Source organism: Hyla sarda, chromosome 11 (genome assembly GCF_029499605.1).
Source record: "Hyla sarda isolate aHylSar1 chromosome 11, aHylSar1.hap1, whole genome shotgun sequence".
Lineage (NCBI taxonomy): Eukaryota > Metazoa > Chordata > Amphibia > Anura > Hylidae > Hyla > Hyla sarda.
The window spans coordinates 6,857,883-6,982,554 of NC_079199.1; the positions used below are offsets into that span (position 1 = coordinate 6,857,883).

The 124,672-nt window shown below is 44.4% G+C and overlaps 6 protein-coding genes across 13 annotated transcripts; 3 read left to right on the plus strand and 3 right to left on the minus strand.

Annotated features, from left to right (window-relative positions):
• Positions 1-12,733: 12,733 nt before the first annotated feature.
• Positions 12,734-29,182, minus strand: LOC130295901 (alpha-1-antiproteinase 2-like). Of its 2 annotated transcripts, none has more exons than XM_056547208.1 (5): positions 29,042-29,182; positions 20,292-20,896; positions 17,657-17,927; positions 16,274-16,421; positions 12,734-12,963 (listed from the first exon to the last, which is right to left on the minus strand). In XM_056547208.1, exons 2-5 carry the CDS (start codon positions 20,890-20,892, stop codon positions 12,775-12,777), a joined length of 1,209 nt encoding a protein of 402 aa, XP_056403183.1. In that variant the 5' UTR covers positions 20,893-20,896; positions 29,042-29,182; the 3' UTR covers positions 12,734-12,774. The 2 variants fall into 2 exon arrangements, with proteins under 2 accessions (XP_056403183.1, XP_056403184.1); XM_056547209.1 differs by having other exon boundaries at positions 29,015-29,150.
• A 5,862-nt stretch (positions 29,183-35,044) lies between these two features.
• On the minus strand, positions 35,045-36,785 carry LOC130295904 (alpha-1-antitrypsin-like). The gene is made up of 2 exons (XM_056547213.1): positions 36,654-36,785; positions 35,045-35,285 (listed from the first exon to the last, which is right to left on the minus strand). The coding sequence occupies exons 1-2, from the start codon at positions 36,783-36,785 to the stop codon at positions 35,082-35,084; spliced, it is 336 nt and encodes a 111-aa protein (XP_056403188.1). The 3' UTR covers positions 35,045-35,081.
• On the plus strand, positions 36,682-71,971 carry LOC130295899 (plasma serine protease inhibitor-like). 4 transcript variants are annotated; one of them, XM_056547205.1, is made up of 7 exons: positions 36,682-36,819; positions 38,378-38,439; positions 40,379-40,565; positions 62,688-63,284; positions 64,904-65,174; positions 67,713-67,860; positions 71,718-71,971. In XM_056547205.1, the coding sequence occupies exons 4-7, from the start codon at positions 62,690-62,692 to the stop codon at positions 71,913-71,915; spliced, it is 1,212 nt and encodes a 403-aa protein (XP_056403180.1). In that variant the 5' UTR covers positions 36,682-36,819; positions 38,378-38,439; positions 40,379-40,565; positions 62,688-62,689; the 3' UTR covers positions 71,916-71,971. The 4 variants fall into 4 exon arrangements, with proteins under 4 accessions (XP_056403180.1, XP_056403179.1, XP_056403181.1 ...); XM_056547204.1 differs by lacking the exon at positions 40,379-40,565; XM_056547206.1 differs by lacking the exons at positions 38,378-38,439; positions 40,379-40,565.
• On the minus strand, positions 37,423-70,465 carry LOC130295902 (serpin A12-like). Of its 4 annotated transcripts, none has more exons than XM_056547210.1 (3): positions 70,229-70,465; positions 55,275-57,294; positions 37,423-38,562 (listed from the first exon to the last, which is right to left on the minus strand). In XM_056547210.1, exons 2-3 carry the CDS (start codon positions 55,822-55,824, stop codon positions 38,288-38,290), a joined length of 825 nt encoding a protein of 274 aa, XP_056403185.1. In that variant the 5' UTR covers positions 55,825-57,294; positions 70,229-70,465; the 3' UTR covers positions 37,423-38,287. The 4 variants fall into 4 exon arrangements, 3 of the variants coding, with proteins under 3 accessions (XP_056403185.1, XP_056403186.1, XP_056403187.1); XM_056547211.1 differs by lacking the exon at positions 70,229-70,465 and having other exon boundaries at positions 55,275-55,828; positions 57,167-57,424; XR_008849041.1 differs by lacking the exon at positions 70,229-70,465 and having other exon boundaries at positions 38,431-38,562; positions 57,167-57,424.
• Positions 71,972-74,268: 2,297 nt separating the features above from the next.
• On the plus strand, positions 74,269-91,852 carry PSMC6 (proteasome 26S subunit, ATPase 6). The gene is made up of 14 exons (XM_056547207.1): positions 74,269-74,441; positions 78,711-78,790; positions 80,469-80,508; positions 81,083-81,135; positions 81,679-81,746; positions 83,471-83,585; positions 83,662-83,749; positions 84,739-84,800; positions 85,859-85,982; positions 86,982-87,043; positions 87,154-87,274; positions 87,395-87,475; positions 88,210-88,281; positions 91,343-91,852. Exons 1-14 carry the CDS (start codon positions 74,315-74,317, stop codon positions 91,459-91,461), a joined length of 1,212 nt encoding a protein of 403 aa, XP_056403182.1. The 5' UTR covers positions 74,269-74,314; the 3' UTR covers positions 91,462-91,852.
• A 3,173-nt stretch (positions 91,853-95,025) lies between these two features.
• On the plus strand, positions 95,026-118,132 carry STYX (serine/threonine/tyrosine interacting protein). The gene is made up of 10 exons (XM_056546429.1): positions 95,026-96,291; positions 102,640-102,672; positions 104,622-104,675; positions 104,806-104,903; positions 107,188-107,248; positions 110,355-110,391; positions 111,063-111,153; positions 113,794-113,866; positions 114,753-114,846; positions 117,290-118,132. Exons 1-10 carry the CDS (start codon positions 96,235-96,237, stop codon positions 117,361-117,363), a joined length of 672 nt encoding a protein of 223 aa, XP_056402404.1. The 5' UTR covers positions 95,026-96,234; the 3' UTR covers positions 117,364-118,132.
• The last annotated feature ends 6,540 nt before the right edge of the window (positions 118,133-124,672 follow it).

Here is a 124,672-nt window from a genome sequence, read left to right on the forward strand (position 1 = left end):
GTGCAATAATTCAGGTCTCCCTCCCCTGAAGTAAACAGAGAAGAAAAATAAAACCGTAATGAGGAATCTACAAACCCTAAATGACGTGAGAAAAAATAAGGTGCAAGAAGAGCTGAAGAAAAGGATTAAGATAATCTCAGAAACCCAACCCGGCCATGAGAGAAGCTGTGTACAGTCACAGGCTCCTCCATGATGGCTCCAAGCACCGTCCATGTGGGCATCCTCGGGGCCCGGGCTCCATAACCTGCGGCTTTCATTGTCCCTACTCTTCTATGATGGCTCCAAGCACCGTCCATGTGGACAACCTCTTGGCCCGGGCTCCATAACATGGGGCTTTCATTGTCCCTGACCCTCCATGATGGCTCCAAGCACCGTCCATGTGGGCATCCTCGGGGCCCGGGCTCCATAACCTGTGGCTTCCATTTGTCTCTGACCCTCCATGATGGCTCTAAGCACCGTTCATGTGGGCAACCTTGGGGGTCCGGGCTCCATAACCTGTGGCTTCCATTTGTCTCTGACCCTCCATGATGACTTTAAGCACTGTCCATGTGGGCAACCTTGGGGGTCCGGGCTCCATAACCTGCGGCTTTCATTGTCCCTACTCTTCTATGATGGCTCCAAGCACCGTCCATGTGGACAACCTCTTGGCCCGGGCTCCATAACATGTGGCTTTCATTGTCCCTGACCCTCCATGATGGCTCCAAGCACTGTCCATGTGGACAACCTCGGGCACCGGGCTCCTTGACCTCTGGCCTTCAAAGCATTGCACTGTATTTGTGCTGTATCCTTGGCTGGACAGATGGCGGAGGACATGTTTTTTGTGTGGTGGTGTGTCCCTTTGCTGGGGGTACTTGGATTTTCCAGACTGCTAGGTTTTTGACCGAGTCTGACCGGGGCGCTGCACACAGAAGAACGCCGCGAGCGCTCCGGGGAGGGACAGGGACCCGGAGCGCTCGGTGTTACATAAGTACTGGAAGGATTAAGATTTTTGAATTGATGTAATTTACAAATCTGTTTAACTTTCTGGCACCAGTTGATTAAAAAAAAAGTTTTCCACTGGTGTACCCCTTTAAGGGCTGATACATTTATTTCATGTGTAATATTTACCTGAGAATCAAATAGATCAACATATAAGCTGTGGATGGGCGGCCATGTTTTTGTTCTCTATGTTGTTGTTTGTTTATTAGCAATATAATTTGTTCACTAATGGTTGTTGTTTTTTCTCTGCGCCCATAGTCCGTACGGCTTATTTTTCCAGGCGCCCAGTTGTCTCTGAATGTTGGTAGTCTCGGCTTCTTTGCCATTTTCCCTCCTTATTTAGTGCGAACCCAGTAGACAAACAATACAAGGAAACAATACTGATCCCTCATCCATTACTCGTGTCTGCCATGACCTCTCCAGAAAACAATACACATGGCAATGGAGGAGCCGGAGTGGCCGAGTGGAGCACAGACACCTTATCAGATCTTACTGTACACATGAAAGGCACAAATAGTGTTGGTATATAAGAATAATGTGCTCCATGTCTGACTACACCTAGTGAGCTTCTCTATAAACCACATGATTTTAGCTTTGGTCACAGAATGGTGCAATATGAGAGAACGTAAGACGACTGTATTACCATTAAAATCCAACACAGAGGAGCAAGAAGGTGGCACTCAGCAGGGTTGAATCAATCCTCCTTTCTTATACAGAAGACAGTTTTTAGATGCAAGAAAAGATGATGGACCATTTTGCATTACTGCACGTCCTCGTTCCTCACGGCTTTCCATCGCTTCGCTTCTGCTGTAAAAGATAGAACTGATTTAACCCTGGTGAGTGCCACCTACCCATTCTTCTATGTCTGTCCAGACACAACCAGCATCTTCTCAGATATGGCCTCCACTCTGTCAATTTGAAATTCCTAAAATACATGTCTGCAAAAAGGAGGGGGAAAAAAAGGTCCTTCTGTATCTTGGTCAATTCCACTTGGTTGGGGTTCTTTTCTTTCTTTCTTTTTTTTGTCTATGCACCAATATAAGCCTCTATACATGAAAGTGACTTTTGGTTATAGCACAGGTGCATTAATCATAATGCAATGGTGGGTGGTCCTGCAACATTGGTGAACTGATGTCTACGGTTTGGTTTATCCATGTATAATGTAGAAAAATTGTTTTAATTGTTATAGAGTCTTTTACGAGACGTGTAAAGTGCTTAGGGTTGGAACGCCACTTTGTCTGCCAACTCCTTCCCATCCCCGTTGACAACTCCTTCCCATCCTCATCCACCAACTCCTTCCATCCCTGTTCGTCAACTCCTTTACATCCTTGTTGCCAACTCCTTCCCATCCTTGTCTGCCAACTCCTTCTCATCCCCGTTCACCAACTCCTTCCCATTCCCATTTGCCAACTCTTTCCCATCCTCGTCGCCAACTCCTTTCCATCCTCAGCCGCTAACTCCTTCTCATCCTCACCCGCCAACTCCTTCCCATCCTCACCCGCCAACTCCTTCCCATCCTCACCCGCCAATCCCTTCCCATCCTCACCCGCCAACTCCTTCCCATCCTCACCCTCCAACTCCTTTCCATCCTCACCCTCCAACTCCTTCCCATCCTCACCCGCCAACTCCTTTCCATCCCAGTCACCAACACCTTCTCATCCCTGTCCACCATATCCCCCCCCCCCCGCATTTGCCAACTCCTTCCCATCCTTGTCCATCAACTCCTTCCCATCCTCAGCCTCCAACTCCTCCCCATCCGCCAACTCCTTCCCATCCTCACCCTCCAACTCCTTTCCATCCTCACCCTCCAACTCCTTCCCATCCTCACCCGCCAACTCCTTTCATCCCCGTCACCAACTCCTTCTCATCCCCGTCCACCATATCCCCCCCGTTCACCAACTTTTTCCCATCCTTGTCCACCAACTCCTTCCCATCCTCAGCCTCCAACTCCTCCCCCTCCCCATCCGCCAACTGCTTCCCATCCTCAATTACCAACTCCTTCCAATCCTTGTCCACCAACTCCTTCCTATCCCTGTCCACCAACTCCTTCCCATCCTCAGCCTCCAACTCCTTCCCATCCCCAGCTACCAACTCCTTCCCATCCTCATCCACCAACTCCTTCCCATCTTCGTCCACCAACTCCTTCCCATCCTCAGCCTCCAACTCCTTCCCATCCCCAGTTACCAACTCCTTCCCATTCCCATCCTCGTCTACCAACTCCTTCCCATCCTCGTCCACCAACTCCTTCGCATCCTCAGCCTCCAACTCCTTCCCATCCCCAGCTACCAACTCCTTCCCATCCCCATCCACCAACTCCTTCTCATTCTCATCCACCAACTCCTTCCCATCCTCTGCCTCCAACTCCTTCCCATCCCAAGCTACCAACTCCTTCCCATCCCCAGCTACCAACTCCTTCCCATCCCCGTCCACCAACTCCTTCTCATTCTCATCCACCAACTCCTTCCCATCCTCTGCCTCCAACTCCTTCCCATCCCCGGCTACCAACTCCTTCCCATGCTCAGCCTCCAACTCCTCCCCCTACCCATCCGCCAACTCCTTCCCCTCCTCATCCATCAACTCCTTCCCATCCTCTGCCTCCAACTCCTTCCCATCCCCAGTTACCAACTCCTTCCCATCCTCGTCCACCAACTCCTTCCCATCCCCGTCCACCAACTCCTTCCCATCCCCGTCCGCCAACTCCTTCCCATCCTCAGCCTCCAACTTCTTCCCATCCCTGTCCACCAACTCCTTCCCATCCCCGTCCGCCAACTTCTTCTCATCCTCAGCCGCCAACTCCTTCCCATCCTCAGCCGCCAACTCCTTCCCATCCTCGGCCCAGCTCAGCTTCCAGCACTTACCTCTGGTTTACATATCTGATTCCTGAGCTTTGCACAAAAATGGCACAAATTGTTGAAACATGGCTCATCTCTAAGCTGACAGACAATCACACAGGGACAGGATGAGGACACCTTCCGGCCCTCAGGGGCCTCACAATACCTTGTCCTCAATCAACATTATACAATACACTCACATTTCTATTGGTGGAAGTTCAGACAGACATAAAAAATGAACTTTGAAAAATGTCAGACCCTCAATAATTTCACATTCTGTTACATTGTGCTTGAATTTAAAAGAAAATTCCATCCTCCAGTCTTCTTGAGGATGAGGCCACCTGGATTTGGGGATTTTCCACTGTTCTTCTTTGTCAGGTTTGATGGGGACGTCGGTGGAAGCCATTGTCAGGTCTCTCCAGAGATGTCCCATTGGGTTCAGGATCTGGCTGGGCCACTCAAGGGCATTCACTGTGTTGTCTTAGAGTGAACCTTCATAGCACATAGTGGGGCCCTAAGGTGGTTGTGGCCCCGGACCCTTCATCACTCTCCACCCTGATGTTTTCCTGAGCATAATGCAGTACGACAGCCAAGTTCCTGATGTCACAGTGAGTTATATCTTGTAATCATGCGTGTGAACACCTTCCTGCCCTCGGGGGTAAAGGAAGGGGAAGAAGTGAAGACACATTGACAGAGTAAACTAAGAGAGAACAGTCATTACCTAAACATACAAGGTTATTATGGCTATAAATCACTGCAGAGGAAGCCATTGCTGCCACCAGGGAGGAGGACATGGCCATGTGACCAGGAATGGTCCCTTAGAGCAGTGTTTCCCAACCAGCGTGCCTCCAGCTGTTGTAAAACTACAACCCCCTACAAGTCTCTTCTATGTTGGCTTACAAGTCTTGGATTTTATTGCGTCGTCTGTGGTTGAATGTCCCTGTGTGGGTTGAGAAGTGCCGTCCTACCTATCCTGTCGCTGAGCAGTGCCGTCCTACCTATCCTGTCGCTGAGCAGTGCCGTCCTACCTATCCTGTCGCTGAGCAGTGCCGTCCTACCTATCCTGTCGCTGAGCAGTGCCGTCCTACCTATCCTGTCGCTGAGCAGTGCCGTTTTGGAGCTGTCTTCTTTTAAATTGGGCCTTATACCATGAGGACGCACTATCTATCCCAGATTTATCTGTACACTACAAATGTTTAAAGTGATTTCCATTGGTGACACGGCAGACCAGTCTAGGCCAGTGTTTTACAAACTGGGTGTTTCCAGCTGGTGCATAATAACAACTCCCAGCATGCCCAGACAGCGGAAGGCTGTCCGGGAATGCTGGGAGTTGTAGTTTTGCAAAGCTTGAGGTATACTGGTTGTGAAATACTGCCCGTAGGGCCTTGGCTTTTAAACTGTGGGCCTACAGCTGTTGCAAAACTACAACTCATAGCATGCCTGGACAGCCATTGGCTGTCTGGGCATGCTGGGAGTTGTAGTTTCTCAACATGTTTGATGCCCAGGCATGCCAGGAGTTGTAGTTTTGCAACAAGGTGACTGTCCAGGCATGCTGGGAGTTGTAGTTATGCAACACGTTGGCTGTCCGGGCATGCTGGGAGTTGTAGTTGTACAACAGCTGAAGGCACGCTGGTTGGGAAACTCCCGCAATCTCCTGCCCGGCACCCGGTAATCTGCATGCAAGGAGATTCTCCACTCTGTGCCGGATTACTGACGACCACATCCCGAAGCTGTGACGGAAACGCCCCCTCCATATATCTCTATGGAAGATTCGGAGATTCACGAGCACTGTGTCTCCTCTCCCATAGACATGAAGGGAGGGGGTGTTGGCCATGGCCGCTCTGAAGCCTAACACAGCCAGTATTCTGAATATAAATGTACAGAATGCTGGGGGGCCTGACCAGAGATTGCGGGGGTCCCATCAGTCAGACCCCCTGCAATCAGACATCTTATCCACTATTCAGGGCTGGTGCAAGGATTTTTGCCTGACTGCCCATTGGCCGGCCTTTTAACATGCCCACCTTACTACTGGGGTGACACACTGTAACAAACCTCCTCCTCATGTAATCACCTTACTACTGGGGTGACACACTGTAACAAACCTCCTCCTCATGTAATCTCCTTACTACTGGGGTGACACACTGTAACAAACCTCCTCCTCATGTAATCTCCTTACTACTGGGGTGACACACTGTAACAAACCTCCTCCTCATGTAATCCCCTTACTACTGAGGTGACACACTGTAACAAACCTTCTCCTCATGTAATCCCCTTACTACTGAGGTGACACACTGTAACAACCCCCCTCCTTATGTAATCTCCTTACTACTGGGGTGACACACTGTAACAAGCCCCCTCCTCATGTAATCTCCTCACTACTGAGGTGACACACTGTAACATACCCCCTCCTCATGTAATCTCCTTACTACTGGGGTGACACACTGTAACAAGCCCCCTCCTCATGTAATCTCCTCACTACTGGGGTGACACACTGTAACATACCCCCTCCTCATGTAATCTCCTTACTACTGGGGTGACACACTGTAACAAGCCCCCTCCTCATGTAATCTCCTTACTACTGGGGTGACACACTGTAACAAACCTCCTCCTCATGTAATCTCCTTACTACTGGGGTGACACACTGTAACAAACCTCCTCCCCATGTAATCTCCTTACTACTGGGGTGACACACTGTAACAAACCTCCTCCTCATGTAATCTCCTTACTACTGTGGTGACACACTGTAACAAACCTCCTCCTCATGTAATCTCCTTACTACTGGGGTGACACACTGTAACAAACCCCCTCCTCATGTAATCTCTTTACTACTGGGATGACACACTGTAACAAACCCCCTCCTCATGTAATCTCCTTACTACTGGGGTGACACACTGTAACAAACCCCCCTCCTCATGTGTGTATATATATATATGAAGTATAGAGCTCCGCTACCCTGGACAGTCCCATAGAGCGTGAGTGGAGCGAATAAAGACATCTAACTGGTCAAATGGCCGGGATCTGAGTTATCTTTGATCCCTGCTGCATAGTGCTGGCTGTAATACGCAGCTGGCACCCACCGCATGTGGAGCGGGCTCAGGCACCTAAAACCTTCCGCTGTAAATACGGCGGGTGGCGCTGAAGGGGTTAAATGTTAATTTACCCCGGAGGTGGTTTATCTCTCTGTCAGTCTTTCCCTAGATATTGGACCTAAATATTATAATTCTGTAGTAATATTTGTATTGGAAGGAACAGATGATGAAACTCTTTGGCAGGGAGCAGGGATTTTAATGAAATGTTCATTGTGTTCTGTTTGCCGACATCTGTGGCAACGTATGTCGTGTGCAGCCATCTGTGCAGGACGCATGGCACCGCGGGGATCGGCAGGTCCTGCCAAGGAATGAAGGAAACCGGGGCAGAGATCCTGGATACTGTCAGCGCATGATGGGAGTTGTAGTTCACCATGGAATCAAAAAGTACAACAGTCTGCGGTGGCATCTGTGGTCTCCAAACTGTGGACCTCCAGCTGTTGCAAAACTACAATTCCCAGCATGCCCGGACAGCCAACGGCTGTCCGGGCATACTGGGAGTTGTAGTTTTGCACCAGGTGCTGGTCCACAGTTTTAAAGGGGTATTCCAGGAAAAAACTTTTTTGTATATATCAACTGGTTAAACAGATTTGTAAATTACTTCTATTAAAAAATCTTAATCCTTTCAGTACTTATGAGCTTCTGAAGTTAAGGTTGTTCTTTTCTGTCTAAGTGCTCTCTGATGACACCTGTCTCGGGAAACGCCCAGTTTAGAAGCAAATTCCCATAGCAAACCTCTTCTAAACTGGGCGACACGAGACAGGTGTCATCAGGGATTACTTAGACAGAAAAGAACAACCTTAACTTCATAAGCTAATAAGTACTGAAAGGATTAAGATTTTTTAATAGAAGTTATTTACAAATCTGTTTAACTTTCTGGAGCCAGTTGATATATATATATATATATATATATATATATATATATATATATATATAAAAAATTAAAAAAAAAATTCCTGGATAACCCCTTTAAAAAAAAAAAAAAAAAAAAAAAAACAATTTCCACCAGAGTAAACCTTTAAAGGGTAACATAAACTAAGGCATCACCTGAAACCAGACACAACAAAAACCCGGCATGGGCCACGTGACTTACATATTCCACAAAGTTTTACATAAGAGGAGCAGGTGATTTTATAGCTATGGAAGACGTAGCACAGTGGTCTTAAAGGGGTTATCCAGGAAAAAACTTTTTATATATATATCAACTGGCTCCAGAAAGTTAAACAGATTTGTAAATTACTTCTATAAAAAATCTTAATCCTTTCAGTACTTATGAGCTTCTGAAGTTAAGGTTGTTCTTTTCTGTCTAAATGCTCTCTGATGACACCTGTCTCGGGAACCGCCCAGTTTAGAAGAGGTTTGCTATGGGAATTTGCTTCTAAACTGGGCGTTTCCCAAGACAGGTGTCATTAGAGATTACTTAGACAGAAAAGAACAACCTTAACTTCAGAAGCTCATAAGTACTGAAAGGATTAAGATTTTTTAATAGAAGCAATTTACAAATCTGTTTAACTTTCTGGAACCAGTTGATACATAAAAAAAAGGTTTTTTCCTGGAATACCCCTTTAAATCAACTTGTGCCAGAAAGTTCAACAGATTTGTAAATTACTTCTATTAAAAAAAACATCTTTACCCTTCCAGTACTTTTAAGCAGCTGTATGCTACGAAAGAAATTCTTTTCTTTTTGAATTTCTTTTTTGTCTTGTCCACAGTGCTCTCTGCTGACACCTCTGTCCGGGTCAGGAACTGTCCAGAGCAGCATAGGTTTGCAATGGGGATTTTCTCCTGCTCTGAGCAGTTCCTGATACGGGCATCAGGTGTCAGCAGAGAGCACTATGGACAAGACAAAAAAAGAAATTAAAGAAGAAAAGAATTTCCTCTGTAGCATACAGCTGCTAAAAAGTACTGGAAGGATTAAGATTCTTATATAGATATATTTAAAAATATATATTTTTTTAATTTTTTTTTGTATTCATAATCTGGGTGTGCAAAGGATAATCTTTTATTTTTTTGCCAGTCAATTGTCAACTGTTTAAATGCCAATTTAAGTGTTTTTATAAAGTGTTATCACACAAATATTTACTTACTGTATTTTGGTTGTTTTGCTACAGTTTTTTTTAAAATTACACGTTTTACTGTAATTTGCACAATTGTGGCAAAATAGCACCATTATTTTGGAAAGTGTATAACTACTACATACTCTGATCTTAAAGTTGTCACGCCCCCTCCCATAGGCTTGCATTGAGGGGGTGGAGCCTGACATCCCACAGGGGCGGAGCCGTGACGTCCCTATGCTCCGTCCCCGTGATCGCCAGTAATCAGACCCGAAGCGAGCACGCTCCGGGGGCTGATTCTAACGGGGTGCTGCGTGGAAGATCACGGGGGTCCCCAGCGGCGGGACCCCTGCGATCAGGCATGTTATCCCCTATCCTTTGGATAGGGATAAGATGTCTTAGCGCCGGAGTACCCCTTTGAAGTTAAAAGCAGTAGTATAGAGATAGAGCTGGAGGGGAGGTGTATAACTACTATATACTCTGATCCCATAGAAATAGCAGCAGCAGTATACAGATAGAGCTGGAGGGGAAGTGTATAACTGCTATATACTCTGATCCCATAAAAATAGCAGCAGCAGTATACAGATAGAGTTGGAGGGGCGATGTATATCTACTATATATCCTGATCCCATAGAGATAGCAGCAGCAGTATACAGATCGAGCTGGAGGGGCGATGTATATCTACTATATATCCTGATCCCATAGAGATAGCAGCAGCAGTATACAGATAGAGCTGGAGGGGCGATGTATATCTACTATATATCCTGATCCCATAGAGATAGCAGCAGCAGTATACAGATAGAGCTGGAGGGGCGATGTATATCTACTATATATCCTGATTCCATAGAGATAGCAGCAGCAGTATACAGATAGAGCTAGAGGGGCGATGTATATCTACTATATATCCTGATTCCATAGAGATAGCACACATTTCATTGCTGTTTATTCCTATCATCTTGCCCTTTGTACCCCATAATTTAAAAACTGAATTTTAGAAATGTATTGAAATTTTCCATGCACATAAGTATTCATACCCTTCACTATGACACGTGATATTTAGCTCTGACTCCTCCCATTTCTCTTGATCATCTCTGAGATGTTTCTCCACCTTGTTTGTAGTCACCTGTGGTAAATTCAGATGACTAGACAAGACACAGCCCTGTCTATATATCAGAGCAAACACCTAGCCATGAGGAGTAAAGAACTGCCTGTAGAGCTCAGACACAGCCCTGTCTATATATCAGAGCAAACACCAAGCCATGAGGGAGAAAGAACTGCCTGTAGAGTTCAGACACAGCCCTGTCTATATAAGATCTCACAGCTGACAATGTATATCAGAGCAAACACCATGAGGGAGAAAGAACTGCCTGTAGAGTTCAAACACAGCCCTGTCTATATAAGATCTCACAGCTGACAATGTATATCAGAGCAAACACCAAGCCATGAGGGGGAAAGAACTGCCTGTAGAGCTCAGACACAGCCCTGTCTATATAAGGTCTCACAGCTGACAATGTATATCAGAGAAAACACCAAGCCATGAGGGGGAAATAACTGCTTGTAGAGCTCAGAGACAGGATTTGGGAAGACACAGCCCTGTCTATATAAGGTCTCACAGCTAACAATGTATATCAAAGCAAACACCAAGCCATAAGGGGGAAAGAACTGCCTGTAGAGCTCAGACACAGTCCTGTCTAAATAAGGTCTCACAGCTAACAATGTATATCAGAGCAAACACCAAGCCATGAGGGGGAAAGAACTGCCTGTAGAGTTCAGACACAGCCCTGTCTATATAAGGTCTCACGACTGACAATGTATATAAGAGAAAACACCAAACTATGAGGGAGAAAGAACTGCCTGTAGAGCTCAGACACAGCCCTGTCTATATAAGCTCTAACAGCTGACAATGTAAATTAGAGCAAACACCAAGCCATGAGGAAGAAAGAACTACCCGTAGAGCTCAGAGACAGGAATGTGTGGAGGCAGAGATCTGCACAAGAGGACAAAAACATTTCTGCTGAACTGAAAGATCCCAAGAGCTCAGTGGTCTCCATAATTCTTAAATGGTTTGGTGGAGTTCTGGGCTCAAAACCAACCTGGGCAACTTATGTATGGAGCTTTGATGTTTTCCTCCTGCTTTGGTGGGCTTCTTGCAACACCCAAAAAACTTACCAGGGTTAGGTTCTGAGCCCCAATGGGGACAGGGACCTATGTGATAATCTCTGTGGAATAGGTTAATGCTATATAAATGAATAAAATGAAAAAACTAAATAACAAAATAAATAAATACATTAAGATAAATAAATTGATTGATAGATAGATACATCAATTAATAAATCAATTAAAATTGATAAACAGATAGATAAATAAATCAATACATAAATAAATAGATAGATAAATCAATAAAATAAACAGATAAATAAATAAAACAAAATAACAAAATAAATCAATTAACCTGAATAAATAAATACATAGATCTATAGATCGATAAAGAAAGAGATAAATTAAATAAAACAAACTTAATTAACTAACTAAATAAATAAATAAATCTAGCTGTCTACTAGATTCCCCACTAGATGGCGATATGACTCTTATACAGTAATCCCCCGACCTGCGATGGCTCCGACATATGATAAAATCGACATACGATGCTTTTATATGTCGGGGCCATCGCATTAACTGCTATCCGACAGCGCAAAATGCTTAAGCTGCTGTCGGATAGCAGTTTAAGCATCCCGGACAGGTTCACTTACCTATCCCCGCTGCTCTGGGTCCACTTCGCGATCCTCCGGTGTCTTGCGCATCTTCTCCAGGGTCCGGGCCTTGCTTTGCGGCGTCGTTATTATGTCACTACGCACGCCGCGCCGGCGCAGCAGCGTAATAACGTCACCGGAAAGCGAGGCCCGGACCCTGCAGAAGATGCGCAAGACACCGGAGGATCGCGAAGAAGACACCGGAGCAGCGGGACAGCATCGGGAGCCCCTGGGACAGCATCGGGAACCCCTGGGACAGCATCGGGAGCCCCTGGAACAGCAGCAGGAGCGGTGAGGACCTGGTGCGGAGCGGCGGGGACAGGCGAGTACAGCTGCCTATACTTTACATTGCACGGATCCCTCAACATACGATGGATTCGACAAACGATGGGTCGTTTGGAACGAATTACCATCGTATGTTGAGGGACCACTGTAATAATAAACAGGACGGGAATCTACAATGTAATAAAGACTGTGATACCAGAAGATACAATGTGGCTGCAGCAGTTTATTCTGGATGTGAGTCCTAGGAAAAGGCATTATTTTTACTCAACAAGAAACAGGTATCCCAGGGTTTATGTCAGTGTTTCCTAACCAGTGTGCCTCCAGTTGATGCAAAACTACAACTCCCAGCATGCCTGGACAGCCGAAGGCTGTCCAGGCATGCTGGGAGTTGTAGTTTTGCAACAGCTGGAGGCACACTGGTTGGGAAACACTGGGAGGGGGTATAAGTATCAGATCATGGGGGCTCAAACCACTCCTACACCAGTCTCCAAAATGGGGCCTGGGTCCATGCACGGCACTGCTACATTCATTGTCTATGGAGCGGCCAAAAAGCCGGGAACAGCGTACAGTTCAGCCCGTGTTCTAGAGGTCAGAACCCCCCAACGATCTAACACATATCGCCTATCAACAGAATAAGTTCATTAAACTCTGAATACCCCTTTAAATTTTAGGCCCTTTTTAGGCCCTTCTGTGTTCTTAGGATACCCCAAAAATATCATAAAGACAAAGAAGACAATGACAGCAGGAGATACGATGTTGCTCTTTATTACCACGTTACACTCAGAGACATTTATTCTTTTGGGTTCTTGATTCTTCCAGTAAAGAGATGGACATTAGTATTTTTATCTACGATGGACATCAGGAAAGGTACATTGGCTTTGACCTGAGGTGGGAGGCTAAGTACGCTGATCCCAATAGCGGTGACCGCGGCGGCCTCGGTGCCCTCCTCATCCACACTCACCACTGCCTTGTGTGTGGCCTGTAGAGAAAAAAAAAGAATAAACTATAGAAGGAGAATTGTAAAGAAGCAACATAAAGTTCCTCCATATCGGTGTTTCCATCCAGATTGCCCCTCCTTTTTAAAGGGGGTTCCTGCATCTAAATCTTTATCTCTGTCATATTGGCATTAGCATTAAAGGGGTACTGCTGTGGAAAACTTTTTTTTTTTATCAACTGGTGCCAGAAAATTTTAACAGATTTGTAAATTACTTCTATTAAAAAAAATGTAATCCTTCCTGTACTTTTTAGGGGCTGTATTCTACAGAGGAAATTCTCTTCTGTCACGACCACAGTGCTCTCTGCTGACATCACTGTCCATTTTAGGAACTGTCCAGAGCAGCATATGTTTGCTATGGGGATTTTCTCCTCCTCTGGACAGTTCCTAAAATGGACAGAGATGTCAGCAGAGAGCACTGTGGTCGTGACCGACGAGAAATCTGAAAAATAAACTCATGTCCTCTGTAGTATACAGCCCCTAAAAAGTACTGGAAGGATTAAGATTTTTTAATAGAAGTAATTTACAAATCTGCTTAACTTTCTGGCACCAAAAAAAAAAGAAAAAAAAAAGTTTTCCGCGGGAGTACCACTTTAATAAGAGTAGTAACAAGAGCCTTGATGCTTTAGGACCTGAAAAACTTTTGGCAAGGTCTGTTCAAGTTAAAAGTGACTATTAAGGATACAAAGGCATCTGCACCCTACAGTTGGGCATTGTAGTACAGGAGAATTACTAGTAACAGGACTAATACATGGAGGAGCCAACCAATAAAGCAGCTTGTGCCCCTTTGAAGTAGAGTTGTAACTGTATATGTTGTCTACCTAAGCACAGACACTTCCTCCTCGGGTATATCCTAGTGCCACCACATAAGAATCCAAACAAAAATTGATCAATAGATAAAACTTGCAGTTTATTAAAAAGTTAAACTCATTTAAAGTCGGTCTGGCTTCTTCCTCAGGTCTGGTTTCGTTCCTCACATGATAAAGCCAATCCAGGTCAATACCTGATCGGATATTGACCCTATCCTTACCGAATAATGGGAATTATGAAAGGCAAGTAACACAAAAAATTATATTAATTACAAAAAGAATTAAATACAAACAGAATTTACTATACAGTTAGTCTCTCAAGCGTCTCATTGAGACCCTTTGGTTTCAATGTATTACATTCATATATCCAAAAGGATTCTCTATTAATTAAACTTTGGAACTGATTAGAGGAAGATACTGGAGTCGCCTCAATGAGACATAAATTTAAAACTTCGAATTGTATCAAACAAACATGGTGAGATACAATGTGTTTCATGAAATTTGTATAAATGATGTGACGGTGCTTATTCATACGTGAACTATGTGTCCACTGTAGTGAAGCCGCACACGCAAGTGAGCAAATAAATAGCAAATTGTGAGTGACAGGTGAAGGACCCCCAGATGGGGAACACCTCACCCTGGGAGAAAGAATGAACAATATTTTTATTCTCCCTCTATAAAGGGATCTATAAACAACAGAGACATCTATTTATTTCATATCTAAATTCCTAAACACTCCTTCCCCAAAGTATTTTATTTCCTCTTTTTATAATGGTCTTAACCTGCTGGGAGCACGTGAGTTTTTCCAACTTCTCGATCTGCGGGATGTAATCCACATTTTTACATACGTAATTTGGACCAATGACAGGTGAGGATAGGTTTAACCTTAGAACTTAGACTATTGAAATCAATGATAAAATGAAACTTAAAACCTGGTCTAGGGTTAATTGTGCGCTCACGAATGAATAAGCACCATCACAACATTTATACTAGTGTCATGAAACACATTGTTTCTGTCATATTTGTTTGATACATGGGGGACATTGGATGTTTTAGGTTTATGTATCATTGAGACAATTCCAGTTTCTTCTCCTAAATGGTTCTAAAGTTTAATTAATAGAGATTCCTTTTGGATTTATAAATGTAAAACATTGAAACCCAAGGGTCTAAATGTGACTATTGAGATAAGTTTATAGTAAATTCAGCTTGTATTTGTTTCTTTTTGTAATAAAAAGGGGTATTCCGGGCAAAAATTTTATACCCTATGCAAAGGATAGGGGATAAGATGTCTGATCGTGGGGGACCTGCTGCTGAGACCCCCCGTGATCTCCCTGCAGCACCCATATTCTATGCGGGGACTACGTCTCTAGTTTCAGAAACCTCCGGGTTTCCGGGACTGGGGATGTGCTGTGACACCACGCCCCCTCCATTTATGTCTATTCACGCCCCCTCCCATAGACATGAATGGAGGGGGCGTGGCGTCACGTCACATCCCCAGTCCCGGAAACCCGGAGGTTTCCGAAACAGGAGATTCAGCACCCGCATAGAATGCGGGTGCTGCAGGGAGATCGCGGGGGGTCCCAGCAGCGGGCCCCCCGCGATCAGATATCTTATCCCCTATAAAATGTTTTTGCCCGGAATACCCCTTTAACATAATTATTGTGTTCCTTGCACTTCATCATTTACACTATTGGGTAAGGATAGGGTTAATATCCAATCAGGCATTCACCCAGATTGGCTTTGTATTGTGATAAACGATAAAGGCATTTTAGTGTCATCTTTGCTTTATTTTATATGTATCTGAGGAAGAAGCCGTAGAGTCTTTGAAACATGTTGTACTTTTTAATAAACTGCACGTTTTATCATTTATTTTTGTGATTTCTTTCGTGGTGGGCCCAGATATCCCCTGGGAGGAAGTGTTGGTGGTTACTGAATTTATTTTGCGCTGGAGCGTGTTTGGGGAGGAGCAGCCGCCTGGCTGAACATTGACAAACATTATACTATATTTTTGTATGAGTTAAGCTGGAATTTGCACGCATTGAAAAGGTGAGTGGTTCCTATACCCAACCTCACCTTTTCACTTGTTTAAAATAATTTACACTAGAGGGCGCTCTCTTCATTTGTTCTTTTAAACACAGAAGGTAGGAAGTAAAAAGACAAAACAGAGGGGACAAACAGAACAGTAACAAGGCTGTGAAACAACAAAGCCCAGCCTGTCCACAGGGGCCTCACTCCATTATATCGGCCACCAATGGTGTCCCACCCGGCTGTCAACCAGACCCTGTCCTAGTCAGAGCTCTGTAATCTAGTGAGTCCGGTCATCTATGGAAATTCATCTTCTATAATGGAACCTCATTTCATTGATAGAAAAGAGGCTAAAATACAGATGAGTAACACATCCCTAATGTCTTCCATGGGCCGAATACTGAATTCTGGTCCACATAAGAAGGCTTTCTAATCCCATATAGTCAGTGACTAGATCTCACCTTTGACACCTTGAAGTTACGACTTCCAGTAATCCCAGAAAGATCGGCGTTGTCGGAGAACGCGTCCTTAATGCCTAATTCAGGTAACACTTCTGTAAGGTCGACTGTGACAGAAGTTGTAAATTTGGGTATTGACAGTGAGATCCTCCTAAATAAAAGAAGAACAAGAGGGATCAGTCATATACCGCGGTCATGTCAAGAGTCAGCATTGTGCAAAAAGATTCTTTAGAAAAATCCTGCCTATTATTGTTTGGTGGCCGCAGTTTTCATACATATCTGTGTTGACAAATATGAAGGTGAATGGATTTAACAATGACCCAATGGTTCCTTATGTTGCACAAAATCTCCCTTAGTGGACACCTCCCAATAGCGGACAGTTTTTTATTCGCTGGCAGAGTCCCATAAGACTTAATGTATTTGCTCCCTGCGAATAGGGGACACTCCCAACAGTAGATCCAGACACACCCAATAGGGGACAAAATACTCCCAATAGGGGACAACCAGGCCTATGTGCCGGCCCTACCTTGTACACAGGGCTGCTGTCGGGGAGGAGCAAATACCCCAGTAAGGGGGTCCAGGCTCCCTGGCACAGAAGCAGAAGACCGCTGTTTAAACAGTGGTCTACTGCTTCTGTATGTCAGCCGGCCACATGATTCACCCCCCCCCCCCCGATCCCCCTGTGCCAAATCTCCTTGATTTCCCCTGTGCTATTTCATTCCCCCTTTCATCACCCACTCTTTACTACCCTGTGCCGTTATTTCCCTTCTTTATGCCACCTGTGCCCTATCATTCCCCCTCACCCCTTGTACCACATCGCTCCTGACGTCACTTGTTAGTGCCCACAGCCACTGCTACTGCTCTCAGTAAGTGCAGCGCTGAGGACATTAGAAGAACGGCAAACCTGCTAAGAGCCCCTGCATCTGAGCCTGCCGACCAGGTTAGAAGAACAACAGGGGGAGGAGGGAAGGGAAAAAGTGATGTGGTACAAGGAGTAAGGTAGGAATGATTTGGCACAGGGAGAATAAGGTGGCACAGGGGGATCAAGGGGAAATGATATGGCAACGTGGGGGGGGGGGAATTATCTGAGACAGGTGAAATAAAGTGGTACAGGGTATTAAGGGGGAATTAAGTGGCACAGAAGGGTTCAAAGGGGGTAGGAATGAAGTGGCATTGGAGGGATCAAGAGGGGGAATGAAATGATATGGGGGAGGGATAAGGGATGATTAAATGGCCCTGGGAGATTCTACTGTAATATTCCTTTTTAGCATGTTTTATAGGTAATTACACTGGAGTGAGTACAGGACAGGATTCCGTCATTTAGCGGACACTTTTTTTTTTTCTCCATTAGTGTCCACTATTGGGAGATTCTATAGTATCACGTACATTGGTTTCAGCTCCTTCATCCATGTCTTCAATGATCCTTCCTGAAAAGCTTTCTCCACATCTTTGAGTTTTCCTTCATCTGGTATAATAAAGATGGCGGAGACATTGCCTTTATAGGGGACCTCCACCACCGTACATCCAATCTTAGGTAAGAAGGCCACAGGGTAGACTCCATCTCTACTCATCATCGGGACCTTCACCACAGTCTTCTCATCCACATGGAAATCTTCTTCGTGTGTATGATTCTTATTGAAGATATCTTTCCAGGTTCCTAAAATGAGATTGATAAAAAAAATCCCAATAATTTTTATGAACTTTAATAATATTTATGACTTTGCATTCTAGACATATCTAGACAGCTCTCTGATGGCACAGTTTGAAGGTAGCTTTCCCTTGAAGGCTGTGTTTGATGCTTTTAAAAAGCATTAGAACATGACGGGAGATTACAAATCATAATGGCAGGAAGGATAAAAGAGCGGCACTCACCAGGTCTAGGCAACATATCTTTAATCTTCTTAAAAGATGCAAATGAGAAGGTTCAGCAGGATATGATATAGATTACAGGGCGTTTGGTTCCAAAGCAAGCAAGGATAGGAGCTATATCAAGGGCCTTGTTTCTTTAGGACCTGAAATACTTATGGCAAGGACTGGTCAACTTAACAAGAGCCTTGTTGCTTTAGGACCTGAAAAACTGTCGGCAAGACCTGGTCAAGATAACAAGAGCCTTGTTGTTTTAGGACCTGAAACACTTTCGGCAAGACCTGGTCAAGATAACAAGAGCCTTGTTGCATAAGGACCTGGCAAACTTTAGGCAAGGCCTGGCCAAGATAACAAGAGCCTTGTTGCTTTAGGACCTGGAAAACTGTTGGCAAGGCCTGGTGAAGATAACAAGAGTCTTGTTGGTTTAGGACCTTAAAAACTGTCTGCAAAGTCCGGCCAAGATAACAAGAGCCTTGTTGCTCTAGACCAGAAACACTTTCCGCAAGGCCTGGTCAAGATAACAAGAGCCTTGATGCTTTAGGACCTGAAAAACTTTCTGCAAGGCCTGGTCAAGATAACAAGAGCCTTGATGCTTTAGGACCTGAAAAACTTTCGGCAAGGCCTGGTCAAGATAACAAGAGCCTTATTGCTTTAGGACCTTAAAAACTGTTGGCAAAGCCTGGTCAAGATAACAAGAGCCTTGTTGCTTTAGGACCTGAAAAACTTTCGGCAAGGCCTGGTCAAGTTAAGAGCGTCTACTGAGTCTACAAAAGAATCTACATTTTGCAGTTGAGGATTGTAGAAGTACAGGGGAACATTTGTGATCAGACTGGGTCTTTGATCATGCTTCTACTGTATACTGCTACTACTATATTGGTGCAATAGTTGTATATATTTATTGATGTTTTAGGTGAAGGGTGGGGTTTCCTACATTGGGCAGGAAGAAGCTACCCTGGGGAACATGCTGTCTATCTTCTCTAACCCTGAGCAAGTTGCTGTCATTGACGTGAAAAGGTATTTTTGGTCATGGTGCTCAATTTAACACATGGTAAACCACATAACACATAACTGTCCCTGGTTTACCGAAATTAGGTCACTACTGGCAGCATCTTTCTGCTCTGGCCTAAAAGTTTGACCATCGAAATTATGCCCATATCCAAGAACAAGTCTGATGTGAAGATGAGTTGTCCAAATGGAGGTTGATCTTCATCTCCTTATTGAGCCTTTTTGGGCCGGTGACAGAGCTGTCTGGCTGGGGCTTACCCCTCCCTATGGACAACGTGGACATATGTGGACATACGGCCTGTTATTCAGGCAAGCCAAGCACCATTACATTTGTACACCATGAGGGAGGGAAATCCATGATTACCTCTCATGCATAGTTTAGGGGTTAAATAAACTCAGGCATCACCAGACACAACAAAAACCCGGCATGGACCACATGACCTACATATTCCACAGAGCTTTAGATTTTGGACAGTTCATGAACAAAAAAAGTAGTTGAAGGTGTAGCACACTGGTCTTCAAACTGTGGACCTCCAGCTGTCGCAAAACTACAACTCCTAGCATGCCTGGACAGCCCTTGGCTGTCCGGGCATGCTAAGAGTTGCAGTTTCGCAAAAACAGCAGGTCTGCCGTTTGGACACCACCGACCTTCACCCTTGTTGCTGGCAGTTTAAAGGGGTACTCCGGTGGAAAACATTTTTTTTTAATCAACTGGTGCCAGAAAGTTATACAGATTTGTAAATTACTTCTATTGAAAAATCTTAACCCTTTCAGTACTTATCAGCTGCTGTATGCTCCACAGGAAGTTTTGTAGTTCTTTCCAGTCTGACCACAGTGCTCTCTGCTGACACCTCTGTCTAGGTCAGGAATTGTCCAGAGCAGGAGCAAATCCCCATAGCAAACATGTTTTGCTCTGGACAGTTCCTGACATGGACAGAGGTGTCAGCAGAGAGCACTGTGGTCAGACTGGAAAGAACTACACAACTTTCTGTTGAGCATACAGCAGCTGATAATTACTGAAAGGATTTAGATTTTTAAATAGAAGTAATTTAGAAATCTGTTTTACTTTCTGGCACCAGTTGATATTTAAAACATTTTTTTCACCGAAGTACCCCTTTAATACCGAAATTGCTGGTGACAGGTTCCTTACCTTTGAAATAAATAATGTTTACGAGAGCCAACTTTGTGTCTGAATCGAGACTGTCCAACAACTCCTTGATCAGTCCATTGGTTTTCTCCTCCACGTACTTGTTGATTTTGTCTTTTGCTTCCTCCGTCTTTTCGAAATCGGTGGAGATGACTTCAGATTCGAACAACTTCAAGTCATCAAGAAACTTCTTGAGGGGTTTGAGTTTCTCGTCAATAAAGCAAGCGTTGGTGGTGTTGAGTTGGATGCTGGTGGAATGTTGGTTGGTGTCCTGCAGGAGATCCTGGAAGCCCTTCTTGATGTCTTCTTCTGCGATCACTGAGGTGTCCAAACTAAGTCCTTCGAAGATTTGCTGATGGGTGTTAGACTTGGCACCAAGGGAGAGTAGATAAAATGCCACCACAATACTATATGAGGAGAAGAACAGGTTCTTATTGGGCTCGGCAGCATCCAGATGTTTGTAGAGCTTCCCTATAAATGTGTCTAGAGAAGACACTATTTTTTGGGAAGAATCCGTAGATTTCTGGGCCGTTTGCGTTGTCTGACTAAAGACCGAGGCACAAAGCAGAGCTTGGCTCAACAGCGCGAATAGAAGGAGCTTCATCTTTCTGAAACACAAAAAAATCGAATGAAATGTTGAGGTTTTTGGTGTTGTAGGATTACAACAGAGAAAACTAACATCTTGATTAATAAAAAAAAAGGTTCCTACCGTATCACAAGACCGTAGGATCAGACTACACAGGGGTTGTTTGTAGTCTGTAACCATGGAGACACAAAGGTTTGTATAGAACTTTATATTTTATTTGGAAAATCCATAATTTTGCCCCTTTCTTATACCTATGTATAAATGAAACCTTGAAGTTGTTGCCAACCATCCGTAAATTTACAGACAGTCTGCAAACACCATCTGATCTCTTTTTCTGTGTGTAGTATACATACCAAAATTGGTGTTGTAACGCTGTTGGTTGGCAACCACCAGCGTACCATGTGTCCTGGTTCATACCAGTATCGGGCGTCATTCTCTGTGCCATGTGTAGTGCTGTATTTTCTGGTCTTCCTGCACTGGTGTGTCTCTTGCTGCAGTTTCTACTCTGTCCACTACTAGCCATCAGTGTGCACTCCCTAAGGGATCCTCCTCCAATCCCAGCCAGACTCAGCCTATATAAAAGTCTGCCACACTGCATGGCCCTACGAGCTATTTTGTTTACCTAACTTTCAGAAGGTACAGAAACAGTGTGGCTGGCGGGGCATAGCCATTTCTTCTTGCAGTTCCTTTTGGAGTCAATAATAGTGACCCAATTTGTGGGGCCTCGCTGTTTGCGCAACTCCTATAAAAGTCAACGGTAGTTACGTAACTTTCGTATCCTACCCGCTTCTGCAGTTTTCCTGTTCCCGACCATCTCCAGGGGCTGCAAACGGGCCCCTCCGGGCCCGTTTGCAGCCCCCGGAGATGGTTGGGAACAGGAAAACTGCAGAAGTGGGGATGCTGAAGAGGTGAGATGGAAATACCCCTTTAAGGTACCCCTTTAAAAGTGTGGTATGGGATGAGGCTTCTAAAAAGGGATCAGGCTGTACGCCCATTAAATGTTGGACTTTCCTTGATTTTTAGTTCAATTGTCCAGAAGAAAAAATAATAAAGAGGTTGGCGACCAGGGTTATAGATAGGTAGTCACCTTCCATTGGAAACCTGGGTTCGATTTTTAAGAAAAATCTCTTTTTTGGACCTCATGATCCAGTGACTATGGCACGTGGAGACCAAGGAACCATATGGAAATGATTTTATACCATGTGACCTTCATTGCCTTTCTACTGCAGCCACATTGGGTTTATCATCTGCTGAACATCTCCCATCGAGGGCAGAACCCAGTATTCTCTGCCAGTGACCAGGATTATTGCCTCAGTCTGGAACACAATGTACCTCTCCCTCCCATCTCTTTGGGTGTCAACGCAATTAGAACAGAACAGATTCATTAGTGTTGAAATCTATAATTTCATAATAGGCGGCTCCTAAATTATAATTTGTTATAGATAAGTATATATGAAGCACACCTATCATTCACATCTACCATAGGCGTCTCCTGAAGATGTTACTTATTATAGATTTGTGTGTAAACTTCCTCAATACCCCAAAGTTCTGTAAAGTGAGGATGGGGAGGAGGGAGGTGAGGGGTATGCAGCTGCAGCTGAAGTATGTCTGGGACTGCATGCTGTGAGAGGGGAGGAGGAGGAGCTGCATTGTATTTTGCTGGTGTTGAATCGATGATGAAAAAGAGTTGGTTAAATTTTTATTTATTTATGCCTAAAGGGAATATTGTCTTCTCCCCCAAATTTAGCATTACTGGGATAAATCTCTGATGTCACTTGACATTTGCCTTGACTTTGAGCTGTGGAGAAGAGAAGATGAAGCATAACCGGTGACCGCTGGGTCATCCATGGTGAGAGTTGCTCTCTGCTTTGGCTTATAGCGAGGGGATCCAAAGGAGAAGACCCCTATATGGGCAGAGGTGTGCTATATCAGGGTATGGGGAGATTTATCATTCCCTGCACCAGCGCAGAGTGGCAAAATTGTGTAAAAAATTTAGGTGCAAACCCAATCTTTGCACAAAAATTATTTCACCAAAACTCCCACTTTGTATACAAAATTTGAAAAATATTGTGCAATTTTGTCTGCTGCAGGAAACTATGAATCCCCCCATACGTTTAAAGTAGTACTCCGGAGGGGAACATTTTTTTTATTGTTTATATAGCTTTAATATATACCATAGTGCTGTCCAGAGATTGTGATTATACACTTTACTTGTTAAAGGAGTACTTCAGGGGGAAAATAATTGGTTCCAGAAAGGGTATATAGATGTGTAAATTACTTCTATTAAAACATCTTAACCCTTCCAGTACTTATCAGCTGCTGTTTGCTCCACAGGAAATTGTGTAGTTCTTTTCAGTATGACCACAGTGCTCTCTCCTGACACCTCTGTCCATGTCAGGAACTGTCCAGAGCAGGAGCAAATCCCCATAACAAACCTCTCCTGCTCTGGACAGTTCCTGACATGGACAGAGGTGTCAGCAGAGAGCACTGTGGCTACACAACTTCCTGTGGAGCATACAGCAGCTAATAAGTACTGGAAGGGTTAAGATTTTTACATAGGAGTAAATTACAAATCTGTCTAACTTTCTGGAACCAGTTGATTTGAAAACATTATTTTTTCTCTGGAGTACCCCTTTAACAAGTAAAGTGTATAATAACAATCTCTGTACAGCACTATGGTATATATTAGCACTATATAAACAAGAGAGGAAAAACATACATGCATTTTACCAGGTGGTATTGTCCTATAGCTTAAAAACATAAAACAATAATAAGGCAATAATACAGAGAACCCTCAGAACATGCAACTAGTTACAGTAACAACATCAAACATTTGTATTATAAAAGGTTGTTGCAGGAAAGTTGCATGAAATGAGGATGTGTCACTCACCTGCCGCTGCTCCGGATACAGTGCCGGGCGCGAGGTTCCCTTCTCTATATATAGGAGGATTTATCTTGATATTATGTCATCATAAACTCATAAATCCACCTTATTACTCATCATCTTTATATGCAAATAATGCTCCAAGGAACAGAATCAATGGAGGATAAAATCTAAGTGTAACATAGTAAAAAAGATGTAAAAATAGAAACGCACCAACGCGTTTCGACTTGTTAACAAGTCTTTAGTCATGGCATTAGTTTGAGATACAACACAACAATATATACCTGCTCATGCCTGTGATGAAATGATTAGTGTTGCTCGCGAATATTCGCAATGGGAATTTTATTCGCGAATATTCACGAATATAGCGCTATATATTACAAATATTCGTTTGTTTTTGTTTTTTTCACATTACACATGTTTGCATATGCAAATTTTTAGCTTATGTCAATTGTTTATGCTAATTTTCGCATATGCGAAAATAAAACGTGAATATTGCGAATTTAGCAAATATATGACGAATATTCGTCCATTTATTCGCCAAATATCGCTAATTCGAATATGGCCTATGCCGCTCAACACTAGAAATGATCAAAGTCCCACCCGAGTATCTATTAATTTTTTTTATTATATTTATCTATTTATTTATTTTTCTATTTATTTAATTTTTTTTATAACTTTTTACACTTCATTATACATGCCTTCATTTATTTATTCATTTTTATTTATTTATTTAAGTATTTATTTTCTTACATTTTTTATTATTATCACTTTTTACACTTCACAATACATGCCTTAATTTATTTATTTGTTTTTTACTTATTCAGTTATTTTTTTATTTTTATTACTTTTTACACTTTATAAATCATGCCTTAAATGTATTTATTTATTACATTTTTCATTTATATATTTTTTTTATTACTTTATACACTTCATAATACATGCCTTCATTTATTTATTTTTATTTATTTATTAATTTCATTATTTAAGTATTTATTTTATTTAACTTTTATTATTATTACTCTTTACACTTCACAATACATGCCTTAATTTATTTATTTATTTGTTTTTTACTTATTCAGTTATTTTTTTATTTTGATAACTTTTTACACTTTATAAATCATGCCTTCATTTCTTTATTTATATTTATTTATTTTTACCTTTTTACACTTCATAAAACATACCTTAATGTATTTATATTTATTTCTTTATTTTTTTTTATTAAACAATAAAGTACAATCCACAAAAGGATTTAAAAACAAGAAAAAACAACAACAATATTATAAAAAATAGAACCACACAACTTCATCGGCTTTGACGGCTTTCCTGCCCCTCCTGATGTCTGCTTTTATTTCTTTATTCCTTAAATATTTGAAAAATCTCCCAAATATAAAAAACAAAAAATTATCCCTGTCCTGTGATCCCCAGTAATCAGCTGTAATCTGGGGCAGCAAGTATTTGATTTCCCTGCAGGAGAAATTAAGAATTACAAGGTCCACACTTTGGAGGCCTAGGTCAATGTTTCCCAAGGTGCCTCCAGCTGTTGCAGAAGTACAACTCCCAGGATGCCTGGAGAGCCTACAGCTGTCCAACCCTGCTGGGAGTCGTAGATTTGCAACATGTATAATTAACATATCCCCTATCCACAGGATGGGGATAAGTCGCTGATCACGGGGAGTCCGACTGTTGGGTCCCTTCGTGATGTTCTGAATGGGCCCATCGCCCAGTGAGGAGCGCATGCTGTAGACAGCTCTATTCATTTATATGGGAGCGCCGAAAAGACCCCAGTACAGCACTTGGGCATCATCGGCGCTCCCATAGAAGTGAATGGAGCGCGTTCGGTCTACCGGTAGATGACATGTGATCCTCACTGAGAGAACCGGGGGTCCCGGTGATCACGGGGGTCCCAGTGGTCGAACCCCCCCCCTGCAATCAGCTACTTATCCCCAAGTTATCTTTTGCAGCTCTCCTTTAACCCCATAAAGACCTGACTATTTTTGGCAAAACTTTTCTATTTTTCTCATTGATGTAGCTTTATGAGTTGTATTTATGAGATGTATTTTACAATGGCCTCATTTTAGGGTAGACTTTATTCATTGGCTTTTATTGAAAGGGAATACATAAATACAAAAATGATCTGTACCTGGAATACAACATAGGGGACTCAACCAGTTTGTCAGGGAGGGTCACATGTAAGTTAGTACAGGTAAATATGAGGGGGTTTACCGGACAGCTGTTAAAATATGCGCTACTGTGATTACCACACCAGCCCTCACATCGAAGTCCCACACAAGGACTAGGATATAGTCCCAGCTATAAGGGGAAAGAATATCCATAGGTAAACAGTCTAACAGTGTCCATCCCTGGTCTAGGTAGAACGTTGTTGTGCGCACAGATCCAGCCATAGTCTTACATAACTTCAGTCACCAAACCCCCTCCGTACAATACCCCCAGCACCGTCCCACCAGCCCCAATGCTTTCATGCTCTCGTTACCATCCATATGTCCAAGTTACAGTCCGTATCCGAAATAAAGGAAGAACACCTCATCGGTCCTAAAGGTTCCTGTCCCCGTGAAATCTCCTCCCGTTGTCTGCGCTGCAGTCACCTCGGTGAGCCAGGTGTGAGTGGAGACTCACTAATCAACATCATACATAGAAAGACAAAAAGGGCGCTCAGAGTGGATGCCTGTGGGTCCGGAGGTGCTGGGAACCAAGAACCCCACTCAATAGCAGACATAGAAAGACAAAAAGGTACTCGCACTCACCGTAAGGAAACAGCAAACCGACTTCTATGGGATCTCGGACAGATCCGACTTCAGGCTGACAACAAAGTTTCGCGCAGTTTCGCTGACAGCAAAGTTTCGCGCAAATCACGCTTCTTCCGGCCTCGTACGAGCCCGGAAGAAGCGCGATCTGCGTTAAACTTTGCCGTCAGTCACCTCCACTCTAAGCGCCCTGCTGTCATCCGGAAGTCGGATCTGTCCGAGATGCCATAGAAGTCGGTTTGCTGTTTCCTTACGGTGAGTGCGGGTACCATTTTGTCTTTCTATGTATGCTATTGAGTGACTTCGGGTTTTTTGGTTCCCAGCACCTCCGAACCAACAGGCAACAGGACTCTGTGTTGCCACAGTGACAGAACGCTGTCCTCCACAGTCCATGCTGACATAATTGGTCTTTCTCCACAGCAGTCCCCTCTAGCTTGCGTTAGTTAGTATCACTAATCAACATAGCTGTATGGTTTTTTTTTTGTTTTTTTTTGCAAGATGAGTTGGTTTTTATCGGTGCTATTTTCGGGCTACATATAGCTTTTTGATAAGCTTTTATTATTTTTTGTGGGTATGGTGAAAACAACAAAAGGAGTAACCCAATGGTTTAGATGTTTTTTTTTGTCTTGTTTTACAGCCTTCATGATACAATTTCAATAACGTGAACTTTAAAGGGGTTATCCAGGAAAAATTTTTATATATATATATATATATATATATATATATATATATATATATATCAACTGGTTCCAGAAAGTTAAACAGATTTGTAAATTACTTCTATTAAAAAATCTTAATCCTTTCAGTACTTATGAGCTTCTGAAGTTAAGGTTGTTCTTTTCTGTCTAAGTGCTCTCTGATGACACATGTCTCGGGAAACGCCCAGTTTAGAAGAGGTTTGCTATGGGGATTTGCTTCCAAACTGGGCGGTTCCCGAGACACGTGTCATCAGAGGGCACTTAGACAGAAAAGAACAACCTTAACTTCAGAAGCTCATAAGTACTGAAAGGATTAAGATTTTTTAATAGAAGTAATTTAAAAATCTGTTTAACTTTCTGGAGCCAGTTGGTGTATAAAAAAAAGTTTTTTCCTGGAATACCCCTTTAATGCTCATGCAATGGTATATTCCCATGTGACCAGAGTGCTGAAGGCTGCAATCTAGCGCTGCAGGTTACAGATAACCTTCTCCTATGTCACTATGGACTAGTGGTCCCCACCCGTGGGGGCGTAAGAACCTGACAGGAATGCTGCAGAAATCTGGTGGGCAAGATGGAAACTGGGGGCTGATGATGTCACTCATTGGGCACATCCAAGAGGAAGAGGTGCTCCTGGCCTCTAGTGGCTGCCTGCATCCTAGAAGAGGTCAAGGCTTAGGACACGCTAGGACACCTTTGGTGTTGCTAAGCCACAGGCGTCCTAGCCGATCCTAAGCTTTGACCTCTTTTAGGCTGCAGGCAGCATCATGCCTACAGCCACTAGAGGCCGGGAGCGTGACATCATTGTGAGCATCCTGGCCACTATTGGCTGCCTGAAAAACCTGCCTGCGGCCTAGAAGCAAAGGCAGAAGACAGAGGTGACTGGGGTGGAGCTGAGTCGGTGAGTAAGTAAAAAAAACCCTGTGTGAACCTCGCCCTATACGTCTGTAATACCTCAATATATGCCGCAATGACAATGCAATATGCAAATTTTAAATGCTTTGGAAAATCCATTGTTCGGGTGTTAACGCAATTAGAATAGAACAGATTAATTAGTTTAAGATCTTTAATTTTATAATAGGCGGCTCCTAAATTAGTGAAGGGAATCATTAGAATTTACAATATCCATTTCCTTGAGATGTTATAAAGATGGAATCGTATGTATTATAATCATTCTGCATAAACAGAAGGAACACTTGATTTTATTTACATTTATGAACAATTTTTTTGTGTTTATATATTTTTTCCATGTATTTATTTAGTTATTTGTATTTATATTTAGTTAGTTATTTTATTCATTCATTTATTTTCTCTCTAAGGCGGTGTTTCTCAATGAACAATTTTTGTTTATATATTTTTTTCCATTTATTTCTTTATATGTATTTACATTTAGTTAGTAACTTAGGTATTTTATTTATTTATTTATTCATTCATTTATTTATTTTCTCTTTAAAGGGGTACTCCGCTGGAAAACACTTTTTCTTTAAATCAACTGTTGCCAGAAAGTTAAACAAATTACTTCTATTAAAAAAATCTTAATCCTTCCAGTATTTATCAGCTGCTATTTGCTCAACAGGAAGTTTTCTTCTTTTTGAATTTCCTTTCAGTCTGACCACAGTGCTCTCTGCTGACACCTCTGTCCATATAAGGAACTGTCCAGAGTACAAGCAAATCCCCATATCAAACCTCTCCTGCTCTGGACAGTTCCTGATATGGACAGAGGTGTCAGCAGAGAGCACTGTGGTCAGACTGAAAAGAACTCCAGAGCACTGTGGTCAGACAGAAAGGTAATGTACCTCTGATGGAGAATGTGACTCAAATACCTGGTACAGTTCTTCAAAGATCTGCTCTACAGTCGCCTTCTCTGAGGGGGGCCAGGTGCAGACTTCCTCTAGCGCTGGTCCCTGGAGTTGTCCTGTGAGTAATTGCCTCTGTTGATTAGGAGGGAAAGAGTAAAAGACAAACAAACTCTGGATGCTTTCTTTGAAATCCCTCAGGGTGAAGGGGTCTCCATTGTAGGTAGGGAGGACAGGGTTTCCCATGAATACCGATGCAGACGCTGGAACACCAGGACTGTTGCTGTGGACTGCAGGCAGGACTGGCAACATGATGATCCCGCTGCTGGAGATGGAGGGGCACTGCCACCCGGTTGATCTGGAGAGCTGGGTTCTGACATCTTGTTGAATTTTGAATGCGCTGTTGCTTTAAGAAGAATAAGGTGCTTTCTCCTTTAAGATAATTGCTGAAGTGCTGCAGTGGATTAGACTTGGCTAGTGGGAGTACTATAATGAATGCTCCCACTCTATTTTGCAGGTACCCGGTAGTAATTTGTCTTGCGACCAGACTTGCGGACACTAGTGGGTTAATGCTGATAATACTGATAATCGTTGGCGTTTGCAGAGTCTGCGCTGCAGCGGGTGCTTGATAGAAGACAGCGAAGCCGGACAAAGCCGCCAGAACCTCCAATAAGGCTGCACCCAGGGGACTTCCGGTTTTGGTCTGGTCAGCAAAGTCTTCCCCTGTGCAACACAAGGCGACTCTTTGGTTCCTTTTCAGTGTGCTGGAGAGGAGTCACTGCTGGGGACTGATGGAGCAGAGCTGCGACCGCTCGCATGTGAGGGAAACACCAGACTCAATTACCCTTTTCAGGTACTGACTCTCTACAATCCATGATGGCAAATAACAGTCTTTTCTTCACCTCCCCCTCTGTTTCACGAGCGCCACGTGTAAAACACTTTTCACTTGCAAAGTCCTGTACACTTTTTGGTGCAGACTTAAATCGTTTTTACAGACAATATTGGACACAGTTCAGACTGGGGGGGGGGGGGGGGGTTTAAGGACTTGTGGCATAAGGCACACACCCGTATCCTGTTCGTGACGCCAAAAGTTGTGGTAACGGGATATGATGAGGGCAGATGTTGTTCCCCTAGGGCGGATGGCATTAACCCCTTGTATTCCTGACATCAGGGCGTGGTTTATCCTCGATAGTGTTGAGCGGCATAGGCCATATTCGAATTCGCGAATATTCGCGAATATATGGACGAATATTCGTCATATATTCGCGAATATTCGCATATTCGTTATATTCTCGTTTTATTTTCGCATATGCGAAAATACGCGTATACGAAAATTAACATATGTGAAAATACGCATATGCGAAAATTAGCATATGCTAATTTTCGTATATGCGAATTTTTGCACGCCAGTCTCACACAGTAGTATTACAGCCTTCTTTACACCACACAAGCTGGAAGCAGAGAGGGATGATCACTGTGATGTGTACTGTGAAGAAAAAAAAAAAAAAAGAATATTCGTAATTACGAATATATAGCGCTATATTCGCGAAATTCGCGAATTCGCGAATATGCGATATTCGCGAATAATATTCGAATTGCGAATATTCGCGAGCAACACTAATCCTCAATACCACCTGAAGGTATACCGCTGGATCCTGGGCTAGGCACGGGGGCAATAAAGATTCCGAAGCCAAATTACGGACAACGGTAGCTTTACGGAGGGTAGACAGATGGTAAAGTCTATACATTTCAGCCAGGGCCCAAGGAGGTGAGCAGTGACGCAGAGACCTTAAGGGCTTGCTGGGACTTGTAGTAGGACTGGACAATTGAATGCAGACCATGCTGACTGACTTGAATAATAAAGCTGGGACTTTATCTTACTTGACTTGATGGCGGCTGCAGGACTGGACTTTGAGGTCTCCAACACTCTGGACACACACACTAGACAAGACTACACTGGACCTCAGCAGAAGAGAGAGAAGCTTCACCCAGGGGTTATATGGGGGAGACCAGCAGGAAGCCCATAGGTCACTCTACGGATCACCTGGTCACTGGTACCTCCTGGGTAACAATCACGTGACATGATATACCTCTTAAAGCAAAATTACATTTTATAACACTTTACATAATAAAACATATTTACAGTGGGGAAACAAGTGCAGGGGCCCCGGGGACACTGAAGGAGGCGCCTGACAGGACAGCAGGAGCACGGGGTAACATCTCCCGTACTGGGCCACCACACCTCCATTATGGTAGTTTTATTCTCCCATAGGAGACTATAACACTGCACACACTGATCTCTTATACTGATCATTGTTATCCCATAGGGACCTATAACATTGCACACACTGATCTATTACATTGATTTTATTATCCCATAGGGACCTATAACACTGTACACACTGATCTTTTACACTGATCATTGTTATCCCATAGGGACCTATAACACTGCACACACTGATCTCTTATACTGATCATTGTTATCCCATAGGGACCTATAACACTGCACACACTGATCTATTACATTGATTTTATTATCCCATAGGGACCTATAACACTGTACACACTGATCTTTTACACTGATCATTGTTATCTCATAGAGACCTATAACACTGCACACCCTGATCTATTACATTGATTTTATTATCCCATAGGGACCTATAACACTGCACACACTGATCTATTACATTGATTTTATTATCCCATAGGGACCTATAACACTGTACACACTGATCTATTACATTGATTTTATTATCCCATAGGGACCTATAACACTGTACACACTGATCTTTTACACTGATCATTGTTATCCCATAGGGACCTATAACACTGCACACACTGATCTCTTATACTGATCATTGTTATCCCATAGGGACCTATAACACTGCACACACTGATCTTTATCATTGATCACTGGTTTTTCATAAGAAACCAGTGATCGATGATTCTGCCGCTTGACTTCTCATGTCTGGATCTCAGGCACTGAGCAGTCATTCGGCGATCGGACAGCGAGGAGGCAGTAGGGATCTTCCAGCTGTCCTGTAAGCTGTTCGGATGCCGCGATTTCACCCCGGCTATCCCGAACAGCTCCCTGAGCTAATCGGCATGCTTTCACTTTCACTTTAGACGCGGCGTTCAACTTTGAACACCGCGTCTAAAGGGTTAATAGCGCGCGGCACCGCGATCAATGCCGTGCGCTATTATTACACGAGTCCCGGCTGTTGTTAGAGGCTGGGCCCGACCCGCTATGACGCGGGGAGACGCCGTGGCCCCGCGTTATAGATTGGGAGCGAACACATGACGTACCGGTACGTCGTGTCTTTAAGGAGTTAAAAATCAAAACCCTTTCAATTTTACACCTAAAAATCCACATGAGGGCTTATTTTTTGCGCCACCAATTCTACTTTGTAATTACATCAGTCATTTTACCCAAAAATCTACTGTGAAACAGAAAAAAAATCATTGTGCGATAAAATTGAAGAAAAAACGCCATTTTAAAACTTTTGGGGGCTTCAGTTTCCACTCAGTAAATTTTTACAGGAAAAATGACACCTTATCATTATTCTGTAGGTCCATATGATTAAAAGGATCCCCTACTTATATAGGTTTGATTTTGTCGCACTCCTGGAAAAAAATCATAACTGCATGCAGGAAAATTAATATGTTTAAAAATGTCATCTTCTGACCCCTATAACTTTTTTATTTTTCCGCTTATTTTACCGCTATTTTTTGTGCCGTGATATGAAGTTTTTATCGTAACATTTTTGTATTGATCGGACTCTTTGATCGCTTTTTATTAATTTTTTTTATGATATAAAAAAAATGACCAAAAATACGCTATTTTGAAATTTGGAATTTTTTTGCGCGTACGCCATTGACCGTGCGGTTTAATTAACAATATATTTTTTATAATTCAGATATTTCTGCACGCGGTGATATCACATATGCTTATTTTTATGTGCACTGGTTTTTTTTTATGGGAAAAAGGGGGTGATTCAAACTTTTATTAGGGAAGGGGTTAAATGATCTTTATTCACTTTTTTTTCCCTTTTTTTCGATGTTATAGCTCCCATAGGGACCTATAACACTGCACACACTGATCTTTTACATTGATCATTGTTATCCCATAGGGACCTATAACACTGCACACACTGATCTTTTACATTGATCAATAGTTTCTCATAGGAAACCATTGATCAATGATTCTGCCGCTTGACTGCTCATGCCAGGATCTCAGGCACTGAGCAGTCATTCGGCGATCAGACAGCAAGGAGTAAGGTGGGGGACTCTCCTGCTGTCCTACAGCTGGTCGGGTTGCCTCGATTTTGCCGCGGCGATCCCGAACAGCCCACTGAGCTAGCCGGGAGCAGTTTACTTTAATTTTAGATGCGGAATTCAACTTTGAACACCACGTCTAAAGGGTTAATAGCGCGTGGCACCGCGATAAGTGCCGCACTATTAGCCATGGGTCCTGGCCCTTGTTAGAGGCCAGGCCCGACCCGCTATGAATCGGGGCCACGGCGTGGCCACGCATTATACAAAGGGAGTGGGCGAAGGGTGTACAGGTACGCCCTCCATCCCCAACAGGTTAAATATATTTAATAAAACTAAGGTATTTAACATTTTTGCTGTTTCTAGTTAACTCTTTTTTATGGTGCATACAATTATCATGTTAGAGTTCTCCACATTAAAGCGTACCTGTCATAGTGCAAAGAAAACAAAAAAATTATATGTTACTCGGTACCTAATCCTGATCATGTACCTTATCCTGATCTTGTACATTTTTATGTGTCTAGAACCTATATATCTCTAACAAATAGCATTTATATGTTGCTCACTTGTTTTGTCTTCTTGCCGTGTGGAGGGGGCGTGTCCATCTCTCTCCCTCACTGGGGATGATTCATCTGCTCTGAGTCTGGGAGCAGCCTGGCAGTCTGCAAATCACTGCACAGTAGTTTTTATGCTTACATTTTCTATCTGTTCCTAGTAAAGCTGGATGATAATCAACATAGCTGTCACTATGTGTGTCATTCAGCTTTCACAGACTCCTGAATGTCTGATTGATTGTTTGTCAGAGAAAGCTTTGGCTGTTCTAGCATGCTGGGAGTTGTAGTTTTGCATTGCAACAGCTGGAGCTGCAATGTTTGTAAAGCACTGTGTTAGGGTGCATGCACACTACGTTTCTTAAGATACGGAGATACGGGACCATATACAGCTGGGGAGAGGGGGGCGGAGAGTCAGGGGCGGGGCAACTGAACGCTGCTGTATGTGGTCCCATATCTAATGTATTTCATTGAGCGACGCTCATTGAGCGTCGCTCATTGAAATACATTAGATACGGGACCGCATATGGCAGCGTGCGGTTGCCCCGCCCCCCTCTCCCCAGCCGTATACGGTCCCGTATCTTAAGAAACGTAGTGTGCATGCACCCTTATTAGAGCAGCGTTGCCTTTAGCTGTTGCAAAACGACAACTCCCAGCATGCCCACACATCCTTTCTCTGTAGTTTTGCAAGAGTTGGAGGCACACAGCTGGAGAATACACAGCTCTAAAACAGAGTTTTACAAAGAACTGTGGCAAAACTACAATTCCCATCATGGGATTTGTAGGTTAGGAATAGCTGAAGGCTGTAGTGGTGCAATGGTGATCTCCTATACTGGATACCAACACACTTTACGGCCGGTATCCAGTATGCTGCAAAATACAGAGCTGTCTGTCTGCATAAAGATAGATGACCCCCAGTGGCAGCTATTTTCATTTTAGATTTTTTGGTAAAATTATTATAATTTTTTTTAAATAAATGCATATTTTAAAAAGTCATCATCTTATCAATGGTACTACAAAATATAAAAAGTTTTTCATAATGACAGTGCCTCTTTTAGTTATATGTGACCATGATAGACACCAGATACATGTGATGATGTGGAATGATAATAGGTGTCAAATTGGATTCAAGTGGGTATTAAGTATAGTGAAATAAAGACAAGACTTCAGACATCAAATGCGTTTATTGGAATGAGTCATGTGATGTCATTGTCATAATCAGTCATGTGATGTCATTGTCATAATCAGTCACGTGATGTCATTCCTTCATTCGGGTTGATAATCCTTCCCAGGAGAGTAGGGATTGGAAGCTTTTTGCTTTGAAAAACAAATATGAAATGTGGGTCAAACCAATAAGGGGGTGGTAAATGATCATCTTCACTCCTAGTGCCTACAGGTGCAGCTTCTGTTCCTTCTTCTGCCATGTTCAGCGCGACTTTATGCACAGCCTACAAACGTTGGGAACAAAGCACATTAATATAACAACAAAATAACAATCACTAAAAAATAAAAAATATTGGTGTTTTGGTATTGACAGCCCCTCTCTTCTCTTCAGAGGACGACCTGAAATCAGCTATTACTTGTATTCAAATGGGCACTGTCAGACTATATGTTGTACATCTTTTTTTCCTTTTTATAGAAATCATGGGTTATAAAAAAAAATACCACTAGAGGTCCCCATTTCATCCAGAACATAATCCTGTCCGGCTGCAGCATCATCTTTGTCCCAGATGAAGCACAGGCTGGGACAGGAAGTGAGGGGCGGGACTAACACTGCTCTGTGCTCACTACTGTCCTATCAGACTGCAGCATGAAAACAGAGAGGAAGGGGGTTACAGAGCAGCCTGCAGTGATTGGATGAAGAGACCCAGTACAGCACAGCAGACTCAGGGAGGAAGTGAATGAATGGTGAGTGAGGACACAACCCCTCTAGAGCACAGGATGACAAACCAATTGTGCAACAGATAGAAGGTATTTGTGAGAGAAATATAGGTGCTAGAGACATAAACATATGTACATGATCGGATAAGGTACTATGGGATATGACAGGTACACTTCAAAGCATCTCTATAGACCAGTGTGCATCAAGCTGTTGCAAAACTATAACTCCCAGCATTAATGGACAGTCTTTGGCTTTCTGTGTATGCTGAGAGTTGAAGTTTTTCAACAGCTGGAGGCACCCTGGTTGACAAGCACTATTATGGACAGACGTGAATATGTAACCTGGACAGTAAGGAGCTTGTAAAGATGGAAGAATCTCCTGAGTGCGCGGCCCATGGAGTGTTAGAAGGGAAGTGGTGACACATAACATGGACACTTACCTCCTTGTGGAAACAGTCAGCACAGAACCATAGTTCACATCTGCTTACTGTAGAGGAGCGGGGACTCCTGTCAAAATGAGAGAAGTCCCCGCTCTTTACAGGGTGTTGAAATAAAAATGTTATGGATCTTAGAAAGTGAGAAGGAAAAAAAAGTAAGTAAAATTCAAAAAAGGGATTGTCCATAGGCTGCGCAGTATTGTGGCTCATCCTTATTCATTCCCATAGAGCTGCGCTGTGCCTCTCCTGGGACTGGAGCACCCCTTTTATTCTTTACAATATTTTACCATTCTTACAATTTGCATAAAAGGTTGAAAAAAATGTACAGATGAATTCTTTGTTTATGATGATTTTGAGTATTTTTTGCATATATAGATTTTATTATTCTAATTTTTGCCCGTTAGAAACAGCAGTTTAGCTCCGCCCCGCTGTCAGTCATGTGACTTATCTTATCTCGGCGTTCATCATTATCTGCTCCAATTTAAAATACCATTTTACCTTTGACACTTTCAGTTCTGTCCTCGATTGGTCAGTGGGATCGGAGAAAACCTCTGTGATCCCCAAGTGCTGGAACTCCTCCACAAGATCAAGCTCAGCCGAAATGGAGAATTTGGGAACTGACAACAACATCTTCCTGTGTAAGGAATAAGGAGAGAATCTAAAGGTATGTAGACCTCACCAGCAGAATAGCGAGTACAGCTCTGGAGTATAATACAGGATATAACTCAGGATCAGTACAGGATAAGTAATGTAATGTATGTACACAGTGACCTCACCAGCAGAATAGTGAGTACAGCTCTGGAGTATAATACAGGATATAACTCAGGATCAGTACAGGATAGGTAATGTAATGTATGTACACAGTGACCTCACCAGCAGAATAGTGATTACAGCTCTGGAGTATAATACAGGATATAACTCCAGGATCAGTACAGGATAAGTAATGTAATGTATGTACACAGTGACCTCACCAGCAGAATAGTGAGTGCAGCTCTGGAGTATAATACAGGATATAACTCAGGATCAGTACAGGATAAGTAATGTAATGTATGTACACAGTGACCTCACCAGCAGAATAGTGAGTGCAGCTCTGCAGTATAATACAGGATATAACTCAGGATCAGTACAGGATAAGTAATGTAATGTATGTACACAGTGACCTCACCAGCAGAATAGTGAGTGCAGCTCTGCAGTATAATACAGGATATAACTCAGGATCAGTACAGGATAAGTAATGTAATGTATGTACACAGTGACCTCACCAGCAGAATAGTGAGTACAGCTCTGGAGTATAATACAGGATATAACTCAGGATCAGTACAGGATAAGTAATGTAATGTATGTACACAGTGACCTCACCAGCAGAATAGTGAGTACAGCTCTGGGGTATAATACAGAATATAACTCAGGATCAGTACAGGATAAGTAATGTATGTACACAGTGATCTCACCAGCAGAATAGTGAGTACAGCTCTGGGGTGTAATACAGGATATAACTCAGGATCAGTACAGGATAAGTAATGTAATGTATGTACACAGTGATCTCACCAGCAGAATAGTGAGTACAGCTCTGGAGTATAATACAGGATATAACTCAGGATCAGTACAGGATAAGTAATGTAATGTATGTACACAGTGACCTCACCAGCAGAATAGTGAGTACAGCTCTGGAGTATAATACAGGATATAACTCAGGATCAGTACAGGATAAGTAATGTAATGTATGTACACAGTGACCTCACCAGCAGAATAGTGAGTAAAGCTCTGGTGTATAATACAGGATATAACTCAGGATCAGTACAGGATAAGTAATGTAATGTATGTACACAGTGACCTCACCAGCAGAATAGTGAGTACAGCTCTGGGGTATAATACAGGATATAACTCAGGATCAGTACAGGATAAGTAATGTAATGTATGTACACAGTGACCTCACCAGCAGAATAGTGAGTACAGCTCTGGAGTATAATACAGGATATAACTCAGGATCAGTACAGGATAAGTAATGTAATGTATGTACATAGTGACCCCTCCAGCAGAATAGTGAGTGCAGCTCTAGAGTATAACACAGGATATAACTCAGGATCAGTACAGGATCAGTAATGTTATTGATATAGTCTCTTACTCCTTCCTTACATTGGTCTCATTCGTTTGGTCCAGGCCTTTAGTTCTCCAATGTTAAAAGCTTTTTCGACATCTTTCATTTTTCCTTCATCTGGTAGAATAAAGATGGCGGAGACATTGCCTTTGTAGGGGACCTCCAGCACCGTACATCCGATCTCAGGTAAGTAGGCCACAGGGTAGACTCCATCTCTACTCATCATCGGGACCTTCACCATCATCTTCTTATCCACATGGAAATCTTCTTCTTGGGTATTGTTTACATTGAGGGGACGTTCCCAGGACCCTACAGGGGGTGTAACTAGTTATTCACTTCTTACACATTAACAATATATGTATATTTATTTATTCCCCTGTTTGTTTATCCAAAGTTTTTAAAGGTTTGTATTATTGTGATTTATAATGTGTTTTTTCTTCCTTTTTAATCGGAGCATGTACTGTATATTAAAGGCTTTTCCAATGTATCTTGATCTTAGAATAAGAGATTAATACCTGATGGGGTTTGACTCCTGACACCCCAGATAATAAGCTGAATAAATATGGCCGGCTGCATCTTCTTCAGCTCCGTCTCATGTACATGTTTTGGACAGAGCGGCTCTTAGCTGCATTACCAGGAACCACCACAACCAAATGACCGGCGCTGTACCTGGTAAACAGTTGTTGTCAAAGTAATAATATTAAAGGGGTACTCCAGTGTAAAACATTGATTTTTTTCATATCAACTGGTTTCAGAAAGTTAGACAGATTTGTAAATTGCTTTTATTAAAAAATCTTAACCCTTCCAGTACTTCTCACCAGGAGGAGAGGTTTGCTATGGGGATTTGCTTCTGCTCCAGACAGTTCCTGACATGGACTGAGGTGTCAGCAGAGAGCACTGTGGTCAGACTGGAAAGAACTACACAACTAATTTACAAATCTGTTTAACTTTCTGTTAAAAAAAAAAAAAAAAAAAGTTTTCCACCGGAGTACCCCTTTAAGGTTTTTCTACAAATGGAAGGGGGACTGAAGTTTTAGTAGTGATCACTCTCCTTCATATACCTTGTGAGGGTGCTACAACCCTTCAGCTAGCTTTACCACCTCCATTCTGTTGCCTGTGGAGGCTTTGAACCTGTGAAGAAGAAGGAAAAGAGACAGAGGAGGCGCCTAGTGCATTACCCTAAAAAAGAGGAAAAGACAAAAAAATTAAAAAACACAGTAAAACGTGAAGAGTCGTAGACTCTATAGAGCGGCCGCTCACCTTAGAGGGGTACTCCGCCCCTGGACATCTTATCCCCCCAAGGATAGGGGATAAGATGTCTGATCGCAGGGGACCCCCGCAATCTCTCCTGCAGCCCCCCCCCCCCCCCAAGTCATCAGCTCTCCAGAGCTACGTTTGCTCCGTGGCTGATGACTCACGATACAGGGACATCATCGTGACATCAAGGCCCCGCCCCCTCATGGTGTCACACCCCCTCCCATAGACTTGCATTAAGGGGTGGGGCATGATGTCACGAGGGGCGGAGCCGTGACATCACAAACCGCCGGCCCATGTCATCAGCACGGGAGAGATCACAGGGGTCCCCAGCAGCAGGAACCCCGCGATCATACATCTTATCCTATATCCTTGTATAGATGGATATAGATGTCCAGGGACGGAGTACCCCTTTAAGCGTATGATAACTATAATGGAGATGAATCCAGTGAAGGCCAAATATATTGGGCAAATATCGGCACATTTTGAGACAAGACAAAGTCGTGGGTTGGATGTTACCAACTAAACCAACAATTATTTACACTCGGGCCCCAAATTTGGGTATAAGAGTTCCCCCTACAGTTAGAAAACCAAATTCTTCAGAGACATCTCAGACACGGCTTAGCACCAGAGGATTCTATACATGTGGTATTTGTTCCAATTGTCGGGACATATATGGAAGAAGATGGAGAGGTTAACCAGTTTGGGAAATTAGGGACTTGATCACAGGTAACACCAAAGGTGTCGTTTATTTGCTCCAATGTGGATGTAATAAACAGTACGTAGGCCGAACTAAGCGCCCACTCAAAGATAGAGCAGCCGAACATATCTACAATATTAGCGCTGTACCTTTAGCTCTTTGTATCTCCAGCGCTTCACAATCTCCAGACGGGGATCGATCAGTCGCCGACTTTGCCGAGACTCACGGTAAACGCTTTGGGCTGATCGTTGTGACCGGACACTGTCCGCACCGAGACAGCATCAGGACCCATCGCAGCTGACGGTCGGCATCTGATGAGCGATACAGTGTCATTGGATCCACATTTACATCGGAAGTGGTGAGCAGTACATAGTACCCACTGTATATATCTTATGTGGTGACCCTGCGTTACGCCATATTGTTGTGGGTCACATCCTATTACGGACTTCTCAACTGCATTTGGACCATCTAGTACGGTCATTTCTCTCATATTTAAAGGGGTAATCCAGCTATAAGACATCTTATCCCCTATCCAAAGGATAGGGAATAAGATGCCTGATCATGGGGGACCCCTGCAATCTTTCATGCAGCACCCCGTTATAATCAGCGTCCGGAGCAATCCTCGCTCCGGGTCTGATGAATCACGATCACGGGGCTGGAGTATTGTGATGTCATGGCTCCCCCCCTGTGTGATGTCCCGCCCCCTCAATGCAACCCTAAGGGAGGGGCGTGACGGCGAAGTTCGCTCCGTTCAGCGGATGTCTGGGGTGCCGCAGCCGAGACCGTTAGGATAGGGGATACGATCCTTTGGATAGGGGATAAGACCCTTTGGATAGGGGATACGATCCTTTGGATAGGGATAAGATCCTTTGGATAGGGGATACGATCCTTTGGATAGTGGATAAGATTCTTTGGATAGGGGATAAGATCCTTTGGATAGGGGATACGATCCTTTGGATAGTGGATAAGATTCTTTGGATAGGGGATACGATCCTTTGGATAGTGGATAAGATCCTTTGGATAGAGGATAAGATCCTTTGGATAGGGGATACGATCCTTTGGATAGGGGATAAGATTCTTTGGATAGGGGATAAGATCCTTTGGATAGGGGATAAGATCCTTTGGATAGGGGATAAGATCCTTTGGATAGGGGATAAGATCCTTTGGATAGAGGATAAGATCCTTTGGATAGGGGATACGATCCTTTGGATAGTGGATAAGATCCTTTGGATAGGGGATAAGACCCTTTGGATAGGGGATAAGATCCTTTGGATAGGGGATAAGACCCTTTGGATAGGGGATAAGATCCTTTGGGTAGGGGATAAGATCCTTTGGATTGGGGATAAGATCCTTTGGATAGGGGATAAGACCCTTTGGATAGGGGGATAAGACCCTTTGGATAGGGGATATGATCCTTTGGATAGGGGATAAGATCCTTTGGATAGGGGATACGATCCTTTGGATAGTGGATAAGATCCTTTGGATAGGGGATAAGATCCTTTGGATAGGGGATAAGATCCTTTGGATAGGGAATAAGATCCTTTGTATAGGGGATAAGATCCTTTGGATAGGGAATAAGATCCTTTCGATAGAGGATAAGATCCTTTGAATAGGGGATAAGATCCTTTGGATAGGGGATAAGATCCTTTGGATAGGGGATAAGCTCTTTTGGATAGGGGGATCAGATCCTTTGGATAGGGGATAAGACCCTTTGGATAGGGGATAAGATCCTTTGGATAGAGGGTTAAGATCCTTTGGATAGGGGATAAGATCCTTTGGATAGGGGATAGGATCCTTTAGATAGGGGATACGATCCTTTGGATAGGGGATAAGATCCTTAGGATAGGGGATAGGATCCTTTAGATAGTGGATAAGACCCTTTGGATAGGGGATAAGATCCTTTGGATAGGGGGATAAGATCCTTTGGATAGAGGATAAGATCCTTTGGATAGGGGATAAGATCCTTTGGATAGGGGATAAGACCCTTTGGATAGGTGATAAGATCCTTTGGATAGAGGATAAGATCCTTTGGATAGGGGATAAGATCCTTTGGATAGGGGATAGGATCCTTTAGATAGGGGATAAGATCCTTTAGATAGGGGATAAGATCCTTTGGATAGGGGGATAAGATCCTTTGGATAGAGGATAAGATCCTTTGGATAGGGGATAAGATCCTTTGGATAGGGGATAAGACCCTTTGGATAGGGGATAAGATCCTTTGGGTAGGGGATAAGATCCTTTGGATTGGGGATAAGATCCTTTGGATAGGGGATAAGACCCTTTGGATAGGGGGATAAGACCCTTTGGATAGGGGATATGATCCTTTGGATAGGGGATAAGATCCTTTGGATAGGGGATACGATCCTTTGGATAGTGGATAAGATCCTTTGGATAGGGGATAAGATCCTTTGAATAGGGGATAAGATCCTTTGGATAGGGAATAAGATCCTTTGTATAGGGGATAAGATCCTTTGGATAGGGAATAAGATCCTTTCGATAGAGGATAAGATCCTTTGAATAGGGGATAAGATCCTTTGGATAGGGGATAAGACCCTTTGGATAGGGGATAAGATCCTTTGGATAGGGGATAAGACCCTTTGGATAGGGGATAAGATCCTTTGGGTAGGGGATAAGATCCTTTGGATTGGGGATAAGATCCTTTGGATAGGGGATAAGACCCTTTGGATAGGGGGATAAGACCCTTTGGATAGGGGATATGATCCTTTGGATAGGGGATAAGATCCTTTGGATAGGGGATACGATCCTTTGGATAGTGGATAAGATCCTTTGGATAGGGGATAAGATCCTTTGGATAGGGGATAAGATCCTTTGGATAGGGAATAAGATCCTTTGTATAGGGGATAAGATCCTTTGGATAGGGAATAAGATCCTTTCGATAGAGGATAAGATCCTTTGAATAGGGGATAAGATCCTTTGGATAGGGGATAAGATCCTTTGGATAGGGGATAAGATCTTTTGGATAGGGGGATCAGATCCTTTGGATAGGGGATAAGACCCTTTGGATAGGGGATAAGATCCTTTGGATAGAGGGATAAGATCCTTTGGATAGGGGATAAGATCCTTTGGATAGGGGATAGGATCCTTTAGATAGGGGATACGATCCTTTGGATAGGGGATAAGATCCTTAGGATAGGGGATAGGATCCTTTAGATAGTGGATAAGACCCTTTGGATAGGGGATAAGATCCTTTGGATAGGGGGATAAGATCCTTTGGATAGAGGATAAGATCCTTTGGATAGGGGATAAGATCCTTTGGATAGGGGATAAGACCCTTTGGATAGGGGATAAGATCCTTTGGATAGAGGATAAGATCCTTTGGATAGGGGATAAGATCCTTTGGATAGGGGATAGGATCCTTTAGATAGGGGATAAGATCCTTTAGATAGGGGATTGTTACGCCGAGCGCTCCGGGTCCCCGCTCCTCCCCGGAGCGCTCGCTTCACTCCCTCCGCTGCAGCGCTCCGGTCACGTCCTCTGACCCGGGGCGCTGCGATCCTGCTGCCAGCCGGGATGCGATTCGCGATGCGGGTAGCGCCCGCTCGCGATGCGCACCCCGGCTCCCCTACCTGACTCGCTCCCCGTCTGTTCTGTCCCGGCGCGCGCGGCCCCGCTCCCTAGGGCGCGCGCGCGCCGGGTCTCTGCGATTTAAAGGGCCACTGCGCCGCTGATTGGCGCAGTGGTTCCAATTAGGGTTTTCACCTGTGCACTTCCCTATATTACCTCACTTCCCTTGCACTCCCTTGCCGGATCTTGTTGCCTTAGTGCCAGTGAAAGCGTTCCTTGTGTGTTCCTTGCCTGTGTTTCCAGACCTTCTGCCGTTGCCCCTGACTACGATCCTTGCTGCCTGCCCCGACCTTCTGCTACGTCCGACCTTGCTTCTGCCTACTCCCTTGTACCGCGCCTATCTTCAGCAGCCAGAGAGGTGAGCCGTTGCTAGTGGATACGACCTGGTCACTACCGCCGCAGCAAGACCATCCCGCTTTGCGGCGGGCTCTGGTGAAAACCAGTAGTGGCTTAGAACCGGTCCACTAGCACGGTCCACGCCAATCCCTCTCTGGCACAGAGGGTCCACTACCTGCCAGCCGGCATCGTGACAGTAGATCCGGCCATGGATCCCGCTGAAGTTCCTCTGCCAGTTGTCGCTGACCTTACCACGGTGGTCGCCCAGCAGTCACAACAGATAGCGCAACAAGGCCAACAGCTGTCTCAACTGACCGTTATGCTACAACAGTTGCTACCACAGCTTCAGCAGTCATCTCCTCCGCCAGCTCCTGCACCTCCTCCGCAGCGAGTGGTCGCTCCTGGGATACGCTTATCCTTGCCGGATAAATTTGATGGGGACTCTAAGTTTTGCCGTGGCTTTCTTTCCCAATGTTCCCTGCATCTGGAGATGATGTCGGACCTGTTTCCCACTGAAAGGTCTAAGGTGGCTTTCGTAGTCAGTCTTCTGTCCGGAAAAGCCCTGTCATGGGCCACACCGCTCTGGGACCGCAATGACCCCGTCACTGCCTCTGTACACTCCTTCTTCTCGGAAATCCGAAGTGTCTTTGAGGAACCTGCCCGAGCCTCTTCTGCTGAGACTGCCCTGTTGAACCTGGTCCAGGGTAATTCTTCCGTTGGCGAGTATGCCGTACAATTCCGTACACTTGCTTCAGAATTGTCCTGGAATAATGAGGCCCTCTGCGCGACCTTCAAAAAAGGCCTATCCAGCAACATTAAAGATGTTCTGGCCGCACGAGAAATTCCTGCTAATCTACATGAACTTATTCACCTAGCCACTCGCATTGACATGCGTTTTTCTGAAAGGCGTCAGGAACTCCGCCAAGATATGGACTCTGTTCGCACGAGGCGTTTCGTCTCCTCGGCTCCTCTCTCCTCTGGTCCCCTGCAACCTGTTCCTGTGCCTCCCGCCGTGGAGGCTATGCAGGTCGACCGGTCTCGCCTGACACCTCAAGAGAGGACACGACGCCGTATGGAGAACCTCTGCCTGTACTGTGCTAGTACCGAACACTTCCTGAGGGATTGTCCTATCCGTCCTCCCCGCCTGGAAAGACGTACGCTGACTCCGCACAAAGGTGAGACAGTCCTTGATGTCTACTCTGCTTCTCCACGTCTTACTGTGCCTGTGCGGATGTCTGCCTCTGCCTTCTCCTTCTCTACAGTGGCCTTCTTGGACTCTGGATCTGCAGGAAATTTTATTTTGGCCTCTCTCGTCAACAGGTTCAACATCCCAGTGACCAGTCTCGCCAGACCCCTCTACATCAATTGTGTAAATAATGAAAGATTGGACTGTACCATACGTTTCCGCACGGAGCCCCTTCTTATGAGCATCGGATCTCATCATGAGAGGATTGAACTTTTGGTCCTCCCCAATTGCACCTCGGAGATTCTCCTTGGACTTCCCTGGCTTCAACTTCATTCCCCAACCCTGGATTGGTCCACTGGGGAGATCAAGAGTTGGGGGTCCTCTTGTTCCAAGAACTGTCTAAAACCGGTTCCCAGTAACCCTTGCCGTAACTCTGTGGTTCCTCCAGTAACCGGTCTCCCTAAGGCCTATATGGACTTCGCGGATGTTTTCTGCAAAAAACAAGCTGAGACTCTACCTCCTCACAGGCCTTATGATTGCCCTATCGACCTCCTCCCGGGTACTACTCCACCCCGGGGCAGAATTTATCCTCTCTCTGCCCCAGAGACTCTTGCCATGTCCGAATACGTCCAGGAGAATCTAAAAAAGGGCTTTATCCGTAAATCCTCCTCTCCTGCCGGAGCCGGATTTTTCTTTGTGTCCAAAAAAGATGGCTCCCTACGTCCTTGCATTGACTACCGCGGTCTTAATAAAATCACGGTTAAGAACCGCTACCCCTTACCCCTCATCTCTGAACTCTTTGATCGCCTCCAAGGTGCCCACATCTTCACTAAATTGGACTTAAGAGGCGCCTATAACCTCATCCGCATCAGAGAGGGGGACGAGTGGAAAACGGCATTTAACACCAGAGATGGACACTTTGAGTATCTGGTCATGCCCTTTGGACTGTGTAATGCCCCTGCCGTCTTCCAAGACTTTGTCAATGAAATTTTTCGTGATCTGTTATACTCCTGTGTTGTGGTATATCTGGACGATATCCTAATTTTTTCTGCCAATCTAGAAGAACACCGCCAGCATGTCCGTATGGTTCTTCAGAGACTTCGTGACAACCAACTCTATGCCAAAATTGAGAAATGTCTGTTTGAATGCCAATCTCTTCCTTTTCTAGGATATTTGGTCTCTGGCCAGGGACTACAGATGGATCCAGACAAACTCTCTGCCGTCTTAAATTGGCCACGCCCCTCCGGACTCCGTGCTATCCAACGCTTTTTGGGGTTCGCCAATTATTACAGGCAATTTATTCCACATTTTTCTACCATTGTGGCTCCTATCGTGGCTTTAACCAAGAAAAATGCTGATCCCAAGTCCTGGCCTCCTCAAGCAGAAGACTCCTTTAAACGACTCAAGTCTGCCTTTTCTTCGGCTCCCGTGCTCTCCAGACCTGACCCTTCCAAACCCTTCCTATTGGAGGTTGATGCCTCCTCAGTAGGAGCTGGAGCTGTTCTTCTACAAAAAAATCCTTCCGGGCATGCTGTCACTTGTGGTTTTTTCTCTAGGACCTTCTCTCCAGCGGAGAGGAACTACTCCATCGGGGATCGAGAGCTTCTAGCCATTAAATTAGCACTTGAGGAATGGAGGCATCTGCTGGAGGGATCAAGATTTCCTGTTATTATCTACACCGACCACAAGAACCTCTCCTACCTCCAGTCGGCCCAACGGCTGAATCCTCGCCAGGCCCGGTGGTCTCTGTTCTTTGCCCGATTTAATTTTGAGATTCACTTTCGTCCTGCCGATAAGAACATTAGGGCCGATGCTCTCTCTCGTTCCTCGGATGCCTCAGAAGTTGATCTCCCTCCGCAACACATCATTCCACCTGACTGCCTGATCTCCACTTCTCCTGCCTCCATCAGGCAGACTCCTCCAGGAAAGACCTTTGTTTCTCCACGCCAACGCCTCGGAATCCTCAAATGGGGTCACTCCTCCCATCTCGCAGGTCATGCGGGCATCAAGAAATCTGTGCAACTCATCTCCCGCTTCTATTGGTGGCCGACTCTGGAGACGGATGTTGGGGACTTTGTGCGAGCCTGCACTATCTGTGCCCGGGATAAGACTCCTCGCCAGAAGCCCGCTGGTTTTCTTCATCCTCTGCCTGTCCCCGAACAGCCTTGGTCTCTGATTGGTATGGATTTTATTACTGATTTACCCCCTTCCCGTGGCAACACCGTTATTTGGGTGGTCGTTGATCGATTCTCCAAAATGGCACATTTCATCCCTCTTCCTGGTCTTCCTTCTGCGCCTCAGTTGGCTAAACAATTTTTTGTACACATTTTTCGTCTTCACGGGTTGCCTACGCAGATTGTCTCGGATAGAGGGGTCCAATTCGTGTCTAAATTCTGGAGGGCTCTCTGTAAACAACTCAAGATTAAATTAAATTTTTCCTCTGCATATCATCCCCAGTCCAATGGACAAGTAGAAAGAATTAACCAGATCCTGGGTGATTATTTGCGACATTTTGTTTCCTCCCGCCAGGATGACTGGGCAGATCTCCTTCCATGGGCCGAATTTTCGTATAACTTCAGGGTCTCTGAATCTTCCTCCAAATCCCCATTTTTCGTGGTGTACGGCCGTCACCCTCTTCCCCCCCTCCCTACCCCCTTGCCCTCTGGTCTGCCCGCTGTGGATGAAATTTCTCGTGACCTTTCCATTATATGGAGAGAGACCCAAAATTCTCTCTTACAGGCTTCTTCACGCATGAAGAGGTTCGCGGATAAGAAAAGAAGAGCTCCCCCCGTTTTTTCCCCTGGAGACAAGGTATGGCTCTCCGCTAAATATGTCCGCTTCCGTGTCCCTAGCTACAAGTTGGGACCACGCTATCTTGGTCCTTTCAAAATTTTGTGTCAAATTAATCCTGTCTCTTATAAACTTCTTCTTCCTCCTTCTCTTCGTATCCCTAATGCCTTTCACGTCTCTCTTCTCAAACCACTCATCCTCAACCGTTTTTCTCCCAAATCTGTTCCTCCCACTCCTGTTTCCGGCTCCTCGGACGTCTTCTCGGTCAAGGAAATTTTGGCTGCCAAAAAGGTCAGAGGGAAAAATTTTTTTTTAGTAGACTGGGAGGGTTGTGGTCCTGAAGAGAGATCCTGGGAACCTGAGGACAACATCCTTGACAAAAGTCTGCTCCTCAGGTTCTCAGGCTCCAAGAAGAGGGGGAGACCCAAGGGGGGGGGTACTGTTACGCCGAGCGCTCCGGGTCCCCGCTCCTCCCCGGAGCGCTCGCTTCACTCCCTCCGCTGCAGCGCTCCGGTCACGTCCTCTGACCCGGGGCGCTGCGATCCTGCTGCCAGCCGGGATGCGATTCGCGATGCGGGTAGCGCCCGCTCGCGATGCGCACCCCGGCTCCCCTACCTGACTCGCTCCCCGTCTGTTCTGTCCCGGCGCGCGCGGCCCCGCTCCCTAGGGCGCGCGCGCGCCGGGTCTCTGCGATTTAAAGGGCCACTGCGCCGCTGATTGGCGCAGTGGTTCCAATTAGGGTTTTCACCTGTGCACTTCCCTATATTACCTCACTTCCCTTGCACTCCCTTGCCGGATCTTGTTGCCTTAGTGCCAGTGAAAGCGTTCCTTGTGTGTTCCTTGCCTGTGTTTCCAGACCTTCTGCCGTTGCCCCTGACTACGATCCTTGCTGCCTGCCCCGACCTTCTGCTACGTCCGACCTTGCTTCTGCCTACTCCCTTGTACCGCGCCTATCTTCAGCAGCCAGAGAGGTGAGCCGTTGCTAGTGGATACGACCTGGTCACTACCGCCGCAGCAAGACCATCCCGCTTTGCGGCGGGCTCTGGTGAAAACCAGTAGTGGCTTAGAACCGGTCCACTAGCACGGTCCACGCCAATCCCTCTCTGGCACAGAGGGTCCACTACCTGCCAGCCGGCATCGTGACAGGGATAAGACCCTTTGAATAGGGGATAAGATCCTTTGGATAGGGGGATAAGATCCTTTGGATAGAGGATAAGATCCTTTGGATAGGGGATAAGATCCTTTGGAGAGGGGATAAGACCCTTTGGATAGGGGATAAGATCCTTTGGGTAGGGGATAAGATCCTTTGGATTGGGGATAAGATCCTTTGGATAGGGGATAAGACCCTTTGGATAGGGGGATAAGACCCTTTGGATAGGGGATATGATCCTTTGGATAGGGGATAAGATCCTTTGGATAGGGGATACGATCCTTTGGATAGTGGATAAGATCCTTTGGATAGGGGATAAGATCCTTTGGATAGGGGATAAGATCCTTTGGATAGGGAATAAGATCCTTTGTATAGGGGATAAGATCCTTTGGATAGGGAATAAGATCCTTTCGATAGAGGATAAGATCCTTTGAATAGGGGATAAGATCCTTTGGATAGGGGATAAGACCCTTTGGATAGGGGATAAGATCCTTTGGATAGAGGATAAGATCCTTTGGATAGGGGATAAGATCCTTTGGATAGGGGATAGGATCCTTTAGATAGGGGATAAGATCCTTTAGATAGGGGATAAGACCCTTTGAATAGGGGATAAGATCCTTTGGATAGGGGGATAAGATCCTTTGGATAGAGGATAAGATCCTTTGGATAGGGGATAAGATCCTTTGGATAGGGGATAAGACCCTTTGGATAGGGGGATAAGACCCTTTGGATAGGGGATATGATCCTTTGGATAGGGGATAAGATCCTTTGGATAGGGGATACGATCCTTTGGATAGTGGATAAGATCCTTTGGATAGGGGATAAGATCCTTTGGATAGGGGATAAGATCCTTTGGATAGAGAATAAGATCCTTTGTATAGGGGATAAGATCCTTTGGATAGGGAATAAGATCCTTTCGATAGAGGATAAGATCCTTTGAATAGGGGATAAGATCCTTTGGATAGGGGATAAGATCCTTTGGATAGGGGATAAGATCTTTTGGATAGGGGGATCAGATCCTTTGGATAGGGGATAAGACCCTTTGGATAGGGGATAAGATCCTTTGGATAGAGGGTTAAGATCCTTTGGATAGGGGATAGGATCCTTTAGATAGGGGATACGATCCTTTGGATAGGGGATAAGATCCTTAGGATAGGGGATAGGATCCTTTAGATAGTGGATAAGACCCTTTGGATAGGGGATAAGATCCTTTGGATAGGGGGATAAGATCCTTTGGATAGAGGATAAGATCCTTTGGATAGGGGATAAGATCCTTTGGATAGGGGATAAGACCCTTTGGATAGGGGATAAGATCCTTTGGATAGAGGATAAGATCCTTTGGATAGGGGATAAGATCCTTTGGATAGGGGATAGGATCCTTTAGATAGGGGATAAGATCCTTTAGATAGGGGATAAGACCCTTTGAATAGGGGATAAGATCCTTTGGATAGGGGGATAAGATCCTTTGGATAGAGGATAAGATCCTTTGGATAGGGGATAAGATCCTTTGGATAGGGGATAAGACCCTTTGGATAGGGGATACGATCCTTTGGATAGAGGATAAGATCCTTTGGATAGGGGATAAGACCCTTTGGATAGGGGATAAGATCCTTTGGATAGAGGATAAGATCCTTTGGATAGGGGATAAGATCCTTTGGATAGGGGATAGGATCCTTTAGATAGGGGATAAGATCCTTTAGATAGGGGATAAGACCCTTTGGATAGGGGATAAGATCCTTTGGATAGGGGGATAAGATCCTTTGGATAGAGGATAAGATCCTTTGGATAGGGGATAAGATCCTTTGGATAGGGGATAAGACCCTTTGGATAGGGGATACGATCCTTTGGATAGAGGATAAGATCCTTTGGATAGGGGATACGATCCTTTGGATAGGGGATAAGATCCTTTGGATAGGGGATACGATCCTTTGGATAGGGGATAAGATCCTTTGGATAGGGGATAGGATCCTTTAGATAGGGGATAAGATCCTTTAGATAGGGGATAAGACCCTTTGAATAGGGGATAAGATCCTTTGGATAGGGGGATAAGATCCTTTGGATAGAGGATAAGATCCTTTGGATAGGGGATAAGATCCTTTGGATAGGGGATAAGACCCTTTGGATAGGGGATACGATCCTTTGGATAGAGGATAAGATCCTTTGGATAGAGGATAAGACCCTTTGGATAGGGGATAAGATCCTTTGGATAGGGGATAAGATCCTTTGGATAGGGGATAGGATCCTTTAGATAGGGGATAAGATCCTTTAGATAGGGGATAAGACCCTTTGGATAGGGGATAAGATCCTTTGGATAGGGGGATAAGATCCTTTGGATAGAGGATAAGATCCTTTGGATAGGGGATAAGATCCTTTGGATAGGGGATAAGACCCTTTGGATAGGGGATACGATCCTTTGGATAGAGGATAAGATCCTTTGGATAGGGGATACGATCCTTTGGATAGGGGATAAGATCCTTTGGATAGGGGATACGATCCTTTGGATAGGGGATAGGACCCTTTGGATAGGGGATAAGATCCTTTGGACAGGGGATAAGATCCTTTGGATAGAGGATAAGATCTTTTGGATAGGGGATAAGATCCTTTGGATAGGGGATAAGATCCTTTGGATAGAGGATTGTCACGATGCCGGCTGGCAGGTAGTGGATCCTCTGTGCCAGAGAGGGATGGCGAGGACCGCGCTAGTGGACCGGTTCTAAGCCACTACAGGTTTTCACCAGAGCCCGCCGCAAAGCGGGATGGTCTTGCTGCGGCGGTAGTGACCAGGTCGTATCCACTAGCAACGGCTCACCTCTCTGGCTGCTGAAGATACTGAAGAAAGGCGAGGTACAAGGGAGTAGGCAGTAGCAAGGTCGGACGTAGCAGAAGGTCGGGGGCAGGCGGCAAGGTTCGTAGTCAGGGGAGATAGCAAAAGTACTGGTACACAGACTATTAAACACACAGGAACGCTTTCACTGGCACTAAGGCAACAAGATCCGGCAAGGAAGTGCAAGGGAGGAGACTAGATATAGCCAGGGAACAGGTGGGAACCAATTAAGCTAATTGGGCCAGGCACCAATCATTGGTGCACTGGCCCTTTAAGTCTCAGGGAGCTGGCGCGCGCGCGCCCTAGAGAGCGGAGCCGCGCGCGCCAGCACATGACAGCAGGGGACGGGAACGGGTAAGTGACCTGGGATGCGATTCGCGAGCGGGCGCGTCCCGCTGTGCGAATCGCATCCCCAACGGCCATGACAGAGCAGCGCTCCCGGTCAGCGGGACTGACCGGGGAGCTGCAGGGAAAGAGACGCCGTGAGCGCTCCGGGGAGGAGCGGGGACCCGGAGCGCTAGGCGTAACAGTACCCCCCCCCTTAGGTCTCCCCTTCTCTTTATCGGGTAACTGCCTCCCCTGGGATGAGGACACCGGGAAAGGATGGAGGGATTCCTCAACGGCAGGCAGAACCGCAGGAGTAGGAATGGGGAGAGAGGGCAGAGGGCGGGACCTGGCACGGGGCAGTGTGACACCAGGACGAGGGCCATGAGGGGACACAGAAGCTTGCCTGATGGAACTGGGAGGGGGGGAGGGGCATTTCCTGTTGCAGGCAGAGTCCTTAATGACCTTAGGGGGACCAGATACAGGAGGAACCACAGAGTTACGGCAAGGGTTACTGGGAACCGGTTTTAGACAGTTCTTGGAACAAGAGGACCCCCAACTCTTGATCTCCCCAGTGGACCAATCCAGGGTTGGGGAATGAAGTTGAAGCCAGGGAAGTCCAAGGAGAATTTCCGAGGTGCAATTGGGGAGGACCAAAAGTTCAATCCTCTCGTGGTGAGATCCGATGCTCATAAGAAGGGGCTCCGTGCGGAAACGTATGGTACAGTCCAACCTGGCTCCGTTGACCGCGGAAATGTGGAGTGGCTTGACAAGACGGGTCACCGGAATACGGAATTTATTCACAAAGGAGTCCCGAATAAAATTCCCAGAAGCTCCAGAGTCCAGGCAGGCCACGGCTGAGAGGGGAGAGCTGGCTGAAGTGGAAATCCGAACAGGTACCGTGAGACGTGGAGAAGCCGACTTGGCATCAAGAGACGCCACACCCACGAGAGCTGAGTGCGAGCGTGCGTTTCCCAGACGTGGAGGACGGATTGGGCAATCCACCAGAAAATGTTCAGTACTGGCACAGTACAGACAAAGATTCTCTTCCTTACGGCGATTCCTCTCTTCCAGGGTCAGGCGAGACCGATCCACTTGCATGGCCTCCTCGGCGGGAGGCCTAGGCGCAGATTGCAGTGGAGACTGTGGGAGAGGTGGCCAGAGATCTAAGTCTTTTTCCTGGCGGAGCTCTTGATGCCTCTCAGAAAAACGCATGTCAATGCGAGTGGCTAGATGAATGAGTTCATGCAGGCTAGCAGGAGTCTCTCGTGCGGCCAGAACATCTTTAATGTTGCTGGATAGGCCTTTTTTAAAGGTCGCGCAGAGAGCCTCATTATTCCAGGATAGTTCAGAAGCAAGAGTACGGAATTGTATGGCGTACTCGCCAACGGAGGAATTACCCTGGACCAGGTTCAGCAGGGCAGTCTCAGCAGAAGAGGCTCGGGCAGGTTCCTCAAAGACACTTCGAATTTCCGAGAAGAAGGAGTGAACAGAGGCAGTGACGGGGTCATTGCGGTCCCAGAGCGGTGTGGCCCATGACAGGGCTTTTCCAGACAGAAGGCTGACTACGAAAGCCACCTTAGACCTTTCAGTAGGAAACAGGTCCGACATCATCTCCAAGTGCAGAGAACATTGCGAAAGGAAGCCACGGCAAAACTTAGAGTCCCCATTAAATTTGTCCGGCAAAGACAGGCGGAGGCTAGGAGTGGCCACTCGCTGCGGAAGGGGTGCAGGAGCTGGCGGAGGAGATGATTGCTGAAGAAGTTGCGACTGAAGTTGGTGCACAATGGTGGACATTTCTGACATCTGGTGGGTTAGATGGGCGATCTGTCGGGCTTGCTGGGCGACCACCGTGGTGATATCAGAGGCAACTGGCAGGGGAACCTCAGCGGGATCCATGGCCGGATCTACTGTCACGATGCCGGCTGGCAGGTAGTGGATCCTCTGTGCCAGAGAGGGATGGCGAGGACCGCGCTAGTGGACCGGTTCTAAGCCACTACAGGTTTTCACCAGAGCCCGCCGCAAAGCGGGATGGTCTTGCTGCGGCGGTAGTGACCAGGTCGTATCCACTAGCAACGGCTCACCTCTCTGGCTGCTGAAGATACTGAAGAAAGGCGAGGTACAAGGGAGTAGGCAGTAGCAAGGTCGGACGTAGCAGAAGGTCGGGGGCAGGCGGCAAGGTTCGTAGTCAGGGGAGATAGCAAAAGTACTGGTACACAGACTATTAAACACACAGGAACGCTTTCACTGGCACTAAGGCAACAAGATCCGGCAAGGAAGTGCAAGGGAGGAGACTAGATATAGCCAGGGAACAGGTGGGAACCAATTAAGCTAATTGGGCCAGGCACCAATCATTGGTGCACTGGCCCTTTAAGTCTCAGGGAGCTGGCGCGCGCGCGCCCTAGAGAGCGGAGCCGCGCGCGCCAGCACATGACAGCAGGGGACGGGAACGGGTAAGTGACCTGGGATGCGATTCGCGAGCGGGCGCGTCCCGCTGTGCGAATCGCATCCCCAACGGCCATGACAGAGCAGCGCTCCCGGTCAGCGGGACTGACCGGGGAGCTGCAGGGAAAGAGACGCCGTGAGCGCTCCGGGGAGGAGCGGGGACCCGGAGCGCTAGGCGTAACAAGGATAAGATCCTTTGGATAGGGGATAAGACCCTTTGGATAGGGGATAAGATCCTTTGGATAGGGGATACGATCCTTTGGATAGGGGATAAGATCCTTTGGATAGGGGGATAAGATCCTTTGGATAGGGGATAAGATCATTTGGATAGGGGATAAGATCCTTTGGATAGGGGATACGATCCTTTGGATAGGGGATAGGATGTCTAGGGGTGGAGTACCCCTTTAAAGACCACTTCACTACTTACATTTGAAGGAAATCGTATTTACAAGAACTGGAACTGTCTGTGGATCAAGATTGTTCAAGGAATCTTCCATTTTCCCGTTGGATTTCTCCAGTTTTGCAGCTTCTTCTATATTTTGGAAATCGAGTGGTTTTACATTGTTATCAATAAAGAGATTGTTGGTGACGTCCACTTTAGGGTCACTATCAGGTTGGTTTACGATGTTTAGAAGCTCCTGGTCGCCCTCGTTGTTAGTTTCTTCTGACGCCGAAGGGTTTTGGAAACTGAGTCCATCACCCACCTGGAGGGTCTTAGATTTGTCATTACGAAAGAGAAAAGAAAGTGCATCTGAAATGGCCAATGGGGAGAACAGTATATTTTTATTGGGGTGAGCAGCAGTCAGGTGGGCGAAGAGCTGGTCGGAGATCCTGACACTATCTTGAGCGATCTGGTCTATAGTCTTTGCCTCAGTATCCTGGTGGTCGCGGTCGTCATCTTGTTGTCCGTCGTGGTCACCATACACAGGTGTACAGAGCAGAGAATGGCTCAGATAGAATAAGATAAAAAGCTTCATTTTTCTGAAAGAAACAAGTTATTTCATCATAAGTATGTGCCCCCTGTAGCCTGTGTCTATTATATTATCACTATGGCAAAATAATAAGCTCTCTGCTGACACCTCTGTCCATGTCAGGAACTGTCCAGAGTAGGAGCCAATCCCCATAAGAAACCACTTCTGCTCTGGACCGTTCTTGAGACAGACAGAGGTGTCAGCAGAGAGCACTGTGGTCAGACATAGAAGAACAACTCAACTTCAGCAGCTGATAACTACTGGAAGGATTAAGATTTTTTTTATAGAAGTAATTTACAAATCTGGTTAACTTTCTGAAGCCAGTTGAAATAAAAATAAAAATTTTTTCCTGGAATACCCCTTTAAACATTATACAAGTATATGGAGCCTATAGCAAAGTCTACAGAACCTGCATGTCTTAAAGGGATATTCCAGGAATTTGTTTTATTTGACTATGCTACAGGGGCTGCAAAATTTGTGTGGTTCATAATATAGTGTCTGTACCTGTGTGTGACAGTTTCCTCACAATTCTTATGGGATTTTTATCCCAATATTTATTTTTACCAGCATACAAAATTACTGTTGTCTCAGATTTTTCCCAGGTTGCAATGCGGCCGAGACCTGACATCACTAGTCAGCTGATGACAGGGAGCCTGTCTGCTTCAATGGGTGGCGGGATCAATCTGCAAATAATGCAACAGCTGTAGGCACCCTGATTGAAAACCACAGGTCTTTTGAATGGATGCAGCTCATTTATGTTTCAATGGTTGGGGTGGCTGATGTGTGGGAGGGAGGAAAATGGAATTATGGGATTTGTAGGAAAAGATGAAAACTCAAACAGGAAATACCAGTTCACAAAAAGCTATCCAGTGTGTTATGGTAATCTCACAGCATAGCCATTTAGCCCCAAGACAAGCGCAGATCCTTCCTAAGCATGTCCAACACTGTCTGCCAGGTACGTACTAAAATCACCTTATGGTGGAGAACCCCTTTAAGAACAAAATCTTATACAGAGAAACCAGAATAATATCACAAGGTTATGGCTGTCAGGATGTAATAAGGCAATAATGGAAAGGTTTATTTTAACCTTAAAGGGGTTGAGATCCTTTTGCATCTTTTATGTAACTTTATATTATTAGTTTTTCTATCTATTGGAGGCAGCTGAATGGTTTCCCAATACAGAGCTCCGTGTCCCCGGTATAAACAGAGTTATATGGGGAAATTCATAGATGAGATTTTAGCATTAAAGACAATAAAATCCCGATCATTGAGTATTAAGAATCTACAACTAGTCACATGACTGATATGTAACTGTCTATAGGAGAAATGGATACAATGTATCACTCACCAGCAGCTGCTAGAAGAGTCCGCAGTCAGATGTGAAGAGTCTCCTCTATACAGGAGTATACAGGAGTATACAGGAGGCTTCATCCGGATCTTATTTCATCCGAAACCTGTTATACCAACATGAGGATTCTTCCCTCAGGGAAAATAAACAATAAATGAATCTTCATTCTGTTCCAATGGGAATGTCATTACTAAAGAAGCAAAAAATGATACAGAATAGAGGCAGGTAAGATCACACAGGTCCCTCAGATGTCCAAAGGTCGCTCTAGGACAGCGTTTCCCAACCAGGGTGCCTCCAGCTGTTGCGAAACTACAACTCCCAGCATGCCCGGACAGCCAGCGGCTGTCCGGGCATGCTGGGAGTTGGAGTTTTGCAACAGCTGGAGGCACCAGGGTTGGAAAACACTGCTCTAAGAGGACCCCATAATCTTCTCCTCTGGATTAAGGTGACTCCCAGGGAGGACCAGTATATAGGAGGCTTAAAGGGGTACTCCGCCCCTGGCATCTTATCCCCTATCCAAAGGATAGGGGATAAGATGTTAGATCGCAGTGGTCCCGCTGCTGGGGACCCCAGGGATCGCCGCTGCGGCACCCCGCCATCATTACTGCACAGAGCGAGTTTGCTCTGTGCGTAATGACGGGCGATAGAGGGGCCGGAGCAGCGTGATGTCATGGCTCCGCCCCTCATGACATCACGGCCCGTCCCCTTAATGCAAGTCTATGGCAGGGGGCATGACGACCGCCACGCCCCCTTCCCATAGACTTGTATTGACGGGGGCGGGCCGTGACGTCACGAGGGGCGGAGCTGTGACATAATGATGCTCCGGCCCCTGTATGGCCCGTCATTACGTGCAGAGCGATCTCGCTCTACGCAGTAATGATAGCGGGGTGCTGCAGCAGCGATCCCCGGGGTCCCCAGCAGCGGGACCCCGGCGATCTGACATCTTATCCCCTATCCTTTGGATAGGGGATAAGATGTCTAGGGGCAGAGTACCCCTTTAATCCTGATGTTATATAATCCTAAACCTGTTAAGTGAACATTAAATGGGCCCTGTCAGATCTAAAAAAAAAAATGTATATGTTGTACATCTTGGCAAAACAATAGTTTTTCTAATATACTTATTTTAAAAAAATTTTACATTTTACTGCCTCTGAAAATCCCACCACTAGGGGTCCCCACACCTCCTGGGACACTGATGAGTTCTACAGCAGCATGAGGGTGTCAAAGGGTCATGGACACGAGACGGCTGATTGACAAGGCTGCAGGAGGAACACAGCCTGCAGCAACACAGAGTTTTACCAAACATGTGCCTCCAGCTGTTGCAAAACTACAACTCCAAGCATGCCTGGACAGTCAAAGGATGTCTGGGTATGCTGGGAGTTTTGGTTTGGCAAAAGCTGGAGGGGCACAGATGAAAGCAACACTGCTGTAAAAAAGAGAGTTATCCAAACACTGTACCTCCAACTATTCCAAAACTACAAGTCCCAGCATTACAGGACTGCACACTAAGGATGATACACATGAATGACATAGGAAGATGTAAGTTATACACTCACTATATACAGGTAATCTCCAATAATCATTGTGTGTGTACAACATAAAACCAGAGAGGAAAGGGTTACAGAGCAGGGCTGCCAGGCTCCCAAGAGCAGTGAGTCAGCAGAATGAGGGATGGGGAGGAGTTACCACAGTGCAGACAAGAGAGGACACGCCCCCTCCCTTTGGGAAGATGGAAAAGACATTGAGCAGCTATAATAAGCTATTTTCTTGTGAATTATCAGTGATAGAGACATAAAAATTATAAGAATGAGGTGCGGAGTAACTTATAACAGTTATTTTTGTGGGATCTGACAGATTCGCTTTATGAATCTCCCCTCAAGTATAAGAAACACAAACAAATCTTTATTAATTCTGTTCCAATGGAAATGTCATTACATAATGAGGTATAACGGAAAAAAATTGTGTTAACTTTTTTTTAAAGCATTCTGATATTTTTGATCCTTGCATTACTGCTGCTATTACTACCCAAGGGGCTGCTACTAGTACCTGAAGGGGGCTATTAATACTTCTACCTAAATGGGGCTGCTGCTATTACTACCTAAATGGGGCTGCTGCTATTACTACCTAAATGGGGCTGCTGCTATTACTACCTAAATGGGGCTGCTGCTATTACTACCTTAAAGGGGGCTGCTGCTATTACTACCTAAATGGGGCTGCTGCTATTACTACCTAAATGGGGCTGCTGCTATTACTACCTAAATGGGGCTGCTGCTATTACTACCTAAATGGGGCTGCTGCTATTACTACCTAAATGGGGCTGCTGCTATTACTACCTTAAAGGGGGCTGCTGCTATTACTACCTAAATGGGGCTGCTGCTATTACTACCTAAATGGGGCTGCTGCTATTACTACCTAAATGGGGCTGCTGCTATTACTACCTAAATGGGGCTGCTGCTATTACTACCTTAAAGGGGCTGCTGCTATTACTACCTAAATGGGGCTGCTGCTATTACTACCTTAAAGGGGGCTGCTGCTATTACTACCTAAATGGGGCTGTTGCTAATAATACATAAAGGGGGCTGCTGATATTATTACCTAAAGGGTGCTACTGCATATAATACATAAAAAGGGGGCTGATTATATTGCTATCTAAAGAGAGTTGCTGCTCATAGTAGCTAAAGGAGGCTGCTGACATTACTACCCAAAGGGGCTACTGCTAATAATACCTACAGAGGACTGCAGCTACTTCTACCTAAGTGGGCTGCTATTGGTTGGGCATCGGAGGCTCTGACACTGACGTTCCATAGTGCGCACTAAGCAGTGAAAACCCATTCATTCTACCAGTACTTGTGTAAGCAGATTTTTTGCTTGAAAATTACATAGTCTGAACCTATCCGTAAGCTATGTTCACACCTATGTTCAATTTCCACCACGGATTTCTGCGGAAAAATTCCACTGTGGAATTCCACAAAATTTAAGGTACATTCACTTCATTGGGATTCCGCCATCCAACGTGGAAATTCCACATTCTGCATAATTTAAAGACCTGTCTTTAAATTTTGCAGAATTCCGCGACAGAATCCCATTGAACTCCATGTGAAATTGCCTTCCGGCACAATTCTGTGTTTTAAGCACTAAAAAATTCTGCCTTAAATCCTCTACAATTCAGCGAAAATTCCACAGGAAGCTTTGCTGAATGGAATCTTAGCCGTATTGCCGAATTTCCGCCGTGTGAACATAGCCTTACAGTGATCGACATAGGACTACAAGTTGCCGCTGTAGTAGTGCCATATTATGTGTATTGCCGTGGAATGTGTTACATGACTCAGCAGCATCCAGTGCTGGATGAAGACAGCTCCATTGGCTGACACGCGCACACCCGCCCCCTACCATTGGTTCCTGGGGGGGCTGGGGGGGGGGGTGAGTGTGCACGCTGTCCAAAACACCGTTCCTTTCAGTGTGAGTTCGGCTACAACAGCAAGAGGATGTCTCCTGCTGAGATAGCCGAAGCGCTGCGGCTGCAATGTTATTCGTGCTGCGGCTGTAATGTAATTGATTCCTCGCTATAGGGACCATGCGCCCATGGGGGATCTGTATGAGATGCCAACCTCTGTGCTCAGCTTATGACACCCATGGGTGCACGGTCCCCAGAGCGGGGAATGAATGTAATGTCAGCTGCATCGCTAAGACCCCCTACCCCCCCCCCCCCCCGGGCGCACGGTCCCCATAGCGAGGAATCAATTACATTACAGCCGCAGCGCGAATAACATTGCAGCCGCAGCGCTTCGGCTATCTCAGCAGGAGACATCCTCTTGCTGTTGTAGCCGAACTCACACTGAAAGGAACGGTGTTTGGGACAGCATATTTGTGGTCATGTGACACGCGCACACCCACCCCCCAGGAACCAATGGTAGGGGGCAGGTTTGTGCATGTCAGCCAATGGAGCTGTCTTAGTCTGGAAAGTGCTGAATCATGTAACACATTCCACGGCAAAACACAAAATACCGCCATCCCGCAGGCATTCTCTCCTTCCCTGCAATCTCTCTGGGCTGCCCCACCCTGCCCTACCTCATCTGCTACCTCTACCGTCTGCTTCCCATAAAGTGCCACGATCCAGGCAGCCATGTCCTTTAATGTGACATCATACCCACCAGGAGCCAATCCATTGGAGACACGACCTTCTACCTTTAACGTTGTATAATGTATTTTTCTGGACAAAGCACTTTGTTCAAGCGTGAAACATGTAGCTGTACAAAATGTCGGTAAAGATATCCGTGTAAGATTTTACAAGAGTTTACAGACTTTACAGCCTTGGATGTATCAGAGCAGCGCCAGGTGTATAAAGATATCGGCAAATACTGGTAAGTAAAACTGGGAGGGTGTCCAGAGAGCCACTCAGATCAGCAATAATCCCAGCGGGGTGTTGTACCTTGCCAGCACCAACCAAGTAGGTCAGTGTATTCCCTAAAGCAGTGGTCTCCAAACTGTGGACCTCCAGATGATGCAAAACTACCACCCCCAGTATGCTGAAAAGATAATTAGACCAGTGTTTTCAAACTAGTGTGCCTCCGCCGTTGGCTGTCCGGGCATGCTGGGAGTTGCAGTTTTACAACAGCTGGAGGCCATCCGTATGGAGACCTAGCCTACAGGTCAGCCCTATGTCAGTATTTTAAGGACTCCCTACTAAATAGTCATGATGAGAAACTTAGTTCTCTTTTACATGGTTGTTTTGATGTATTTGCATAAATCAGTAGTACAAGAAATGTAACGTATCTTATCATAGAAAAATTCCCCTAACAACTAAAGGTTGCATTTCCATTTTCTCTGTTGCTCTGTTACTATGCTCCTGGTCTCTTACATCCTATTACATGGTATAGAACCAACTTGTAAGGAATAAGCTCACCTAAGCACCAGTTACAGCTGCCCATAGAAGTCTATGGAGAAGGAAGGGGGAAGAGAGCAAGAAGGGGAAGTAGATGGGGGGGGGGGCACAGAAGTGAATAGACTGCAGACAACTGCAGGGGCTAACAGTATTATATTTCACCCAAATGCTGGTTAAAGCTTACACTGCTCAGGTCTGCTCTATAATGTCTACTATGCTACTGCTTCTATGGATGTGCTTTATAGCAGGAACAGGATCCTTTCTTCTAAGGGTGTGCCATAGAGATATAGAGGAGAACGATCCTCTCTTCTGAGGATGTTTAAAACACCGGCTATCCTTATGCATGGAATGGTGATGGTTGACAGGCCTCCTCCATGCACTGTCTATGGGAGAGCCAGAGATACATGGGTAGAGCACTCGTCTATCTCCAGCTCTCCCATAGATGAGGCCTGTCGATCATCACCGCTTTGTGCATAAGGGGGCACCGGGAAGGAGATTGCGGGGGTACCAACAGTTGGACCCTCCACAATCAGACACTTATCCCCTCAAGATCTGAAACTGAAGATCTGTTCCATAAACACCATAACACATGTTCTAAAGAGAATCTTCAGACATTACATTTGTGTTTCTGCCCCCCAGAGATGAAGTTCCTCCTACTCGTGTGTTTGAGCCTAGCTCTGGTCTTTGGTCATCCAGAAGTGAACGATGAGGCCCGGAAATCTACGGAGTCTTATCATCAAATAGCGCCATCTCTGGACAAATTCACAGAGAAGTTCTACTCCCACCTGACTACTGCTCATCCCAATGAGAACCTGTTCTTCTCTTCAGTGAGTATTTCTATAGCGTTTTCAATGCTCTCCCTTGGGGCCGGGACTGATACCTGTGTCCAGATCCTTGAAGGACTTGGTTTCGACACCTCGGTGCATCCAGAAGAAGAAATCTACAAGGGCTTCCAGCAGCTCATGAAGAACCTCAACCAACCTAACCCTGACCTGGAGCTGGACGTTGCTAATGCGCTCTTTGTTGACAAGCGGTTCAATCTCCTTCAGACATATAAAGACAATACAAAGAAGTTCTATCAATCTGAAGTCATTTCCATTGATTTCCACCAATTGGTAGAAGCAATAAACCAAATAAATAGCTACGTGAAGAAGAAAACCAATGGAAAAATTCAAGAATTGCTGAGCCCTAATCATAAAGAAGATTTGGTTCTTATCAACACAATTTTCTTCAAAGGTAAGTCATTAGATCTGTGAGGGCCAATGAGGATATGGACCTCCTGTCCTGATTCTGTTTCAGTTCCTCTTGTCCTGGTTTCTCCAAAAATAGTTCTGATGGGTCCTGAAAAGATTCCATCACAGATTCCATTAAATTAACAGAACAAAAAAGTGGTGAGCACCAAAATTAAAGTGGTTCTCCAACATAAGGTGACTTTAGTAATTAAGTGTCATACAGTAATGAACATGTTTACAAAGGATCTTTGCTTGTGTTGGTGGTAAATGGCCGTGTCCTGTGTCCCCCATCATGCTGATCAGGCTTGTTTTTGGGAACTGGCTATTTCCTGTTTCTGTTGCCTCCCTCAGACTACAATCCCCAGGATCCTTTGTTTCCTTTGCTACTTCCCACAAGTCAGTCGCCCCACCCATTGCAGCACAGTCACGCTCCCTTTGATCACATGATTTGCCCGACATCACCTGACACACAAGCTGTGGATCTGCGTGATGATGAATGCACATTTGCGCCAGTAATGTCATTAAGGGGCTGAGTTCACACACAACAGACTAAGCAGCCAAGCCCCCTTTCAGCACCTGACTTGTGATGTATTGTCTCGGGACGCATAGCAAGATGGGAAAGGTCTGAGACAACACTCATTTTGTAGGCTGTAGAAAATTAACTAACAGGGAAAAGAAAGACAAATAAATTCAATACCAGCCGCCAAAAACACAGGTAAGTGAAGTATATTAGTAACTAGACTTACTTTTGCTACCCCGTCTTACATTCAAAGAATGGAAAATCCCAGAATATCCCTTTAAGACAGACAGACTGATAGAGAGAAGTCATGCACCAGGCCACCACTCCCTCCCATGACCCCATAGGTACATGATGGTATTCCATAGATTGGAGGTATATTCCACAGACTGGTACTTCAGGAATGAGGCTGTCAGCTTATTGGGTGCGAAGCAATCATGTGATGTTGGGAGAAATCTGGGATATAAAAACGTATCCCCTATACTTAGGATAGGGGATGAGTATCAGACCGCGGGTGGTCTGATCACTGGGCCCCCCCATGATCTCCAGTACGGGGCCCCCACTCTCCTCCTGAATGGGGTGTGTCGACCACTGCACAAAGCGGTAGCCAATATGCCCCCTAAATGCATCTTTAGGGACAGCCGGAGCACTGCACTCTGCAATCTTCGGTTTTCCCATAGAGATGCACCGCTTTGTGCGATGGTCGACGCGCTCCATTTAGAAGAAGAGCCAGGGCCCCATACAGGATAGGGGAAAGTTTTGCTATCTCGGAGTTCTCAGGGTACTCCGCTGCTCAGCGTTTGGGACCAACTGTTCTGAACGCTGGAGCCAGCAGCAAGAGCTTGTGACGTCATAGCCCACACCCCCCTCATGATGTCACGCCCCGCCCCCTCAATGCAAATCTATGGGAGGGGGCGTGACAGCCGTCACGCCCCCTCCCATAGACTTGCATTGATGGGGTGGGGCGTGACGTAATGAGGGGGTGTGGCTATGATGTCAAGAGCTCTTGGTGCTGGCTCCAGCGTTCAGAGCAGCTTGTTCCAAATGCTGAGCAGCTGAGTACCCCTTTAATTATAATAAATGTTGAGCATTTTATTGATTTTTAGGATCCTGGAAATATGGTTTCAATGCAAAGGACACCAGAGAAGAAGACTTCCACGTAGATGGGAACACCATTGTGAAGGTGCCGATGATGACGGCTGAAGATTGGTATTCTGTAGCCATCTTAGAAGATGTGGGATGTACAGTAGTCAAGATCCTCTATACAGGAAATGTCTCCGCCATCTTTATTATACCAAAAGAAGGAAAAATGGTAGATGTGGAGAAAGCTTTTCAGGAAGGTTCACTGAGGACATGGATAAAGAAACTGGAACCAATGTAAGACCCTCGATAGGGGACCAACCAATGGAACAACTTGTTCCTTCTTATGCGGGTAAAATGACAATAGTTGGATCTTTCTGTGAATGGAGCCCTATGGCCATGGGTTAAAGGAGTACTCCGGCGCGCACTTTTTTCCTTTTATCCCGTCCGGGCTGCAAAATAAAATAAAACAAACTTTCTCTTACCTGCCAACGAGCCCCCGGAGCTCCGGTACACTCCGGTACAGGTGTTCGGTCCCCGGGCTGTATTCTTCTTACTTCCTGTTAACCCGGCACGTCACACGGAGCTTCAGCCTATCACCGGCCGAGGTGGGACATCGCTGCGGCCGGTGATAGGCTGAAGCTCCGTGTGACCTGCCGGGCTAACAGGAAGTAAGAAGAATACAGCCCGGGGACCGGACACCTGTACCGGAGTGTACCGGAGCTCCGGGGGCTCGTTGTCAGGTAAGAGAAAGTGTGTTTTCTTTTATTTTGCAGCCCGGACGGGATAAAAGGAAAAAAGTGCGCGCCGGAGTACTCCTTTAAGCAGATCAGGGGTTAAGTTCTGGAAAATTACCCAAGATTTCCACTCAAGGGCTGGTCCTGCAGGACTCCTGCTAATGGGAACAGTGTTCCTGCTTTGAAAAAAGTGTAGGAACTCCATTCCCATGGACTCCTGCTAGACTTGAGCCTTGAAGCAGATGGATCCTTTGTAAGACTAAAATGTATCTCATCATTAGGGTTTAAAGGTCTGTCTTCCAAGGATAGATGTAACCCTAAGGCTAGGTTCAGACTACGGAATTTCCAACAGAAATTCAGTAGTAAAATTTCCGTCCGAAATTCCGCTTGCTAAAATGTCTAGTGTAGTGAATGGGTTTCCGTTCACAAATTCACACTTCGGAATTTGTGAAGCGGAAAATCCGCTTAGAAATTTCCGCCTGAAGAAAGGCGGTGCTCTTTCTTCAGGCGGAAAACCGCGCGGAACACATTGCAGTCTATTAGAGACTGCAGTGTCCGCGCGGTCCTAGCGGCGACTGATTCAGCCGGCGCTGGCCGCACTCGAAATCTCCGGGTGGAAATTTTCTGCCTGGAGATTCCGTAGTCTGAACCTAGCCTAAGTGTTAAGTCTCGTACTTAAAGGGGTACTCCGCTGAAAAAAAAAATATTTTTAATCAACTGGTGCCAGAAGGTTAAACATATTTGTAAATTACTTCTATTTAAAAATCTTAATCCTTACAGTACTTATCAGCTGCTGTATGCTCCACAGGAAGTTCTTTTCTTTTTTAATTTCCTTTCTGTCTGACCACAGTGCTCTCTGCTGACACCTCTGTCCATGTCAGGAACTGTCAATAGTAGGAGCAAATCCCCATAGAAAACATATCCTGCCCTGAACAGTTCCTAAAATGGACAGAGGTGTCAGCAGAGAGCACTGTGGTCAGACAGAATGGAAATTCATTATGAAAAGAACTTCCTGTGGAGCATACAGCAGCTGATAAGTACTGGAAGGATTAAGATTGTTTAATAGAAGTAATTTAGAAATCTGTTTAACTTTCTGGCACCAGGTGATTTAAAATAAAATGTTTTCCAGTGTTTTCCAGAGTACTCAATTATTGTTGATATTTAATACGATGCGACAGAATTGGTTTATGTCTTTTACTGGTCAAATAAAATGGAGAATGAACAAGAAACCAAAAAGATTTTTACATATGAGGCAAACAAGACAAAAATAACTGACATTGTTATACTACTTCAGAACCTCTCAGCTACAGAGCCATCTAGTGGCACCAGACATACATAACAGACAATACACCACAGACAATACAGAACACTATGGATGGCACCTACACCTATGAACATACTTATTTCAGGGACTGTCTGATAAAGACAATCTCTGTCCATATGACCTAGTAAGTTATATGGAGGATACCCGTTCTATAAGAATGCTATGTGAAACACTGATCTGTGTGCATGCAAATTGAGGCTGATTCCATCCTCCAGACCAGTGTTTCCCAACCAGGGTGCCTTTATCTGTTGCAAAACTACAACTTCCAGCATGCTCAAACAGGCAAAGACACAGTGGCACAGTGGTTAGGAAACAGTGTCCATAAAAGGTAGATCAAGGCTTCTTTCTCATATAAGCAGGTCAGTACTTAGTGTTACCCTTTCCTTGCTGTGCAGCTACTGTTTCTTTCCTTTTTCCTTTCTGTTTACATAGCACCTTACAAAGCCAGTGCATGAGGCATATTCCTCCACATGCCATCTATACTAATGTACTGTGTAAATCATCCCTCAGCACAGTGCCAGCTTTTTCAGTCCAGTTCACCAGCACTATGTCATAGCATAGCAGAGAGAAGTATGTGCTGCACCGTGATTGGTCAGATAAGTAAGCGAAAGGAAGTTCAGGTGTGAGTACCGTGTCCCCCCACCCCCTATATGAGTCAGAAAAGGAGACCTGACTCCAGCCATCTGTGTATAACATGGATGGCCATTCACTAGACAAGTGCAGAAAGAGGATGTGAAAACTGATTTGTTTTTCTTTTTGTTCTTCTTTTCACAGGGAAATAAGCCTCTCAATACCCAAGTTTTCAGTTTCTACAAAGTTGGATCTTGTGAAAGAGTTAACTCCAATAGGATTCGCACAGGTGTTCTCTTGCAGTGCCGATTTTTCTGGGATTTCTATAGACCGAAAATTGAAGGTGTCGGAGGTGAGATCCATTTATGTGTTTTTTTTTTTATAAATATGAGAATAGATAAGGCAAGCATAAAAGTTATAATTGTAAAAAATAATATTAGGATAACACCATGAGTACCTGCTCGTGATAAACGTGACGTGAAACAGTAGGCCTAGATAGGTGGACACGGTGCCCAGATAACGGCACCATTTCCCAGTGTATAATTGTTACGAGTAGAAGAGACAGTGCAGCCCTATGCTGAAGCCAACCCACTGACCCTTCCTACTTGGACGATTCATACTATCTGGTGGCCTCAACTAGGTGACAGTCCCTTCAATAGTTGAATTGTACAGGGAAAAACAAGCAGGCGTAGTCAAATGTCAGACCAGGTCCGAACCAAAGAAGCATGTCAATGTCAGTGTCCAGAGAGGAAACGAGACACAAGCCAGGGGTCAAAACCAGAGGACAGAGTCAGAACCTAGTCAGAAACCAACACAGTACCAGAGAGCAAGAATGGTCAGAACTGAAGGTTTCATCAGGTCAAATACAGAATAGAAGAACAGGGAACAGACAGCAATCCAGCAACAAGACAAAATGCGATGAGCTTTAGATAAGCTGGGACACCAGCACAGTGCCTAATTGGCCTAGCGTCCCCATTGCCTGATGAGGAAATTAGGCGACAGTCCCTTTGATACCGAACAGAAGCCAGAACTGCCGTGGGAGCGAGGAGAGGTAAGTTACTGACAATACTGTGCCAAGATACTGAAAAGTATATAGAATGTCCAGCTGTGGAGTGATATCTCCTAGAGAAAGGTCAGAAAAATATTAGGATAAGGTCACATTACACATCACACTGACAGGCTTCTCCATGTCATGACCGACTGGGGGGACAGGGAGAGTGAGCCCTAAACTGTCCCTAGTAACACTCTCCCTGCCTACTTGCCTATCCACCCTAAAAGGTGGATCAACAACTTGGAGCCGATCCCTCCATGAGCCACACTGCAGTGGCATAAAAACAAATAATAAACATAGTCGGTCACAGGCCAGAAACGGGGACGGAAAACTACCATACAACTAGATATAATATAAACTCACAAACAGGGCAGAATATAGTGTAATAAATAACAGTTCATAAACCGGAATCCAAATAAACGGCTGATATGAAAAAATGAACTAGACAAGGTATGCAACAAGTATACAGCAGAATCCAAAAGATGAAGGGGATGAATAGAAGAACTGAGAGCTAAAACACTAAACTGATCAGGTAACATAGGACACTGTTCACACTGGAACACAGAACAAACAAACTGGACACCCCACTCCACAAAAGGAGTAGACGGCATAATAAAGCCAAATAGAGTACTAGACAGCGGGGCACACACCACCGTCTGATCAGGATACTGACCTAGTAGGAAAAACGAAACACAGGACTAGAACCAGGTGAGTCTAAATAGACTCCAGGATACCAAACAGGAATTATAACATACAGAGCACAGGTAACAGGCAAGACTAAAACAGGACGGGTCTGAACAAACTCCAAGATACCAAACAGGAATAATTACATACAGAGCTCAGGTAACACTACACTAACACAGTGTGAACACAGACTAAGCAGAACGGACATACTAATCCTAAAGCCGACAAATGTAACACAGACTAAAATCTACAATAAACAAGACTATTTAACCATGGCTTAAACTCAGATAATATAACAAGATAAATACAAGGTGCATGCTCAAGTAGACTTGGAAGTGTATTGCGCAAACAGACATCATAGTAGCATTATTGCACAAAATAACCAGCAGAGAATGCAGGAGAACTCTGGTTAAAATATACCCACCCAAGTTCTCATTGGTTCAGAGCATTAACTATTCCCTATCCAGGGAGAATAGCAAACTGCCCAGAACAAACTAATGTGTGAATACACACCTAAACAGAAAAATAAAAAAACAAACAGACATTACACTCTGGCCCAATTTCACCCTAGTGTTTTTAGAATGAAAAAAGTCCACATCAACCTGATTTCCTCTTACAGTGTCCCTCTTGTTTACCCAGTCACTTGACATGTCTCAGACCCTAATCAAACTGTAAAGTCCAATTTTGTGTTTTTGCATTTTCTGTTTTAGGTCCTGTTCAGACCTTGTTTTTATGTATGAACGTTTTCTGTGCTATTCTCCCTGGCTAGGGAATAGTTAATGCTATTAGCCAATGGGAACTCGGGCGGGGCTATGTAAACCTGAGCTCTGCTGAACTCTGTGGTGGTTATTAGTTTTACCTTTCCTATGTCTGTCTGAGTTTTAGCCATTGTTGATCCTGTTTATTATTTATTATTCCTGTTTGATATTGATTGTAGTCTTCTTGGTTTTATGTACATCTGTCGGCTTTTAGTACCTTGTCATACCTTAGTCTGTGTTCACACTGTGAGTCTTGCTTGCACCCATGCTCTGTATTTAGTATTCCTGTTTAGAGTCCTGACCCGTGTTCCTCCATGTGATGGAGTTTGGTATTATATTTGGGAATATTTGCTTTCCAGTCTAATGCAGTAAATAGTATAGGAGCCTTCTTTAGACCACAAGCTGGAAGCCGGGAGGGATGAGATCACTGTGATGTGTTCTGTGGAGAAAAAAAAATTATGAATATTCGTAATTGCAAATATATAGTGCTATATTCGCCATTTTCGCGAATATGCGAAATTTGCAATAAATATTCGAATTGCGAATATTCACGCTCAACACTAATGCCCACCTCCCGTGACGTGCGAGGAGAGGTGTATTTACCTGCCTCCAGGTGACGGAAGAGGCGTAGTCTCCATGCACCACGCTGCGGACCTTGGGGGCCTGCGTTATGGATATTTAAAGGGGTACTCCGGTGGAAAACTTTTTTTTTTTTAATCAACTGGTGCCAGAAAGTTAAACAGATTTGTAAACCACTTCTATTAAAAAATCTTAATCCTTCCAGTACTTATTAGCTGCTGAACACTACAGAGGAAATTCTTTTCTTTTTGAAACACAGTGCTCTCTGCTGACATCTCTGTCCATTTTAAGAACTGTCCAGAGTAGGAGAAAATCCCCATAGAAAAAATATGCTGCTCTGGACAGTTCTTAAAATGGACAGATGTCAGCAGAGAGCAAAGTGGTCATGATGTCAGCAGAGAGCACTGTGTTCCAAAAAGAAAATAATTTCTTCTGTAGTATTCAGCCGCTAATAAGTACAGGAAGGATTAAGATTTTTTAATAGAAGTAATTCACAAATCTGTTTAACTTTCTGGCACCAGTTGATAAAAAAAAAAAAAAAAGAAAAAAAAAAAGAAAAGGTTTCCCCCGGAGTACCCCTTTAACTGCACCTCATTAAAAGACACAGTCTGCACCTTCAAAGAGGCTCCGGCTTGTAAGTGCTCCCCCTTTATTCTTCTTTCTTTCTTTCTATGATTGATATGAATTACTTCTGGACGGGATTGAGCACAGTACATTAGGTGTCTGCTGATAGGGGATAAGCTGGGATTAAAGGGGTACTCTGGTGCTTAAACATCTTATCCTACGTAGGCTTGCATTGAGGGGCGGAGCGTGACGTCACACGGGGGCGGAGGCGTGACGTCACACGCCGCCCGCCCTGCGGTCGACCATAATCAGACCCGGAGCGAACGCGCTACGGGCACTGATTACAAACGGGGTGCCGCGTGCATGATCCCGGGGGTCCCCAGCTGCGGGACTCCTGCGATCAGGCATCTTATCCCCTATCCTTTGGATAGGGGATAAGATGTTTAAGCACCGGAGTACCCCTTTAAGCACAACAGGGTCTTTTTTGTATAAACTGTTTACCCTGACAATCCCAATAGGTTACATTCAATGGTATAGAATCCATGTTTATTTCTCATTATTTCTTCCCCATAGGCCGTACACAAAGCCGTGATAGAGGTGAATGAGGAGGGAACAGTGGCCTCCGCTGCTTCAGCTATTGCGACTGCAGAGACTACAGCCCGCAGACGATATCCTGAAGTTAAGGCCGACCGTCCCTTCATTATGACCATCGTGAAGGATGATGATAATACAGCACTGTTCACCGGGAGAATCCTTAACCCGACTCTATAATTGTCACAGAGCCAATATCCACCGCTCATAAAATAAAATGGTGTCATATAGTCTAACCTTGTCTTATTAAATAAAGGGGTATTCCAGGAAAAAACTTTTTTTTTATAGATCAACTGGCTCCAGAAAGCTGAACAGATTTGTAAATTACTTCTTTTAAAAAAATCTTCATCCTTTCGGTACTTATGAGCTTCTGAAGTTAAGGTTGTACTTTTCTGTCTAAGTGCTCTCTGATGACACGTGTCTTGGGAACCGCCCAGTTTAGAAACAAATCCCCACAGTAAACCTCTTCTAAACTGGGCGGTTCCCGAGACAGGTGTCATCAGAGAGCACTTAGACAGAAAAGAACAACTCAACTTCATGAGCTCATAAGTACTGGTTTTTAATAGAAGTAATTTACAAATCTGCTTAACTTTCTGGAGCCAGTTGAAGGAGAGGACAGAGCTGACTACCGCCCGTACAGTGACTGTATAGTGGTACATATCAGCTGTGCACAGGCTCTGCAGACCATATAAATCAGTGGTCTCAAACTGTGGCCCTCCAGATGTTGCAAAACTTCAACTCCAAGCATGCCCGGACAGCCGTTGGCTGTCCAGGAATGCTGGGAGTTGAAGTTTTGCAACATCTGGAGGGCCACAGTTTGAGACCACTGATATCAGTGATCCCATACAGTTTCATCAGGTGACGTCTTCTCTAATTGGAGTCGGTCACTTTCCTCTTTCTTCTCCATCCGGCCTAGACTGCCATGAAGATTGCCTCCAACCATAACTCGTCTCCACAGAACCTGCAAGACAATTATTTTAGGCTCCAGCCACTATAGTGCCCCCCAAACAGTAAGACCGAACGTTGTTGTTGGCCAAGGTCACTGCCCAGTGTCTTCCAGCAGACTTGCCTATAAACGGCACGTCTGCTCCCAGCAGCCACTGCTCCGTTAGAGTGGTAGAGAGGGGCTGTATTCTGAAAGTGGTGGATGGCAGCCCCAGGTGACTGACACTTAAGAGTACACAGGGTAACAAACTCTGCTTATGGAATTACCTTCCTGATAACACACTGTAACAAACTCTACTCAGGGTACTACCTTCCTGATAACACACTGTAACAAACCCTCCTCACAGAACTACCTTCCTACTAACACAGTGTAACAAACCCTCCTCACAGAACTACCTTCCTACTAACACAGTGTAACAAACTCTCCTCACAGAACTACCTTCCTGATAACACACTGTAACAAACCCTTCTCATGGTACTACCTTCCTACTAACACACTGTAACAAACCCTCCTCACAGAACTACCTTCCTACTAACACACTGTAACAAACCCTCCTCACAGAACTACCTTCCTACTAACACACTGTAACAAACTCTCCTCACAGAACTACCTTCCTGATAACATACTGTAAGAAACCCTCCTCACAGAACTACCTTCCTACTAACACACTGTAACAAACCCTCCTCACGGTACTACCTTCCTGATACCACATTGTAACAAACTCTCCTCAAAGAACTACCTTCCTGATAACACACGGTAACAAACCCTCCTCACTGTTCTACTTTCCTGATAATACACTGTAACAAACCCTTCTCACGGTACTACCTTCCTGATAGCACACGGTAACAAACCCTCCTCATAGAACTACCTTCCTGATAGCACACGGTAACAAACCCTCCTCATAGAACTACCTTCCTGATAGCACACGGTAACAAACCCTCCTCATGGAACTACCTTCCTACTAACACACTGTAACAAACTCTCCTCACAGAACTACCTTCCTACTAACACACTGTAACAAACCCTCCTCACAGTACTACCTTCCTGATAACACACTGAAACAAAACCTCCTTCTCATGTACTTACCTTACTTCTGGGGTGACACACTGATAACACACTGTAACAAAACTTCCTCCTTGTCTTATTTTTGGTCACATGACATGCCAAAAAAGAAACAGATAAGAAGTGGTCAAAAAGTCAAATCTAAGCAAAAGTTATAAACACAGTGCAAACATTATACAACCCCCCCTCCCAACACTCCCACCCCAACATGTTTCACCACACCACAGATAGTGTCCTCAGGGGCAATATGACACATCATTCATTGCCCCAGAGCAGTTTCCCAACCAGGTTGCAAAACTACAACTCCCAGCATGCCCGGACAGCCAAAGGCTGTCCGGGCATGCTGTGAGTTGTAGTTTTGCAACAGCTGGAGGAACACAGGTTGGGATACAATGCCGCTGTGTCATGCAGTACTGTATGTGACCTTAAATGTTCCTAGGTGTAGTACCGCAGCTTACCAGGGAGGGCGCTGTGACGCAGGGCTTCTTGTTCGCCGGGCGGGCCGCTCTGGAGCTCGTTGACAGGGGGCGTGTCCTCTCGTTGTCCCCTCAGCTCTCCTCCCCCGGCGGCCATGGCCCTTCCCGGCATTCCCTATGAGCAGCGGCTTCTCATCATGGCGGACCCGCGGGAGAAGGCGCTGCAGGACTACAGGAAGAAGCTGCTGGAGCACAAGGAGATAGACGGCCGCCTGAAGGAGTGTGAGTGCGGGGCCGGAGCGCGGGGAGAGCCGGACGGCGGGGCTGGAGGTGCGGGGGAGCCGGATCAGCGCTCCGGGAGTCCCGGCCTCACAGACGCTTTGTCATCCCGGCCTACAGCGGCGGATCCGGGGACGGGACCTGCGGGGCGGACAGCGGCTGTCACCGGATATGTGCAGCTACACACGGCGGAGACCGCTCCGGACAACCCGGGGAGGAGAATCATAAACGGGGAACCGGGAGACGGCGGAGACACCCCGGAGCGAGGATGAGGAAATCACCGGCCCCCACATAATATGCACAATGATGTCATCACATATATATATACCTGTATATAATATACACAATGATGTCATCACATATATATATACCTGTATATAATACACAATGATGTCATCACATATATATACCTGTATATAGTATACACAATGATGTCATCACATATATATATATATACCTGTATATAGTATACACAATGATGTCATCACATATATATATACCTGTATATAGTATACACAATGATGTCATCACATATATATACCTGTATATAGTATACACAATGATGTCATCACATATATATATATACACCTGTATATAGTATACACAATGATGTCATCACATATATATATCTGTATATAATATACACAATGATGTCATCACATATATATATACCTGTATATAATACACAATGATGTCATCATATATATATATATATATACCTGTATATAATACACAATGATGCCATCACATATATATATCTGTATATAATATACACAATGATGTCATCACATATATATATACCTGTATATAATACACAATGATGTCATCATATATATATATATACCTGTATATAATACACAATGATGTCATCACATATATATACCTGTATATAGTATACACAATGATGTCATCACATATATATATATCTGTATATAATATACACAATGATGTCATCACATATATATATACCTGTATATAATACACAATGATGTCATCACATATATAACCTGTATATAATATACACAATGATGTCATCACATATATAACCTGTATATAATATACACAATGATGTCATCACATATATATACCTGTATATAATATACACAATGATGTCATCACATATATATATACCTGTATATAGTATACACAATGATGTCATCACATATATATACCTGTATATAGTATACACAATGATGTCATCACATATATATACCTGTATATAATACACAATGATGTCATCACATATATAACCTGTATATAATATACACAATGATGTCATCACATATATATAACCTGTATATAATATACACAATGATGTCATCACATATATATACCTGTATATAATATACACAATGATGTCATCACATATATATATACCTGTATATAGTATACACAATGATGTCATCACATATATATATACCTGTATATAATATACACAATGATGTCATCACATATATAACCTGTATATAATATACACAATGATGTCATCACATATATATAACCTGTATATAATATACACAATGATGTCATCACATATATATACCTGTATATAATATACACAATGATGTCATCACATATATATATACCTGTATATAGTATACACAATGATGTCATCACATATATATATATACCTGTATATAATATACACAATGATGTCATCACACATATATAACCTGTATATAATACACAATGATGTCATCACACATATATAACCTGTATATAATACACAATGATGTCATCACATATATAACCTGTATATAATATACACAATGATGTCATCACATATATAACCTGTATATAATATACACAATGATGTCATCACATATATATATACCTGTATATAATATACACAATGATGTCATCACATATATATATACCTGTATATAATATACACAATGATGTCATCACATATATAACCTGTATATAATATACACAACAATGTCATCACATATTTGACACCTGTATATAGTATTCACGTCACCCCATATATTATATATCTCCTGTATATAGTATACATATATTATGACACCTGTATATAGTACACTCAACAATATCATATACAGTATATGTTACATGACACCTTTTATATAGTATATATTACACCCTATGTATAACACCTGTATATAGTATATACATCACCCCATATATATTAAACACCTATATATAGTATACACAACAATGTCATCATATGTTACATGACACCTGTATATAGTATATACATTACACCCCTTATATATAAAACCTGTATATAGTATATACATTACACCCTATTTATAACACCTGTCTATAGTATATACATTACACCCTATATATAACACCTGTCTATAGTATATACATTACACCCTATATATAACACCTGTCTATAGTATATACATTACACCCTATATATAACACCTGTCTATGGTATATACATTACACCCTATATATAACACCTGAGTATATACATTACACCCTATATATAACACCTGTCTATAGTATATACATTACACCCTATATATAACACCTGTCTATAGTATATACATTACACCCTATATATAACACCTACATATAGTATACACGTCATCCCATATATATAATATATACCACCTTATATATAACACCTGTATATAATATACACAACATCATATATTACATGACACCTGTATATAGTATACACATCACCCCATATATAATATATATGTCCAGTATTTAGTATATACATATATTATAACACCTGTATATAATATACACAAGGTCATATATATTACATGACACCTGTATATAGTATATACATTACACCCCTTATATATAAACACCTGTATATAGTATATACATTACACCCTATTTATAACACCTGAGTATATACATTACACCCTATATATAACACCTGTCTATAGTATATACATTACACCCTATATAACACCTGTCTATAGTATATACATTACACCCTATATATAACACCTGCATATAGTATACACGTCACCCCATATATATAATATATACCACCTTATATATAACACCTGTATATAATATACACAACATCATATATTACATGACACCTGTATATAGTATATACATTACACCCCTTATATACAAACACCTGTATATAGTATACACATCACCCCCTATATATTGTATATAGTGTATACATTACACCATATATATTGTATATAACACCTGTACATAGTATATACATTACAACATATATAATATAACACCTGTATATAGTATACACATCACCCCCTATATATAACTGTATATAGTATACACGTCACCCCTATAAATTATATAGCGCACCTGTATATAGTACACATTTCCACCTATATTATATAACACCTGTATATAGTATACACATTACCCCCTATAAATAGTATATATAAGAACTGTATATAGTATACACGTCACCATATATATATATATATATATATATATATATATATATATATATATAGTATGCACATTACCCGCTATATATTATATAACACGTTTGTGTATGTATATATATATGTATTAATGTGTATACTATTTACAGGTGCGATATGTGTGTACTATATACAGGAGTTATGTAATATATTACAGTACATAACACCTGTATGTAGTAAAAACGTCACTATAAAATTGCAAGATGTAAACAGAGCCTGACTTACCACCCCCGATCTTGTCTATCATCATCCTGTGTAGCTCCGCCTCTAGTGCTGTTATCAATAGAGGCGGGGCTACCCAAGACCAGGCTAGAGACAGTGGGTAAGTGGACTTCTGATCACAGTATACAGAGTTTTCTATGGTTGTCTGTACACTTACTAAGGAGTTAACTAGCGCTGCTCAGCAGTGCAACTCGACTCTTTGGTTTCTGGGCCAGAGCTTAGCCCAGCAAGGGCCTCCAGTGAAGCGGAGATCTAGTCAGATCGCTGACTTAATCGATGTTGTTTCTGAGCAGGTGATGAACAATACGTCTTGCTGAGCCCGAGCTGAACCTGCAGCTGTATAGCTGGGGTCACAGCTCAACCCTGTCATGAGCAGGGACTCCTGTCAGTATAGTTATAGAAGTCTGGCCTCCAGTAGAGGCTAACCCGCTGTATACCATACAGACGGAGGAGGAGGTGAGTAGTGATGCTTTGCTGCACTAATTACCTCCACAAATGCTGCAACTTAGCGTTTTGTAGATGCACCTAATAGATCTGCTCCTTCCCTACGAAGCAGAGAGATCACGTTAACCCTATACTTGGTTATTGTTTGAGCCGTCGCTGTTCTATTGTCCTGACAACTTATGTGATTCTTTCTTTTTTATCCCAGTAAGGGAACAGTTGAAGGAACTGACTAAGCAATATGAGAAGTCCGAGAACGACCTGAAGGCTCTGCAGAGTGTGGGGCAGGTAAGTGCTCGCTGCCATAGAAGATGATGGGATGGTAACCGTTCCTTCCTATCTGACACATGGTCACCAGTTCAATAGGAAGCCACTTACCGCCATGTATTGGCACAAGTACAGACAGGACTGGAAGCTCCATAGGACCCTGTTGCTGCAAGACAAGAACTACTCGCCTCAGAGCCTCCGTATTTCCTTTAAAGGCCGCGTCCATCTTTAACCATTTGGACTTGGACAATGTTTTCTTGATTTATTGTCCCTACTGTTCAGTGTCTGGGCCAGTGTGCCTCCAGCTGTTGCAAAACTACAACTCCCAGCATGCCTGGACAGCCAACGGCTGTCCAGGCATGTTGGGAGTTGTAGTTTTGCAACAGTGCCAACTGCTGGGACCCTTACGATCTACTGAACGGGGCCCCTGCAGTCTGCTGGAAGGGGGCATCCCATAGAGATACATGGAGGGGGCCTGTCAGCCGCAGCTTCCTTCTGGCGTCGGAAAGGCTGCTTTTGGCAAACTGCTGGGGCCCAGTTGAGATTGCTGGGGGTCCCAGCGCTTGGACCCCCTGCGATCTATAACTTATCCTCTGTCACGCCCCCTCCCATAGGCTTGCATTGAGGGGGCGGAGCGTGAAGTCACACGGGGGCAGAGCCGTGACGTCACAATGCTCCAGCCCCGTGATCGACAGTAATCGGACCCGGAGCGAACACGCTCCAGGGTCTGATTATAAGGGGGTGCGGCGTGCAGAATCACGGGGGTCCCCAGCGGCGGGACCCCCGCGATCAGGCATCTTATCCCCTATCCTTTGCATAGGGGATAAGATGTCTAAGTGCCAGAGTACCACTTTAATAGGTAACCATGGCAGCTGAAGGCCTCCCTGCATGTCCTGCACACTCTAATACTGTCGGCCTCAAGCAGACTGTACTAGACGAGCTCAGATTTCACTGATCACTGTAAGCAATCTGATCGTTTATGTAAGAAACATCCCCTATAAGTTAAATTGCCCCAGCCTTTTCCCATTTCTCAAATTAAAAAAGTTAAATATATCTATTTGGTATCCCCACATGTGAAAATGTCCGAACTATTAAAGGAGTACGCCGACAAAAATGTACTTATCCCCTATCTACAGGATAAGTAGCTGATCGCGGGGGGTCTGACTGCTGGGGCGCTCAATGAGAAGTGCGTGTTGTCTACTGGATGATGCCCGGTAGCTGTACCCGGCCTTTTTGGCGTTCCCAGAGGAATGAATGAAGCGTGTGCCGTCTGCAGCACGTGCTCCTCACTGAGCGCCCTTATTTTTGCAGGAGATCGCCTTTAAAATTTAATGACAACTAACCAAAAAGAAATACCATATCGCACAATTTCCTCATCTTATTCCAGAAAAAAAAATGTAATAAAAAGTCTCATATTTTGATGGATGATATCAATAAAAACTACAAATCAAGCTTTTTTGTATTTTTTTATTTTTTTATTTTTTTTTAGATAAATAAAATATATAACCAAAAAATTATATACCGGTAAATCGAGTATCTGTAATTGTAAGGACTTGTAGAATAAACAGAACATGTCGTTTTTACCGCAAAATGAGCGGCGTAAAAAGTCTTTTGCCTGCAACAGTTTCCCGGTTTTCTAATAACATTTTCTGTTTAGTTTTATGAAAAATAACTTTTTCTTTTTTCTGGATATTTGCAGATTGTCGGGGAAGTTCTTAAGCAGCTCACAGAAGAAAAATGTAAGTGTGAAGGGAAGAGCGTCTATTACCCTGCATCCTTATCGTCAGCTTGGTGACTTTTTTTTTAATTATAGAGATATATGTGTATGTGTATATATAATATATATAATATATATATTTATTTATTTATTTATTCTCATCCTGTGTTTCTCAACGGGACAAACTTTCCAGTGTCTAGACCAGTGGTTCTCAACCTTGGTGTACAAGTACCCCCTAGGTTACTTTGCAGTTCTCCGAGGGTTACTTAATGGCAGCCACAGCCATTGTTTACTGGACTGGACCACTTTTAAAACAAAATGGTAGACTGACATCACTGCACTGAGGAGCAGAGCAGGAGGGCAGCTGTCAAGCCCCCTCCCATAGACTTACATTGGAGTGGGGTGTGACTTAATGAGGGGGCGGGGCTATGACATCATAAGCTCCCATCTCCAGCTTTCAGAACAGTTTGTTCCAAACGCTGAGCAGCGGAATACTTCTTTAAGGGACCACTGTGTTTAAGTTTATTTTATTTATTTTTTGCGGGATTCCGTAGTAATTGCAGGCTTTAAACCTGAACTCTATTTTCTGTTTTCAGTCATTGTCAAAGCTACAAACGGGCCAAGATATGTTGTCGGGTGTCGTCGACAAGTAAGTCTCTGCTTAAAATGTTTTAAACCTTCTATATCACTGTTTCCCATCCAGTGTGCCAAAGGGCTGGGTATGCTGGGAGTTGTAGTAATGCAACAGCTGGAGGCACCCTGGTTGGAAAACACTGTTCTATAAAGTGGTTACTCTGTTTAACATTGAACATATGAGCTACTAAAGATGATCATGTAGCAATCTTTCCTTTTTTTTCTGCTCCTTTGTCTTGTCTTTGTTGAGGATTTTTTCCTCTGTCAGCTGCTCTTTATTGACCGGCTTGTTATATTACTTTTCCATTTAGTGATAACAGCAGACGATGGTTTAATCAGTAGGATCAGTAGAGCTCAACAATAAGTCTAGGACTCTAAGGTCTTATAGGGTCTCATACATATATGGCAGTAACACTGTATGACTTGCAGTGGCCCCCTTGTCCTCATGGAGCCCCGGCCCTAATATTATTTTAGTCTTTGTATTGTAAATGTTTCCATTACGAAGTACTTTGTGCCCCCCAATCTCTCAGTATCTAACCGCATTGTTTTTTGTTTCTAGCTGGACAAAAGCAAACTGAAGCCGGGGACGCGAGTAGCTTTAGACATGACAACACTCACTATTATGCGGTAAGCGGTCCATCGTTTTTCTTGAGGGAAGAGTTGTCATTGCCCAATTTTATCTTCCTGTATAGAATATGTGACACAGCCCTGACCTCAGTATCTGAGGAAGGGATTTAGGAGGAATTATTTCAGAAGACTTAAAGGTAGGAAGACAATGTAATAGAGCAGCAGGAAACGCTAGCAGAATGCTTGGATGTATAGGGAGAGGTATAAGCAGTAGAGGGAGGTACTCATGGAGGTATAGGGAGAGGTATTAGTATAGAGAGAAGTGCTCATGCAGCTGTACAGAACACTGGTGAGACCTCACTTGGAGTATTGTGCGCTGTACTGGAGGCCGTATCTCCAGAAGGATATAGATACTCTAGAGAGTTCAGAGAAGATACTAAACTAGTACATGGATTGCAGGATAAAACTGACCAGGAAAGGTTAAAGGACCTTAACATGTATAGAAGAGACAGAGGGGATATGATAGAGACTTTATATACATAATGGGAATCAACACGGTAAAGGAGGAGATTTAAAAGAAGAAACTATCACAAGAGGACATAATGTTATATAGAGGACATAGTTATAAATTAGAGGGGAAAGGTTTCCGCAGTAATATCAGGAAGTATTACTTTACTGGGAGAGTAGTGGATGCATGGAATAGTCTTCCTGCAGAAGTGGTCTCTGCAAATACAGTGAAGGAGTTTAAACATGCATGAGATAAGCATAAAGCTATCCTTCATATAAGATAGGGATAGGTATAAGGTTATCCTTCATATAAGATAGGGATAGGTATAAGGCTATCCTTCATATAAGATAGGGATAGGTATAAGGTTATCCTTCATATAAGATAGGGATAGGCATAAGGCTATCCTTCATATAAGATAGGGATAGGTATAAGGCTATCCTTCATATAAGATAGGGATAGGTATAAAGCTATCCTTCATATAAGATAGGGATAGGTATAAGGTTATCCTTCATATAAGATAGGGATAGGTATAAGGCTATCCTTCATATAAGATAGGGATAGGTATAAGGCTATCCTTCATATAAGATAGGGATAGGTATAAAGCTATCCTTCATATAAGATAGGGATAGGTATAAGGTTATCCTTCATATAAGATAGGGATAGGTATAAGGCTATCCTTCATATAAGATAGGGATGGGCATAAGGCTATCCTTCTTCATATAAGATAGGGATAGGTATAAGGCTATCCTTCATATAAGATAGGACCAGGGACTATTGATAAGATTCAGAATATTGGGCAGACTAGATGGGCCAAATGGTTCTTATTTGCCGACAGTCTGTTTCTGTCTCCATTATCCACAGGGGAAATCTGCTGCAAAGAGCGACATTGTAATGCAGGGGGTTGTGCACTTACTTGCACTGATCTCGCATTATACAGGTCATTGATTTTTATGGGAGTTTTATGATATGACCCCCCCCCCACACACACACACACACACCCCCCTTCACAAGTGTTTCCCAACTAGTGGATCTCTGGCTGTTGCAAACTACAACTCACAGCATGCTGGGAGTTGTAGTTTTGCAGCAGTTGGAGGCTTTCTAGTTAGGAAACACTGATCCACAAATAGAGCTGACGATTGGACCCCTGTTTATCAGTTGTAAACAACCTGCTAGAGAGTGATTGTGTACAGTGACCCTCTTATATTTTGCCTCTTGTATTACAGGATTTGCTTTTTCTCTTTCCGCTCATTCCTCTCATTTTATCCCTTGTCTCTAGTTACCTGCCCCGAGAGGTGGATCCGCTCGTGTATAACATGTCTCACGAGGACCCTGGAGACGTCTCCTATTCTGAAATCGGAGGACTGTCTGAGCAGATCCGAGAGCTCAGGGAGGTGCGTATGAATCCTGACATTACTGCATTGGGGAGAGTATTTATTTATGGAGTAATCATGAACTTTTATTGGCCAGGTCATCGAGCTCCCGCTCACTAATCCAGAGCTGTTCCAGCGTGTCGGAATCATTCCTCCGAAAGGCTGCTTGCTGTACGGCCCCCCAGGTATGTTGAAGCTTTGCTCTGGAATGAGTGTTAGTTTTAGTGCTGTTTCTAGTGTTAAGAAATAGCAATTCCATCATAAGTGCATAGTGATGCATGTTAAAGGGGTACTCTGGTGGGAAACATTTTTATTTTTTTTTTAAATCATCTGGTGCTAGAAATTTTAAGACTTGTAAATTACTTGTATTAAAAAATCTTTACCCTTCCAGTACTTTTTAGCAGCTGTCTGCTACAGAGGAAATTCTTTTCTTTTTAAATTTCTTTTTTGTCTTGTCCACAGTGCTCTCTGCTGACACCTGATGCCCGTATCGGGAACTGTCCAGAGAAGGAGAAAATCCCCATAGCAAACCTATGCTTCTCTGGACAGTTCCTGACACGGACAGAGGTGTCAGCAGAGAGCACTGTGGACAAGACAAAAAAGAAATTTAAAAACGAAAAGAATTTACTCTGTATATTTTTTTAATAGAAGTGATTTACAAATCTGTTTAACTTTCTGGCACCAGTTGATCTAAAAAAATAAAAAATGTTTTCCACCGGAGTACCCCTTTAATTCACCTTTTTAAAGTAGCGCATCCGCAGCATATTTGATGCAGAGGATGTGCTGCCGGCAGTCACAGATGGAGGGCAGAGCGAATGCCTTCTGCCGCCTTAGCTGCGGATTTCCCACATTCATGAGTGGACACAGTTATGGCAGGGAGTTCGCTCTGCCTTCGCTCTTTGACTGCCGGCAGCGCATCCTCAGCATCAAATACGCTATGGATGCACTCCTGTGTGACCCTATCCTTGTAAATGTGGTGGTTTTTTGAGAGAGGACCCATGACGGGTGCATGGTGCTGATCACATACCGGTTTATACTATGATGGGCGCCCATCACTCATTGTCTCTGCATTGGATGGTAACAGTCCTAGTACTAGTTATTGTCTGATACAGTTCATATTCTGGGATATTTCTGGTTGTAATATCATTGCCTCCTGTTTCTTCCTATCCTCCAGGTACTGGAAAGACGCTCCTGGCTCGAGCTGTTGCCAGTCAGCTGGATTGCAATTTCTTGAAGGTAGGTAAAACAGCATTATCCTATTTTTTTTTCTTAGGCTTGTGCCATATCAGGTATATACTTTACCCATATCAACAACTGGATAAATGATACAGTATCGGATCCTTCAAGCTGCAAATAACGTTCATGTTCTTCCTATTCTGTATTGTAACTATCTCTATGGCAGTGGTTTCCGAACTGTGAACCTCCAGCTGTTGCAAAACTACCCGGACAGCCAACTGCTGGAGGCACCAAGGGCTGAGAAACATTGAGCTAGGCCTCCAGATGTTGCAAAACTACAACTCCCAGCATGCCCGGACAGCTGCATCTCCAAAAGATGACCAGACCTTATTAGAGAAAAGTAGTTTTGGCCGCTTATCAAAAGCCAGAGTAAAAAAAAGATGAGAACCCAGCTTTACCAGGATCCTGCATAGCAAATGGGCTTTACTATAGAGCAGTGTTTTCCAACCAGGCTGCTTCCAGCTGCTTCAAAACTACAACTCCCAGCATGCCCGGACTTCCAACGGCTATCTGGACGTGTCGAGAGTTGTAGTTTTGCAACAGTTTGACACCCTGGTTGGGAAACTGACCTAAGTCTCCAAATTTTGGACCTACATATGGTGCAAAACTACAACTCCCAGCATGCCCGGACAGCCGTTGGCTGTCCGGGCATGCTGGGAGTTGTAGTTTTGCACCCTGGTTGGGAAACTTCACTAGGGCAATGAATGATGTGTCCTATTGCCCCTGAGGACACCTTCTTTGGTGTGGGGAAATATGTTTGGGTGGGAGTGGGGGGCTTTGTATAATGTTTTCTGGAAGTTGGAGTTTTGCAACAGCTGGAGGCACACTGGTTGGAAAACACCGCCATAGAGAGAATTACAGTACAGAATAGAAATAATTTTAGTTGCAGCTTGAAGGATTTGATACTAAATCATTTATCCACTTATTAATACCACACTGGTCTAGAGCAGTCAGAGGCTGAAAACACGGTGTGAACAGTGGCTTATACCGCATAGTGATACTTCCGTATAGTTTTATTTTTTAACTGCGTTTTCTTTTTATTTTATCCCTTTCTTTAGGTTGTGTCTAGTTCTATTGTAGATAAATACATTGGTGAAAGTGCCAGGCTTATTAGAGAAATGTTCAACTATGCCAGGGACCACCAGCCATGTATCATCTTCATGGATGAAATTGATGCTATAGGTAAGAATCCTCTCTAACCAAATGGGGGAGTGTGAACAGTCTTTATAACAAGTGTGGCGGTCGTATAGTTGCACAATAAATGGGTTATCCAGGATTAAAAACTGCAGATTTCTTCAAAAACAGCACCACCCCTGTCCTTAGGCTGTGTTTGGTATTGCAGCTCAGTTCCATTAAAGGGTACCGTTCATCAAAAATACTTTTGATATATTATAGATTAATGTATGCAGAATAACTTTACAATTGTATGTTAAAAAATATGCTTCTTTCTATTTAATTTTCCACTTTGAAAAAATGACCACTAGAGGTCTCCCTACCAGTCCTGGCTGCAAGCCTTTTTTTTTTTTTTATAATTTATTTTTTTTTTTTATTATTTTTTTTTTTTTTTATAGATTTCAGACTCATGCTTGAGTCCTAAATCTCAGACTTCAGCCGGGACACAGACAAGCTCAGCTGGCAGCTCTGAATCTTCTCCTCTCTGTTTACAACTGCATGTGCAGAGAGAAGAAAGATAGTAAAATGAATGAGGGCATGCAGTAAGGCAGAGCCAGGAGTATGCCCTGCTGTGCTATGAGCACAGTGCTGTCTGATTGATAGTCGGGGAGCAGTGCTGAGCTTGTCTGTGTCCCGGCTGCAGTCTGAGATTTAGGACTCCTGCATGAATCTGAAATCTATAAAAAAAAAAAAAAAGGGCTAGTGGACAGGACTGGTAGGGAGACACCTAGTGGTCATTTTTTCAAAGTGGAAAATTAAATAGAAAGAAGCATATTTTTTAATAACATGCAATTGGAAAGTTATTCTGCATACATTAATCTATAATAAAGTTTTTTTTTTTTTTTTTAGGAAAGGTACCCTTTAAAGTTAATGGTAAAAAAGTTGTAATACAGCACACAACCTGAGGACAGGTATTGTGCTATTTTTTGAAGAAATTGTCTCTCTTCATATTTCCGGGTAATTCACACAATGGTATAGGATTATCTGATATATTGTTATAATCTCCAGGTGGTCGGCGGTTTTCTGAGGGTACGTCAGCTGATCGTGAGATTCAGAGAACTCTAATGGAGGTACGTCATGCTAAACACTGGTGATCTGGAGCAATAGACTTTGGGGGGGTCCCATGGTTTAATGCACAATTTTTATTCATTTTTTTTTTTTTTTTTTTGTTCTTCGCCAGTTGTTGAATCAGATGGATGGGTTTGACACTCTGCACAGAGTGAAAATGATCATGGCCACCAACAGACCAGATACACTGGACCCGGCCTTGTTGCGTCCCGGGAGACTTGACCGTAAAATTCGTAAGTCTTTTATTTTTATTTTTTATTAGTTTTTTTTTTCCCCTATAGGATTATTTTATTTACTTGTATTTATTTTTACAAAAATTAAATAATTTCTTATATCTGTATTGAATTTTGCAGACATTGAACTGCCCAATGAGCAAGCCAGGCTAGATATTCTGAAGATTCACGCAGGTCCCATTACCAAACATGGAGAAATAGGTAATTGTGACTTCGTGCCAGATGGTAAAGGGGTTATATAGAAAAATAGAGCTGATTTCTTCCAAAAACAGAACCTCACCTGTCAGGTTTTGTGCGTATTAAAACTTATTTCTATTCATTTCAATGGAACTGAGCCGCAATACCACACACAACCTGAGTACATTAGTGGTGCTGTTTTTGGAAGAAATCAGTTCTGTGTTCTTAACCCTGGAGAACCACCATGAATATTGTCATTTCAGTAGGTTTGTCTGATGTTTTAAATATCCAACAACCAAAACCTTGGGCCCTAAGGCCCACCGCAAAATAATCCCCTTAGAGAGAATGTCTCTAAAAGTTAAAGGGGTACTCCGCTGCTCAGCGTTTGGAACAAACTTCCAAACACTGGAGCCGGGAGCTTGTGACATCATAGCCCCGCCCCCTCATGACGTCACACCCCACCCCCTTGACTTGCATTGAGGGGGCGGGGTGTGACATCATGAGGGGCGGGGCTATGATATCACGAGCTCCCGAATGCTGGAGCCGGAACAGTTTGTTCCAAACGCTGGGCAGCGGAGTACCCCTTTAACTTTTAGGGGCATTCTCTCTAAGGGGATTTTTTTTGCCTTAGGGCCCAAGGTTTTGGTTTTTGGTTATTAAATTGAATCCCTGGTGTCCTTGGAAATTTGGTTTGTGATGTTTTAAATGTCCCACATTACGTGTGTGCTTTTTTAAAATGTATTTGTCCCTTATTGTAGATTATGAAGCCATCGTGAAGCTTTCAGATGGGTTTAATGGGGCAGATTTGAGGAATGTCTGCACTGAAGCTGGTAAGGAGTCACAGTAATGGAGGGTGAACAACCGTGGCTGCATTATATGGGGGAGAAACATGTCTAGACAGTATATGACAGTGTCCCTCACCCTGCCTTCAGCTGCTGCAAAACTACAATTCAGGAGTCATGTGACTCTTCCTACTCATATCAGTTTAGATCAGGGGGTCCCAAACTTGTGGCCCTCCAGATGTTGCAGAATTTCAACTCCCAGCATGCCTCACAGCCCGTAGCTGCTGCTAATGACCGGGCATGTCCAGGCATGCTAGGCGTTGAAGTTTTGCAACATCTGGAGGGCCACCAGTTTGAGACCACTGGTTTAGATGCTGATGATAAAACGGATAGTGGCATTTAAACAGTTATTTGTCCCCTCACATGTTTTAGGGGATGGCCGAAGCCAGAGGCCTTGGTGCCTGCTCTTAGAGCTTCATACAGCAATGTTTCCCAACCAGTGTGCCTCCAGTTGTTGCAAAACTACTACTTCTACTCTGCCATAGGGATCCGATCATCCATAATGGCGGATGGAGGTCCCCTCACCGGCCTCCATCCGTCTCCAGGGGTCTTCTGCTCTGGTCTGAGATTGAGCAGATCAGAGCAGAAGATGACCAATAACACTGTTCAGTGGTATGCCCTATGCATAGCACTGAACAGTATTAGCAATCAAATGATTGCAATAAATAGTCCCCTATGGGGACTATTAAAGTGTAAAAATAAGTCAAAAAATAAAAAAAATCCCCTCCCCCAATAAAAAGATTTGGTATCGCCACGTGCGTAAATATCCAAACTATTAACCCCTTAAGGACCCAGCCAATTTTCACTGTAGGACCAGGCCATTTTTGAACATCTGACCACTGTCACTTTAATAACTCTGCTTTTACCTTTCATTCTGATTCCGAGATTTTTTTCGTGACATATTCTACTTTATGTTAGTGGTAAAATGTTGTCGATACTTGCATCGTTTCTTGGTGAAAAATTCCCAAATTTGATGAAAAAATTGAAAATTTCGATTTTTTTTTTTATTTATTTTTTTTTTTTTATTTATTTATTTATTTTTTTACTTTGAAGCTATCGGCTTATAAGGAAAATGAATATTCCAAATAAATTATATATTGATTCACATATGCAACATGTCTACTTTTATGTTTGCATCATAAAGTTGACATGTTTTTACTTTTGGAAGACATCAGAGGGCTTCAAAGTTCAGCAGCAAGTTTCCAATTTTTCACAAAATTTACAAAATCAAAATTTTTCAGGGACCAGTTCTGTTTTGAAGTGGGTTTGAAGGGCCTTTATATTAGAAATGCCCCACAAATGACCCCATTATAAAAACTGCACCCCTCAAAGTATTCAAAATAACATTTAAAAGGTTTGTTAACCCTTTAGGTGTTTCACAGGAATAGCAACAAATTGGAGAAAATTCAAAATCTTCATTTTTTTACACTGGCATGTTCTTGTAGACCCAGTTTTTGAATTTTTACAAGGGGTAAAAGGAGAGAAATCTTCCTAAAATGTGTAACCCAATTTCTCTCGAGTAAGGAAATACCTCGTGTATGTCAAGTGTTCGGATGTGTAAATGATTTATTAGGACATAATGCCCCCCAAAATTTGTAACCCCATCTCTTCTGAGTATGGAAATACCCCAAGTGTGAACGTCAAGTGCTCTGCTGGCGAACTACAATTCTCAGAAGAGGAGTCACATTTTGCTTTTGAAAAGCGAATTTTGCTGAAATGGTTTTTGGGGGGCATGTCTCATTTAGGAAGCCCCTATGGTGCCAGAACAGCAAAAAACCCACATGGCATACCATTTTGGAAACTACACCCCTCAAGGTACACAACAAGGGGTACAGTGAGCCTTAACACCCCACAGGTGTTTGACGACTTTTTGCTAAAGTCGGATGTGTAAATGAAAGAAAAACATTTTTTCACTAAAATGCTGGTTTTCCCCCACATTTTATATTTTTACAAGGGGTAATAGGAGAAAATGACCCCCAAAACTTGTAACCCCATTTCTTCTGAGTATGGAAATACCCCATGTGTGGATGTCAAGTGCTCTGCTGGCGCACTACAATGCTCAGAAGAGAAGGAGCGCCATTGAGCTTTTGAAGACAGAATTTGGTTGGAATAGAAGTCGCGGGCCATGTGCGTTTACAAAGCCCCGTGGTGCCAGAACAGTGGACCCCCCCCCCCCCCCCCCCACGTGATCCCATTTTGGAAACTACACCCCTCACAGAATTTAATAAGGGGTTCAGTGAGTATTTACACCCCACTGGTGTTTGACAGATCTTTGGAACAGTGGACTGTGAAATGAAACCTTTCAAAATTTGCAAAATTGCGGTTTTCTTTTCAATTTCCCCACACAAATAGTATTTTTTTGGTTGTGCCAGACATTTTTATGTTAAAATTTGTGGTTATTACAAAGGAAAACTGGTCACGCAAAAATCAACCCCCATACTAGTCTGTGGATTGAAATATAAGTTATAATTTTTAGAAGGCGAACAGCAGAGAGCACTGTGCTCGTGATGTCAGCAGAGAGCTCTGTGTTCCAAAAAGAAAAGAATTTCCTCTGTAGTATTCAGCAGCTGATAAGTACAGGAAGGATTAAGATTTTTTAATAGAAGTAATTTACAAATCTGTTTAACTTTCTGGCACCAACTGATTTAAAAAAAAAAAATAAAAAATTCCACCGGAGTACCCTTTTTAAATCACTTTTGTGTCACTGCACCATTTATTATATTTTACATAGGGACTCAATAAAAGTTAGGTTTTAGGGACATTCTCTCTAAGGGGATTTTTTTTGTAGTTTGCAACAGCTGGAGGCACTGCTATATGGTCACAACATTAAAGGGGTACTCCGCTGCGTAACTGTTAGGAACGCTGGAGCTGGATGTCACGCCCCCTCCCATAGACTTGCATTGAGAGGGCGGGGCTATGACGTCACAAGCTCCCGGCTCCAGTGGTCGGAACAGTTTGTGCCAATGCTGAGCAGTGGAGTACCCCTTTAAGAGCATTGTATGATTTAACGTATTTACCAGATTTTTATTGGAATTCTTCTTCTTCTCAGGGATGTTCGCCATTCGGGCAGATCACGATTTTGTCGTCCAGGAGGATTTCATGAAGGCGGTCAGGAAAGTTGCCGATTCCAAGAAGCTGGAGTCTAAGCTGGATTATAAGCCTGTCTAACGGGAAGAGACTGCATGGGTGATCTGTGGCTTGTGTTAGAGGTCTCCGTTCCTCTAGGGTTTGGTTGTCTTATATTAAAGTACATTAAAAAAAAACAATCGTCAGAATTTAGTAGTCCGATAATTTCGGGAGACAGTCTGCTCCGCGAGGCTCCTGTAACAATAATACACAGCCTATGCAGTTCATGCATCGCAAAAAAAAAAATCCTTGCTGCCCAACGGTGGCGGTAAAGTTGGGAGATGAAGAAAACAACATGGCAGATTTTAAGAGTTACTGTGTTTCGTAAAATATTTTATATGAATTGATTTTTGTCCTTTTTTTTTTTTTCTGAGGTAAATAATAAACCATGTTTAAAGCGGGTGACGTTCTTCCAGCGTAAGAATCGAATCACTTTAATCTACAGGGAATGTGTGAATAAAGAACGAGAAAGTCTGCGACTTGTCTTGCCAAGATCTCTGCTTGCTGTCAGTGGATAAGAATATTCCTGCCTTTTTAAAGGAGTTATCCAGGAAAAAAAAGTTATTAATCAACTGGCTCCAGAAAGTTACAGATTTGTAAATTACTTCTATAAAAAAAAAAAAAAATCGTAATCCTTCCAGTACTTATCAGCTGCTGAAGTTGAGTTGTTAGTTTTTTTTTTTGTCCGGCAACAGTGCTCTCTGCTGACATCTCTGCTTGTCTCTGGAATTGCACAGAGTAGAAGAGGATTGCTATGGGGATTTGCTTCTACTCTGGACAGTTCCCAAGACACGTGTCATCAGAGAGCACTTAGACAGAAAAGAACAACTCAACTTCGGCAGCTCATAAGTACTGAAAGGGTTAAAGAAAAACTGTCACATATTTTCTCCTGCACTATCCACAGGTACTGGTGGATAGTGCGGGAGACACTGATTAAAACGAGCCCTACCTTGGTCTGATCCGCACTGCCGTTCGCCCGCAATTGTAGTTTTAATCTGTGTATATCCTGCTGTAACTGGCAAAGCCGGGGCTTCTGCAGGTTAAGTGGCACTGACGTCAGCAGCGCTCATGAATATTCATCCCCCCTCCCTCTGGTTAGGAGCGGTGAAGAGAGGGAGAACAGGAGGGATGAATATTCATGAGCGGCGCTGACGTCAGTGCCACTTAACCTGCAGAAGCCCCGCCTTTGCCAGTTATAGCAGTATATACACAGAGATTAAAACTACAATTGCGGGCGAACGGCGGCGCGGATCAGACCAAGGTAGGGCTCGTTTTAATCAGCGTCTCCCGCACTATCCACCAGTACCTGATGATAGTCCGGGAGAAAATATGTGACAGTTTTCCTTTTTAAGATTTTTTTTAATAGAAGTAATTTACAAATCTGTTTTAACTTTCTGGAGCCAGTTGATATATGTAAAAAAAAAAAGGTTTTTCCTGGAATACCCCTTTAAAGGGGTATTCCGGTCTTAGACATCTTATTCCCTATCCAAAGGATTGGGGATAAGATGTCTGATCGTGGGGGTCCCACCGCAATCGCAATGCAGCACTTGGTATTCTGTGCCGGGTGTTGCTATGGAGATGATATCACCCCCTTCTATTCATGTCCATGGGAGGGGATGTGGCGGCTGTCAGGTCTCCGTCTCAAAAGCAGCACCTGGCACAGAATGCTGGGTGCTGCATGGAGATCGCAGGGGGTCCCAACGGTGGGACCCCGCAATCAGACATCTTATCCTTTGCATAGGGGATACAATGTCCAAGGCCAGAATACAGCTTTTTAAGAGTTTACTCTGGGGAAATGAAGGTCTCTCCTCTCCAAAGGTTTGGCCATAAGTGATTGTAAGGGGTTTGACCTCTGAGACTCCCGCCATCTCCTGTACGGGCCGCCTTTAATGCGTTCCAGTCCCCGTCTTCCGAGACGAGCGAAATTGACAGCCTGCCCAATGCTGCAGCAATGTCCCTCCTTAGCCAGTGATTGGCTGACTGGGCCGTCACGCTAGTCCCGAAGGGTGGAGACTGGAGCGCACCGAGGAAGGGTCAGTAGTATGACCCTGCACGATCAGACACCTATTACTCCTGGGGATAGGGGATAAGATGAGTTCCCCAGAGTGCCCCTTTAATCATTTCCTGCTGATGGTACATTTATGGTCTGACATAGATGGACATGATCAGGGGTAGGCTTAAGGCCTGTTGATGCAACAAGCACTCCATTCACTGACAGCCACTGGAGGTCTTATAAACACAAAGGACATTGGAAAGTTGCCAAAGCCTAAACACATGGTTATAGTGCGGGTGAACTGGATTTAAAGGGGTACTCTGGTGAAATTTTTTTTTTTAATCAACTGGTGCTAGAATGTTAAACAGATTTGTAAATTGCTTCTATTTAAAAATCTTAATCCTTCCAGTACTTATCATGGACAGAGGTGTCAGCAGAGAGCACTGTGGTCAGACTGGAAAGAACTACACAACTTCCTGTGGAGCATACAGCAGCTGAGTATTGGAAAGATAAAGATTTTTATATAGAAGTAATTTACAAATCTGTTTCATTTTCTGGCACCAGTTGATTTAAAAAAATAAAAATTATAAAAATGTCACCGGAGTACCCCTTTTAAATGTATAACAGATCAGGGGCGCGGTCCTGGACATAGTGTATTCTCCAATTCTAATATGTAAATGTCGTCTTTTTGCACAATGGGGCCGTACCCAGTATACCCGCCTCCTTTCCCTCTTCTTTAATATGGCTACCCACCTCATGAATAGTCTCGAGGCTCCTACACCCATATGATCCTATTCTGAGGTGATCTGCATCGCCTCGTCTCTGGTCACCTGCCGGTGCCTGAAATTGCTGCTGACCCCTATGACCTCATACACACGGGAGAATCTGCCCCCTCTGATCTTAATAACGGGAACCTGCCAAAGTACAGTCCTTGGGTATTTCTGCTGCTCCTATAGACAATGCAGGGTGTGCTGATCCACCTCTTCACTGGAGCGGAGCTCCCGTACTACATACAATCAGGTTCTGACCCGGCTGAATGGAGCCGAGATGTAAAACCACCTTATCCCGATCTTATCTGAAGGATAGACTTCTGCCGATCCCCTCCATGCTTACACTCATTCGCTGTATTTGCAGCGACCACTTCATCCACTGCTCGCTCCCGATATTACTGCAGAAACCTTTGCATCACTTAGTGTTGTGCTAATTAGTCAGACCACTGCTCAGTGTGTAAATGTACATCCTTTTCCGGGACACACATTTATGTCCAATTTGCTGTAGAGTTAAGGATATTTGGGGGAATTCATAGACAGGACTGTCTGAGCTCTACAGGCAGTTCTTTCCCTCCTCATGGCTTGGTGTTTGCTCTGATATACATTGTCAACTGTGAGACCTTACATAGACAGGACTGTGTCTGAGCTCTACAGGCAGTTCTTTCGTCCTCATGGTGTTTGCTCTGATATACATTGTCAGCTGTGAGACCTTATATAGACAGGACTGTGTCTGAGCTCTGCAGGCAGTTCTTTCCCCCCTCATAGTGTTTGCTCTGATATACATTGTCAGCTGTGAGATCTTATATAGACAGGTCTGTGTCTGAGCTCTACAGGCAGTTCTTTCCCCCTCATGGTGTTTGCTCTGATATACATTGTTAGCTGTGAGATCTTATATAGACAGGGCTGTGTCTGATCTCTACAGGCAGTTCTTTCTCCTCATGGCATGGTGTTTGCTCTGATATACATTGGCAGCTGTGATACCTTATATAGACAAGACTGTCTCTGAGCTCTACAGGCAGTTCTTTCTTCCTCATGGCTTGGTGTTTGCTCTGATATATAGACAGGGCTGTGTCTGAGCTCTACAGGTAGTTCTTTACTCCTCATGGCTTGGTGTTTGCTCTGATATATAGACAGGGCTGTGTCTGAGCTCTACTGGTAGTTCTTTCCACCTCATGTCTTGGTGTTTGCTCTGATATCTAGACAGGGTTGTGTCTGAGCTCTACAGGCAGTTCTTTCCTCCTCATGGCTTGGTGTTTGCTCTGATATATAGACAGGACTGTGTCTGAGCTCTGCAGGCAGTTCTTTACCTCTCATGTCTTGGTGTTTGCTCTGATATCTAGACAGGGTTGTGTTTTGTCCAATCAGATAAATTTACCACAAATTACTAATAAAAATGGAGAAACATCTCAGAGATGATCGGGAGAAATGGGAGGAGTCAGAGCTAAATATCACGTGTCATAGCAAAGGGTCTGAATACTTATTTCTTTGGAAAATTTTAGTTTTACGTTTCTTTTGTAAATTAGTATGAATGTCTAAAATTCAATTTCTAGACATGCTGGGGGTTGTAGTTTTGCACCAGCCGGAGACAACAGGTTTAGAGGCTCTGTATACTTATTAACATTAGGTTGCCATGGAAACAGTCAACTAATCTTTCCCGTCCGCCCAGCGCCTGTTCTGACAGCGGAACTACACTTCCCAGCATGCCTCGCCATACACTAAGCCGGTCGCTCTTCATGGGATTTGTAGTCCGCCGGCACCGCATTCTAACAAGGCCACGTCATAATCATAAGCCCGCCGTCATGTGACGATACTGAACCGGACAGAGATCGATCCATAAATAGTCAGGTTCGTTTAAAAAAAACAACAACAAAAAAAACAAGAGGAAACTTTAGATTGTCTGAAGTGCGGCTGCGTGTGACGTCATAACGCCGCGCCGCCCTGAGAGGGTGACGGGGACGCGCGGGGCGGTGTGTGGAGAGCAGCATGGCTCGGGCGGTGGCGGGGCTGATGGTGTCCGCTCCTGTGGTGTGACCGCGGACCGCACCGGACAACATGGAGGACGTGAAGCTGGAGTTCCCCTCACTGCCGCAGAGCAAGGAGGACGCCGAGGTGAGAGGGGGGCTGGTCATGTGACCGGCGGAGGGAAAGGGGGGGGGGGGGCACGTCAGTATGGCGGAGGAGGATTATTATTAGAGCGGAGTCACTTATGTACAGACACGGGGGAAAGTGTATACGGTGTATGTGTGTCTGTATACGGTTTATGTGGGTCTGTATACAGTGTATAGGGTATGTGGGTCTGTATACAGTGTATAGGGTATGTGGGTCTGTATACAGTGTATAGGGTATGTGGGTCTGTATACAGTGTATAGGGTATGTGTGTCTGTATACAGTGTATAGGGTATGTGGGTCTGTATACAGTGTATAGGGTATGTGGGTCTGTATACAGTGTATAGGGTATGTGGGTCTGTATACAGTGTATAGGGTATGTGGATCTGTATACAGTGTATAGGGTATGTGGGTCTGTATTAGGGATGTAAGAAAAAATCGATTCTCGCGATAATCGCGATTTTTCATTTGCCGATACAGAATCGATTCAAAATATTTTTGAATCGATTCTTTTAGGGATGTGGAATTTTTAATAAAACGCACTTTCTCTTACCTGCCAACGAGCCCGCGGAGCTCCGGTACAGTCCGGTACAGGTGTTCGGTCCCCGGGCTGTATTCTTCTTACTTCCTGTTAGTCCGGCACGTCACATGGAGCTTCAGCCTATCACCAGCGGAGGCGGGACATCGCTGCGGCCAGTGATAGGCTGAAGCTCCGTGTGACGTGCCGGACTAACAGGAAGTAAGAAGAATACAGCCCGGGGACCGAACGCCTGTACCGGACTGTACCGGAGCTCCGCGGGCTCGTTGGCAGGTAAGAGAAAGTGCGTTTTATTTTATTTTGCAGTCCGGACGGGATAACATGAGAAAAGTGCGCGCCGGAGTACTAGATCGCCGCTGTCAAAGCTGACAGCGGCGTCTATTGGGATCTATGAATGCTCCCAGGTGGGCGATATATCGCGATGTATCGTCACCTAGACGGTATCGCGATATATCGCGATATATCGAATCGCCACACTGGTATCGCGATTCGAATCGAATCGCCAAATTCTTGGCGATTCACACCCCTAGTCTGTATACAGTGTATAGGGTATGTGGGTCTGTATACAGTGTATAGGGTATGTGGGTCTGTATACAGTGTATAGGGTATGTGGGTCTGTATACAGTGTATAGGGTATGTGGGTCTGTATACAGTGTATAGGGTATGTGGGTCTGTATACAGTGTATAGGGTATGTGGGTCTGTATACAGTGTATAGGGTATGTGGGTCTGTATACAGTGTATAGGGTATGTGGGTCTGTATACAGTGTATAGGGTATGTGGGTCTGTATACAGTGTATAGGGTATGTGGGTCTGTATACAGTGTATAGGGTATGTGGGTCTGTATACAGTGTATAGGGTATGTGGGTCTGTATACAGTGTATAGGGTATGTGGGTCTGTATACAGTGTATAGGGTATGTGGGTCTGTATACAGTGTATAGGGTATGTGGGTCTGTATACAGTGTATAGGGTATGTGGGTCTGTATACAGTGTATAGGGTATGTGGGTCTGTATACAGTGTATAGGGTATGTGGGTCTGTATACAGTGTATAGGGTATGTGGGTCTGTATACAGTGTATAGGGTATGTGGGTCTGTATACAGTGTATAGGGTATGTGGGTCTGTATACAGTGTATAGGGTATGTGGGTCTGTATACAGTGTATAGGGTATGTGGGTCTGTATACAGTGTATAGGGTATGTGGGTCTGTATACAGTGTATAGGGTATGTGGGTCTGTATACAGTGTATAGGGTATGTGGGTCTGTATACAGTGTATAGGGTATGTGGGTCTGTATACAGTGTATAGGGTATGTGGGTCTGTATACAGTGTATAGGGTATGTGGGTCTGTATACAGTGTATAGGGTATGTGGGTCTGTATACAGTGTATAGGGTATGTGGGTCTGTATACAGTGTATAGGGTATGTGGGTCTGTATACAGTGTATAGGGTATGTGGGTCTGTATACAGTGTATAGGGTATGTGGGTCTGTATACAGTGTATAGGGTATGTGGGTCTGTATACAGTGTATAGGGTATGTGGGTCTGTATACAGTGTATAGGGTATGTGGGTCTGTATACAGTGTATAGGGTATGTGGGTCTGTATACAGTGTATAGGGTATGTGGGTCTGTATACAGTGTATAGGGTATGTGGGTCTGTATACAGTGTATAGGGTATGTGGGTCTGTATACAGTGTATAGGGTATGTGGGTCTGTATACAGTGTATAGGGTATGTGGGTCTGTATACAGTGTATAGGGTATGTGGGTCTGTATACAGTGTATAGGGTATGTGGGTCTGTATACAGTGTATAGGGTATGTGGGTCTGTATACAGTGTATAGGGTATGTGGGTCTGTATACAGTGTATAGGGTATGTGGGTCTGTATACAGTGTATAGGGTATGTGGGTCTGTATACAGTGTATAGGGTATGTGGGTCTGTATACAGTGTATAGGGTATGTGGGTCTGTATACAGTGTATAGGGTATGTGGGTCTGTATACAGTGTATAGGGTATGTGGGTCTGTATACAGTGTATAGGGTATGTGGGTCTGTATACAGTGTATAGGGTATGTGGGTCTGTATACAGTGTATAGGGTATGTGGGTCTGTATACAGTGTATAGGGTATGTGGGTCTGTATACAGTGTATAGGGTATGTGGGTCTGTATACAGTGTATAGGGTATGTGGGTCTGTATACAGTGTATAGGGTATGTGGGTCTGTATACAGTGTATAGGGTATGTGGGTCTGTATACAGTGTATAGGGTATGTGGGTCTGTATACAGTGTATAGGGTATGTGGGTCTGTATACAGTGTATAGGGTATGTGGGTCTGTATACAGTGTATAGGGTATGTGGGTCTGTATACAGTGTATAGGGTATGTGGGTCTGTATACAGTGTATAGGGTATGTGGGTCTGTATACAGTGTATAGGGTATGTGGGTCTGTATACAGTGTATAGGGTATGTGGGTCTGTATACAGTGTATAGGGTATGTGGGTCTGTATACAGTGTATAGGGTATGTGGGTCTGTATACAGTGTATAGGGTATGTGGGTCTGTATACAGTGTATAGGGTATGTGGGTCTGTATACAGTGTATAGGGTATGTGGGTCTGTATACAGTGTATAGGGTATGTGGGTCTGTATACAGTGTATAGGGTATGTGGGTCTGTATACAGTGTATAGGGTATGTGGGTCTGTATACAGTGTATAGGGTATGTGGGTCTGTATACAGTGTATAGGGTATGTGGGTCTGTATACAGTGTATAGGGTATGTGGGTCTGTATACAGTGTATAGGGTATGTGGGTCTGTATACAGTGTATAGGGTATGTGGGTCTGTATACAGTGTATAGGGTATGTGGGTCTGTATACAGTGTATAGGGTATGTGGGTCTGTATACAGTGTATAGGGTATGTGGGTCTGTATACAGTGTATAGGGTATGTGGGTCTGTATACAGTGTATAGGGTATGTGGGTCTGTATACAGTGTATAGGGTATGTGGGTCTGTATACAGTGTATAGGGTATGTGGGTCTGTATACAGTGTATAGGGTATGTGGGTCTGTATACAGTGTATAGGGTATGTGGGTCTGTATACAGTGTATAGGGTATGTGGGTCTGTATACAGTGTATAGGGTATGTGGGTCTGTATACAGTGTATAGGGTATGTGGGTCTGTATACAGTGTATAGGGTATGTGTGTCTGTATACAGTGTATAGGGTATGTGTGTCTGTATACAGTGTATAGGGTATGTGTGTCTGTATACAGTGTATAGGGTATGTGTGTCTGTATACAGTGTATAGGGTATGTGTGTCTGTATACAGTGTATAGGGTATGTGTGTCTGTATACAGTGTATAGGGTATGTGTGTCTGTATACGGTGTATAGGGTATGTGTGTCTGTATATGTTGTGTGTCTGTATACAGTGTATAGGGTATGTGGGTCTGGATACAGTGTATGCGGGATGTGGGTCTGGATACGGTGTATAGGGGATGTGGGTCTGGATACGGTGTATAGGGGATGTGGGTCTGGATACGGTGTATAGGGGATGTGGGTCTGGATACGGTGTATGCGGGATGTGGGTCTGGATACGGTGTATGCGGGATGTGGGTCTGGATACGGGGTATGCGGGATGTGGGTCTGGATACGGGGTATGCGGGATGTGGGTCTGGATACGGTGTATGCGGGATGTGGGTCTGGATACGGGGTATGCGGGATGTGGGTGTGGCCCCCGGTGTATATAGTTACACCACTTACTGACTGTATATTGTTGCTGTAGATCAGTGTTTCCAACCATTGTTCCTCCAGCTGTTGCATCCACTTTCCCCACCACTCTTGCACATAGTCACGACACATCAGCATTGACATCACTTCTGTGTCCCACTTGACATATGTCAAAATCCTTAGAGGGGCGCCCCCCCCCCCCCAAAAAAAAAAAAAAAAAAATACCCCAAAATATACCCCTCCCCTCCTCTCCCCATCTTCCTAATAATAAAGTAAATTCCCCTGATGTTCGGATCCCGGTCACATAAAAGCCGCCTCTGATGACTGCAGATCGTGTGTAATGACAGGTTATAACTGTAGTCGCCCATAGGGGATAATGTCAGCAGACGGTTATTATAGTTTATTGTAGGTTATTGTGCTGTTCATTGTTTTCATGTTTTTTAGATCTCCGCTTGCTGTCAGTAAGATACAGATCCCTTCTGATCATGTCTGGTATAAACCTCTGTATTATAAGCAGTGAGCAAGAATATCCCCTTTACGAACAGCAAGCGGAGGTGTTGGGGGGGAAATGTGTGTGTGTGTGTGTGTGTGTGTGTGTGTGTGTGTGTGTGTGTATGTATATATATATATATATATAATATATATATATATATATATATATATATATATATATATATATATATATATATATATATATATATATATATATATATATAATTTTTTTTTTTTTTTTTTTTTTTTTTTATAAACTATCCAGTCTATTACCCTGTAAATCCAGAGAGAGGCCAATACATATCGCAGTGGTTCTCAACCTTTTTTGGTTGACGGCCCATTCCCTAAAAATTGTCCCCTCATATAAGAGACATTTTGTAATGATTATAGTATAATTCATAAGCTTTCCTTTCCTCTATAACAGGCCCCTGTTCCTCTCCCCAGTCCCCCGATTTACAGGTGACGTCTTCTCTAACTGTAATTGTTTACTTTTCTTCTCTATCTAGCCTAGACCGTCATGAAGATTTCTCCCATACAAGACGTCTCCACAGAACGAGACAAACATTCATTTCACGCTCCTTTCTGCAGTACAATAACCTCCTATTTACAAACTCCCCATGTTTCTTGTCACACACAGTAATAGGACCCGTTTGGCATCCTTATGAAGTTGTTAGGGCCCCCTCTGTGCCCCCTGTATATAGCTGTAGGCCCCCCAAACTGCCCCCTGTATATAGCTGTAGGCCCCCCGTATATAGCTGTAGGCCCCCCAAACTGCCCCCCGTATATAGCTGTAGGCCCCCAAACTGCCCCCCGTATATAGCTGTAGGCCCCCAAACTGCCCCCCCGTATATAGCTGTAGGCCCCCAAACTGCCCCCCGTATATAGCTGTAGGCCCCCAAACTGCCCCCCCGTATATAGCTGTAGGCCCCCAAACTGCCCCCCCGTATATAGCTGTAGGCCCCCAAACTGCCCCCCGTATATAGCTGTAGGCCCCCAAACTGCCCCCCCCGTATATAGCTGTAGGCCCCCAAACTGCCCCCGTATATAGCTGTAGGCCCCCAAACTGCCCCCCGTATATAGCTGTAGGCCCCCAAACTGCCCCCCCCCCGTATATAGCTGTAGGCCCCCATATATAGCTGTAGGCCGCCATACTGTCCCGCTTTGTTGCTCCTCTGGTCTGGGGACCTATTGTTATGGCTAATAGCAGTAGGTCTCCGGTCTGCAGGGGCAGTGGGGCAACAAAGCTGATGGTAGTTCCTGCCCACAGCAGCCCAGAGCCCGCGCTTCCCCTTTCGCTGTCCTCCAGCTCCTCGGCGCAGTGACGTCAGACGACCATTTCTTTCAAAGTGGTCCAGACCTGTAACCAGTGGCTGTGGCCATTACTGATTTTATTTATTTTTATTTTTGTAATTTTTTTTTCAAGTACCCCTGCGGTTACTTGTACCCCTGGCTGAGAACCACTGACCTATAGGGTAGAAGCTAATTTTCTTAAAATAAATTAAAATAAATAACAAACCAACTGGTTCTCTATTTATTGAGTAAACGTAATGGAAAGTCCACCTGAGATCAGGGGAGGTCACAATCTAATCTGTGTTTTCTTTTCCATCAGGACTGGAGTTATCCAATGAGAAGGGAGATGCAGGTAGGAAGTGGTTTTGTTTTTTATTTTTATCCTATAACCAATGTTTCCCAACCAAGGTGCCTCCAGCTGTTGCAAAACCACAACTCCCAGCATGCCCGGACAGCCTTTGGCTGTCCGGGCATGCTGGGAGTTGTGGTTTTGCAACAGCTGGAGGCATGCTGGTTCAGAACCATAGACAGGGCTGTATTTACCATTAGGCACTGGTGGGCCTGTACCTATGGCAACAGTGTTGAGGGTGACAGCACTTGAGTAAGGTAAAAACAAAATAATGATATCCCTGGTCCATCCCGTGAGAGGAGCATCGAGTCAATAGCTGTGCGGTGAGTGCAGGAGTTTTCTATATCCTTTATTTGAGAATTCGTACAATATAGAACAGTCGTCTTTAACCTGCGGACCTCCAGATGTTGCAAAACTACAACTTTGGCTGTCCGGGCATGCTGGAAGTTGTAGTTTTGCAACATCTGGAGGTCCGCAGGTTGGAGACCGCTGATATAGAATGTATTTGAGTATTTTATGTATACTCACTGTTTACAATTTTGTCACTACTTTGTCACGTGCTTGTATGTTTTGTCTTATCATGGGTGGGATGACCTGTTTATTACAGATGATTCACATGTGTTGTAACCAATTAAAGGGGTATTCCAGGAAAAAACTTGAGATAGAGAGAGAGAGATATCTCTATCTATCTATCTAATCTCTCTCTCTAATCTCTCTCTCTCTAATCTCTCTCTCTCTCTAATCTCTCTCTCTCTCTAATCTCTCTCTCTCTCTCTCTCTCTCTCTAATCTCTCTCTCTCTCTCTCTAATCTCTCTCTCTCTCTCTCTAATCTCTCTCTCTCTCTCTAATCTCTCTCTAATCTCTCTCTCTCTCTCTCTCTCTAATCTCTCTCTCTCTCTCTCTCTCTCTCTCTCTCTAATCTCTATCCTGGCTCCAGAAAGTTAAACAGATTTGTAAATTATTTCTATTAACCTTAATCCTTTCTATAATTATCAGCTGCTGAAGTTGAGTTGTTCTTTTCTGTCTGACAACAGTGCTCTCCGCTGACATCTCTGCTTGTCTCGGGAACTGCACAGAGTAGAAGAGGTTTGCTATGGGGATTTGCTTCTAAACTGGGCGGTTCCCGAGACATGTGTCATCAGAGAGCACTTAGACAGAAAAGAACAACTCAACCTCAGAAGCTCATAAGTACTGAAAGGATTAAGATTTTTTAATAGAAGTCATTTACAAATCTGTTTTAAAGGGGTTGTGCGCTGCCCTGCAGTTCGGAGCTCCGCTCACAGCGTCCGGAAGTTCATTACTCTGAACGCTGTGTGCGGGCTTCCGTGTTCGCAGCCGCCGGGCGTGACGTCTCGCCCGCCCCCTCGCGACGTCTCGCCCGCCCGAAAGTCTATGGGAAGGAGTTGCGACCGCTGTCACGCCCCCTTCCCATAGACTTTGGTAGAGGGGGCGGGCAAGACGTCACTAAGGGGCCAGGCGTGACGTCACGCCCGGCGGCCGCGAATACGGAAGCCCGCACACAGCGTTCAGAGTAATGAACTTCCGGACGCTGTGAGAGGAGCTCCGAACTGCAGGGCAGCGCACAACACCTTTAACTTTATGGAACCAGTTGATATAAAAAAAAAAAGTTTTTTCCTGGATAACCCCATTATAAAGGGCACATTCTATGCTTTATGCTTGAGAAAGGCCATTTGGTTGAAACGTCGCATTTATTTGTTGGTGCAATAAAGTTTTAGCCAGTGTTTTTTCACCCACAAGCTGCTGCAGTTTGTGTCTTTACTTGGAATGGATATATATATTTATTGTATCCCTGTTCAGCCCTACATTAACAACCCTGGCCATAGATATCCTACCAAGTCGCAATTACAGCTCTACTACATCTTATGAATATGTTAAGAGGTTTGGTTTTTTTTCTCCACGTGTAATTTTTGTCATCTATCTTCTATTCTAGGAGATTTTACCTGGCCTGTTTTTGGGTCCGTACTCCGCAGCAATGAAGAGCAAGGTGGGTATCCTGAAATTATTGGAGAGAGAGTAATATATGTGGGGTGAACACCCCCCCCCCCCCTCACACCTTCTCCAATCTCCTGCTGCCCCCTTTATAACAAGATACGTGTACCCCTCTATTGTTGCAGCTTTCCATAATTCAGAAATACGGCATCACGCACATAATCTGCATAAGACAAAGCATCGAGGCAAACTTCATCAAACCAAACTTTCAACACCTATTTCGGTAAGTGATGTTAAAGTGCACCTGTCGTCAACGAAAACATTTTATATAATGTAGGTAATACCATTATATGTCTATCTGTAATATACATTGGTTACAAATTGTGTATATTTTTGAGTGAAAAAAATGCTGTCCCTGCAGCTGTTGCCTGTGTGTCTCTATGAGGAGACCAAATACAGGAAGTGAGGGCGGGACAAGGGCTCTGTGCAGACTCCTGGCTTGTCATTCATCCTGATGTGTGAGTCAGGAGCATGTTCTAGAGCCTCAGTGCACACTGTCCTGCTTTTTATTACTACACAGAGCCCTGCCTGTCCTCTGTGTACGGAGCCCTGCTTGTCCACCCTCACTTCCTGTATTTGGACTCCTCATAGAGACACACAGGCAGGGACAAAAATACAGTAACCCCCCCCCCCCCCCCCCAACCTACGATGGCCCCGACATACGATCATTTCAGCATACGATCACTCTCAGAGGCCATCACATGTTGAAGGCAGCATCAACATACGATGCTTTTGTATGTCGGGGCCATCGCATAAACGGCTATCCGGCAGCGCAGACTGCTTCAGCTACCACCGGATAGGCGTTTACGGTGCCCCGTGTGGTCCGCTGACGATCACTTACCTGTCCTCGGGGCTCCGGCGTGTCCTCTTCGGGATCCCCTGCATCGTTGGCGTCATCCAATAGGAGCAGCGTGCGTAGCGAGGTGATGGCGGCGACGGAGAGCGAGGATGCCGGGGAAGCAGAGGCCTTGCCAGAGCGTCGGGGGCACCCCGGGGACGCGGCGACAGTGATGGACGGCGACATCCCGGGCAGCTGTGAAGAGTGGTGACCATCTGGAGCGGCGGGGACATGTGAGTATAACCTCCAATACCAGTGGTCTTCAACCTGCGGACCTCCAGATGTTGCAAAACTACAACTCCCAGCATGCCCGGACAGCCGTTGGCTGTCCGGGCATGCTGGGTGTTGTAGTTTTGAAACATCTGGAGGTCCGCAGGTTGTAGACCACTGTCCTATACTTTACATTGCACGGATCCCTCAACATACGATGGTTTCAACAAACGATGGTCCATTTGGAACGGATTACAATCGTATTTTTTAACTAATGTATATTACAAATATATATTTGTATTATCTACATTGTATAAAAAAAATTTTTGTTGACGACAGGAACTCTTTAATATATTTCATTGTTGGATTTAACTGTAAAGGTCTGATCTTTCGGTCCTATGATGGCTCCATGTTGTGCATAGTATCATTTGCTCCATTGGCGGCCATATTGCCGAAGGACTCTGACATACAACAAAGTATTAGTCACTGTGGCTCTGTGCTATAAAGCTAAAGGGGACCCCCCCCGATGCTGCCTTAGTCTTTCGGTTAAGCATTGTCTTTTTCATGCGTTAAGGTAGGGTCACACATAACGGTTCCACAGCGTATTTTATGCTGTGGATCCACTGGTGACCCGACCCATAGTGTGCCTCCAGCTGTTGCCAGCCCCCTGGCCTGCTCACAGCTGCAATCTGCCACTCCAAGCAGCCACACAGGGGCCTCTGAGTCGCCAAGTACACTGCGCATGTGCACTGCGACTTGCAAGCCCCTGTGTGGCTGCTTGGAGCAGCTGGAGGCACACTATGGGTCGGGTCACTGGTGGATCCTCAGCGTATTTTACATATCTTTACGTGTGACTCTTATGCTCTTGGGAACCGAGATGGGGCTGGTGGTGGGGTCCACACTTCTGTCTATGACAAGTTGGCTTTTCGGTGAACTGGGTACTCTGCTTCTCAGCGGAACAAACTGTTCCGAACGCTGGAGCCGGAAGCTCGTGACATCATAGCCCCGCCCCCTCAGTGCAAGTCTATGGGAGGGGGCGTGACATCTGTAACGCCCCCTCCCATAGACTTGCTTTGAGGGGCGTGACGTAATGGGGGGGGGGGGCCTATGACGTCACGAGCTCCCGTCTCCATCGCTCTTAACAGTTTGTTCCAAATAATGAGCAGCGGAGTGCCCCTTTAACCCTTCAAAATGCCAGCTAGTACTGAAGGTACAGTGAGTGCGAAGCTATAGAGAACAGTATATAACAGATCCTCAGGATTCGTAAAAATGTATGAAGAACTGAATGGAAACGCTTCCGCTATATGGTGTGTGTGTGTGTGTGTGTGTGTGTGTGTGTGTGTGTGTGTGTGTGTGTGCGCCCGCGCGCTTGTGTGTGCGCGCGCCTTTATGGTCCGGTCTTCTGCTTTGGCTCGGGTGGTGCGATCACATTGACCTTATTCCTTGTCTTGGTTTACAGATATTTGGTGCTGGATATTGCAGATAATCCCATTGAGAACATTATCCGTTTTTTCCCTACGGTAAGTGTGTTGCCGGTGGTGTCTGTGGGCACAATGGGGGAGATTTATCAAAACCTGTGCATAGGTAAAGTTGCCCATAGCAACCAATCAGATCGCTTCTTTCATTTTGCAGAGGTCTTGTTAACCCCCTTAAGGACCAAGCCCGTTTTGGCCTTTAAAGGGGTACTCCGCCTCTAGACATCTTATCCCCTATCCGTAGTGTAGTGCAGGTTGTGGGATTTTGATGTCTATGAAGAGGATTCCTGCTTTGTTGTATTGTACTAATTCCCCCATACTGTACCCAGCTAGAATATCCAGGGTGTTACGTTTTTTTAACCATTTGTACAGCGCTTCATCTCTGTGTTATATCGTTAAGTGCATTCCAAGAAAACCAGCACTTTAGAAGCCACTGTTTAAAGGGGTACTCCAAGGAACTAAACCCATAGTCCATCCTTTCCCTCTCACCAACTTATGTATTTGTCTAAATATCATTCATTAGCTATATACAGCAGTCACTTACAGGCAGGGAAAATGTAATTCTCAAATCCACCTTGTCTTGGTGTAAACTCCTCACTGAGACTAGCCCCCACCCTTCAGGACAACACCACCTGATTTCTGTTTGGTCTAGAGCTCTGGCTGTACAGCCACACCTCCCCCTCCCCTCCCTGTGGGAGGAGCTTGTGAGCTGTGAGAAAAGCAGTGAAGATTCTTAGGTGCAACTGAGCACATAGCTGCTGTTTTTCTGCTGAATATTTAATCACTGACTTCTGCTATTCAGAGTACAGCATGATTTATTGCTGGAGGAAGGATAGTCTGAAAGAAAAGACAGTGACAATGTACAGTGTGTGTGAGCTGCAGTGTAAGCATGCAGGCATATAGTAAAAACAGTTGTCTGGCAGCCATTACACAGAGCTGCACTGACTTCTGGGAGTTGTAGTCTGTGCTGAAAAGAAGGAAAAAGTATTTAGGTGACATCAGGGGCCAAAGGAGCTGCAAAAACCACATGGTTAACTACAGAGGACACAGAACAGGTATTGTGGTGACTTTGGGGCATTTTCATTTTTCTTAACTGCCCTTGAGTACCCCTTCAAATGTAATATAACTATATAATAATAAAAAAATATATTTACTTTTATACATCATGTGGCAGCAGTAAGAGCTGACACTGGGCTTCTCTGCTGCCCCCCGTGGTTGTGTTGGGCACTGCAGGGCTGCTCATGTCCCGATCCTGACACAATCATTAGTCTCACACAGGGCTGGTGATATTCTTTCCTATTGTGCTGTATATTTTGGGATACACTGGGCAAGGCTGTCAGTCTGTACCCTCTAACAGAGCAAGCGGTGACTACGAGCGGATAACGCTCGCACTGCTAGCCGCAGCTTTGCTCACAGAGAGCCTCACCCAGTGTATTCTAATGATAAAATGTGTCATAATATATAGGACGGACGGTCTATTACCAGCTCAGTGTGCACAACAGCGGCAGCGATGAGTAACTATGAAGGGACCAGGGCATTAGCAAACCTGCAGTTCCGAACACAGCCATTGGTGGTGTCAGAGAGACTGTGTCAGCTCTTACTGCTGCCGCGCAATGTAAAAAAAAATATGTACCAAAAAAAAAAAAATTTAAGTTCTATTTATAAAATGATTTCACAAATGTTATTAAAAGAAATATTTCTCCGAATACCCCTTTTCAGGGTATGTTCACACTGCAGATATTGCTAGCCATAGGGAAGATCTACAGCAAAATATGAACATGTGAAGGTATTGCTCTGGTGGCAGGATATTTTCTTAAAGGGGTACTCTACTGCCCCAGCATTCGTCACCTTTTGTTCCGAGCGGGCAGCGGAGGTCGTGATGTCATGGCTACGCCCCTTGTGCATCACGTCACACCCCCTCAATGCAAGTCTATGGGACGGGGCCGCCTCCCGCAGACCTGGATTGAGGGGGGCGTGGTGTGACATCACGACCCCCGCATCCCACACCCAGCATTCTAAATGAACGCCGGGTGCTGCACGGAGATCGTGAGCGTCCCAGCTGCGGACCACCGCAATCAGACATTTTTATCCCCAATCCTTTGGCTAGGGGATAAGATGTCTAGTGGCGGAGTACCCCTTTAAATTTGTGCGCTGCAGCCCAAAAAAAAATAATCTGTGCAAGACTACGGCATTCAATCTATGGAGGATTTTGCAGTGGTCTCATACAAGTCTATATGGGGCGGAAAAAAAGAGACCAGAGGGGGCGCCTCGTGTGATACCGTTTGGGTGGTATAGGGAAGGGGAAAAGGAGAGAGGTGCGGGGCTTGCAGGCCCCTTTAGGTAGTAGCTGCTCACCTTGGAGCAAGTATTAAACTTGCATATCAACCCACATTTGGGGTTACAAAATAGCCTGAACCGCTGCTGAGCCTGAGGTTGCAGGTGAGGTATAACCGTCTCCTGGAAGAAGTACATAATCGTGGAAAACCAAAAGAACCTCCAAATGGCGCTGCTGGTTTCGTAGGACAGTGGAATAAACCAAGTCCAGAGTGGAATGAAGGAAGAACTTGTGGATTTTATTGCGTAAGGATAAAACCAATAAAAAGTGATACAAGACAGGATTACGCGTTTCGGGGGGGGGGGGGGGGGAGCCACCCCCTTCTTCAGATCAGTGGGATCTGAAGAAGGGGGTGGCTCCCCCGAAACGCGTAATCCTGTCTTGTATCACTTTTTATTGGTTTTATCCTTACGCAATAAAATCCACAAGTTCTTCCTTCATTCCACTCTGGATTTGGTTTATTCCAACGTCCTACGGAACCAGCAGCGCCATTCGGAGTTTCTTTTGCTTTTCCACGATTCTCATACAAGTCTATGGGACTAATGCCGAATCTGTAGATTAAACGCTGTAGTTGTGCACAATTCTCTGACTCAGACTGGGGCACAAAAAACAAATACACATATATCCTTCTGCCTGAACCATCACTGAAGTTGCACTTTAAGAAATGTGTAGTGCAGGTTGTGGGGTTCCGATGCATATGAAGAGGATTACTGCTTTGTTGTATTGTATTTATACCACCAGAGTGCTACAGTGTTTAACCCATTGTACAGTACCGGTCTTCATCTCTTTTTCATGTTCTTTTTCTCTTTTCTCCAGACGAAGGAATTCATCGATGGATGTTTACAATCTGGAGGTAGGTCTTGTGTATTTGTGACATAGAGATCAATGTCATCCTCTTATAAAGATGTAGGGGGCGCTGCAGGAAAGTGTGCCAAAGATCCGCAAGATAGTGCGCCTGCTAACACCTCATGCAGACTCGCAGGGGAATGGGCAACACATAGTAGGTGTATGGGTATCTGGAATATTTTGAGCAGGATTTTCCATCCAGTGTGCCTCCAGCTGTTGCAAAACTACTACAACTTTTTTTTTAAATGAAATTTAGTGTGGCTAGAGATGAGCGAACTTACAGTAAATTCGATTCGTCACGAACTTCTCGGCTCGGCAGTTGATGACTTATCCTGCATAAATTAGTTCAGCTTTCAGGTGCTCCGGTGGGCTGGAAAAGGTGGATACAGTCCTAGGAGACTCTTTCCTAGGACTGTATCCACCTTTTCCAGCCCACGGGAGCACCTTAAAGCTGAACTAATTTATGCAGGAAAAGTCAACTGCCGAGCCGAGAAGTTCGTGACGAATCGAATTTACTGTAAGTTCGCTCATCCCTATTTATTATTAAATATGATTTATTATTATTATTAAATATGGTTATTAAATATTATCATTAAATATTATTATTACTAACATATATATATAATAATAATAAATAATTAATAAATAAAAATAATAAATAATAATATTTTTTTTCAGGTAAAGTCCTCATTCACGGGAATGCAGGAATCTCCAGAAGCGCTGCCTTGGTGATTGCATACATCATGGAAACCTTTGGCGTAAAGTACAGGTATTGGAGAATTCAATTTACCTTTTTACATCTTGCACATGATCCTTTTTATGGAAGTCCTCAGCACACACATTTTTAGCCTTAAAGGGGTACTCCGCTGGAAAAAAAATTCTTTAAATCAACTGGTGCCAGAAAGTTAAACAGATTTGTAAATCACTCCTATTTAAAAAATCTTAATCCTTCCAGTACTTATCAGCTGCTGTATTCACCACAGGAAGTTATTTTCTTTTTTAAAATGTCTTTTCTGTCTGACCACAGTGCTCTCTGCTGACACCTCTGTCCATGTTTGGAACTGTCCAGAGCAGCAGAGAATCCCCATAGCAAACCTCTCCTGCTCTGGACAGTTCCTAAAATGGACAGAGGTGTCAGCAGAGAGCACTGTGGTCAGAAAGAAAGGAGATCCAAAAAGAAAAGAACTTCCTGTGGAGCAAATAGCAGCTGGCAAGTACTGGAAGGGTTAAGGTTTTTAAATAGAAGTCATTTACAAATCTATTTAACTTTCTGGTACAGGTTGACATAAAAAAAAATATTTTGTTTTCCAGCAGAGTACTACTTTAAAGAGGTGATCTAAGAATAGAAATATCAGCGCCACCCCTGTCCTCAGGCTGTGTGTGGTATTACAACTCGGCTCAGTTCACTTTAATGAAACTGAGCTGCAATTCCACATACAACCTGAGGACAGGGGTGGTGCTGTGTGAGTAAAAATACTGTTTTCCTAATCTTTCAGCTATCTGGGCATGCTGGGAGTTGTTCTTTTGCAACAGCTGGGGGCACACTGTTTGGCAAATGCTGATTTAGAGGCGACAAATGTACAACAAAAATAGAGAAACACGGCCGCACATCCACCATTTTGTATTTTGATCTGATTGCTCCTCAGCATAATTTTAAAAGCCAACAGGTGGTTGTTATACATTTTGATTAAAAAGTACAAAGCCCACTCGCCACGTCAAGGCCGCCTAGTCAGAGTGGGTCCCTAACCTATCACTGGCGTAGCGCCGGGCGGTGACCACTGCCTCCCATAGAAGGAATGACCCAGGGGCCAGTCAGCCCCACTGCTGCCCAACCAAGCCCCAGCCCCGGGCCGCACCACCCCACAGACAAAGCATCACAGCAACAATGGCCGCCACAGAGCACCGCACCAGTGTGAACCCCGACCATGTGCTCCGTGCCAGAGGGCTGGAGAATGCTAGGAGGAAACCCCTATGCAGTCTCCTGCTAACTAAAAACGCCCGGGCCGACTGGGTGGAACAAAAACCTGCTAATTTTTGAAATTATGCTGAGAAGCAAGTACCGTATTTTTCGCCGTATAAGACGCACTTTTTCTTCCCCAAAACTGGGGGGGGAAAGTTGGTGCGTCTTATACCTGCGGCGATCAATGGCCGGGACCCGCCGCTAATACAGGACATCACCGATGGCGGTGATTCCCTGTATTAACCCTTCAGATGCGGCTATCAAAGCTGACCGCTGCGTCTGAAGCGAAAATAACACTAACCCCGCAGCTCAGTCGGGCTATTCGGGACCGCCGCGGTGAAATCGCGGCATCCCAAACAGCTTACAGGACACCGGGAGGGACCTTACCTGCCTCCTCGGTGTCTTCTCCGTGCCGGGATCCCCTGCGCTCTCGTTGCGTACGCCGTCATCCAATAGGAGCGGCGTGATGACGGTGACGGAGAGCGTGGATCCCGGGGAAGAAGACGACGTCCGGAGCATCGGGGACAACTCTGGGACGCGGCGACAGCGATGGAGCGACATCCAGGGCAGCGGTGACTGGTCCGGAGCGGCGGGGACAGGTGAGTATTACCTCCTATACCAGTGGTCTTCAACCTGCGGACCACCAGCTGTTGCAAAACTACAACTCCCAGCATGCCCAGACAGCCAACGGCTGTCCGGGCATGCTGGGAGTTGTAGTTTTGCAACAACTGGTGGTCCGCAGGTTGAAGACCACTGTTGGGTTCAGAATCTTTATCTTTTTTTAGATTTTGCACCTATGAATTGGGTGCGTCTTATACGCCGGTGCGTCCTATAGGACGAAAAATATGGTAGATCAAAATACAAATGGTGGATGTGCGGCTGTGTTTGTTTCTCTATTTTTGTTGCACATTTGTAGTCTCTTTCGTCTTCCATGCTCCACCCAGTCGGCCCGGGCGTTTTTAGTTAGCAGGAGACTGCATATGGGTTTCCTCCTAGCATTCTCCAGCCCTCTGGCACGGAGCACATGGTCGGGGTTCACACTGGTGCGCTGCTCTGTGGCGGCCATTGTTGCTGTGATGCTTTGTCTGTGGGGTGGTGCGGCCCGGGGCTGGGGCTTGGTTGGGCAGCAGTGGGGCTGACTGGCCCCTGGGTCATTCCTTCTATGGGAGGCAGTGGTCACCGCCCGGCGCTACGCCAGTGATAGGTTAGGGACCCACTCTGACTAGGCGGCCTTGACGTGGCGAGTGGGCTTTGTACTTTTTAATCAAAATGTATAACAACCACCTGTTGGCTTTTAAAATTATGCTGAGAAGCAATCAGATGAAAATACAAAATGGTGGATGTGCGGCCGTGTTTCTCTATTTTGGTTGTACATCTGATTTAGAGGCTATAGAGTGCGCAGCGCCACATGACCTCCACACTGATATCTCTTATTTGCTTTACCCAAAGGGATGCCTTCACATACGTTCAAGAAAGAAGGTTCTGCATTAACCCCAATGCTGGATTTGTACATCAACTTCAGGTATACGTTTTTACTTTTATTTATTTATATATATATATATATATTTAATATTTATTCACGATTTTGGCCATTATCGGTATCGGCAATTACCTTGCCGATAATGCCCCCACCGCACCGCGTCGCACCCCCCACCGCACTGCCCCAGCCCCATTGCCTCCCCCATCCCCGGTTTTATAATTACCTGTTCCCGGAGCCCACGCTACTTCTTGTTCCTGCTGCGTCCTGCGTTACGCTGTACGCAATGACGAGTGACGTGCGCGACGTGACGTCACAGTCAGTGCGCACAGTGACAGCTCAGGAGGACGCCACCGGAGCCAGATGTGGAGTGGACTCCGGGAACAGGTATTATAAAACCGGGGATGGGGGAGGCAATGTGTGCGGTGCTGGGGGGGCGGTCGCGGTGCGGCGGTGGGGGGAGCGGTGGCGGTAATTCTCAGGACCCCCGGACAGGCAAGGGGAGAGAAACGGGTGGCGGCGGCCTATGGCCACTGCAGTGAATTGATTTAAAGCGCCCGATTTAAATCAATGATCTGCAGCGGTGTCGCGGGGGGGATAAATGGCTGATAACTTATAACGATATTCCGGTATAAGTTATCGGCCCTAACCTCCACCGATTATCGGTATCGGCCCTAAAAAAAACTATCGGTCATTGCAGATTGCAGTCACAATAATATATTGGGTTGACGTCATTACTTGGGGTTTCCCAACCAGTATGCAAAACTACAATTCCCAGCATGCCCAGACAGCTGTTGGTTGGTCAGACATGCTGGGGGTTGTAGTTTTGCAACAGCTGGAGGCACCCTGGTTGGGCATCCCTTGCTTAACTATTGTCCTGACGTGACTCTGGTAGCTGCTACTCATTTATCCTACCGCTGTCCGTCTGCAGGAATATGAAGCCATCTATCTAGCAAAATTAACCATCAAGATGATGTCCCCTCTACAATTGGGGAGGACCTTCTCCTTACAGTCTGGTGCTACAGGTAAGCTGCCATACAAGATTGTATACAGTGCAGGATATTGTATTGTGCTCTCACAAGTAGCTACTATATTGTTTCCCCACCAGGGTGCCTCCAGCTGTTGCAAAACTACAACTCCCAGCATGCCCGGACAGCCGTTGGCTGTCCGGGCATGCTGGAAGTTGTAGTTTTGCAACAGCTGGAGGCACCCTGAATAGGAAACAATGCTAGGGCTGTCTCATAGATCTGTATTCTCTATATCCGGGACGCTCCGTTTGCTATACAACGTTTTTATGTTTCCGGTTGCCCTAATTTTCAACATGATTTAAAACAATCCTCATTTAGGCCAAGTTTCCACGAAACTTAGTGTTGACTTGAGGAGGAGTCTGAAGAAAAACCCGCCAATCCTAAACCCACATTCTGTTTTTATTGCCATTTTCTTCTCCCAAGAATCTAAGGATTCATTAGCACACTGAGGGATTAGGTTACAGTTGCCCATAGAAGTCCATGGAGGGAGGAGGGGCTAGCTGGAGCTGCTTGGAAGCTCTAATAAAAGTTATGGAAGCAAACCCCCTTTAGCCCCATGTTTAATTCAGAGCTTACACTGCTCAATACTGCTCTTTAATGTCCTCCATGCTGCTGCTTCTTAGGGTGTGCTGTAGAGCTAGTGGAGCAGGATCCTTTCTCATTCTATAGAGAAGCAAGAACGTATTTTTGTGTGTACGGGAGACATCAAAGCAGGTAGTCTTCACACATCAACTAACTAGGGGACAACTGAAGATGGGAGGTGGAGTCTGCAGAGGGGAAAACTGGTGAAAAATTCCATATACAAGTTATATAGTGGCCAGTAATAGCGCTTCTAATGTATGCACATGGGACAAATATAAAGGGGTACTCTGGTGGAAAAATTTTTTTTTTTTTTTTTTTTTTTTTAATCAACTGGTGCCAGGAAGTTCAATTTACTTCTATTTAAAAAAAAAAAAATCTTAATTCTTCGCGTACTTAGCTGCTGTATGCTCAACAGGAAGTTGTATTGTTCTTTTCTGTCTGACCATTGTGCTCTCTGCTGACACCTCTGTCCACGTCCAGAGTAGGAGCAAATCCCCATAGCAAACTTCTCCTACTCCAGACAGTTCCTAAAATGGACAGAGGTGTCAGCAGAGAGCACTGTGGTCAGACAGAAAAGAACCACACAACTTCCTGTGGAGCATACAGCAGCTGATAAGTACTGGAAGGATTAAGATTTTTTTTATATGAAGTCATTCACAAATCTGTTAAATTTTCTGGCACCAGTTGATTTAAAAAAAAAAAAAAAAAAAAAATTTCCACCGGAGGAATAGGTGGATCCAGCTTGACATTGATTTAATAACTTTAAAAACACATCACACTCTGGTTATATCGACCGACGCGTTTCATGTGTGTTGCCCATAGACACTAAACAGCTCATCCTTAGGTTAATTAACTGTAAAAATATAATGAACTGATAAACTAAGAATTTTGGGACTCTATTATTATTTATTTTAATTTTGTTATTTTTATTATTTATTATTAATTATAAAAAAAGGGAAAAAAAAATTACCATATTTTTCGCCGTATAAGACGCACTTTTTCTTCCCCAAAACTGGGGGGGGGAAGTTGGTGCGTCTTATACGGCGAATACACACCTATCGCGGCGGTCCCTGCGGCCATCAACGGCCGGGACCCGCGGCTAATACAGGACATCACCGATCGTGGTGATGCCCTGTATTAACCCTTCAGACCCGGCGATCGAAGCTGACCGCCGCGTCTGAAGGGAAAGTGACACTAACCCGGCTGTTCGGGACCGCTGCGGTGAAATTGCGGCGTCCCGAACAGCTTACAGGACACCGGGAGGGACCTTACCTCCCTCCTCGGTGTCTGCGCCGTGCCGGGATCCCCTGCATAGCCGGCGCTCTCCTTCGTCGTCATCACGCACGCCGTCATCCAATAGGAGCGCCGCGCGTAGCGACGTCATGGCGGCGAAGGAGAGCGAGGATACCGGGCAGCAGGGACGTTCCGGAGCGACAGGGACTCCCCGGGGACGTGGCAACAGCAATGGAGAGCGACATCCATGGCAGCGGTGATGGGTCCGGAGCGGTGGGGACACGTGAGTATTACCTCCTATACCAGTGGTCTTCAACCTGCGGACCTCCAGATGTTGCAAAACTACAACTCCCAGCATGCCCGGACAGCCAACGGCTGTCCGGGCATGCTGGGAGTTGTAGTTTTGCAACATCTGAAGGTCCGCAGGTTGAAGATCACTGTCCTATACTTTACATTGTATTTGATTCAGAATCTTTATTTTCTAGATTTTTATCCTATAAAATTAGGAGCGTCTTATATGGCGACAAATACGGTAATTTCGGAGGTGGCCAAAGTAAATCCTCTGAAATGCCTGAGAATCTTTTGTCGCTTTCTATTATTGTTGCTTTGTCCTTTTTGTTTGTAGGAAGTCTGAAGCGGACGCTGGAGGAGGACGATGAGTTTGGGAATATGCAGGTGTCTGCGGCCCACGAGGGCTGACTTCCCAAACTACCCCCCCCAATATGGACCCGCAGCTCCGCCCCCCGCGGCTCATGTCACCTTCTTGTCCAGGTGCTGCTATTGTACTTTATAGACGATAACAGGACTTTCCATGGACAAGCAGATTTCACTGATTGTTTTACTGCTTTTTTACACGGCTGTTTTACTGAAGAATTCTTTTTTTTTTTTTTTTCTATTTTGACGTGCAAAGAGGTATTACTGCAATAACGCACTTTTTCATACTTGAAGTTTTTTTTTTTTGTATAATAGAAATGAATTTCATGCTGCAATGCAACCGATGGGAGGAAAAAAAAAAAAACCTTTCTACCTAAAAGTTATTTGTTTAATTTATAAGAGAGAGAAAAAAAAAAAAAGCTTTAGTAATGAAATGTTTGCTAAACTTTTTGGGGTATTTTTTTTTTTTTTTTTTTTGTAAATACATTTTATAGGTTTAGAAATTCTGGAAGTTTTTAACAAACCAAATTCTATACTTAGAAAGAGGGAGAAAAAAAAAAAAAAACTTCTGCTCTTTGGGGTGGATTGTATACTGTTCATATAACCTTTAAAAGTTTCAAGATCCTTTTTTTTTTTTTTTCCTTTTTTTTTTTTTTTTTTTTTAATGAAATTTATATTGTGGCATTGAGCTTGTTCCTACATAACACATTGTTCCAATTTTTTTCCAAATAAACAGATGTAAATTTAATACTCAAAATTATGTTTCTTTAGTATAAAAGGAAACTGCAGGATGAGCCACTGTTATATACGTGTAGAGAAATGGCGCTGAAGAACGTTAATCAATAGGACTGGGATGGCTGATAACTGCAGGGAATAGAATGCATCTAATGCAGTGTTTGCACGCCAGGGGGCCTCCAGCTGTGGCAAAACTACAACTCCCAGCATGCCCGGAGTTGTAGTTTTGCAACAGCTGGAGGCCCCCTGGTTGGGGAAAAACTGCACTGAAAGTTTCTCAGTCATGTGACACTGAGCAGGGAGAGAACACTCTTAGTGCACGCTTATCCCTGTTTGTTCCAGTGGTTTGTTTGGGTCTAAACAATTACTATTATTTTTTTTTTTTTTTTTTATTTAAAAAAAATAAAAATTATCCTGGCTGTCAATCAAATCTGACTTTTACTGTATAGGAGTCTATGGAGTTAAAGAGTTGGATTTGGCGGCTGGCCACGGAGTGTAGAGTGCGGCCGCACACCTCACCGGCCCGTAAATTGCGATGGCACTTTATCCAGCCAAGTGTCAAGAAGGCGGAGCCAAGCTAAAGTGTCACGCCTTCTCACTGGCCCACACCTCCCAGCGCTGTACTTCTGTCGGAAGGTGTGCTAAGCTGTAGCACTTTAGCTTGGCTCCGCCTTCTTGACACTTGGCTGAGAAATAGGTGATTTTATAAGTTTGGCACACAGTGTCAAGAAGGCGGAGCCAAACTGAAGTGTCACAACCTGACACTCCTTCTCACTGGCCCACACCTCCCATTTCTTTACTACTTTCATGAAGATGTACTAAGCTGTGGCACTTAAGTAGCTTGGCTACACCTCTTTGACACTTGGCTGAGAAATAAAGATGGCTTGACAACAGCATCATGTCTAGGAAAGGTAAAATAAATATATTTCATGACAGAAGTACAGAGCTATATATGCATTGTTTTCCAAATAAACCATAGCGCCCCGGTCTATTCTGTATTCTCCACCCCCTTTATTGATATGCTAATTAATGTCACATGTGATCGCGCAGAGAGCAGACTGCTGACCCGCAGCATTGATTAGCATATCAATAAAGAGGTGGGCTGGACAGAGAATATGGAGGAGGCAGGGGAGCTGAGTGAATCGGCTCCCTGCCTCCAGAGCTGTGCAAGCTGAAGATTAAGAAGCCATAACTCATCTGATTCATGTAGGTGACCCTTCTATTCAAAGCTCCGCCCCCACTATAATCTGACCTATTGGGTTTAGTGCGGGTGAACAGCAGTCAGTTTGTCTTTGATAAGTCTTTTGTCTGAAACGCGTAGATATTTTTTTTTAAAGAATTGCAAATAAGAAATAATTTGGAGCTGAAAACCTATTCTTCCATGTGTTCTGCATTGCTCGATCCAAGGGGAGTCTTAATGTGCTCCATCTACATAGCCCAGCGTTTCTTAACCAGTGTGCCTCCAGCTGTGGCAAAACTATTTGTCACAAACTTCTCGGCTCAGCATTTGATGACTTTTCCTGCATAAATTAGTTCCGCTTTCAGGTGCTCCGGTGGCTGGAAAAGGTGGATACAGTCCTGGGAAAGAGTCTCCAGCCACGAAGCACCTGAAAGCTGAACTAATTTATGCAGGAAAAGTCATCAACTGCTGAGCCGAGAAGTTCGTGACGAATCGAATTTACTGTAAGTTCGCTCATCTCTAATCCCTACCTGTAACTCCAAATGCACACATAGGAGTGATATATGCCTATACTCTATACCAGTGTGCCTCCAGCTGTGGCAAAACTACAACTCCCAGCATGCCCGGACATGCTGAGTTATAGTTTAGCCACAGCTGGAGGCACACTGGTTAAGAAACACTGGGCTATGTAGATGGAGCACATTAAGACTCCCCTTGGATAGAGCAATGCAGAACACATGGAAGAATAGGTTTTCAGCTCCAAATTATTTCTTATTTGCAATTCTTAAAAAAAATAAAAAATTCAACGCGTTTCGGACAACAGACTTATCAAAGAGAAACTGACAGCTGTTCACCCGCACTAGACCCAATAGGTCAGATTATATGGGGGGGGGGGGAAGCTTTGAATAGAGGGGTTACTTACATGACTCAGATGAGTTATGGCTTCTTAATCTTCAGCTTGCACAGTTCGCTGATCTCTAGTAGGGATGATCGTATATACCTGTAGGACAGGGTTTCCCAACTGGTGTGTTTCCAGCTGTTGCAAAAAACAACTCTCCTGGGAATGCTGGAGGCGCACTGGTGTGCCAATACTGTGGTTGCCCCGTGTCTCATTGTGGATGGCATCAGTCACATGATTTGACCACCTCACCAGCAGACACTGGAAACCTTTGGATTACACACGAATACAAGGAATTCTGCGCATGCGCGGCTGGTGAGAGGGTCACATGGGTATTTATTTTAACTGAAGAAACAAATACAATCTAGAGATGAGCGAACTTACAGTAAATTTGATTCGTCACAACCTTCTCGGCTCGGCAGTTGATGACTTATCCTGCATAAATTAGTTCAGCTTTCCGGTGGGCTGGAAAAGGTGGATACAGTCCTGGGAGACTCTTTCCTAGGACTGTATCCACCTTTTCCAGCCCACCGGAGCACCTGAAGGCTGCACTAATTTACGCAGGAAAAGTCATCAACTGCCGAGCCGTAAGGTTTGTGACGAATCGCATTTACTGTAAGTTTGCTAAAAAATGACACAAGGACTTTGATTAAGGTAAGTTTCTTTAATTTTTTTTATCAAATGGTCTTAAATACACCTCAATAAATTAACATTCCACCAAAGAGAAAATGTTAATATTTATAAACAATTTTTTTTTGGGAAAAAAAAATTCTCAACAACTTTCCCTAAATTCCACATTTCTGGTGTAAACAGGTGGTAATAGACTAGCACCCCCTGTAGTGCAGTTCTCCTGCTGCTGAAAAATGACAACTCCCCCCAGGTTTGGGCATGCTGGGAGTTGTAGTTTAACAGCAGGAGAACCACAGCATGAAGGCAACTGGGCTAGACCAGTGTTTCCCCCAACCGCTGTGCCTCCAGCTGTTGCAAGACCAACTCCCAGCATGTCCAGACAGCCTTTATCTGATCAGGCATGCTGGGAGCTGTAGGTTTGCAACAGCTGGAGGTACAGCAGTTGGGAAACACTGGTATAGTATATACAATTTAATAAATACAGTACTACAATTATAAAAGAGGTATTGATTCTTATATGTTATAGGATTACTCTCCTCCCATTCAGCTAATTAGCATTAGTTTCTAATTTCTTCCATAAAACAGCGCCACCCCGTCTTCAGGCTGTGTGTGGTATGACAACTTGGCTCCAGTCCCTTCAATGGAACTGAGCAGCAATACCCCACACATCCTGAGGACAGGGGTGGCGCTGTTTTTAGAAGGAATCTGCTTTGTTTTTTTTAACAACTCCCAGCATGCAACTGTAGAACCACAATTCGGTCTGTTTGCTGGAAACAGAACACTTTTAATGTCCATAATTGGCTATAGCGCAGTGTTTCCCAACCAGGGTTCCTCCAGCTGTTGCAAAACTACAACTCCCAGCATGCCCGAAAAACCAAAGGCCATTGTTTCCCAAGCAGTATGCCTTTAGCTGTTGCAAAACTACAACTCCCAGCATGCCCGGACAGCTAACGGCTGTCCGGGCATGCTGGCAGTTGTAGTTTCGCAACAGCTGGAGGCACCCTGGTTGGGAAACACTGGACTAGACAGTCCAGTGTACACTAAGTAAATCTGCTACACTGTATCTGTTTTGCCCATAATGTATTGTAGTCTGTACAGTCATGAAAATAAATCCTTTCCAGTTCTAGAACAAGATAATTATCTCCCAAAATTAAAATAACCCAAAATATCTTATGTAAAAAAAAAAAAAAAATCTAAATCGGTAACTAAAATTTCAGTTATTTTAGAACTTTATCCAGGAATAGAAGAATAATTTAAAGGGCTATTCCAGGAAAAAATGGCTACAGAAAGTTAAACAGATTTGTAAATTAGTTTTATTAAAAAATCTTAATCCTTTCAGTACTTATAAGCTGCTGAAGTTAAGGTTGTTCATTTCTGTCTAAGTGCTCTCTGATGACACCTGTCTCGGGAAACGCCCAGTTTAGAAGCAAATCCCGATAGAAAACCCCTTCTAAACTGGCCGTTTCCCGAGACAGGTGTCATTAGAGAGCACTTAGACAGAAAAGAACAACCTTAATCCTTTCAGTACTTATGAGCTTCTGAAGTTAAGATTTTTTTTAATAGAAGTATTTTACAAATCTGTTTAACTTACTGGAGCCAGTTGATATCCAGGAAAAAAAATGTTTTTTTATTTTTTATATAACTCCTTTAATTTAAAAAAACAGCTCCCTGTCTGTCCCCAGGTTGTGCTTTGTATTGCAGCTCAGCACTGTTGAAGTAAATGGAGCCAAGTTGTAATACCAGACCCAACCTGGGGACAGATGTGGAGCTGTTTTTAAAAGTATCTCTATTAGTCTATTCCTGGATAACTCCTTTTCAATGGGTATTGTAACAAAAAAAAACGTAAAAACTTGACATGTGAAAAGTTTTATGATTGGGATCAAAATCCCCGACCGTTTGCTAGAACGAACAGTGAGAAGTTTGCGCTCGGTGTTTTCTCCCTCCTCTGTGTCACGTGACCGATACAAACTTATAATGTAAGTCTATGAGGCTGTGTCCGTCCCATTAAGCGCGCATTTTTCTCAGCTCGTTCTGGCGATCGGTTTGTGTCTGATCACTCTGATCCTGACTGATCCCATTAATAGAGCAAAGAAAATAAAATGCATATAAACTAATAGACTCCACCCTGTGACTCTTCAGCTGTTTGAGAACCACAATTCCCAGCATGCACAGGTTAGAACTCACCGGCCCATAGACAATCCAAAGTGGTAATTTAAAGATTATCCAGAAATAGAAAAACCGGAGCCAATACCTTTTAGGGCACGTTCAGACGAGCGGATTTTCCACGCATATTTCGTTGCGGATGCACAGCTGAAGGACCTCACCTGCTCGGAGCGGCAATATGCCGCTACGAGCAGACACACTGGGAGTCGCCGCGCGCATGTGCAGTATGCGCCGCAATGTGTGTGCATACACCGCGCATGCGCGGCGACTTGCACATCACTTCAGTGTGTCTGCTCGTAGCTGCTTATTGCCTCTCCCACCAGGCACATGTAAAGGCAGCATACAGAGGTCCTTCAGTGGCGGATCCGCAGCGTACAATACGCTGTAAAAACGTTCGTCTAAATGTACCCTCTACAGCATATTGTACGCTGCGGATCTGCCACTGAAGGACCTCTGTGCTGCCTTTACATGTGCCTGCTGAGAGCGGCAATACGCAGCTACGAGCAGACACACTGAAGTGATGTGCGAGTCTCCACGCATGCACAGTGTACTTGCACACATTATGGCGCATACTGCACATGCGCATGGCGACTGTGTGTCTGCTCGTAGCTCGGCTGTTAATTACTTTAGTCTGCATATATTAGTTCAGCTTTCTAAAGGACTCCAAGTGCCTAGAAAAAGGTGGATACAGACCTAGGAAACCTAAGACTGTCATCCCGGACTTTTCCTGGCAGCCAGAGCCCTTGGAAAGCTGAACTAATTTACGCAGACTAAAGTAAACAGCTGAGCTGCGAGGTTCGCTATGAGCCAATTTACTGTAAGTTTGCTCAACTCTAGATTTGACCTGGTCCCTCTAAACAGAAGAGGTTGAGCCGCTGTCATACACTGTATATCCTAAGCAAAGCAGACACGACTAATCAATCCGGCAGGTAAGCAAAGCCTGACTTCTCCTCCATAAGCCACATTAATGGCATTTAGGTTCCACTGGAACCATAGTGCATCCATCTCCCCCCTCCCCCATGTAGGATTGATTGAACAGGCCTGGCTCTGTAATAACAGGACAGAGCTAGTTATCTAGTATGTATTCCAGGCATAACTAATCGAGCCTATAGGAGATACAGGTAAACAAGAGCTCCCTCTAGTGGCAGTTCACACGAATGACATTCAGGGACCAAAGAAGCAAAATTTCCATCCAACATTTTATCCTTTAAATCAGTGACCTTCAGATGTTGCAAAACTACAACTCACAGCATGCCCGGACAGCCAACGGCTGTCCGGGCATGCTGGGAGTTGTAGTCTTGCAACAGCTGGAGGCACCATGGAAGTGTTTAGTTTTGCAACAGCCAAAAGGTCCACAGTTTTGGGGCCATATTGTAAAAACACTTTACCTGTGCACTGTGAAGGAGCAGTAAAAAAAGGGTTGGGGCGCTCTCTCATGGATGATGGGGGTGTGGATATTGTCAAGAACCACTGCACTCTGGGTGGTGTGATGTCCCGCCGAGGTTATCAATAGGGACAGCACCTCACCTGGCGAGTGTGAAGTGGAAAGTAATAGCGGCAGTTGTGCTGCTCGAGGCCCCCTGTCCGTGACCGCAAGGGGGTACGGAAATGTTACAACTAGGAAAAGGAGAGTAGAAAATGGGGGTACTGGACGAGCGCTACTGCTGGAATGAAAGGATGCGGAACGCCAATAAAGCACAGGACAGTTTATTATGGTTTAGAACAAACGGACAACGCGTTTCTGCACC

What these genes read in the sequence shown, in the direction of transcription:
- LOC130295901 (XM_056547208.1), bottom strand. Translation starts at nt 20,892, where the DNA reads ATGAAGCTCCTTCTATTCGCGCTGTTGAGCCAAGCTCTGCTTTGTGCC. An exon ending in ATGAAGGAGCTGAAACCAAT is followed by an intron (nt 16,422 to 17,656) that starts GTACGTGATACT and finishes TCTTTTATTTAG; the next exon opens with GAGGATCTCACTGTCAATAC. An exon ending in GTAACTTCAAGGTGTCAAAG is followed by an intron (nt 12,964 to 16,273) that starts GTGAGATCTAGT and finishes TTTTCTCTACAG; the next exon opens with GCCACACACAAGGCAGTGGT.
- LOC130295904 (XM_056547213.1), bottom strand. Translation starts at nt 36,785, where the DNA reads ATGTTGTTGTCAGTTCCCAAATTCTCCATTTCGGCTGAGCTTGATCTT. An exon ending in CAGAACTGAAAGTGTCAAAG is followed by an intron (nt 35,286 to 36,653) that starts GTAAAATGGTAT and finishes CAACGTTTGTAG; the next exon opens with GCTGTGCATAAAGTCGCGCT.
- LOC130295902 (XM_056547210.1), bottom strand. Translation starts at nt 55,824, where the DNA reads ATGAAGCTTTTTATCTTATTCTATCTGAGCCATTCTCTGCTCTGTACA. An exon ending in AAATACGATTTCCTTCAAAT is followed by an intron (nt 38,563 to 55,274) that starts GTAAGTAGTGAA and finishes CACCCCCTGTAG; the next exon opens with GGTCCTGGGAACGTCCCCTC.
- LOC130295899 (XM_056547201.1), top strand. Translation starts at nt 61,482, where the DNA reads ATGTATCAGAGCAGCGCCAGGTGTATAAAGATATCGGCAAATACTG. An exon ending in AAAGATATCGGCAAATACTG is followed by an intron (nt 61,528 to 62,687) that starts GTAAGTAAAACT and finishes TCTGCCCCCCAG; the next exon opens with AGATGAAGTTCCTCCTACTC. An exon ending in CAACACAATTTTCTTCAAAG is followed by an intron (nt 63,285 to 64,903) that starts GTAAGTCATTAG and finishes ATTGATTTTTAG; the next exon opens with GATCCTGGAAATATGGTTTC.
- PSMC6 (XM_056547207.1), top strand. Translation starts at nt 74,315, where the DNA reads ATGGCCCTTCCCGGCATTCCCTATGAGCAGCGGCTTCTCATCATGGCG. An exon ending in ACAACACTCACTATTATGCG is followed by an intron (nt 81,747 to 83,470) that starts GTAAGCGGTCCA and finishes CCTTGTCTCTAG; the next exon opens with TTACCTGCCCCGAGAGGTGG. An exon ending in TACCAAACATGGAGAAATAG is followed by an intron (nt 87,476 to 88,209) that starts GTAATTGTGACT and finishes CCCTTATTGTAG; the next exon opens with ATTATGAAGCCATCGTGAAG.
- STYX (XM_056546429.1), top strand. Translation starts at nt 96,235, where the DNA reads ATGGAGGACGTGAAGCTGGAGTTCCCCTCACTGCCGCAGAGCAAGGAG. An exon ending in TTATCCGTTTTTTCCCTACG is followed by an intron (nt 107,249 to 110,354) that starts GTAAGTGTGTTG and finishes TCTTTTCTCCAG; the next exon opens with ACGAAGGAATTCATCGATGG. An exon ending in ACCTTTGGCGTAAAGTACAG is followed by an intron (nt 111,154 to 113,793) that starts GTATTGGAGAAT and finishes CTTTACCCAAAG; the next exon opens with GGATGCCTTCACATACGTTC.